At 38.3% G+C, this 112,880-nt stretch overlaps 2 protein-coding genes across 3 annotated transcripts; both read left to right on the top strand.

Moving 5' to 3' along the window:
• The first annotated feature begins 817 nt into the window (after positions 1–817).
• On the top strand, positions 818–58,126 carry LOC109094959 (reversion-inducing cysteine-rich protein with Kazal motifs-like). Its single transcript, XM_042751882.1, is given in 22 exon segments — positions 818–1,082; positions 26,954–27,015; positions 28,564–28,638; positions 30,199–30,235; positions 30,577–30,662; positions 30,752–30,799; positions 33,268–33,301; positions 33,646–33,843; positions 35,147–35,411; positions 35,716–35,889; positions 42,025–42,237; positions 45,242–45,378; positions 45,448–45,588; positions 46,327–46,515; positions 48,040–48,162; positions 49,548–49,705; positions 53,253–53,288; positions 53,437–53,520; positions 53,522–53,663; positions 55,110–55,183; positions 55,748–55,903; positions 57,300–58,126. Coding segments are annotated over 22 exon segments (2,712 nt in total). The 5' UTR covers positions 818–1,012; the 3' UTR covers positions 57,510–58,126.
• A 19,036-nt stretch (positions 58,127–77,162) lies between these two features.
• On the top strand, positions 77,163–81,657 carry LOC109089693. Of its 2 annotated transcripts, XM_042752438.1 has the most exons (11): positions 77,163–77,239; positions 79,419–79,718; positions 79,825–80,158; positions 80,246–80,346; positions 80,428–80,486; positions 80,569–80,643; positions 80,742–80,816; positions 80,913–80,987; positions 81,082–81,156; positions 81,253–81,327; positions 81,433–81,657. In XM_042752438.1, exons 1-11 carry the CDS (start codon positions 77,191–77,193, stop codon positions 81,490–81,492), a joined length of 1,278 nt encoding a protein of 425 aa, XP_042608372.1. In that variant the 5' UTR covers positions 77,163–77,190; the 3' UTR covers positions 81,493–81,657. The 2 variants fall into 2 exon arrangements, with proteins under 2 accessions (XP_042608372.1, XP_042608373.1); XM_042752439.1 differs by lacking the exon at positions 80,913–80,987.
• The last annotated feature ends 31,223 nt before the right edge of the window (positions 81,658–112,880 follow it).

Here is a 112,880-nt window from a genome sequence, read left to right as displayed (position 1 = left end):
TGTAATGCAGTGTTGGGGAGTAAATAGTTACTTGTAATAGAATTACCTAATTTAATTACAAAATACATGTAATTGTAATTAAAGTTACTGAGAAAAAATTCAATTAAATTAGTTACTTATAAAGATGTTAATGATTTCAAAGCAGGTTACATCTGAATATTTTCACACACATACAGTACAGATCTAATTGATTTCTTTTATAAATTGCATTGACTGCTCTAAAATATGAGACACCAGAGTTTCAGGAGTTGTTTTTTTTTTTTTCTTCAAGGCACTGTTAGATGTCAGTGTTTCCTGTCATAGCTATGCAAAGATTTGATTCCAAAAACAGTATCATAGCTATTAAACTACTTATTGTTATGATTTCAAACCAGAGAACGATCTCAAAGTAAAGCTGCCAAAGTCTGATTTTGTGGTGGCTGTGCTTTAAAATGAAATGAATGATAGGCTAATTCTGAAAGTCTGACAGTAATTCTACTGTAAGGTGAACCCTGCCTGCTTTACATCTATAAAAATGATTAACAGCTGAAAACATTAGAAAAGTAATCAAAAGTAATCAGTTACATTAATAAAGAAATTATAATAGTTACACTGTATTACATGTTAAATAGGGTTTGTAATCCGTAACCTAAGGCTATTGTATTTCCAAAGTAACCTTCCCAACACTGCTGTAATGACGCACAATAATCCAGATCTGATCTTTTGTGTAAGTTTTGTAAGGCTGTTTTTCTTTTTTTCCCTCCTGCTCGTGTGTCCGTCCCCCTCTCCCTCCCCTCGGGCACATAACGGTATAAGTGCGCTGATTTCTCATGGCTCCGTTAGTTCCCCAGCCCTCCTCTTCCTCCTGCTCCTCCTCCTCCAGGCTCCGCCGCACATGCTCAGAGCTCCACGCCGCGCTCCGCGTCTCCTGAGCGGCCTGTGCTCTCCTGCGCTCCCGCCAGCACAGATGATCTCATGGAGCTCGAGTCTCGTTTGCGTCTGACTCCACCATGCACTTTAGGATTTTAATAAGATGTATGCGTGTTTTGAGATAATCATTTTGCTTCTCTCCTGCAACTTCTGCGCCCTCGTCTACACTCAGGGTAAGTCCGCTTTCACTTCTCCGCTTCTGCTTCCAGTTGTTTTAGTGTCAGTAATCGGCTGGTTTTATCCGGTAAGACATGGTTTTTACTCATTATTCGCGGTAAAAGCTCAGCTGCTATTAATCATGGCCAATAGCGACATTTTAACAGAATATCGGAAGTTTGGACTTGTTGATTCTGCACCGTTATTCTCGATCCGGCTTTCAGCGCTGCATCAGAACTATTGAATTGTGATTTGTGTTATGATTGGTAATGCATAATAAATCATGGACTGAGTCTATGATGATCATCTATGTGTATGCTCGGCTGTGCTCGGGCTGAACCGTAACTTCATTGAGCAGCAGATTATGAATCCGTTATTCGCATGGCATATGGGCGACTGGAAATAATAGCTTTAGATATGAAGTATATTAAGAGTAAGATGTGAATAAATGTGTTTTTCTAGCAGTCTCTGAGAGTTCTGATACAGTCACATCCTGTCAGGAGGACTACTATTATAGTAGGCTAACCCTTCATAACCACTTCATTTATAATTCATAAACACGCATTAGGCTACAGAATGACTCACTGTAGAATGCCAGGGATTTACAAAATGCTACAGTAATTTCATAATAACAACAAATTACTATGAACAATGAACATATTGTGTTGCATCGTGGGATAATCGTTTAAATATCTGTGTTTAGTTTGAAGTCGCAATTCTAGTGATTACACTTACTTTAATTTAATTTAGCACAAGTTTTGCATAGTGATCAACTTCTAACTCTGATCAGATCTTAGGAATGCAATATTGTCCTTTATTGTAATTAATTTTCGAAAATAAACCAGCAAATAGCAAATGCATGCAATGCATAATTTTTTATAACACAGTGCATTCTGGGAACTGAAGTGCTTTTACAGTTAATGTGTAATTATAAGAGATTACTGAGCCAGGATCTGGTTTCTGGTTCACGTGAGGTGATCTAGTGTTAATGTTAATCATGAGAGTGTTAAAGCGTCATGAAGGTGTTGGAAACATTTGTTGTTTTGGTTCACGGCTGCCATTTGTTGTAGGTGTCAGAATCAGCAAATCTTGTTTCCATGATGTTTTACACTGACAAAAAGAGTTAAACATACAAAATAAAATTCTGCCCTGGCAAAGTTTTGATGTTGTTTATAAAAATTAATGTCAGTTCTTTCATGTTCTGTTAGTGTCAAAGTCAAGCTTACATCTGGATGCCGAAGTGCTTTGAAGTGTGTGTGTGTGTGTGTGTGTGCTCAGGATTCTTCAGTAAATAACTGCTGTGAGTCGTGTGTCACACACAGAAGGCATGCTTTAGCGTTAGATTAGGTGAGCATGCAGAAGTTGTCTGTTAACCTTCTGAGCTTTCTTCACTGTTGTCCAGCGCGGCCGGGTCGGTTCTCCTCTCACAGCACAGATTCCTCCAAATCTGTCCAGGTCAAGCAGCCGCTCACATTGTACTTATTTGAAGCTTTTATTCTACACAAACATCTGCAACCAATTTAGACTCCCTCAAGTACGGCGCAGGACAAGAAGAGGAAAAACTGAGGTGGCAGACATCGCTGAAAATCAAAGTCATGCTTAAAATCACTCTCATCCGTATAGTATGAAATAAGGAATGTCTTCAATCTTAAGGCTACAGTGTTTGTTAGTGCTGTTTCAGGGAAGTTTTTTTCTTTGGTTCACGTTCTTCATAGTTTTTCTCTAAATTCTACACAGCGTTGGGGAAAGTTACTTTAAAGAGTAGTGCATTACAATATTGCGTTGCTCCCTAATTACATTGCTTAGTTACTTTTTTATGGAAAGTAATGTGTTGTGTTACTTTTGAGTTACTTTTTAAATCTGGGCGGGGCTTGTTTGTTTGTTTTTAATATAAAAAGTTCTTCTTTTACAAATATAAAAGCCCTCTTACACCAAAAGTGAAATGAATTCACCTCAGACTGAAGGAAGTGTAAATTCTCGTCTGTACACTAGAGGGCGCCGCTCAAACTAATCACATGAAGAATACGACGCAGGGGAAGAAAGATCAACACTATTCAGCAATAACACAAATCAAACACAAATGTGTCATTTTTGCTTTGTATGGTTGAATTAGATCATTGAAGGTCAGTAGCAAAGACATCGATTCATAAAATGGGATTAAATACATAAATGATATTTGTCTTATTTTACATATTTAATTATTGAAGGTTTGCATCATATTCTGACTTCATTCATTCTGAGGAACACTGAATGTGTTTTTGAGTAAACACATGTTCATATTTAGTCTAGAATTACAGTAAGATCATGTTCACACACAACGCTGTGCTCTTACTCCTGATTTCTGTCACCATGGCAACACCAGAGCTGTCACTCAACACATGGAAACAAAGTAACTGGAGTTACTTATTTGAAAAAGTGACTCTGATATTGCCTTCTAAATTAAACAGTAATGTGTTACTTTACTAGTTACTTAAAAAAGTAATCTGATTTCGTAACTTGTGTTTCTTTGACTCTTTCCATTTGAAGGTTTGGTTTGGATGTTTTTTAGCTGTTTTTAAACAGTTTTACATGATCCACTGAGACTGAGCAAAGCCTACACCTCTCCACCTAAACATGTGCAAGCCATTACAGCTCACGGACTCATTTAGTTCTTTGTCAAGGCACTGGATCTGTGTGGACTGCACTCACTCCACTTTCTGTTGCGTTTGATGTCTTGTTATTGGGTTTGAAGAGCCCGTGGTGTGACATCTGTTGAGAGCGATCCAGCCTCACGTGCTTTGCTTCTGATTGCAGACATGCGCGTATCTGCTGGACTCATGCTATGCCCATATGCATTTCATGTCCTTTAAAGCCATCTGGCCCTTTCATGTCATTATAACATTCAGAACATATTCAGACTGTATGCCTCGGATCACGCTGAAAATACTCAGTCCAGGGAGAAAAGCTGATTGCAGTGGAGAACAACTGCATAGTAAATATCTTCATGCTATAGTAAATTCATCTGTTCGTGGCGTTCCAGAGAGCTGTTTAATTGATGACTCCCATGTGTCTTCATGAAGCGTGTTTATTCTTATCAGGTGTTTCTGAAATCTTAAACTAAACTATATTTATAAAAAGAACCCTTTAATTTGTAAATGCAATTTCAACAGATTCAAAGTTTGGCACATTTTTGGCTACAACTAAAATCTTGTTGTTGTTATTGTTTTTTTCTAATTGAATGCAAGCATTTTTTTTTTAGTGCAAACGATGTTATCAGCATAACAATTTGAGAGAGAGAGAAAAAAAAGGAACATGAATGTCTTGATATTTGGTTTGCGTGTACTCCACAAATTTTCCAGCATGGTGTGAGATGATCCAAATGGAAGTGCATTTGACCATTTGTTCAGAGGAGTTTTTTTTTCTTCAGTTTTTTGAATGCATCTTGAAAGAATTCCCATTAATTTCTGCCAAATCAGTAATTGACATTTGCTTGGTTTGTTTATCTTCCAGAGCTCTGCATTTTTATTTTTATTTTATTTATTTTTTTCTGGCTTTGTCTCCAGTTTTTGGAGACTGTTGCATGCTGTGAAAACCACTTACTCACCACAAACTGGACATTGCAAGCTTCTCAATCATCGTCAAGCGTTCTTCTTGACAAACCCGTGATCCTTTTGGCGTTGTTTTGTGCAGTATACAATGCGGTGGTTTCTGGAAGTGATTCTGAGCGTTCACTCAGCTGGCTGACCGCTCCGAGAGAAAGTCACACGCCTGACAAATACTTGCTCTTCAGCAACGGCTATGAAATTGTATTAGATCTTCATATCAGCTGAAATGATGAAGCTGTTGGATATTTTACATTTCATCCTCCTGTTTTCCCTCTGGGTCAGTCTGTTCTTGTTGATGTCAAACTGCTGGGTTATTAATGCACAGGAAGTGACCTTTGACCCGGGGGCATTACTCTCTCTGAGCCTGACATGCAGGAATGCAGAAAAACAGAGCAGAATCAGCCGCCATTCAACATTGTACAGCTACGAGCTCTTAAATTGTAAAGACGGGGCAAAGGGTGACACAGGGAAGCAAAAGTGCTATTGAGTCAGACAGACTTCGGCTGTGAAAGAAAACAAGCTTTGAGCTCGGAAGCTCCTCCAGGAAGTGTTTTAGGTCCGCCTCAGAAATCCCTCCGTGCTGCAGCAAACAGTGAGCGTTCAGAGCATTCATTTACGGTTTGGTTGCTGAGTAAACATCCTTGCGCTCGTCTCCGTCTGAAGCCGAACCCTGTGTTTCTCAATCTGGAAAATATCAGCAGATTGGGACGCCTGGTGTGTTTGAGATGAACTGTGTGGAGCGTCTGTCTCCTCCATCATCACACTTCACCGAGAGAAAGCTGGGAAGTCAAACTGCACAAACACACTGTGGTTTTTCAGGATTTCACTCATACGGTGAAGGGACATTTGTAACAGAAGTGCTTTATTCAGACTGCGATGTGTGCTTCCATTATGGTGCATTGTAGACTGAATATTAAAATACTAAAATACTCTGACTGCAATATTTATTCAGTGTTGACAGCATTAATCTGAATCTGCAGTGTGAAATAGAAATAGTATTTCAATTACAGAACTAATGACTCTAAAGATTTGGTTCTTTTAAGTGAATCAAACACAGAGCACAGCCGATATGAATCAAAGACATAAAGTGTGACCGGTGTAGTTCAGTGATGACTCTAAAGAGTTGGTTCTTTTGAGTGAATCAAATCTATAGTCTGACCAGTGTGTTTTTAATTACAGAACAAATGATTCTAATCATTTGAATCTTTATAGTGAATCAAATCATGAAGTACAACTAGTGTAGTTGCGGAACTAATGACTTTGACAAGATTTGGTTCTTTTATATGAATTGAGCACATAGAGCTCAACCAGTATACAGTAGGTTGATTACTAAACGAACAACACAGTGATGTGATTCCCAAACAAATGGATCTAATGTATCGCTTCTTTTTAGTGAATCAAACTCAAAGAATACAGCAAGTGTAATTCCATTTCAGGAGGAATGACTCTATTGAGGTGTTTGTGTTCAGTGAATCAAATACACAGAGTGATCTAAACCAGTGTAGTTCGATTAATGACTCTAAAGATTTGATTCTTTTAAATGAATTGAACACACAGAGCAGATTACAACCTTATAAACTTTAATGAGTTGGTTCTTTTTAGTGAATCAAACATTTGTCAGTAGTATTTCATAAATGATAACGAAGAAAATGTTACCACATTTTGTTTGTTTAGTACAGATGCTTAATATACAGTGTAAGCCAGTTATTTGATTGTATTTTTACCACCTAATAAAATCTGATGGAATTAAAAAGATGGAAATTGACCATATTTGTTTTTGGGAAGGGCAGCGGTGGATGTGCGCTGAAGGAAGGTCAGGTGGGTGTTCCTCAAGCCTCGGCTGTGAACCGCTGGAGCTGCAGGAAGGCTTCTGTCAGAAATCAGCTGTTGAACGCAATGGAAGCCCAAATGTTGTGGTTACATAATTTAATATAAGCTCACAGCATTTGTCCAGTGGGATTTCAATGATGCTACTTGAACGCGGCCCGAGGACAGCATCACGCATCGCATCACTAATGTGCCGTTTATACGAGTCTCCAGACGAGTGAAGGGAGGCTCTGTTCACAAGCGCTTTGGCAATGGAAGAGAAATGAATAATTCACACTCAACCACATACATTCCATATTTTCAACATGAATAATTTTGATTCTTTACTTTAAGGCCTTCAGTGAAGGACTTTATTCCAGCAGAAATGCTCACCGTATTTTTACAGAGAGATGCAGCATCTGAGTTTGGAAATATACACTTATTTATTCATTTGAAATAAAACATACATTAAAAAATAATAATGAATGGAAGGCATCTTATAACTTTTATACCGTTCAAAGTTTGGGGTCAGAATTAGAAAGAAAGAAAGATATGAATACTTTTCTTCATCAAGGATGCATTAAATTGATCAAAAGTGACAGTAAACACACATAATGTGACAAAAGATTTCTGTCTCAAATAAATGCTGTTCTTCTGAACTTTCTCTTCATCTGTGAATCCTGAAAAATAAAATGTATCACAGTTTCCACATAAATATATGAAAAACTCTTTTCAGCATTTATAATAATCAGAAATGATTCTTGAGCAGCAAATCAAATGATAGTGTAGAACTACCTTCAGTATGCAAATGATTTACTAATTGCTCATTTAGATCTTTTTTTTTTTTTTTTTTTTTTCAAAGCAGCTTACAACACTAACATTTTCTTGTAGGAAAACTAAAGGAACTTCATCTTGAAGTTAAAGCTAAATTTTTGAAGTAAGATTTAAGTTTTTTTTTAAAATATTTAATTATTTGATATATGTAGTCATTTTCAATCCCTCTGATCAGTCGTGTAATGTGTGAAGGGAATCCTAATGGATATTGTCCTGTTGTTGCTGGTTCTGTGTTAATCAGGTTATCTTCTGTAGCGAGTCGATCTGTGGAAGTGTCTCTGTGTCCGTGTGCAGCTCCGCGAGGAACACAGGCTCTGCTGCGGCAGATGTCCCATTCATGATGAAGACGGCACACGTCAGGAGGACCTGATTGATAACCGCCCGCCATGTGGGCATCACAGGAACCACATGTGTGGTGTAGGGATCGCAGAGTGTGCCTTTTTTAGTGTGTTTGTGTGTGTGTGAGAGAGAGAGAGAGAGAGTGTGTGTGTGTGTGTGTGTGTGTGTGTGTGTGTGTGTGTGTGAGTGAGAGAGAGAGAGAGAGAGAGAGTGTGTGTGTGTGTGTGTGTGTGTGTGTGTGTGTGAGAGAGAGAGCTTCAGTCCTGATGCTTCACTAACATCTACTGATGCTCTGAATCACATCAGAACCAATCAGATCACTGCACACATCAAACACAAACACAACAACAGAGTAAAGTGCTCTAGAGAGAGAGTAGAGTATGGCAGAGTATCTGTACACAGTGTCAGATAAGAAACTGAGAAGCACACTGACCAGATACAGACTCAGCGGACACAAGCTGATGATAGAGACGGACAGAGATTGTGTCCACACTGTGATCTGAATCAGATGGAAACAGAACTGCACTTCCTCACAGAATGCTCCAAACACACGGACACAAGGACAGTGTTCTGTGATCAAATACAGCAGATCCATCAGACATTTAAAAACTCTCTCAGACCAGGAGAAACTGTGCTATCTGTGAGGAGAACACAAGAACTGCTGTGTGTTTGCTGCTCAATATGTGTCTGTCTGATACCAGAGAAGAGAAACACTCACCTGCCCTGATCTGATGTGTCCACACATGACATATTACTCTATTAGATCTATATTTTGCCTCTGTAAATCTAATACTATATCTTATTTTATTTTATTTTATTTTATTTCTAACATACACTTATACACTAACTCATTTTGCACTACATGCTTAATACTTTTTATATATTTTTATTATTACTATGATTCTTTTTCTTTCTGTTAATACACATGTGCACTATTTGTAAGCAGCCCAGCTGCAACTGCTTTAGCAATACTAATGTACAGTTTTTGTCACGGCAATAAAGCACACCTAAACTGAAACTGAGTGTGTGTGTGTGTGTGTGTGTGAGAGAGAGAGAGAGAGAGAGAGAGAGAGAGAGAGACTGAGAGAGAGAGAGAGAGTGTGTGTGTGTGTGTGTGTGTGTGTGTGTGTGTGTGTGTGTAATGTGTGTGAGTGTGGTGTGTGTGTTGGGGGGTGAGAGAGAGAGAGAGAGAGTGTGTGTGTGTGTGTGTGTGTGTGTGTGTGTGTGGTGTGTGTGTGTGTGTGTGTGTGTGTGTGTGTGTGTGAGAGAGAGAGTATGTGTGTGTGTGAGAGAGAGAGAGTTCACCACCCATGCTGATTTTAGAAAGAGGAAGACTGTTTGTGGAGGAGCAGTTTTTGTTTGGTCACTAATATGGCACAGGATATCTGTAATTTTGGCTCTGTGACAAATAAGAGTGCTCACAACCATAAAAACATCTTCGAGATCTGGTTTAAAACACACGTGGCAAGAAATCTGCTGTGTGTCATTTAAGTCGGTTTCATATGGTTTTGCCAAACTTTTTATATTCAATGTAATGTGGTGTAGCCATTAAGTAATTTTTTTATTAATATCATGAAATAATTTATATATCATTGTTTTAGGGGAGTTGCACCACATGACACTTTCCAATCTAAACGAATTCTGCCTTGTCATAAAAATGTTCATGTTTCTGAAAGAAACGGTAATCTAAAACAGCTGTTTTCTGTGTGAATCTCTGTTAAAGTGTAATGTATTTCTGTGATGCACAGCTGTATTTTCAGCATCATTACTCCAGTCTTCAGTGTCACATGATCTTCAGAAATCATTCTAATATGATGATTTACTGCTCAAGAAACATTTCTGATTATTATCAATGTTGAACATAGTTGTGCTGCACAATATTTCTGTGGATTTTACAGGATTCACAGATGAATAGAAGGTTCAAGAGAGGAGCATTTATTTGAAATAGTGGTCGGCTGATACACGATTCTTGAAAGGAAGCACATTAACAGCTCCTTTGCTCAGACTGCACAGACGAGCGTGGAGCGCTGGATAAAGTGTTAAGCGCTCTGCTGGAGGCCGTGTATCTCAGCGAGTGTGCTGTACTGGAGTGTGTGTGAGCTGTGTGCCGCTCTATTGTGTGTCTCTGTGTCTCGGCGCATGCTTCTTTACAGCGTGACAGGATTAGCATTCGCCCGCACCGCCTCTGTCACTCAGCCTTTTGTTGCTCCGGCTCACTGTTGGTTTTTCCAGCTTGTCCAGGACTCTCCTTCTGCTCCTGCTTTCAGTGTGATGCAGATTTTGGCCTCTTTGCTGCTGGTCTGTGACTCCATCTGGATGTTCACACCAGTGATTTGTAACAATAGGCATTGTTGAAATAATTGCTTAACAGACTCTGAAGTGAGAATGAGCACAGAAACAGCGACTCGGAGAACATCTTCCACTGATGCTCACTATAGTCGAGCACAGTAATGCCCCCGCTGACCTTGACCTTGATTCTTTCACTTCAAAACTTTTCTTTAAAAGGATGTTTTTCATTAAGTCCATTTATAATGTTTATACATGTTTTAACACTGTTAAAAGTCATCATTTAGGTTTCCATGACAATTTAAAAGCACTTTGATGTCCTATTCTTAGTTACTGAAATTCAAGCCATTTTTACAGTACATTTCAATAAATACTGTAACAATAATATTTAAAAAGGACATTGAGTTCTGAATGTCAGTGAAAGGTTCTTTGAAGAGCCTGAAATTGTTCCTCTGTGGCATTGCTGTGTACAGCCCCTTTTGGAATCTTTATTGCTCAGAGATGATCACTGCTCAGCTCTTTTTATTTCTCAGGGATCCTCTGAGGTCCATATAGCCGTGTTTTACTGTCATCTGCATGCAGTAAGGCTCCCGTACAAAAAAATAAAAAATAAAGAAATATTTTGACTATTTCACATCTGACATTTTTTTCACAATTGTGAAAATATCTCTGAATTGCAAGACAAAGTTGAACTGTACAATTCTAAGAAGAAATGTCAGAATTGTGAGAGAACATGTTGTAATCACATTTTTTACTTTCCGTGACTGGAAAAACCAACCAAACAAAAAAAGAACCCACAGAGAAAACAGAATTGCTATATAAACAGAATTCAGAGAAAAAACTCAAGAGTTGTGTTTGTATCTCACCATTCTGTATTTTTTACACCAAAGAGAAAAGTCAGAAATGCACATTTATATCTCTTAATTCTGAGTTTATATTTTGCAGCTCTGACTTTTTGTGATGTAAACATAGAATTGCGGATGGGTAATCAGAATTCTGAGTATATTTGTTGAAATGTTTTTTTTTTTTTTTTCACCACTTTAAAAGAGACAGAATTGCATGTTTATATATCTCAATTCTCAGTTTATATTCTGCATTTCTGACTTTTTTTTCTAAATTGCAAGAATAAAAGTCAGAATTGTGACATAAAAGCACAATTACTTGTATTTTATTTCTCGCGTAGAGGAAACAGGCTTGTATACGTCTGTATAGAGTTGGTCCTCTCCGTCTCATTAGCAGCCTGTAGGCCTCATCTCAGCCGGCCTGTGTGTATCTGTCATTGCTCATTACAGCGTTCGGTTCGATGCACAACTGATCCTGCCTCGTATAATGTACAGCTCTGAAGTGACTCGCTCATCATTTGCGTTCTGCTGCTCTTCAGTGACTCACTCACTCCAGCAGTGTCCATGGCTTTTATCAGCTTCCACAGCAGCAGTAATTTGATTGGCTGTAACCCCCGACTGAATGCTCCACTGCACCTTCAATTGTGTCATTAAAATCCCAACTCGTTAAGGGACCCCGGCGACGGCCACAAAGAGGCTACACATTGCTCTGCTTCCCTTCTCTTTAACCACCGCATACGGACTGATAGCTGCCCTTTTATGCTGATCTGAGAACAGCTTCACCAGTCTGAAATTCTTAAGTGACATCGCACTATTTATCAACACTTACATTACACTCTTAAAGGGGTCATATGATCAAGAGGGTCTGGCTGCAGACTTGCACTTGCACTTCCGCTAGTGACATCACTTGCAGTCTTTATTTTTTATTTTGTTGAATTTTTTATTACTTTTTGTTTGAATTTCCCAACATTTTATAACAGTAGCTAGGTGGTGAAGACAAGAAAAAAGAAACAAAATGACAATGTCACTTGCAATTGCCACTTGCACTCTCCGCTACCTGCGACGTCACTTGCAATCAACGTAAATCGTGCATGTTGCCAATGGACACAAGACGCTGTGGCAGTGATAAAATGATTAAAACTAATTTAGTACTATAACGTACAGGGTCCTGCAAGAAAAAGACAAGACCCGCAAATCCATCTACATTATTAAAATACATGACTAATATGTACAGGCAAGCAGGTGAGCCCAGAATAAATGTAACACGCAAAGTTTCGCGTTAAGCATTTTTCCATATAGAATAAACAGTCTACAACTCGTTTAAATCACTGTCTTTGTCCATTAAGCTACATTATGTGTTTTATTTATAATGATTTTTTTATAAGAGGAAAACGTTTAATGTACAATTTAACGCACTGCGTTCTGTACTCGTCTACTTGCCTGTACGGAGTTGATCCTTTTAAAATCACTTAATGCATTTCATAATGCACGTTCATATTTGCTGGTCTGTATATACGTTGAGTGAACAACAAGACATATAGGCTAGGCCTACTGAAGTGTCTTTATCATCTTAGTCTGTTATTAGATCACATTAAGCGTTTTGCTGTATGGGAGGACAAAGTTTGTGCATTGTGTTCATAGCCATCTGCTTGCCTTGTAGTACATCAAATAATAACTATATATCCAATTTGGTCTTTTAATTGAACTTAGTGTATCTTAATACATTATGCCATATTAAGTGTTAGTTTTTTTCTACAGGAGGAAAACGCGTAACGAAAGACTTTGTTCATTGCATTCATATTCTGATGTTCTGTGGCCAAGGTCTGTGCTTGTCTTTTTCTTGCACGACCCTGTACGTTATAGTAGTAGGCCTACTAATTTAGTTTTAATCATTTAATCACTGCCACAGCGTCTTGTCTCCACTGGCAACATGCACGATCTGTGTTGATTGCAAGTGACGTCACAGGTAGCAGAGAGTGCAAGTGGCGATTGCAAGTGACATTTGTAATTTAGTTTCTTTTTTCTTGTCTTCACCACTTGGCTACGGTTGTAAAATGTTGAGAGATTCAAACAAAAAGTTATCAATAAATAGAACAAAATAAAAAAAATAAAGACTGCAAGTGACGTCGCTAGCAGAAGCACAAGTGTCTGAGAGTGCAAGTGGAAGTCTGCAGCCAGACCCTTCTCCATATGATGTGATTTCAATTTTTCTTTTCTTTTTGGAGTGTTACAAGCTCTTGGTGCATGAAGAAGATCTGTAAAGTTGCAAAGACTAAAGTCTCAAACCCAAAGAGATATTCTTTATCAAAGTTAAGACTCTGCCACGCCCCCCTGAAACGACTCGTTCTAACACGCCCCCACATCTCTAGGTCACTATGTGGGAAGATTTGTGTAATGCCACCCAAATGTTCACACAAAGAAAGAAGCCATGGTTTCAGTAACAGTTAGTGTTGAAGCAGTCGTGTCAGGGAGATGTGTGTGTATCTAGGAGAAAGCAAAAACACTTTATTTGACCTTCTGTAAATAGATGCATTTAGGAATCTTTAAGATTACTTACAACAGAACAGCAACGCAATTTTATGGACGACCGTTTCGTGAACCTAGGAGAGGAGGTCATTCTGACTTTGCTATGACAATCTGGTGCTTCTGAATCAGCTACTGTAAGTATGTTTTGTTATTAAAGTATTTGCTATTGACTGTTCAAATGCGAGTTTTGCGTGTTGTGTATGTGTGTGTGTGTGTGTGTGTGTGTGTGTGAGACAGGATCACACAGTGGAGTCAGCTGTCTTAACCGTCCGTGGCTTGTGTACTGCAAACACATACAAGCTTCATCACTGTGTCTGTCATGCGACTCTGTTCCTCTTTCAGCTTGAACTGATGGTAAAACTAAGGACATTATTAACTGTCTTTACATTTATTTTTAAAGATGAAACTCGCGATTATGGAAAGGGGTGTTACATTCTCGACGAGTGCTTGTGGTGTTCCGGCCAATCACAATGCACTGGGTCAGTTGGCCAATCAGAGCAGACTGCGCTTGTCAGAAGGAGGGGCTTTGTAGAAAATGAGGCGTTTGAGAGAGGCGGGGCATAGAGGACACCTTTAAATAACAGCATCTTCAGCCTGCCAGCATCTGTGCCTTAGTAAAGATGCAATGCAGCATGAAAGTCATACTAAACTATTCATCTCAGCCCATAGCTGTATGAAGTAGTTGCTGTGTGATATCAACTTTACAGTGCAAAGGTGGCATAGAAGCACTTCTGATGTGGCATGTAGGTGTCTTCACACAGACTGTTTAATGCTGCTCAATAATGGCATAAATGCATGTACACAGCCAATCTAAATTATAATTAGACCCATTATGCCCCTTTTCACAATATGTAATATAAATCTCAGGTGTTCCCAGGATATGTCTGTGAAGTTTCTGCTCAAAACACCCCACAGATCATTTATTATATCATTTTGAATATGCTTATTTTGAGTGGAAGCACATCTCTTTAAATGCAAATGAGCTGCTGCTCCCCACCCCCTTTTTCAGAACAGGGCTGTGCCTTTACAGCTCAAGAAACTCTGTCAAAAAAGATCTGTTTGGTTCTGATGATCATGTCTATCACGCTGAAATCATGTGTTTTAAAGCCATATCAGTTTAAACCTTTAATATAGGCTCTTCTGCGTGCACAGAAAGCGGCTGTCACACGGCATGTGAGTTCTCTTTCATGTCTTATTGCGCTTAAACTGTCAAATACACACAAGTTTATGTTAAAAACACACAAGTTACATAAACACAGTCAGTTATGTCTGTGAAGGTAAACAGCTGGGAAAGAAATCACGTTTATATTAGATCTGTGACAGCCGTGTAATATACAGTATCTGTATGGCTGTCTACGCTAAAACAATAAAATAAAAATCACTCTCTGCTCTGGACTGAATAACATCTATAGCTCTAATAAGATGACATTTCTAACTTGAATACTATTTTAACATGCTCTAGCGTGAAGATGGCAGGTTGTGGGCGAGGTCTCTGCTAATACGACAGTGTCCGTCAACAGTTTTGGGCGGGGCTTGTAAACGAGATGTCATGTTTTGTTTTTACAGATCCTGCTAATGGCTTGTTCTGAGATACTGCTTATGATTTATGGGGATTTAAAGGGGTCATATGATGCTTTTTAAAGATCATTATTTTGTGTATTTGGTGTAACAGAATTTGTTGACATGCTTTAATGTTTAAAAAACACATTATTTTTCAAATACTGTACATTATTGTAGGTTCTCTATTTCTACAAAGCCCCTCCTTCTGACAAGCGCAGTCTGCTCTGATTGGCCAACTGACCCAGTGCATTGTGATTGGCCGAACACAGCAAGCACTCGTCAGAAATGTAAAGTCCCTTTCCATAATCATGAGCTTCACCTTTCAAAATAAATGTAAAGACAGTTAATAATGTCCTTAGTTTTACCATCAGTTCAAGCTGAAAGAGGAACAGAGTCGCATGACAGACACCAGTGATGAAGCTCGTACTGTGTGTTTGTTTGCAGTACACAAGCCACGGACGGTTAAGACAGCTGACTCCACTGTGTGACCCTCTCTCTCTCTCACACACACACACACACACACACACAACACGCAAAACTCTCATTTGAACAGTCAATAGCAAATACTTTAATAACAAAACATACTTACAGTAGATGATTCAGAAGCACCAGATTGTCATAGCAAAGTCAGAATGACCTCTCCTAGGTTTATGAAACGGTCGTCCATAAAATGCATTGCTGTTCTGTTGTGAGTAATCTTAAAGATTCCTAAATGCATCTATTTTCGGAAGACCAAATAGGGGGGCATGGCAGAGTCTTAACTTTGATAAAGAATATCTCTTTGGGTTTGAGACTTTAATCTTTGCAACTTTACAGATCTTCTTCATGCACCAAGAGCTTGTAACACTCCAAAGAGAAAGGAAAAATTAAAATCCCATCATACAACCCCTTTAAAAAAAGGATTTTTTATCATTATAGGGTGGTTGTGTACACACTGCCAACACACATTTATGTTCAAACAACATGTAAAGGTACATTTTGCACAATAGGTGCCCTTTATTACTGGGTCAGAGCTGGCATAATTTAGTCAGGCTTTACACAAAATATTGAGCAGGCACAGAGCAGCCTTAAATCAGCTGTGTAAATATATCTTGAATTATGCCTGATCTGATTCTTCTCAGTGCTTCATTAAATGCTTTCTTAACAATAGGTCATATAAATTATAATGTCAATTCCTCAAATCCCTAATGTTATGTGAAATAATAACTTTCATCATATTTTGTAATATTTTTACTTTGAAAATTCTATGTACTTTTTAAAATTGATTAAGTCTACACACATAATTAAGACTTAAGGAAAATAACCTAAAAAGAGTCTTACATGCTATAAAAGTTTTTTAAACTTTAAAGCCAACATAACCCAATGAGTCAACTAAACTGTAATCTAAATTTCAGAAAGAACATAACAGAAGATCTTTTTTCACACAAGACTATATTATGGTAATGGATATTGCTGTCATAATGTGGTCAAGCGGTATAATATTTATTGACTGTTTGCTAGAATCTCAGCATATAATTTACGCCAAGCTCAGCTAAACCATTCTTATTCTGGTTAACCAGAGTTTGAGAAAGTAATGAGATGGCTTCCAGAACGCTAGTTCATCGCATCCTTTAATAAGAGCTCTGCTGGTGACAACGGTGCCATTTTCTAACCTTTCAACCCATTTTTTCCCCCGTTATTGTTGAAGGGCATGGCACTTTGACCAGACGCTCTGTGAAGGAATTCTAGTTTTTTTTTTTCCCTTGCTGGAGTTAGGAGTGGATAGGAATGATAATCATCTTTGGGAAAGTTACTTTTAAAAGAGGTCATCAACTGATCCAATATAGTCAGACTCAGCACTGCATCATATGTTACTTTCAGTCTGCCTGAAAAGCCTGCATTGTACTGTCTTGTATAAAAATAAATCCATAGTAAAGCAAAGAAACAAACAAACAGTGTTTCACTGATGTGATCTGGAGCTCTTTGTGAATGTTTACACACAGTGTCTTGTTATATTGTATCATCATCTGTATGGTTCTGTTGATGGAGTAATCATGTGTTTGTGGGCTAAATGGGCAGCAATGTAGAAACAGTGGGCGGGGCTAAACAGGCAGCATGATAGAATCTGTGGGCGGGGCTAAACAGGCAGCTATGTAGAATCAGTGGGCGGGGATAAACCATCAGCGATGTAGATTCATGTTTCAAGATGGTGCTGCTGAGTTTGGATACCGTCCAGGTCGCTCCACCTAGATTTCTTTTGTACTTTCTTTTACTCTCTCTTTTTACACACATATCATCTGCACAGAACACTTTTGCACATTGGACACTGCTTCAGTAACCTGTTTCAGGACACTTTATCCTCCAACCCATCGTGGCCATCTGAGATTCTCTGGAATACCGAGATGAACAATGGCCACTTGAATAACCCACCGCTGCGACGGATCAAGAAACACCACGGGAAACGTGTGCAGTCTCTGGAGAATAAGATGGACAATCTTAGAGCTAGGATAAGTTTCCAATGGGACATTAGAGACTGTAACATCCTTTTATTGTCTGAAACATGGCTCATGACCTCGGTCCCGGACACTGCTGTAACGCTGTCTGATAACTTCTCTGTTTTACAAATGGATAGGACAGTAGAGGCCGGTAAATCCAAAGGTGGTGGAGTGTGTTTCATGATCAACAGGAAATGATGTGACCCCAGGAATATCTCCACTCTGTTGCGCTCCTGCTTGTCTCATCTGGAACATTTATCCATTATTTGCCATCCATTCTATCTGCCCCGGAAGTTTCATCGATCATCGTTACTGCTGTCTACATTCCACCACAGGCAGACACAAGCTTGGCTTTGTCTAAGCTTCACAATGTGCTCAGTGGTTACATTAACAAACATCCTGACACTGCTTCTATCATTGCAGGGGACTTTAACAAAGCCAACCTCAGGCAGGTCATGCCGAACTTTTATCAACATGTATCCTGTCCAACCAGAGGTCCGAATACATTGGTTCATTGCTACTCTCAGTTTAAGAATGCTTACAAAGCCTGTTCACTACCGGCTTTTGGCAAATCAGACCATGCTGCCATTTTCCTCATACCAGAATATAAACAAAGGTTCAAGAACCCCCATTGCAGAAAGTAGTGACGCGCTGGTCCACCCACTCTGAAGTAATGCTACAGGCGGCTCTTGATGACATCGACTAGGACATGTTACGAGCAAGTTCCTCTGATGTCAGCGAGTTCACGGATGTAGCATTAAGCTTTGTAAACACACTAACTGAACAAGCAATGGATACAATAACTATAAGGACCCTCTCAAATCAGAAACCATGGGTGGACAGAACAATCCGTGCTGCAGTAAATAAATGCACTGCCACATACAACGCTGGTCTCTCGTCGGGGAACATGAGTGAGTACAAAACATTGTGCTATGATCTCCGACGGGTGGTAAGAGCCGCCAAACACCGATACAGGGAACGAATAGAGTCCCATTTCCAGCTAAATGACTCCCGACGCATGTGGCAAGGACTAAGAACCATCTGTGCCTTTGGAAACAAATAATCTGCAGCTGTGAGAGCAGACCCATTACTGGCTGACGAGTTAAACTCTTTCTACAGCCGCTTTGAATGCAACCGAGGCAGCACGACTCTGCCGATCAGCGAATCAGGAAGCTGCAGACAGAGCAGCTATAATCATGTAATCACCGTGTCGGAGGACGAGATTCGGAGGGCCCTAAAGCGAGTGAACGTCAGGAAAGCAGCGGGTACTGATGGGATTTCTGTCTGTGTTCTGAGGTCCTGTGCTGATCAGCTCGCTGGTTTGTTTAAATCTATTTTTAATGAGTCCCTTGCTACCTTGGTGGTTCCCACCTCCTTTAAAAAATCTGTCATCCCTGTGCCTAAAAACAATAAACCCTTTTGCCTGAATGACTATCGTCAATTTGCCCTCACATCAACAGTCATGAAGGTCTTTGAGAAACTTATAAAGAACAACATTTGCTCCTCCATCCCTGATACTTTGGACCCTCTTCAGTTTGCCTATTGCCCCAACAGATCTACTGAAGATGCCCTCTCTCATGTCTTGCACTCTTCCCTCAAGCACATTGACAGCAGCAATGGGAACTATGTAAGGCTGCTATTCATCGACTATAGCTCAACTTTCAATACTATAGTCCCCATGAAGCTAGCTTCTAAACTCATGGACCTCATCCTGAATTCTTAAACCTGCAACTGGATTCTTGATTTCCACACCAGCAGACCTCAAGTGGTAAAAGTAGGCCAGTTCATCTCCAGCTCCATCACCCTGAACATAGGAGCCCCACAGGGCTGTGTCCTGAGTCCCCTGCTCTACTCTCACTACACACATGACTGCGTGGGACCCCTGTGGAGAGGGTGGGCAGCTTCAAGTACCTTGGTGTAAACATCTCTGAGGACCTGACTTGGACTTCACACATCCAAACTCATGTTAATAAAGCCAGGCAAAGACTGTACCATCTGTGACAGCTGAGAAAATTCAGGGTTTCCCCAGCGATCCTGAAAACTTTCTATTCATGGGCCATAGAAAGTGTATTGACTCAGTGTATCTCAGTGTTGTATGGGAACAGCTCCAGTTAAAGACTGCAAAGCCCTGCAGAGAGTTGTGCGCTTAGCTGAGCGCATCTCAGGGTCTGCTCTCCCCTCTCTGCAGGATATCTACCTCAAACGCTGCAAAAGCTGAGCTGTTAAAATCATTAAGGACTCTAACCACCCTAGTAAATGTCTTTTCATTTTGCCGCCATCTGGTAAGCGCTTCCGTAGCCTGATGGCAAAAACCGAGAGACTTGGGAGGAGCTTCTTCCCCCAGGCCATCAAGCTACTAAACTCAAACTCAGTCTCTTAACTTCTACGTGACTTCACTTAATTATCAGTAAGATACGTAATGTACTGACATTGTCACTTGCACACATCAGTTTCTGTAATTTTTATTTTTATTTATTTACTTTTTTACCTCTATTTTACCTCTGCTATGTAAACACCCTGTACAACCTGTTTGCATATTCTTCTCTTGTACATTCCTGCTCATCTTAATATTTATTAAGTATACAGTATACCGTCCTGCGCATTTTATTTTATAAGCATTTTATTTTATTCTTATTTTTTTATCTTACTTTTTCCATACTTATATATATATTTATATATAATTTTCTTGTGTTTGTATTATTTAATAATTGCACTGTCCATGGAGCAGACCTAACTTACATTTCACTGCTGGTTATATGCTCTCCAAAAATCTTGAATTTTGAATCTTGAATCAGTGGGCGGGGCTAAACAGGCAGCAATGTAGAAGCAGGCATTGATCATGCAGAGCCAGGTTTTCGCCTCACTATTATGTCATAAAGTGGCATTTTCCAAAGCGAGTGGTTTTCTGAGCTTGGTTTCAATAAAAGCTGTTTGTAAACTAATGAGAAAGTTTTGAGTTTTGAAACCTACAAGATATTTTTATAGTACATTGACCTGTTATATGTCAAAAGATGGAAATTTGATTTCTCAGTTCATGACCGCTTTAAAAGTAATGCATTACAATATTGTGTTACTCTATAAAAAGTAACTAATTGTTTTACTTGGTTACTTTTCATGAAAAGTAATGCATTACGTTACTTTTGTGTTACATTTTTGTCACCTGGGCTGGGCTAGGCTAGCTGTGTGCTTAGGGTCATTGTCTTGTTGGAAGGTGAACCTTCGGCCCAGTCTGAGGTCCTGAGCACTCTGGAGAAGGTTTTCGTCCAGGATATCCCTGTACTTGGCCGCATTCATCTTTCCCTTGATTGCAACCAGCCATCCTGTCCCTGCAGCTGAAAAACACCCCCACAGCATGATGCTGCTGCCACCACCATGCTTCACTGTTGGGACTGTATTGGACAGGTGATGAGCAGTGCCTGGTTTTCTCCACACAAACCACTTAGAATTAAGGCCAAAAAGTTCTATCTTGGTCTCATCAGACCAGACAATCTTATTTCTCACCATCTTGGAGTCCTTCAGGTGTTTTTTCATGTGTCTTGCACTGAGGAGAGGCTTCCGTCGAGCCACTCTGCCATAAAGCCCCGACTGATGGAGGGCTGCAGTGATGGTTGACTTTCTACAACTTTCTCCCATCTCCCAACTGCATCTCTGGAGCTCAGCCACAGTGATCTTTGGGTTCTTCTTTACCTCTCTCACCAAGGCTCTTCTCCCCCGATAGCTCAGTTTGGCCGGACGGCCAGCTCTAGGAAGGGTTCTGGTCATCCCAAACGTCTTCCATTTAAGGATTATGGAGGCCACTGTACTCTTAGGAACCTTAAGTGCAGCAGAAATTTTTTTTGTAACCTTGGCCAGATCTGTGCCTTGCCACAATTCTGTCTCTGAGCTCTTCAGGCAGTTCCTTTGACCTCATGATTCTCATTTGCTCTGACATGCACTGTGAGCTGTAAGGTCTTATATAGACAGGTGTGTGGCTTTCCTAATCAAGTCCAATCAGTATAATCGAAACACAGCTGGACTCAAATGAAGGTGTAGAACCATCTCAAGGATGATCAGAAGAAATGGACAGCACCTGAGTTAAATATATGAGTATCACAGCAAAGGGTCTGAATACTTAGGACCATGTGATATTTCAGTTTTCTTTTTTAATAAATCTGCAAAAATGTCAGCAATTCTGTGTTTTTCTGTCAATATGGGGTGCTGTGTGTACATGAATGAGAAAAAAATTAACTTAAATGATTTTAGCAAATGGCTGCAATATAACAAAGAGTAAAAATTTAAGGGGGTCTGAATATTTTCCCTACCCACTGTATGTGTGTATATATATATATATATATATATATATATATATACATTTTTTAATGACACTAACCATGCCACTTCCCGTTTGAGTTGAGAACACAGGAGGATACCGGCTCTACATGAAGGCTATAGAATCTAGTGAACGTGTTAGGGGTCACCCAGCCCGCAGCTATACAAATATCTGTCAGCGAGGCGCCATGAGCCAGCGCCCAGGAGGATGCAACACTCCTAGTTGAGTGAGCTCGCAACCTGAACGGGCAGGGCCACCCTGTGCCTGATAAGCCAGGGTGATGGCATCCAAAATCCAGTAGGCCATTCTCTGCTTAGAGATGGCATTCCCCTTCTGCCGGCCTCCATAACAGACAAAAAGCTGGTCTGAGGTCCTGAAGCTTTGTGTCCGGTCAACATAGCATCTCAATGCTTGGACGGGACAGAGCAAAGCCAGGATTGGGTCTGCCTCCTCCAGGGGCAGCGCTTGCAGGTTCACCACTTGGTCTTTGTGGCTCAGTGGTAGAGCATTGTGTTAGCAGCGCAAAAGGTTGTGGGTTTGATTCCCAGGGAACACATGTTAGGTAAAAAATGTTAGCCTGAATGGACTGTAAGTCACTTTGGATAAAAGCGTCTGCTAAATGCATAAATGTAAATGTCTTTGAAGGGTGTAGTGGGAACCTTGGGCATGTAGCCAGGCCGGGGCCTCAGGATTACCTGGGAGTCAGCCGGCCCAAACTCTAGGCATGAATCTTCGACTGAAAATGCGTGCAGGTCCCCTACCCTCTTGATGGAGGCCAGTGCCAGCAGGAGCAGAGTTTTCAATGAAAGAAACTTTAGCTCAACTGAATGCAAAGGCTTGAATGGGCCCTGCTGTAGTGATTTCAGCACTAGGGTCAGGTCCCAAGAGGATATAGAAGGGGGCTGAGAAGGATTTAACCTCCTGGCCCCTCTAAGGGACCTGATGACGAGGTCATGCTTTCCTAAAGACTTTCCATTCGCAGGGTCATGGTACGCAGCAATAGCAGCAACCTGGACTTTGAGGGTGGAGGGAGACAGCCTTCGCTCAAGCCCTTGCTGCAGAAAGGAAAGCACGCCTGCAATCGGGAATCTTTAAGGGTCTTCTCGGTGAGAAAAAACACCACTCGACAAACAGGTTCCACTTCAAGGCATAAGCTTGTCTCGTAGATGGTGCTCTCAACAAAGTGATGGTGTTCGCTACCTCCTGGGGTAGGTCACCTAGAACCTCCACGCCCCATCCAGGGACCAGACATGGAGTTTCCAAAGGTCTGGACATGGGTGCCAAACGGTGCCCCATCTCTGAGTCAGTAGATCCTTCTTCAGATGAATCGGCCAAAGAGGGGCTGTCTTGAGGAGCACTAGTTGACCGCTGAAGCGCCATCTCGCCAACACACGAAGCTTCCGAGAACGTTCTGAACTCGACTAGACACAGTTGAGCAGAACGATACTGTCGCTCGGCTTTGAAGTGAAAAGCTGGTATACATTGCACATGCTGCCTTATTATACTCACACTGTTATCAGCAGCAGCTGGATGCAATAATTGCATGCAATGTGCATTGGCTCGTTTAGTTTACACTCAAAGCAGATTGGTCTATCGAAACGATATCCCAATTCGTCGTTCACCGACGTGACGTCGAGTGTGACTGACTGAAAGGTAACTCATATGCATTACTTATTTGAAAAAGTATCTCAGATATTTAAATTTAAAAGTAATGTGTTACTTTACTAGTTACTTGAATAAGTCATCTGACCAATCAGGCTCAGTCAAGGTCTACATTTATCAGTTCCTGCATTTTCTCAGAATCGAACCCTCAGCCTTGTGTTTCCAGCACCATGCGCTGCAGGACTGGTTAGCGTAGGTTTTATCCGTTCCAGTTGTGTATGTAGGCGCTCTAACCAAGGCTTTGAACTTTGATGGGATCCTCATGGGTGTCTTAGGAAGCGGTCTGGGGTCCGGGGTCTCGGGGCCATATATTGTAACCCCCACCTCATGCTCTCGTCTGCTTCTCATTGCTGTTTGATCACCTTCGTCAAAGTGCCTCCCTTTCAAGTGGTCTTCAGTTCCCGCCAGAGATCCCGGCCTCTCTGGACATCAAATGTGTTCTTTCACAACACCCTTAACCCGTTCTCCCTCACTCCCCGGGAAACCTTTCCCTGCTGCTGAGAACGCTGGGGTGAAGTAGTGGGTTTGGAGGGTGAAGTGCATGCTCAGGAGCATTGAGGAAGGGAGAGAGACAGCGAGGGAAAGATGGGGTGGAAGAGAGGGGAATTTCTTTGATGTGGTTTGTGGGTGGCATTATTACTGTTCTTCAGAAAAACAGGGACACAGTAGCGGCGGAGCTCAAAATACTAGCACATGTTACTCCCTGTTGCTGTTCCCAGGGATCCGAGCTTGGCTAAACGGTCATATGATGCTCATTTTTGTTCAATCTGAATGCAATTAATGCACACCTTGACCCCACTTCAATCATAAGCATGTTTTCAGTTTGGAAATTTAAATGAATAGAAATAAAAGAAAATTAATGTCAGGGTTATACCACAATAACAATTAAAATAAATAATATAACAATTATTATTATTATTATTATTAATTATAATAATTCATAACCAGTTAGTTAAATAACATTTTTTTAAATATATTTATTATTATTATTGTTCTTAAATCATAAGCAGTAAAGCAATTTTTTTATAAAAACATTTTAATAATAATAACATTTTAAACTATTTTATACGATTATTATTATAAGCAGTAATGCAATTTTGTTTATTAATAATGAAAAACAAAATAATAACAACAACAACAACAATAATAATAATAATAATAATATTTGTAATATGTTAAAATATTATTATTCTTATTTTATGTATAATAATTCATAAATTTATAAATCTTAATAGGGGTCGATAAGTCTCAGATAATTATTAGACTACATTATTTGACCTTTTATGATAAGGCAGTGTTAGTTCAGATAGTAAAGATTCATGTGATTCCAAAAATAAAAATTAAAAAATAATGGAAATTGTCAAAATAATAATTCCTGATTTTTTCCCCCTTGAAAAATAGCTGGAAAATGTTATTAAATTAGCATGTGTAGGCAATTTTAATTTTTACTTGCAGTGAACTCTAAACAGTAATCACAAACGCTGTGGTCTAGGCCTGTGGATCACAAAACACTCCGATCGGTCCTCTCCTTTTCTTCTTAGAAATATATCCCTCCCAACACAATCCATTAGCATCTTCAGCCTCACCGGCTTCAAACAGCTCCATTATGATTCATGCTAGAATAACAGAAGATGTGCAGCAAATCTTCAAAACTTCAAGCACGTAAAACAGCTTTTAAATGAACCTTTGCACAGCTTTGGCTTTCCAGCAGCAAACGTTCGGCTGTGCTTTTACTCAGACTGTGAGCGTATGTTTATCGCCACTTTAAAACTTCGTCACGAATGCCATGGAAGCCATCAGAGGAGCGACTGCTTTCATTTAGAGACAATGGAGGTCAATTCCTCATCCTCAGAAGAACAACAGCGGCACAAGCGCCAGATTTACTGCACATCCATGGCATTAAAAACCAGCGGTGTCGTCTCAATAAACCATCGCGTCCTCTTCACCGGCGGCATGAAAGGAAAGGCTGGTGTGTCTCACTTCATTTAAAGCCAGACGCTCTGAGACAGAAAGCAGAGCTCATCCAGAACCTCCTCAAACTGAAGAAGAGCACTTAGCAGTGAGAGCCGGAGAAGAGGCAGAGATGCAGAAGAAACAGATCAAATCACGCTGATGAAAGGAACGGGCCTGGATGAGACGAAATGGAGGACGGCTGAGATGAAAGCACTTCATTTTGATAATGACGACTTTTTCTGGAGGAGCATAAACAGATGAGAATATGTTTTTCTACAGTTTTCAAAGGCACAGCTCTCCCTGTGATGATTATCAGCAAACCGTGGCTGAAGCACAGGAGCTCACAGTCACAGATCTGCTCTCCGTCTCACGTGTGTGTGATTCTGTGGGATCTTCTGCTGGATGTCTCTGACGCTCAGAGGATCATGTGTGTGAAAGCAAGATGGCAGCGTTAATGCAGCTTTGAAGTGATTTCTCAACAAAGATGTTTTCTAGGAACCACATTTTTGAAAATATAAAAATATTTCTTGTTATGTTGATATTATTTACAGTTTTTTTTTCAACTGCTTCCACACAGAATCTTTCCTTGTCACACAGTTTCTGAAAGCTGACACTCAAACAGCAGAAGCACACACCAAATCTACAAAACCATACACTAATCATCAGCCTTTGACTCAGTTTTCAGTTTCATAAAACACTTTGTAAAACACAACACACAGTTCTCTATGTAACACACACAAATCTAACAGGAATTAATATTATGGCAAAGCTGTTTGCAAATGTTTGCTTTTGAGATGTGTTTGTGATATTTTGAATGCAGTGCTTCAATTTACGAGAGATGAGAGGCATTTTGTATTTTGTGTGCAGTTCTTGGATTTTTGTGTGGAAAGTAAAAAAAAAAGGCAAAGTCTTGAAAATGAAAGTGTGTTAGCAGTTGAAGAAACATGTAAACAAAAATGTACTGAATAAGAAAAATACAAAATATACTGATCAGAAAGGTTTTTTTTAATATTTCTGTAAAAAGTCTCTTCTGCTCAATGCTGCATTTATTTGTTTGAAAATAAATTAAGTGTTGTTTGTTATTTTTTATTTTTAAGTAAGATGTTTTTTTTGTGTGTGTATGTTTGTTTGTGTTTTATGTATTTCTGTGGTGGCTGTATTTTCAGCATCATTACTCCAGTCTTCAGTGTCACATGATCTTCAGAAATCATTCTAATATGATGATTTGCTGCTCAAGAAACGTTTTTGTTTATTATCATTTTTTATTATTGTTGTTGTTGAAAATATTTTTGCTGCTTAATGTTTCGATTTGCTTTTTTATTTTTCAGGATTCACAGATGAACAGAAAGTTCAAAAGAACAGCATTTATTTGAAATATAAATATTTTGTTACATTATAAATGTCTTTACTGTCACTGAATCAATTTAATGGTGATTTTCTTTCATTGACCCATTTCCTATAACCTTAAAACAACACAATGCAACTCATAACTCAAAACACATTAGATTTGCATGAGCAGTAATTAGTGTTGCGCTGACCAGAGCTCGTCTCCACGTATAGAAACCCATCCTGATTTACTGCAGCTGCCCTTTTCAAGATACTTAGTCTGACTATTTCAAAGAGCTGGCGAGCGTTATTCTCCGTCAGCGGGGCTTAGAGTGAAATATGACGATCAGATGGACTGAATCTCTCTCTGCTTCTCTGTGTTTGCAGATCCGTCCTGCTGCCATCATGCTGCAGAGCTCTTTCCTCAGTGCAAATTAGCCTGTGAACAGGTGAAGCTTTCACACGCAAACACACACACACAGTTGTGGTTTTATCACGCAAACACACAAACAACACACACACACAACACACACACACACACACACACACACACCACACACACACACACACACACACACACACAAACACACACACACGTTTTTATTTTTTATTTTAGAAATATCACAATTCTTTGTCATGTTGGTTTTGCTATTTTGCAAGTTGTCTGAGCAGAACAGCCAAACTAACTTCCATATTATTAAGACAAAACCTTTCAAGGTAGCAAAAATAAATAAAAAAAATTAATAAATAAAAATAAAAACAGACAAAGTGGGCAAAGATAAAAATCTTTGACATTATTTTGTCTTTGTTATTAAAAAATAAGAACTGAGATACACGTTACAAATACACATAATATACAAATAAAACAATCTGTGCTTTATTTTCAGGTACAATAGGTGTATTTAGCAGGAGCATTCAAGAAACTGAATGAACAAATATAAAAATAAAACACTATTAATTAATTAAAATTCCTATTAATGCAACTGTATTCAAGTTTTCAGTCAAGAATAGTGAGTGATTTTTCTCTGTGTTTTGTTGTTTTATTAACATTAAAGGAATAGTTCACCCAAAACACACACACACACACACACACACACAAACTGTTTTTTTTTTTGTTTTGCATATATATATATATGTATAGATAAAAACATAGATAAAAAAAAATGTGCATAGATAAAAAAAGAAAAAATTTCGGATGACAAAAATCATGGTATAACCGTAGAATCTTCTTTAAAATAGAAAGAAAATCTGTATACTGTGTTAGGGTCACAGACTACAGGACCGCATTAATGGAGAGGAGAACTCAGAGCGGCTGTGGATTTGAAGCCGAGTGCTCTCATGCTTGGAGAATGTGACTTTCACAGACTGACGTGTGTCTTTAGAGCTCTGGAACCCCAGGAGCATGAAGATCAGCTGTCTGTGAAGTTCAGACGGGTCAGTTAGTGGCGCTGACCGCTCAGAAACAGCAGCTGCCAGTCAGCGAGAGAGAGACAGACGGAGAGCTAAAAGCCCATCAGATGCAGACGGATCTATAAAACAGCAGATTAGCTGGAGAGAATAATGGCGGCTTGTTAGCAGCGCTGTGCAGGAACAGACCCGGCCCATTTCATCCTAATGGACGGCCCAGGCTTTGAAGAGACGAGGCCCTCGGCCCTTTGAGGAGGGGCCACGCAGCTTCAGAAGATCTCCCCGCCATTGATTGAGCCTCCGAACAAAAACCTGAAGAAAGAAACCAGCAGAACTTTTCCAAATGGACTGCCGGCGGGTTTCTCCGGTCCTGCTGTCCTCTGATCGCTCAGTTCTTTAGAATGCACCCAGCGCACACCTCATTATTTACTCATGCTTATTTTTCATATAAATGTTCTATTTGTCATTTGGTTAAATTAAATTTTTATTTATAATATCATGCTTACTGTATGTAAATGATATCAATATTAGTTTAGTATTCTGTGCTATTAAAGCAGACGTGTGCCTGTCTTCCTCTCTTCTGTCTGCAGCTCGTGACCATCAGGAGTGAATCGCATCTGAAGCACCTCCTCCTGCGTTTGCCCAGTTACTGCCCCGAGTCTCTGGTAAGATCTGTGTTTACATTCCAGCTGCAGCACAGGAAGTCTCAAACAGAGAGCGCCGCCGCTTCCTGTTCCTCCCTCGTGGTCTGGGGCTGTGGTTATACCTGCTTGGCAGTAATGAAGCCGAGATGAAGGCTGGACACACATCTCCACCCTCTTTTAAAGCAGCAACATGCAATTACATCCAGCCTCTAATTAAGCCCCGGGCCTGTTTGGTTTGGACGGGCGTCCTGCGCTGATTCACAGAAAATGGATGCAAATGGATTTTGGAAGCATTTGAAACGTGTTCGAAAGCATTTTAAAGTCTGGATCAAATGTGTTTTTTGAGTCTAAGGCATCAAAACCACGTTGGTGTGTTTTCTGTGGATCAGGTTTGATGATCTTGTCCAAGCGTGTGGATGAGGAGGAGAGTGCGGCTCAGTAAAGCATTCTGAGGCTCATATGCATCTACTTTTAATTAAAGTCGAGTTATATCAGGAGGCTCTCCGCTGCACTGATACCAGAGACGCTTCTCATGAAGGCATCTCTGTACACGGGCTGCTTTCACACGGGTCCTTTATAACCAGGCCAGACAGCTTATAAAGGACTGTTTTTATCATTCGGTTTCAGTGAAATACATTTGAGATGCTTCACATATTCTATTGTGTATTTCGTCTTGCTCAAACCATGATGTCCAGACGTCTGAAAATGTTTACACTACTGTTCAAAGTATAAAAAAAAAAATATTAATACTCTTATTCATCAAAGTTGCATTAAATTGATCAAAAGTGTCAGTAAAGACATTTATAATGTTACCAAAAATTCTATTTCAGATAAGTTTTGTTCTTTTGAACTTTCTATTCATCTGTGAATCCTGTCAAATAAAACATGTCATGGGTTCCACAAAAATATTAATGTGTTCAACATTGATAATAATCAGAAATGTTTCTTGAGCAGCAAATCTGGATATTATAATGATTTCTGAAGGATTGTGTGACACTGAAGACTGGAGTAATGATGCTGAAAATACAGCTGCACATCACAGAAATACATTACACTTTAACAGAGATTCACACAGAAAACAGCTGTTTTACACTGTAATAATATTTTACAGTTTTTACTGGATTTTTGATCAAATAAATGCAGCCTTTGTGAGCAGAAGATACTTAGCTAAGTCTTACTGATCCCAAAATTTTGAACATCAGTGTATTTCTTTTTTCTTATATAATACATTTTTGCTTCATTTTTTAAACCGTATACATAATACCAGCATAACAATTTGAGTAAAAAGTGCTGAATGCTCAATTTGCTAATGTAAATAGTGACCTAAAGCAGTGCAGAATTTTTTACTTGCTTTAAATAACAACTTGAGTCTCACATTTGAAATCTATTGTTTTAAACCTGAACATTGTCGTCAGCAGCTCCCTCACGTTGCTTGAAATGAGATTTTCAGTAAATAATGACCTGCTAAATAACTTCTTCTGTTCTTCAAAGAAGAATCCTCAGGTTTGGAAGCACATGAGAGCGAGCAGATGATGTATTTTGAGTTGTTGTCATGCTAAACATCTCCTTTTGGTTTTGCAGAGTGAACTTTGGGTCTGCATCAACAACACGTTGCCGGGTAGGTGAACGCAGATGGAGACGTTTAGAGCCGTCTGCAGAACACACCTGTACCAGCCTTAAAAGAACAAGAGAGGATTTAGAGTCTCTGAAGACCTAATGCCTCCCAGATGCACAAATATCACACTTCACATCAGTCAAACTACACCTTACATGGCCATTAAATCCCCGTCCAGAGCTTTGAGCTTCAGCTCGTAAAGAACCCAAGCCAAACACTGCACATTCAAACACGTCTGCAGGAAATATGAAGGGCGTGTTGTTTTGAGACTCTTCTTCAGTGTGTCATGTCTGGTTCTGCATTAGATCTACTGGAAAGCTGACTGTGATTCTGAACTTTTCCAGGGGCATCAAAGAAGTCTGACGGATGGGTGGGTTTGGGCTGCTGTGAGCTGGCCATCTCCGCTGAATGCCGCAGGGACTGCAAGCAGGTCAGATATAATCTGTATAAACCTTTCAGCCGTAACATGTAGAGAAGTCTGTAACATTCTCAGATGTGTGTTTTCTGGTTTCTCTTCAGGCATCATCTAAAAATGACATCACTAAAGTATGCAAGAAAGACACCGAGGTGGGAGTTTACCTCTATTTTACTTCACAAATGTCTATGTTTTGGAAGCAGTTTCAACCTCAGAGTAAAAATAATTCAATTGTGGTAATTATCAGAACGAATTTGACTCTTATTTGTGAAATAGTGAGTCACAACTGTGAGAAATTCAGAATGCGGATTGTGAGAGATATTTGCCATTATGAAGAAGAGTCACAGATGTGAGATGATCACAAATACTTTTACTTTCGTTCTTCGAGGTAGAAACAGGCTTTCATTAAGTAGAGATTGAGAATATGTTTGTTCCAATAATAAGTATTAAGCTTGTCTGGTGTGAATAACCTCAGAGCTGTGTGTTTTTTGGTCAGAAAAGACCACAATGCTCTCATTATGCTGCATTCTTACCACTAATCAATTATTGATCTGAGCTTATGCACCTCAAAAAGTGAAACAAACAAACGTTATTTTGGATTATTTTGCCAATGTTCACTCAAAAAGCTGAGGTTTAAGAGCAGATCAGTGAGGCCTGCAATCAATCAGTTCCTAAAGGAACACAAAACCCGTGCCAGTTGAAAGAAAACAAGTTGATAAAAAGATTGAATCCAAGATTTGGTGAAATTATAGCATAACAAGAAATTAGCACATTTTAAACAGCGGTCATTTTTGACCAGGAACACCAAATTAGGGTTAAGTGATCATACTAGTGTTGTTAGTATTTTAAATTAGCTTTAATATATATATATATATATATAATATATATATATATATTTCTTTAATTAGTTTTTATCTTATTTATTTATTTGCTTGTTTTTCATCTGATATTTATATGTTACTTTATTGCAGCTGTATGTCCATGTTTAATAGTTTTAGTAAAGAATAATAGCACTGGATTAGACTGAGTCCTCTCTGAAGCAGAAGATCATAGAGCTGGTGCTGAGCTCTTTACACTAGAGCCAGTATGGAAAATATACTTCAGACACCTTAGCAACACACAGCAGTTCCCTGACAACCGTCCACAACACGGCAGCGTTGGGCCAGTGACTTCAGAAACACTGTGAATCCAGTTTAACACACAGTCAGCTTCCCAGAGCCTCTCGCTCCGGGGGAGATGTTGAGATGAAAGCAGGCAGACTCTGGGAGGTCTTTATCGTTCATCAAAGAGCTCAATATGACTCGACATTTCTCTGTTTGTTTGTCTGGCGGCTCTGCAGTCTGAAACGAGCCTCCAGCTTGATTTGTGTTTATTCATTTAAAGCCTGGTTTCTAGCACAGGCCCAAGCCTCTTCATGAGGTCGTTTCGTTAGTGTTGAGCAACGGAAAAATATCATCTCCCTCTAGCTGGACATTACAGTCCAATAAATCTGTAATTCTGCTGGCTAAGTGTTATAAAAGAGGAATGGTTCCTGATAGAAATGCTGTTGTCCATCGCTCAGACTGTAGTCCGTACGGTTCTTGAGATCCAAACACACAGACCATCGGCACAACGCTTGCTCTGGATCGCTCTCACAACAACTTCAGCTCTTTCATCTTGTGCCCTTGGTTTTCTGAGAAGAATCCAAGCCTTTATATAGCATTAGAACAGATGTTTCTGATGCGTGCATTGATCAGAGCTGCTGTCAGGGAAATGCAGAAATAAAACTAACATCAGCCTTTAGTTTTAAAGAGAAAATGTGCCTTAGATTTATATTTCATGTACAGGGTCAGTGTGCTTTATCCATGTTTCTGAAAGAAGTCTCTTGCGCTCATTAATGCTGCATTTATTTGATCAAACACAGTAAAAATTATTAAATATTATTACAATTAAAATCAGCTGTTTTCTGTGTGAATCTCTGTTAAACTGTAATGTATTTCTGTGATGCGCAGCTGTATTTTCAGCATCATTACTCCAGTGTCACATGATCTTAAGAAATCATTCTAATATGATGATTTGCTTCACAAGAAACATTTCTGATTATTATCAATGTAGAAACAATGTTTTGATGATCATTATTTTTGTGTAAAATGTTATTAAATTTTATTTTTCAGGATTCACAGATGAATAGAAAGTTCAAAAGAACAACATTTATTTGAAATAATCTTCTGTAGCATTGGGAATGTCTTTATGTATTTACAGTGAATGTCTTTAGGTATTAATTTGTTTTAACTGACCCCTCACTTTCTAACAGAAGCGTACTTAGCGCTTGGATTCAGAAAAGTGTGAAAAGCTAACGTCAAAAGGATTTGTTTTAAAGGGACAGTGCTTACTCCACTGAACAAAATATATGACAGCTTTGTCTGAGAAATCAAATCAAATAATAATAATAACAACATAACAATGATTTAAAAAACAGTAAATAATAATTAAAAACGCCATTAAAATAATGGTAAATATAATAGAAGGTTTTTGTGTCTTTGTGATAAGAACAAGCACTTTTTGGTGAATTTTAGAGACAAAAACACTGTTTCATAAACTCTATTGCAATATTATGATTAATTGTATTTCTCTCTTGCAGAAACCACTCTACAGCTGTATCACCAAAAATGAAAGTAAGCAATGCTGCATGAAAAGGTCTTTGGTTATCAGTCCGTCTGTACCTCATTTATGTGATTCGGTCCTCAGAGACTGACTTCCTGTTTGATGACATCACGTCTCCAGTCTCTGGCCTGCATGGAAAGGAAATGAGATGGAGTTGTTTCTGTGCCTGGGAGGCAAGGTCACGACCTTTAACCTGCTCTCGCAGAGCTCAGGACTGAATGAAGCGCTTATTTGTGTGCATTAGTAGAGCAGACAAACTCCCAGACAGCCTTTATTAAACAGCGGCAGATGTAGAAATGATGAGTTCAGTGTGTGGTGATGGCTCACGCGTGTGTGTGTGTGTGTGTGTGTCCAGTGGGCTCAGTATGCTGCAGTTATGCAGGGAGACACACAAACTGCCGTGAATACTGTCAGGCCATCTTCCGCACAGACTCGTCGCCGAACGTATCCCAGATCAACGCGGTCAAAGAGTACTGCCAGAGCATCAGTCCTCAGCTCATCGGCTGCGTGGCCAACTACACCAAATCCTACCCCATCCGCAGCCCCCTCGACAGTAAGAGCACCCAAAAACTACTCCTTTCACAAATAGCATTACACAGAAATAGCAAGTAACACATTGACTTAAGCATGACATTTTTAAATAAAATAAAAAATCTCTATTAATCTGCATCTATTAGCAACTTCAGAAAAAAAAAAAAAAAAAAAAAATTGAATTGCACCAAAACTGTAAGTCAGCTGTGGCTGCATCCCATTTGCATACTTTTCATTCTAAATGTAAACAACAACAAAAACTATTTTATTCAAGGACTCATTCAGATGATCAAAGCTGACAGTAAAGGCATTTATAATGTTACAAAAGATTTCTATTTCAAATAAATGCTGTTCTTTTGAACTTTCTATTCATCTGAGAATCCTGAAAAATAAAATGTATCAGTTTCAGCACTGATAATAATCAGAAATGTTTCTTGAGCAGCAAATCATCATATTATTATGATTTCTGAAGATCATGTGACACTGAAGACTGGAGTAATGATGCTGAAAATACAGCTGCGCATCACAGAAATAAATTACAGTTTAAAGCTTTTTCACATTTTCTGATTTTTTGTATTTAGTTTGGGAATTGGGATGTGAAAAATTGGGGTCATGTCTTTGAGAAAGTCTATTGTTCTGTGTATTCCATCAAAGATTTTTTGTTTTTATTATCTTGTAATCCAACTAATGATCATGTTTTTAGCTTGGTTTGTAATTGTGCAACAATAACAACATTTATTTATAAAGCACATTTAAACACAAAATAAACTGATTCAAAGTGCTGTACAGTCTACAAACAAATTACTACATATTTGAAAAAACAAGTACAGATCATATGAACTTCTGAAGGGCCCCATTAGATGTGTGCCAGCCGCTGTTAATTATCCGTTTAAATTTACATATGCAGATATATGCAAAATAAAACGATAAATCTGTTATATACTAAAGTGAGGAATCATTTACGGAACCATGAGAGTTAGGACTGCTTTCAATCTATCTTAAAAAATGTTTACACAATATAAAATTACCAGATAATTCAATATATATTTCGAGTTAGTTGCCAAGGCAATATTTCTATTCTGTTATTTTAACTTTATATCAATGAATGAAAGCATTTTTAATCGTTTTAGTCTTAGTTAACAGGACCGACACTAGAGTGAGTCGTTGAATCATTTACTCAACTATCATGTAGATTAACTACAAACTAGAACATAGTAAAATGTAGTTGAGTACAATCAGTGTACGCTTTCAGGTTTTGAATCCATTCACTGAAACTGATTGGGGAATTGGCTTGATTATATTGTTTGATATATCGCCCAGCTCAGGTCTGTACTGCTGTGACCGGGCGGAGGAGGCTCACTGTCAGACGGCCTGTAAGCGTATTCTCCGCACCATGAGCACCGAGCAGGAGATCATGGACGGTCTGATCAGTGAGTGTGGCAGTCAGCCGCTCCCTCAGGACCCGCTGTGGCAGTGCTTCTTGGGTAGTGCACACCCGCCCACCATAAGTGACCCCGAAACACCCCCGATCGCCAAGATGGACTACGCCAAACTGCACTGCTGCTTTAAGGCCAACACATCCAGCTGCAGGTCAGCACTGAGCCTGCTCTTTGTTTGTTTGTTTATTTTCTTCTTAATGCCATTCAAGCATGTATGGCTACAATTCACCTAACCTGCAAGTCTTTTGGGCTGTGGGAGGACACGGGAGCACCCAGGGAGAACTTGCAAACTCCACACAGAAAGGCCTCCTGTTCCTGCCAGGGCTTGAACCGGGGACCTTCCTACTGTGAAACAACAGTGCTAACCACCGAGCCACTGTGGCACCCCCGAGCCGTCTGAAGGCTAACGGCGTCGCTCTGAGACTGAATGTATCCGTATCTTCACTGTTTGTTAGGAACATGTGCTTGGAGATCAGCACCAACTGGGGCACTCAGACGTGGCAGGAGTTCGACCAGCATTGTGAATATAACCCGGCTGAGATGGACCTCATCACCTGCTTGGCCGACGTCAGGGAGCCATGCCAGTTAGGCTGCAAAGACCTCAGCTACTGCACCAACTTCAACAACAGGTTAGAGACACTTCTTACTATCAATCAAATCAAGTCACGTTGAGCTTTATTGTCATTCCTGTGTGGGAGATATGGTAGATTTAGTTTTTGTGTGTAGCAGGGTGATAGTTGTATATATATAATTTAAATATAAATATATATGCGTAAGAACAATTTTTAGACCTACATAGCTAACTATCTGAAGCGGTAATCTAACTATACATATACTATAAATAATTGACTATACATAATAGCATAATCTGCTTATACAAGCGTTAGTTCCCATTAGTCCTCGAATCTGATTGGTACCAAGAGTGCTGATATACAGTCTAAGAGCACCAGGACTTTCCACTTCTTCTGTCTGTCTGTCTGTGGATTAGAGGTGGGCAATTTTTATTGACTCTTTCTGCAAGTTACATTGATCAGCCAGTAGATGGCGACAAGTCACTATAAACAACGAGTGAATCATTTGAATCGATCATATAGCTGATTTATTCAGGAACAAAACAAGTGAACTGTCTTTAAGAGTGAGTCAGAGTTATTTTAGTATTGTTTATGTGATATTTTAGTGTTTATTAATATTTTGAATGTTTTTATTTATATAATTTCAGTTTTCATTTAGTTTAAATTGTAATAATTTTGTTAAGTTTAAGTTCATTTACATTTTGTTGTTGTTGTTTTGTTTTGTTGAGCGGAATCCAAATCTTCAATACTTATCTTGCTTGATCTATCTGCTGCTTTTGACACGGTTAACCACCAGATCCTCTTGTCAACCCTACTGACAAAGGGCATCTCAGGAACCGCACTCCAGTGGTTTGAGTCTTCCCTATCAGATAGGTCCTTCAAAGTATCTTGTAGAGGTGAGGTGTCTAAGTCTCAACATCTAACTACTGGGGTGCCTCAGGGCTCAGTTCTTGGACCACTTCTCTTCTCTGTCTACATGGCATCATTAGGTTCTGTCATTCAGAAACATGGCTTTTCATATCATTGCTATGCTGATGACACTCAACTGTGTCTTTTTTCTTATCCTTGTGTTTTGTTTTTATTGGTTCGGTTATTAGGTTGTCTAACAGACATTTCTTGCTGGATGAAGGACCATCACCTTCAGCTCAACCTTGCCAAGACAGAACTGTTTGTTGTTCCATCAAACCCATCGTTTCATCACAATTTCACCATCCAGTTAGGCACATCAAACCATAACTCCTTCAAAAACAGCCAGAAACCTTGGAGTTATGATTGATGATCAACTAACTTTCTCAGACCACATTGCTAAAACTGTCCGGTCCTACAGATTTGCTTTATTCAACATTAAGAAGATCAGGCCCTTTCTTTCCGAACATGCTGCACAACTCCTTGTTCAAGCTCTTGTTCTGTCAAGGCTGGACTATTGCAACGCTCTCTTGGCAGTTCTTCCAGCCAGTTCTATCAAACCTTTACAATTAATCCAGAACGCGGCAGCAAGATTCATTTTTTTTTAATGAGCGAAAAGAATACACGTCACACCTCTATTTATCAATTTGCACTGGCTACCAATAGCTGTTTGCATAAAATTCAAGGCATTGATGTTTGCATACAAATCCACCACTGGCTCTGCACCCCTTTACCTTCATTTACTTCAGAGTTATGTGCCTCTAGAAGCTTGCGTTCTGCAAGTGAACATCGCTTGATTGTGTCATCCCAAAGAAGCACAAAGTCACTTTTACAGACTTTTACATTCCCTGCCTAACTCAATCCTTAGAATCGGCTTAAAACACATCTCTTCCATCTTTATTTGACCCTCTGAATTTAGCACTCACTATTCTAATTCTATTCTTAAAAAAAAAAAAAAAAAAAAAAAACCCTTGCCTCTTTTAGACTTGCACTCTATTCTATTAATTTGCTGCTTGTTTTCTTAAAAAAAAAATTTGGAAATATGAATCTTTCTAATCTTTTTGTATTCTATCTGTTTTCTTTTCATTTATTATACAATTAACAAAAGCAGAAAAGACCTCTAACACTAGCTTGCTCTATTCTTTTTCTATTCTATCTGTTTTTTTTTTATGTATTATATTATTTAAAAGCCCTTGCTATGTACAGTAGGTAGACAACCAAAATGAGTAATACCGCCGCGAGTAATAATACCGCAGGGCCGCGGCGTTAACTGCAAGTCGCGTGTTAAAATCATTTGCGAAACTACCGCCAGGTGGCGCAAAGGGACGGATTGTGAACTGAATGTAATTGTAAAATTACAGGAAGACGTTAAACAACAATAACATTATAATATATACATTATAACATCCTTAAAAGCCATTAAAAAATAGGATAGTCTTAGGCTACAGTCTACTCATCAAAAAATTAAAGAAAGACCTTTACACAAAGGCTCTTATGCATGCTATTTTTTTTAAACAGACATTATATATATATATATTTATATATATATACACACGGATTAAATGTTTTTAATTTCGGTTCATTCTTGGTTAAAAATAATAATAATAATAATAATCTTCCGGTTCCCTTGTATTATAAAAATGTGAACGGTCCAGCATTTAGAAATAATTCTTATTAACTCTGTTATTATTCTTGATTTTTCAAACTGCTAACACTTTGCATTTTTTGAATTATGCCTTTACTGTGTGACCAAAAATTGTGAATTGTGACTTTGATCGTCCTGGTGCCTCACGCGCACATATTCATTGGAAACAGCAGTCGTTCACCGAGCCATGCGGCGCGAGCAGCGGTCCACTTTGGCATATTTTTGCTAATTATGATTTTTTTTCCGTCGATACTGAAACATGTGTGAAATCCAAAGCCTATTTTACCTAATGAATGTATACTGTATACTGTGTTTAAGCTAACTGAGAGTTGTTATAGCACTTGTATATCGTTGCTCTTTTGTTGTTTTTGATCGCTTCCGTTATCCTCATATGTAAGTCGCTTTGGATAAAAGTGTCTGCTAAATGACTAAATGTAAATGTTTTATTTCTATTTAGATTTTTTTTAATTTCAGTTTTAGTTTTAGTAAATTTAGTACTTCAACTTATGTTATTTTAGTTAGTTGCCAAGGCAACATTTCTAGCTTTTATTGAAGTTATGTTTTTCTAGCATTTTTTAACACTAGCTTTTTTTTTTTTTTGTTTCAATTAATGAAAATGAATCATCAATTAATCATTTTAGTTAATGACAACACTGCAGTGAGTCACCAAATCATTTACTTGATGAATTTGTTCAAAATAGTGTTGTCAAAATTAGCGTGTTATTGCTAAAAATGTTTTTAGTTTAATGCCTTATTGAAGCAATTAATGCAGGGGTGGGGCTAGGGTTGGCCACCCCACTCACAACTGTTATTGCTAAAAATGTTTTTAGTTTAATGCCTTATTGAAGCAATTAATGCAGGGGTGGGGCATGGGAGACGCTCCAGCTCCACTTCATCGCCAGGCGTGAGTCAAGCAAGCGTGGAAACAGTACTGTGCTCGTAGTGCATGCTGCTGCCGTGCGCTGTAGCCTGTATCTTTTCATATCAAAGCATGAAATGCAATGCATGCAATGTCGCGGTCAGTTAAGTCATAAAGGTACTAAAAAAGGCGATTAAACTGACTTAAAACTGTGCATGGATGTAATATGTTATATATGAGTCACATTTAAGAACATGTCTCTGAAATGGTTTAAAAACTTTAATGTTAGGTGGGATTAATCGTGATTAATTACGATTAATTTCAGACAAATGTGTGATTAATTACTTATTTTTTTTATTCAACTGACAGCACTAATTCAAAAGCATTAGTTCATTCAGGAAGAAAACACTGCTATGCTGTGTAAGGGTTGGCCACCCCACTCACAACTGCTTGAGAAGAAGTGCATTTATTAGATACTAATATTGTGTCTGAAATGTATGTTACTCAATTTTAACTTCTTGTATATTGAACTGTTTTATAAGATAAGCATATAATTAATTCACATATCCTCAGTGTCCAGCTGTACCAACTGTGATACTGTAATGCTCTTTGAAAGCAGACAGGGGTTCACAGGGTTCATAAGTTTGCATGCTATTGTTATGTAACTGAACACGAGGTCTGTGTTACATGGAGAGAGGAATATCCAGCAGGCATACTGTTGGGTTTCTCTCTGGCCTGTGCGTTTTCTCTGTGGGTTACAGATGTAGACAGCATGATTTATGATGGCAGAAGTAGTCCAGCATTGTTTTCAGGTCAAACAGGCATTGAGCTCCATGATAGGACCACTGGTTTCCCACCACGGCTACATGGTTTGCCCTGCACTCAATCCCACGAGTCCTCTCAAACGTTTGAGGGAAGAGAGATTCAAGCCTGTGAAACAGTGAGTGTGAGCATTTATGGAAGTGTCACAACAAGCCTGTTTAGATGAAGAAATGGCATGTCACATTTTTCAGAGCTCTGTGAGAGCATCCACATGAGGCTCATGGTCAATGTGCAGACTCCTGAGGGGCTTTGCAGGGGTTTTCATGACTTTTGAATCCAATTACAGCTGGTGGCTGAGACTCTGACAGATGTATGAAAGAACAGAACCATTCACTACTGAGTAAACAGAGTCTGACTGACCCGAGACACTTAAACTCACACTGACCCTCTGTCATAGCTCAGGGTTTGGTAATGCATTCAAGACATGATCAAAGCAGACGAGGGCTGCACACACACACACACACACACACACACACACACACACACACACACACACACACACACACACACACACACACACACACACACACACACACACCACACACACACACACACACACACACACACACACACACACACACACACACACACACACACACACACACACACACACACACACACACACACACACACACACACACACATCAACACACACACACACACACACACACACACACACAAACACACACACACACACACACACACACACACACACACACACACACACACACACACACACACACACACACACACTGACACACACACACACACACACACACAAACAAACACACACACACACACACACACACACAAACAAACACACACACACACACACACACACACACACACACACACACACACACACACACTAATTCTGAAAAACCATACACTAATTCTCAGACTTTGAAAACATTTTTTGCAAAACACATCTAACATGATTTAATATTATGTCAAGCTGTTTGCAAATGTTTGCTTTTGAGATGTGTTTGTGATATTTTGAATGCAGTGCTTCAATTTCCAAGAGATGTGAGGCATTTTATAATTTTGTGTGCAATTGTTGGATTTCTGTGTAAAGTTTGGGGGGCGGGGGCAAAATGTAGTTTAAGAAAAAAAAATGTGTGTTTAAGAAGTTGAAAAAAAAAACTGTACATGAACAAAATTAATATTACTTAGAGAGCATTTGCTCATATCCTTTTAGGTATATTGACTATATTATATTATATTATATTATTTTATATTTTATTGTTTGCTGGGACATATATTATATTATATTATATTAACACACACACACACACATATTATGTTATATTATATTTATATTATATTATATTAATTATATTATATTATCAATATGAGTTTACTGTTTTTGAAAGAAGTCTCTTCTGCTCATCAAGGCTGCATTTATTTGATCAAAAATCAAATGGTGAAATACAGTGAAATGATGCTGCTCAAGAAACATTTCTGATTATTATTATCAATGTTGAAAACAGTTGTGCTGCACAATATTTTAGAGGCAAATACTTTGAAGAATGGAAGGTTCATATAAACCCAGTGGTTCTGTCACAGATCAGTCCATCAGCACCACACACAAAGGAAAAAGCTGTAAACAAACCTTGAAATGAGCAGGAATCCTCTTCTAACCCCGCGCAGAAACCTCAGCTCCACCGTCCCTCTCTGAGCTCTGGAAAAAGAGCCGATCATTAGAAAGAATAAAAGCTGCTCTCGGCTTCAGGTTTCCTGAGGAAGTCCCTCTTCCCAAAGCGGCTGTTAGTGAACAGTGGCCTTCTGGGATCCAATAAGAAGGCAATTCCACAAAACAACTCAAGTCTGCTCTAATCAGAAACAGAGCTGATCTGAATGCCTGCAGTGTCCCTAGCTTCATCTGCTGCTTCGCAGGTTTAGTCTGTGCTGTTGCTCTGTTGTAAATCATCGTCTCACCTCACTGTTTTTGTGTTCTCAGGCCAACGGAGCTGTTTCGCAGCTGTAACGTTCAGTCAGACCAGGGTGCCATGAACGACTTCAGACTCTGGTCCAACGGAAGCATCAAGATGCCCTTCATGAACATCCCAGTGCTGGACATCAGGAGGTGTCAGCCGGACATGTGGAAGGCCGTGGCCTGTGCGCTGCAGATCAAACCCTGCTACAGCAAGTCCAGAGGAAGCGTCATCTGCAGGTCAGCCTTCATCCTCACCCTCATCCTCATCATCTGCTGTAGCAAAACACATCAAGGTCACATCACACCACACAAGCTAAATAAAATCATCTAAACAAGCCTGTAATTAGTTTTTTTTATGCATTTTATGACAATAAAATATCCCACAATAATTTACATTTATTTTCAGAACTCATTACATTCTTACTACTTTAATGGTATTTTTAAAATGTTTTTTTTTTTCAACTACAGTTTCTGAAAGCTGACACTCAAACAGCAGAAGCACACACCAAATCTACAAAACCATACACTAATCATCAGACTTTGACTCAGTTTTCAATTTAATAAAACACTGTTTGCAAAACACAACACACAATTCTCTCTGTAACACACATATCTAACAGGAATTAATATTATGGCAAAGCTGTTTGCAAATGTTTGCTTTTGAGATGTGTTTGTGATATTTTGAATGCAGTGCTTCAATTAACAAGAGATGTGAAGCATTTTATAATTTTGTGTGCAATTCTTTAATTTGTGTAAAATTTTGAAAAAAAGAGGCAAAGTTTTAAAAAATTAAATAGAAAAAAAGTATATAAAACAACAATCAGCACAATATAAATATAATATATGTAAATACTTTGTAGTTGCTTTAATAAGTAAACATTTATTTAATTTATTTGTTTATTTTGCATTAAATAGAATGACTTTTTGTGTTATAGTAATGACAATTTGTGGGAAATGTGCTTTTTACAGTAGATTTGACAATAAATCTTATTTTTTATTTATTTATTTTTTCATTTTAATATCATTATTACCTACAAATCCATGTTGCTTTTGAATCAGAATAAATCCAGGCCTGTTCTTGACATCCAAATGTTATTTTCATGCACTAGACCAAAAAGCGTTTTGTTAGCATATAAAAGTCTCATAATCCACATATTTTTTGTGGACAAAGCAAGCTGTTGAGTTGATGCCGGTGTTCTGCGGTGTGCTTTGTGTGTGTTCAGACACAGTAATGCAGCGGGAATGAAACATATCCAGATAAATGCAGGTTGTTGTATGATGGCTTTGTGTTTTAAACCTGCATGTTGCTTTAGTGCAGATCTTTTGAAACAGAAGTATATGTTGGGCATTGTATCTTCTGTCCACAGTATGAGCATTCAGAGAGCAAATCATAGCAAAACACTGTCAGCGCTGAGAAACAGATTCTAGTCAACAGTCTGGTGTTTTCTCAGAAATAGTGCAGTGCGGTGTGGTTTTGTGTTGAGGATTAGACGTCCTCACGCAGGAGAACGCTGAGGAATGAGCAGAATAAAGAGCTGTGACCCAGCATGCATCAGTCAGGCTCCAGCAGGACTCACAGTTTGTGTTCTAGAGGAAAGCACAGGATGAGAAACGCTAACAGAGTCGTCTGAATCCCGAACAAACGATTCTGGTGAGCCGGTTCATTTTAGTGAATCAAAAACTAATCACACACCTGCTGTAGTCTGATTCCTCAATGAATGACTCTGAGTTGAATCTTTTTTTTTTGAATCAGAAGTTTACAGTGCACCAGTGTAGTTCAATTCCTGAACAAATGACTCTTATGAGCCGGTTCTTTATAGCGAATCAAAAACATAACGAGTAACCAAATGCATTCTTCCTCTAATACTGAGGGAATATTGTACTGAAATACAGCATATTTATCAAAGCAGCTACACCAAATCTGAATCTACAGCTGGTGAACAAAACAGCACAACCCAACGGAATGAATCTTATGAGTCAATTCTGTTTACTCAGTCAGAAACACAGAGCACAAACGCTGTTGTCCGATTCCTGAATGAATGACTCTGAGTTGGTTCTTTTGAGAGAATCAAATGCACATTACTTGGTTTGTTAGTAATACGTATCTTTAACATATAGTTATCACTCTTGGTGTGAATGAGGCTTTATTGTAGTGCATTTATGCTGCCTCTCAAGAAACTGACAAAGTCATTAAATATATATGTAGCACTTTTTAACATGTTCTTACTTAAAATAAACATTAACTGAAATAAAATATAAAAAATCTTTTTTTTTTTTTTTTTGTTTCCAAGGCAACATTTCTCATTTTCATTTAGTTTAACTTGTACTAAAATAACTAAAATTAGAAATTAAAAAAAATTCATAAAAAAATAGACATACAGTATGTAAACAAAACAAAACCCACACGCAAAAAAAAACAAAACAAAAAAAACAACAACACTAAAATTACTAAAAGTTTAATAAAAATTTAAATGAAAAATATAAAAATAAAAAACATGGTTTATAGCTTCATGATATACAGTAGTCAACATCTGAATTCGATCAAAACCTTTCATCAAAGTTGTCCTAAAACCTGAACAATACCCGTTCTTGTCTTAGGTTCCACTTCAAATGTTGACTACTGTGTATGTTTGTTTTATTTTGTATCTTTTATGTGATTTTGTTTATTTTTGTTTTTGCTGGACTGATGGCATTAGTGTAGTGTGTAGTGTGTAGTTTGTAGTGTTTAGTGTTGCATGTTTGTTTACATTTGTGTTTTTTTTTGTTTTTTGTGTGTAGTGTGTAGTGTGCCAGTGAAGTGTCTTACAATGTGCTGCAAACAAAACACTAGAAATGTTTCTATCAGTGTGAGTGATTGAGAAATAAGCAGCACACGATGCCTCAGGACCTCAGACGTCTCCGGAGACGCTCATGTGGACAGCGGTGAGGAGCAGCGGTCTGTGTGCTAAACAGGAAACAGGAAACAGGCTTTCATCCTGTCCGTCTGAGCCACAGGTCACATTAGTTTCACAGCTGCCGGCTCTGTTCCTCCGACACATCGCTTCACAACAGCATAACTCGGCCGCCGGATCCTTTCATGACAGTCCAGAATGTTCCTGTAGATTCACACAGCTGCCGGGAGATGGACCTCTCGTCACATTTGTGGTTGATGGAATTATCGTCACATTAATGTTATTTTAAGAATGAAATTGAAATGAACACTACCTTCAGACTATTGCACGCGATGAACGTGTCTCCTCAGGTCAGACTGTGTGGATATCCTGACCCAGTGTGGCGATGGCAAGCGCTTCCTGGAGGGCCAGACGCCCGAGCGCATCTGTGACCTGCTGTCTCCCACAGACGACCCGGAGCGCTGCATCCCTCTCCACAGATACCTCAGTGAGTGTGCGCTCAGACCTGTGTCTGATCTGTGTGAGCTGTGTGCTGATGTCCTCACGCTTCCCACAGCTCCCAGTCCCTTCGAGAACACCGTTGAAGAAGTCATCCACCCCTGCAACCCCAGCCCCTGTCCCAGCAGTCACCTGTGTCAAGTCAACAGGAAGGGCTGCCACCCCGGACACGACTGCCTGCCCTACTTCTGCGTTCCTGGTAAACACTTCACGTATGAGCGGATCAAACCTGTGTTTACTAGGAGTGTGCTGCTTACTGCATACTGCATACTTAAAGTAAACTTTCAGACCGTTTCCAATCAAATAAGAAGTAGATTTTAAAGATTTGTTTTTTTGTTTTGTTTTGGTTTCAGTTTGTTTTTTATTTATTTATTTATTTAGTTTTTATGTTTTGTTTAGTTTTTTATTTATTTATTTATTTTGTATTAAATGGTTTTTAAAACTTTTTATCCAGTTTCCAGTCAAAGTTTTGTTTTTGGTTTCGGGTTTTGTTTTTGTTTTGTTTTAAAACGTCTTTAACTTTTGGTAGTTTCTGGTCAAATTGTATGTTAGGAAAGGGGTTGAAAACTTTTGCTTTGTGTTTCATTTCGAAATATTTTAACTTTTGATAGCTTAATGAAATTATGAGTCCAAATGTAGATTTTAAAAGAGTTTTTTTTTTTTTAAGTTCTTTTAAGACAGGGTCAAAAAGTAGATTTTAAACTTTTGTTTTGGTTTGGTTTGGTTTCAGTTTTTTTGTTTGAAACTCGATACTCCGATCAAATAATGAGTCAAGATGTAGCTTCATGTCACCAGAATATGAAGGTGTAGTTGAGTGAACTGCATTGTGGGATATCCGTGTGTTGTATGCACACTGTGCACAGTAAGAGCAGGACACTAGTATGCCGGGGAATGGCAGGGAAGCTCGTTATGGTTGTGTTTTCATCATGTCTGTAAGGCTGTAAGCTGGGGGAAGCGTCGGAGTTCCTGGTGCCGGTGGACGGCCGGATCCAGGTGCCCATCAGGAGCGGTCAGGTGGGCTGTTTCGAGGTGTGCACCTGCGGTCAGAGCGGCCGTCTGGAGAACTGCGCTGAAATGCCCTGCTTCGACACCAGCAAGACCTGCCTCACGGGAGGACAGCGCCAGAGTAAGAGCTTTATTCCACATTAATGAAGAGTGACTCATTTTCAGCACTTGCTGCTTGTATGATGTGTATTTCACGTAGTATCGGTGTGTAACAGACACCTGCATTTCTTTGTTTTTATTTAATTAACTAGTATCACTAGCTTAACATAAAGACACAGAAGGCCAAATACTGAGCCTGTATCTAGGTGACATCTTGAGAAGTTTCTTGAGCCTATGGATGTGTGTGTTGTTTTTGTAACAGGAGTGGTTTGTGTTTAAGTGGACGCTGCCATCTACTGGCGGAATGATGCATTAATAACTACAGAAATCTGTATTGCAGCGGACAGATATTTAGAATGGTTTCCAGTATGTTTTAAACAACACAAACAATCAAACAGGAAATATATCAATAATTTAAAAAAAAAATTATTTACTAACTGCTCGTTGTCTTAAAAAAAAAACTAGCTTCTCTTATTTTTTTGTATTCTATTTTCTTTTTATTTATTATACAATTAACAAAAGCAAAAAAGGCCTCTAACACTAGCTTGCTCTATCCTTTTTCTGTTCTATCTATTTTCTTTTTATTTATAACATAATTAAAGAAAAAAGAAATAAAACCTTGCTGCATGTACTGCATTATTCTAACTGAGGCTTGTTATACTGTAGCTCTTCTGTTGATTCTGATTGCTTCCGTTGTCCTCATTTTGGATGAAACGTCTGCTAAATGACTAAATGTAAATGTAAATATAGGAAAAAATATGAAATATAACTTTTAGTTTTGGATAGAATGTATGTTATTTGTGTAAATATTTAAGTTTTTTTTTTTTTTTTTTTATTTGTTTACATTTACAATTACAGCTCGTTTGTTTGCCTGTCGGTCTGAACCTGAATGAGTTTATTGCTTTTTCTTTCATGTTTATTTTTACTCAGTTTCTAAAGCGCTCGCCAGCTTGGGTTCATTGGAGACAGATGTGCTGTGCTTTATAATCGCGTCTGATCTCAGAGATCTGTTCTTACGGAAACTAAACGTATAGTATGCACTGATCTATAAATAATGTCTCCAAGACGCTTCAAGAAACCTTCCTGCAAAGCTCCTGAGAAACTCTGCTCAAGTGCACCGAGGATGCTTTACACACAGAGGATGATCACACCAAATGATGATTTCATTTTTACACAAGTGCCTAAAACTTTTAACAGGACTGTAGCTTTGCAGGAGGTTTCTTGAAGCGTCTCGGAGACACAGTTCTTCTGGATTGAGTGTGTCTCAGTTTGTTCTGTTTCTTCATGTGACTCCAGACAGACTGATGATGATCAGATCACATCTCTGTGTGCCAGCACAAACATCTCACTGCATTATTAACATTAATGACTGACATCATGTATTATTACAATCAATGGAAATATCTACTGACACACTACAGCAGAAGATAGAAATAACTGACTCAAAACCCTTTTAGCTGCTGGAAACACCAGTGTCCTGATGATTTGTCCAGCGCTGTATATCAGGCAGGAGAGCAGCAGGAGTGAATGTTTTGTTGGTATGCAGGTCACGGCGTGTCGTTCCGGGTCGACTGTCAGCGCTGCTCCTGCTTCGCCGGTGAGAGCATCTGCTCGTCTCGTCAGTGTGTGCGCTCCGACGGCTCCGACGAGGACAGACGGCTCTTCACAGGTCTGTGCTTCTCCATCAGCTCTACTGGGGTCTGTGAGCCCTTTCATCCACAGGGTTAAACAATCAACAAGTAATCCTCACTTATATCTCACAGTTCTGACTTTTTAGGTAATCGCAACTTTTCATAACAGAATTGCAAGATATAAACACAGAACTGCAAGAAAGAAGTTTTCATAGCAAGATATAAACACAGAACTGCAAGAAAGAAGTCAAAATTGTGAGATATAAATCCAGAATTTCAAGATAGATCCTTGAAAAATAATTTAACGACTTCTGATTTTTTAAAGTCGACTTTTATGTGATGAAAATCGAGTCGAAGTCGACTAGTCGCTGATGACATCATTAATGAACAAATAAGTCTGGAGCTGTAAAAAACACCTCGTGCACAGCTATGGGATATGACACAGCGCTGCCCACATGGCTCTTGCTCCTATAACAGCTCATTTTTATCAGTTCTTTTGCCTTTGGGTCGTTATGGGGGAAGTCATGGCCAAGTGGTTAAAGAGTTTGACTCCTAACCCTAAGGTTGTGGGTTCGAGTCTCGGGCCGGCAATACCACGACTGAGGTGCCCTTGAGCAAAGCACTGAACCCCCAACTGCTCCCCGGGCGCCGCAGCATAAATGATACCCACTGCTCCGGGTGTGTGTTCACGGTGTGTGTGTGTGTTCACTGCTGTGTGTGTGTGTTCACAGTGTGTGTGTCCACAGTGTGTGTGTGTGTGTTAACTGCTGTGTGTGTGCACTTTGGATGGGTTAAATGCAGAGCACGAATTCTGAGTATGGGTCACCATACTTGGCTGTATGTCATGTCACTTTCATTATATTTCTCACAGATTTCTGCTCGTTCTAAATCAGATAATGTCACAGATAAAGTAGCACAGTAAAGATTACATTTATATGAATGCATCAGTGAGAGCGATTGCATGTGTGAATCCTGTTGCGCCCTCTAGAGGACCAGTGACTAGTCGACGTCAAGCTGAGCACTGAAGTCGATTAGTCAGTGCAACCCCTAGTTGGCTCCTCAGTTCGCTCAGAGAAGATGTCTCAGCTGTCAATCATGACGTCACACTCCCGTTTTTATAGCATCACATAACAAAAAAAAAACGAAAACCAAACTTATTTTAAAAACGAACACCCTAACTTACATCAGCGTGATAAAATCTACATCAAATGACATTAACCATGTTTGAAAACAAAATATTTAAAGTGAAATTTAATTATTTAGTTTGTCCCATGTCCCATTAGACTACATGGAGAGGGCGGGGTTTATGACCTTTACTGGGACAGCCTCCTGCGGGCGATCGAGACACGATGGCTTCACTTTTGAGGACTAGTGCAGCACACTTGGTTGTGACTAGTTGTGTTTGGTGTGGTTTCTCTCTCAGGGCTTCCCTGTGGCTGTGCTGATCATTTCGTGCCAGTTTGTGCTCGCAACGGACGCACATATCCCAGCGCCTGTGTGGCGCGCTGCGTCGGCTTCAAGGACAACCAGTTTGTGTTCGGCTCCTGCAAGCATCGACAACCCCTGCCAGAGGAGCCAGAGGTACCACACACACTCACACAACACACGCGCGCAGAGAGCACCACACTCACACACACACACACACACACACACGCCACACACACACACAACACACACACCACACACACACAACACACACACACACACACACACACACACACACACTCACAAACTGCACACACACTCACAACGCACACACACACTCACACGCACACACACTCCCACGCACACACACAGACACACACACACACACACACACACACACACACGACACACACACCACACACACACTCACACACACACACCACACACACACCACCCTCACACACACGCACACACAAACACACCACCACACGCACAGACACGCACACACCACACACACACACACACAACACACCACACACACACACACACACACACACTCAACACACACACACCAGACACGCACACACACTCACAGACACACACACACACTCACTCACACACACTCACACACACGCACCACACACACACACACTCAAACACACACACCGCACACACACACACACACACACACACTCAAAGACTCACACACACACACACACACACACACTCACAAACACACACCACACACACACACACACACACACACATACACACAGCCACACACTCACACCCACACACACACACACACACACACACACACACACACACACACACACACACAACACACACACACACACACACACACACACACACACAGTTTCACACACACGTCACACACACGCACACACAGGGACACACCACACACACACACAAACACTCACACACACTCACACACACACACACACTCACTCACTCACTCACACACACACACACACACACTCACACTATCATTAGCTGTCAGTCTTGTGGTTGAGCAGTTCTAGTGTTCATGTGTTTAAGTGTGCACCAGGGAGCTCGGTCTGTCCGGAGGAGTGTGTCCAGGGCTGCTCGGCACACACACGCAGACGCAGACCCACACACACACACAGGGTCCGGGCTGCTCGATCTCTAGTTTTGTTTCCTTCCGTGTGACGGATGTTACATCACACATTTCTGAACCGCAGATTCAACGGTGAGGAAGCGATGGAAACTCCATCAACATCAGTGCATGGTTTGATTTTAGAATTGATTTATGTGATTCTTCAAACCAATATGAAATTATCAGAGCAACAAGAGGCTGAGCATTACAGCGAGTATAAGAAGAGAAAGGGACAATATGACAAAACACACAGATTTTGATAAATAATCATTGATAATTAAATTGCTGGAGAACGGCACACTATTTCCCTTTTTAATGCTGTAAAGCTGCTTTGACACAATCTGCATTGTTAAAAGCACTGCATAAATAATGATGACTTGACTTGACTATTGTAAAATTATTATCAATTATTAATTATATAATTATAATTGTTGTAATAAACTATTTATCAAACTGGCCACATGAATATAAATGAATTAATATTCGTAAAATATGACAACATTTTTAAATAAATGATAATAATAGATATGAGAAATTCTAAAAAATAATTTTAATTATTTATTAATTAATAATATCTGCAGAATTTTTTTTACATAAAATGTTTCTCCAACATGCTGCATTATTATAAATAAGCAATAAGATAAAATACACCAATGTTTAATAAACAATTATAATTAACAATAGCACATTAATTGAGAATGAATACAAAAACATAAGTAATAATTTATTAATATATTAATTATGAATAATAATGTCAAAACCATATCAACCATTAAAAATAAATAATAATAATAATGTTTAATATTCTTAAATTGCTGCATTAATGTAAATTAATTTATAAGATTAATTAATATGAGCTGAATCAAGTGAAGCCTGTCACTGCTGTGTGTTTGTTCAGCAGCTAACAAACTCTTCGCTGCGTGTCTTCGGCGTGTGTGTTTGTGAAGGTTTGTTTGTTCAGATTCAGATTAAACCAGCAGCACAGTGACGTCTGCGGAGGATCTCTGAGTCAACAAGAGCCTCTCAGCATCTGTCTTATGTAAGGCGTGTTGCGTAACATGTACTTGGCCCGGGTTTCAAAGGAAATGTTTGTTCCTTTGTAAACAAGATGATAAAATGGCGAAGCCTTGATGTTAACATCTGACCGAGGTGCTTTCATGCTGCCGCCGGTGCGCTGAAGCAGAGGAGAGACGCTCAGAGATTTCAGGCGAAACACAGCTGGCCTTAACACAGCGTAAAGCGCTGACCTCTGCAGGCTGGACTCAAGAACATCACTCCTGGACAGTTCATGACTAACTTAACACACCGGACATGAGAGAGATTTCAAATGTGCTTGAAATCGTGGTAAATGAAATTTAAAAATGATTTTAAAAATGCAGTTCTGAATGAACAGTTCAGCACTGACCTGAAACGATCCAAGCTTTCTATTGCATTTCAAAACACATGAACACAATGAGCAGAATCCACTCACTTTACACTGGACCTGCTTCTGCTACAGAGGAATATAATTCTTTAGGGACTGATCTTTTTCTTTTATTTGCGTTGTAATTGAATTGAACATTTTATGGAAAAGTCATCGAGGTCCTGGAAATAGAGTAGAAACTTCTCTGGCATCAGTTATTGATCTTAATTGTCATTCCAGCCTAATTTACCACTTTCAATTTTAAGTTTTGAAAATAAAAAAGAATATGTTATGGATATAATGTTCAACTATGATAAGGCACATTTAATTACAGATGTTTAATTACATTTAATTACAGAACTATGTATATAAATACACATCTAAATACAAACATAGCAAGTGTAAATAATATGCTTGTCTATTGTACATTTCTTTCTATATCTTTATTATTTTACTGTATTATATTTATTTATTTTGTTATATTAATATTATTATATTTTATTAAATGTATATTAATATATTTAATTATTGTGATATATTGTATTTTGACTATCATATTATATTTGTCATTTTTATATTTACACTACCGTTCCAAAGTTTGGGATCAGTACGATTTTATGTATTTTTTACAGAAGTTTCTTGTGCTCATCAAGACTGTATATATTTGATCAAAAAATACAGAAAAAAAATATATATATATATATTTTGTGAAATATTATGTGTGTGTGTGATGTGTGTGTGTGTGTGTGTGTGTGTGTGTGTGTCAGTAAAGCTCTTGTATGTGATGTGTACGTGTGTTGTGTGTGTGTGTGTGTGTGTGTGTGTGTGTGTGTGTGTGTGTGTGTGTGTGTCAGTAAAGCTCTTGTATGTGATGTCTGATGGTCAGTGGTGTGTGTGTGTGTGTGTGTGTGTGTGTGTGTGTGTGTGTGTGTGAATGTCAGTAAAGCTCTTGTATGTGATGTCTGACGGTCAGTGGTGTGTGTGTGTGTGGGTGACAGGTGGTCCCCAGGTGTCAGGTGTGTGTGTCAGTAAAGAGCTGTCAGAATGTCCCTGCCCTCAGTATGAGTGTGTGTGTGGCCGTGTGGTGTGACCAGTAAAGCTGGATGTGATGTGTGTGACACAGACAACATGGTGTGTGTGTTGTGTGTGTGTGTGTGTTCCAGCGGAGCAAGAGCCTGGCCTACATGGGACACTGTCAGGTACATAAAACACATCACAACACAGATCCAGCGGAGCAAGAGCCTGGCCTACGTGTGTGAAAACGGATTTTTGGTGTGATTTGTATGTTTGTATTGTTTATTGTGTGTGTGTGTATCTATGTGTGTGTGTGTGTGTGTGTGTGCTCAGGATGCCTGCAGGTGGCCCAGAGAGGTGTAGAATGTCATAAAGCTCTTGGGAGACCTGACAGTCACGGTGTGTGAAGTGTTCTGTGTGTGACCGTGTGGCTGTGTGACTATCAGGTGAGAATGTCATAAAGGTCGGCGTCATGTCAGAGTTCACGTCAGACTCGGGCTGCAATGCTGTTCCCTGCCCTCCGCTCTCCAGCCGCGCCTGCAACCCCGTCACACCCCCCGGTGAGAGCCGCTCCACCGCCCAGAGAAACATGCATGAGGAAACTCTGAGTCTATATCTCACAATTCTGAGATTATATCTTAGACTTCTGAGTTTATATCCCGATTCTGAGTTTAAATCTTTTATGTTTTTATTTATTTTATTTCTGAGTTTTTATTTTTTTTTTAGTTTTGTTCATATCTCTCAGTTTTGAGTTCATATCTCAGGAAATAATATGAATAGTTAGATTTAAAAAACAGTTGCAATTACAGTTTCCTAACACTTCACTCTTAACAATTGTTGTCAAACTGTTTGAGTCATTTTTGAGTTTATGTTTTAGGAAATAATATGTGAAGGCCTTCTCGTATATTTGTTTTTTTACAGAATTTCTGTTGTACTTAACTCATTTTTTACAATTTTTTTTCCCAGACATGGAAATATCCAAACGATGTGTCATTAGTAAACCTTTGAAATAATCAATAATTATTTTTTGAATTTATTTGGGAAAGTGTGTGAGAATTTGTGTTTTATGTTCGGTCACAACTGTGCCAGACATGGAAATATCCAAACGATATAACATATCGCTGCATCATCAAAATGGTTAGATATCTTAGCCCAGCTATTTAAAAACTGTTTGATCACATTCTGGGTTACTATTATGCATACAAAAAACCGTCACACCCAACATTGATAGGCCGCTCCACCGCCCAGAGAAATAAATGCCAAAAAACCTTATGCAACATTGATAGGAAAACTGAGATAAAAAATAAATAAATAAAAATTTCAACCATCAGCGCATTTCAAAATTGTTGCTTTTTGTGTAAAATATAACATAAATAACATTTGAATTTTTAATTTAGTGCAGTTATTTTGTCAATGCAACATGTTATTGTCATTTCACTGAACTGCAATCTCAATTATATTGTATACCTGTTCACTGGTATCCCATCGTCACTATTGAGTTCATCAACATGAAATAATATCAATCTATGACCACACTCAAAACAGTTGCAATTTGAGTTGCATAACACTTGAATACTTAAAACACCCTGTCAATCTGTTTGTACCAAAAGGCTTTGTCATATGTTTAACACAAGACACTTAAAGGCCTTTTGTTTCGGAGCTTTGATGCAGCCATCCATCATTCTCAAGGTGCAGACTTGGAACATAAGCTGCTCTGGTAAAACATGTGAACAGTTTGCACAAATCATGTGAAACTGCACTATTAGGGAGTAATTGATTTTCCGTTTATTTTTTCCATATTTGCAGGAAGTGCAGTTTTTTTATCATTTTAGTTAAGGTTTTTAGAGCTTTATAATGTTGAAACCTTTTTTACGCTCACTATTGTGACCGGTGGGATTAAACGGGGTTTAAAACTATTAAGAGGATATATTTGATTTTCAGGGGTGTCTATGAAGGATATCATTAGTGTAAAACTATTTGAGATAAACTGCTGTGAATGTGTACAGGTGCCTGCTGTCCGGTGTGTGCGGGAATGCTGCAGATCCTCTGGAATAAAGCACAGATGAACAGCTTCGCTAAGGTAAATGTTTCATCTTCTCATTCTGCATCGCACAGAACTGAGAGCTGGTCATGTTCAAAGTGTCCTGTGATTTTAGCCAAGCGCATTGAGACCAGGCAGCCAGCAGGAGGCAGTGTGGATCCTTTAATAGCATAAATGCAGCAGCTGACTATTCCTATATGATCATGTTTCTCCTGAACAGCATGCTTTACATCAGCCACTCCAGCTCTCTGAGCAGATTAGTGTGTTTGGAAACAGTGCTTTTATGAACGATTAACAGTGAATGTTTCCATACCAGGTCTGGCCTCCCTCCAAAAACATTTAATAAAATCTAATGTCACAGGTGTTGCATTTCATAAATGCAGCAGTTACGCTCAATAACGTTTGCCGATGCTGCAGTAATAAATACAATATTGCGATCTCCACTGTTACTATTGCTCATAAAAGAGTTAGTGATTTGAACAAATGAAAGACGCTTTAAATTACGCAGCTTGTTGAGGAAAGGTGTATATGTGCTGTGTGATGAATGCATATTATGTGAGGCAGCATTCATACTGTGTGTGTGTGTGTGTGTGTGTGTTCCAGCTGAACCGGAATCAGCCGGTGACGGTTCATGACGTCCTGAAGATCTTGCGTCTGCACATCTCTGTTCCTCAGTGTGATATCTTCGGCTATCTGAGCATCGACTCTGAGCTCATCTTCCTCATCGTTCCTGTTGATCAGCAGCCCACGCCGCTGCAGGTGTGTCTCCAGAAAACATACAGCACAGTAATTATCAATCACATGTGATGCAGCGTGAGAGCTTCTGCTAACAGAGGTTCATAGTTAGATTCTATGTAAACCAATCAATATCCACTAATATTAATAAAACATAAAATAACTCATCTCCATCTGAACCTGCTGTGTTTACTACGAATGTGCAAATTAGGGATGTTATTTTCATGGTTTGGCCCATAACCCTTAAAGGGCTGATTTTTTTGTGTTTTGTCAGAATAAATTTAGAATTTATTAATAATTAAATCATTTAATAGTATAAATTAAATAAAAAATCTAATTTTAAAATACAATGAAGATTATGGCTGATAAACAGTAAATGACTGATTCTGTAGTATTTTTTTTTCCAAAATAAATTTACATTTTTAATTTTTTTTTTTTATTTTATTTTAATTTTTTATTTTATTTAGTATTTATTTTTTATATTAAGTTATTAAGTTAGCTTGAATTTTTTTTATGAATTGCAGGAAATGGCTGATTCTATAGCATTTTGTCAAAATAAATAAAAAATAATGCTTTAATTATTTAAGTAATTTAATTATAAATTAAGTTAATAAATAAGTTACAATTATTTTTTTGAATGATTAATATATTAAGTTAATAAATAACTCACAATTATTTAAAAAATTCTAAACAATACAATGAGAATTATGACCAACAACCAGTAAATTGCTGCTTTTATTTATCTTGTCTAAGTAAATTAAGAATTAATTATCAATTTTAATTGTTTTAATAATTTCATTATATATTAAGTTGATAAAGAAGTTCAAACTAAAAATTCAAATCTAAAATCAGCCAGTTTAAAAGTGACTTTAGGCGTCACAACAATATGAAAAACAGAGATTCAATTTTGATTAAACGAGATTTATGTTTAACAGCATTATTAAATTATTAGTGTTTTAGAGATTAACTAAGTGAATGTTGACAAAGGTCATCTAAATATAAAAATAGCTGAAAAAAAAAAACATTTATATTTAATATTTTATTCATAACATTTAAATATTTAATAACAACCTATAACAATAAATGGCATAAATATATACATTTTATAAATAATTGGACCGATATTCTATACAGTAAAAATGCATCCCTAGTGAAAGGATGAATCTTTTATCTAGATGATTCACTCATGTTAAATAATATTATAGCCTCTCTATTGTCCTATAAAGCTGTTTTTAATGATAGTCAGTGTAGTGTGCATGAAAGCACTCAGTAGTGGTCTGTATTCTCAGGCTAACAGTGAATGTGTGGAGGAGTCTTTCCTGCGATTGCATCAGACGCTCCAGATGTTCCTCACACTCGCCTAAAAATACTAAAGCTGTGTGCCAGGACTGAATGCAGTGTGTTGTGCTCTCCTGTGCAGATCGAAGCCTGCAGTAAAGAGGCAGAGAAGATCGACTCTCTCATTAACTCGGCCAGCCCAACGCTGGGGGCCCACGTGCCTCTGGCGGCCTTCCTTCACTCCGAGGTCAAGCTGTCCACCATCAGCTCGGCCGCGCTGACCCCGCTCTCCCTCTCCCTCTGTGTCTTCTCCTCCTCGCTCCTCCTGTCTCTGACCTCAGGAGACCTCTGACCTCTGACCTCCACCCACGAGGACAATCATACTCCAGGCTGTTCTCTCAGTATTAAAGACTTCCTGAAGGAAACGGAGCTGTGGTCTCGCGAGACACTTTTGTACCTTTGTAAAAACAGCCTGTTGTTTTGTTTTTTTAAGTATGATATATTGTTTGAAATATTTTATTGTTCCTCTAATTTCAAAAATTACAAAAACGAGGAACCCAGCCATGTAAACAAATATGACAATCGTACTGCTCATCCGTGAAGTGGTAAACACAATATGCCTTGCTTATAAATGTATAAATATATATATATATATCTATATAAATGTATGTGTATAGATTTTTTTTTTTTTTTAATATGATGAAGTATTGCAAAAACAAACCTTTATGTTGAAAAGAGAATCAAAGTGTTCTATTCTGAGATGATAACGTCACAATGTGTCTGCATGATTGACAGGCCTGCCGTGTTTTGAGCGAGTGTGTGGAAGTGTTGATCCTGACAGTATTATTTGGCTTTGGCAGCTGTGTAGCATGATGGGACTCCTGTCTCTGTGTCTCTGTGTGTAACACATTACACATGTATATTTTTATATGATAATAATAAATGTGATCATATTGCGGAAGGATTTAATCAGAATGCTGTAGTCGATGTTATTGTTGAGACTCTGTTGTACTGTTTCTAGATAATCAAAAATAAATAAACCATGTATACAATCATACAAACATTTGGAGCCAGTAAGACATTTAAAAAAATAAAAATAATAGTAATCTTATTCACTGTGCATTAAATGGACCAAAAGTGATAGTAAAGATATTTCTACATTTACATTTACATTTAGTCATTTAGCAGACACTTTTATCCAAAGCGACTTACATATGAGGACAATGGAAGCAATCAAAAAGACCTGCCAAGAGAGCGTTGCAATAGTCCAGCCTGGACAGAACAAGAGCTTGAACAAGGAGCTGTGCAGCATGTTCTGAAAGAAAGGGCCTGATCTTCTTAATGTTGAATAAAGCAAATCTGCAGGACTGGACAGTTTTAGCAATGTGGTCTGAGAAAGTTAGCTGATCATCAATCATAACTCCAAGGTTTCTGGCTGTTTTTGAAGGAGTTATGGTTGATGTGCCTAACTTGATGGTGAAATTGTGATGAAACGATGGGTTTGCTGGAACCACAAGCAGTTCTGTCTTGGCAAGGTTGAGCTGAAGGTGATGGTCCTTCATCAAGCAAGAAATGTCTGTTAGACAAGCTGAGATGCGAGCAGCTACCGTTGGATCATCAGGATGGAATGAGAGGTAGAGTTGAGTGTCATCAGCATAGCAGTGATAAGAAAAGCCATGTTTCTGAATGACAGAACCTAATGATGCCATGTAGACAGAGAAGAGAAGTGGTCCAAGAACTGAGCCCTGAGGCACTCCAGTAGTTAGATGTTGAGACTTGGACACCTCACCTCTCCAAGATACTTTGATGGACCTATCTGATAGGTAAGACTCAAACCACTGGAGTGTGGTTCCTGAGATGGCCTTTGCCAGTAGAGCTGACAGGAGGATCTGGTGATTAACTGTGTCAAAAGCACAGTCTTAGGGCTTCAACAACTGAGAGCAAGGCAGTCTCAGTTGAATGTCCACTTCTGAAGCCAGATTGGTTGCTGTCAGGGAGGTTGTTCTGTGTGAGAAAGGTAGAGACTTGGTTGAATACAGCTCGTTCAAGTGTTTTTTGCAATGAAAGGAAGAAGGGAAACTGGTCTGTAGTTCTCTAAAAGAGATGGGTTGAGGGTGGGTTTCTTTTAGTAAAGGAGTTATACGAGCCTGTCTAAATGATGAGGGAAAAACACCAGTGTGGAGGGATGTGTTAACGATGTGAGTCAGTGCAGGTACAACTGCAGGAGAAATGGCTTGAAGGAGATGAGATGGAATAGGATCAAGCGGACAAGTAGTAAGATGATTAGAAAGGATGAGTTTGGAGACTTCTGCCTCAGAGAGTGAAGAGAAGGATGTGAATGAGTGTATGTTTTGTTTGTGAGATGTGCTTGATGGATTGTGGTGTGGGAAATTGTGCACTGATGTTTTTTAATTTTATTAATGAAAAATGTGGCAAAGTCGTCAGCTATTAGAGATGAAGCAGGAGGGGGAGGAGGAGGACAAAGAAGCGAGGAAAATGTTTTAAAAAGCATGCGAGAGTTAGATGAATTGTTAATTTTGTTATGGTAGTATGTCCTTTTAGCAGTGGAGACATTAGCAGAGAAGGAAGAGAGGAGTGACTTACACATAAAGGTCAGTAGTATTTTTGGATCTGCACCACACCCTTTCAGCAGCTCTAAGCTTAGAATGATGTTCGCATAGAACATCAGATAACCAAGGGGCAGAAGGGGTGGTACGGGCTGGGCTGGAAGACAAGGGGCAAACAGTGTCTAAACAAGATGTAAGAGTGGAGCAGAAAGTATCATAATACATTAGTATTTCTAATGTTACAAAAGATTTCTATTTCAAATAAATGCTATTCATTTGAACTCTCTATTCATCTGTGAATCCTGAACAAATGTATCAAGGTTTCCACAGAAATATTTTGCAGCAAAACAGTTTTCAACATTGATTATAATCAGAAATGTTTCTTGAGTAGCAAATCAGCATATTAGAAGGTAAGTAATGCATAGAAATTTGTGTGTGTGATTTATTAAATTGTCAGATATGATTATATATAATTGTCTAATTAAAATGAGGCAAAATCATTTTTCAAATCATTAATCTCTTTTAACAATATTTCTATTAATAAAGGCACACATAGAGGCACACATTATATGTTATAGTTATATCACAAGAGCTTGTGGTCCACTTTGAAAGTTTAATTGTACCAAACAATAAAGCTGATATAACCACAGTCAAACAGCGCTGGACTTTCCACTTCTCTCTCCTGTCTTGTGTTTGTTAATTGTTACAGTGTGTTTTTGTGGGGATTTCAGTGAGTAATTCCGCACGTCACCAGTAGGTGGCGACAAGTGACGTCTTCATGAGTGAGTCATTTGAATCGTTTACTCAATCGATTCGTTCAAAACCCTGATTCATTCAGGAACAAAACACCAGTGACAATGTTGGCGCTGTTTGGACTTTGTTTGGAACAATTTCAACTGACAAACTAGACAAAGTATAACTTGGAATATTGCGTCTAGCACGTACGTTACTTGATATTAACTTTGTTTATTAAACTGTTTTAAAGCAATGTGTTCAGTGGTTTAAAATGAAAATGTTCTTCCTCCTCTGTTCCTAACTGTGGCTTGGCTAATAGATGTTGTCAGAGTAGAGAGTACAGGAATGAGGCTGTGAGGGACTGAAGTACAGCGCATTCACTGGATTGTACTGTAGTTTAATATAGCGACTCTTTCTTTCTGAAAAAACACTTTCAATGGACAAAAATGTAATAACACTGCTGAAAGTTGTGAAAATGTTGTGGTTTTTGACCCTCACAGCCTTGTTTTCATCCGTGTTGAATTCAATATGGTGGCTTATTCCAATAACCCCTTACGAAAATTAACCATGGTTTTAAAACAAATCAAACCAAAAAAACATGGTTTAGTGCATTTTGCTGCACTAACCATAGTTTAACCATGGTATTTGTAGTAAAACCGTGGTTATACAAATGGTAATTAATACACCAAAAAAAAACAAACATGGTTAATATACTTTTACTGTAGTAAAAACATGGTTAATTTTCGTAAGGGACACTAGCGGTCTTGGCCACACTACGGTACAGAGATAAGGATGTGTAATTTGTGAAATGTTTATTAATTTAAAGCACCACAATTAAACTGTCATTCATAGAGACAACCGAGCAAAAGTTTGGAGGTTTAAAGAGCAAAGAATTAAACGTACAAAGTGAATAAATAAAGCTTGGTAAAAACTTTATTTAGATTTTAACAACACTATGTTGTATGTGTCCAATTGCACAATCAAAAGTCATACACTTGGGCCAAATACAGGAAATGCATCATGCAAGTAGACAAGTGGTCAAGCGCAGAGAGCTCGAGTGAGTGTTGGGCCAGGCCCGATGTCACCGCATGCTGACAGATGTACCAGTAAAGGCTCTTTGGGTCTGCAAAGGAAGTTTTGAGTTGTGTACATATAAAATTAATCTGTTTCAAAAGATCAAGGTAGTTCTGTGTAATACTGTTTAAACTGCATTGCACAGATCAAATAAGAAGCACCAGTGAAATTCTGAGTAGCAGCTTTATGTTGATGAAATTCTGTTTTCCTGATGTCATTGAAAAAGTTCATCGGGGCCTGAACCCGGCGATTGCACACTTTAGATTGTTCTGACGCACAGAACGAGGAGACCACCACGTTTAGTAACTGACCTAGAACACGCCGATCGCTCTACAAAGCCTGTGTTTTCTAGAGAACCCATAATTCCATGCTGCACACAGACTTTAATGAGATCAGATCAATCTGTCAGATCACGCGCTTTCTCTTTCTGTGCAGCTTCAGCTTTCTGTGACAGCATCAGAAATACAACTTTTCTTTTAGCTTTATTAATAAAGAATGTATAAAAATGTAACCCCCCAAAACAAAACAATGACATCCTTATTAAAATGTACAAATATTTTCTTTCATGTTCCACAGAAGAATGAAAGTCATATGGGTTTGGAACGACATGAGGGTGAGTAAAAGATGAGAGAATTAATATTTACTTTAAATAAATAAATAAATCATATCGACTTCAAAGAATTTTTATATAGTCCTACCATTTTCTTTGATTGCATTATGTGATATGAAGTGGGTTTGCTTTGAACAAAACACTAAGACAAACCTCTCCACAAATGAAGGCCTTGAAAAGGTCTTAAATCAGAGCAAAAAAAAAGTCTTAAAAATCATAGTTGTGGCATTCAATGTTGCATGCACTGAAAAGAAAAGTTTTTGTCAGTCTTTTTGTTTTGTTTTCTGTACTGTACTGTATATTTATGCTTAAAACAAGAACACGTATCTGTCTCATCTTCCCTTTGAATAAAGTTGATTTTTCTGTGCCCATTGGCAGATATTTGTGCTTGTTTTAATGATTATGATCACTTTCTCAGAAACACGTCTTATTATCTTAAGTAATTTTTCTTCTCTGGTAAATGTATCTCAATATAATAATCTTTAGGTATTTGTGCTGGAAAACAAGAACAAATACTGGAGAAGAACAGCACATTTAGCAGGTACAGTGAAAGTTATGATTATTTCCATATTCCAGTGCTTGGGAACACAGTATTCAATCCTTGAGCAATGGAGATATCTGATGGAAGTTGTATTTTTAATCTTTGGAGCGTTGCTAATTCAACTCCTGAGACGTTTACATTCAAAGAAATCATACTGACATATTTTGTTCCCTGTTTTATATTGTCCAGTTTATTCTTAAATTCCCTTTACTTGGTCTTAAAAGCTCTTTAAAAAGCCTTAAGTTTACCTTCTTAAAACCTGCAGAAACCCTGAGTATTGCCATTTTATGTTTGCCACAGACCTTGTTTTAGTCATGAATTGAAAATCCCCATTATTAAAACCCGTAGGAAATTCTCGAGGGAACCAGTGCTGAATTAGTTTTCAGGTTTTGACGTCAGGGCTGCTGAACTCTATACATCAGGAAGAAAAACAGCTAAGCGCTAAGTGTGTGAGATCTTATTAAGTCTGCAGCTCTGTGTGGCCTTTACTCAGGACTGAATTACCATCCTTTGCACAAACATCTGAGATCTTTCATCATCCTCCTTCAGACGTCACTGGGGAACATGCACAGGTGCTGGAGGACAGGCTGTATGTCTTTAATAAGTTGGTCTAAAAAACTAGAGAAACGTACCAATCGAGCAGGTCTGGTGTGCAAAATAAATGCTCAAGGACATACAGAGACACAGTTTCTCTGTGGGAATCACTCTGGTTGATTTCTGAACCTACTGCTAGTTGTTCACACAAGCCTGGATGCAAATATGCAATTAAAAATTAGCAAAAATTGTGATGCAGTCCTGTCTTACTGAATCTCAGCAGGCTTTGGTGATCCACATATGAAGGGAATCTTACACACCACCCACAGCGCCTGAAATTACCCATCTACAGCCCTCAGCAGCCTGCTATGATTTCCTCCATTAACCTTGACAGGATGAGACAGACTTAATGAAATGCATTGAAATATGAGGTCTGCAGAGGAGCGTGCATCATTATCACAATGCATAAGTGTGAAAAATGAGGGCAGGAGCAATGTATTTATGTAAAACACATTGTGGAGGAAGTTCAGTGGCCACAAGCATTAAGAATTGAGCTGTGGTAATGCAAACAGTCCAGCTGAACGTTCCAACGATCATGCCATGACTACTGCTGATTTTACACCTAACACACCGCTTGCTTCACACCAAAACTCATATTCATCCTTTATGTCAAGTGTTTTTGCTCCCTTTTTAGACTAATTTCCGTGTAGATGAATGTTTAAGAAATCATGGGAAACACATACGCTGTGTGTCATACCATCAGGCATCTATGACACATTCATTGTTCATCATTAAAGGGTATAGCATAAGTTTAGTTTCAAATATGGTGTATTTATTAAAATAAGGTGCTATTACTTATACAGTGGCTTAAAGGAAAACTTTTTGTTCCAAACCTGTTTATTTTTCAGCTTTCCACGAATTTAGAATTTACAACACAGTTCATACAGGAAGTTCATAAGGAGCTCATAAAGTATTCCATACATTCCCTGGAAATATTCCAGTCTTCTGAAGTCATTATAGCTTAGTGTCAAATTTGGTAGTCTGACTGTGAACTCAAATAGTTGGTTTAAAAGAACAATTTGTGCACAACATCTTAGTAGAAAAAGAATCTAAATAGAAAAATTGTGGTTTCCTGTTTTATCATTGTAGAAACACAACACACACACACACACACACACACACACTCACATATACAGTATATACAGTGTTTTTTTTTAAGTGTTTTTGTATTTATTTTTTTGTGTTTTATATTAAATGTAATGTGTTATATGGTGTTTCTTTGTGATCGTTGGTGAAATTATTTAAAATAAATTTCTGAGTGAAAATTACATCTACACCAAGTTTTTTTTTCAGTGCAGTTGTGAATTTAATTTAATTCAAGTTTATTATTAACGATTAACACTATTAACAGCAATTAAGATTATGATGCAATCAAACTTATAGCAAAATGTGGTAGTTCTGTATGTTGTCTCTGGGTTAGCATCATCTGAGGTCCTCTGAGGGGTTGGCATCATCTCTTCTCAGGTGTTCTTGGCATCATCTGAGGTCCTCTGAGATCATAGTTACCACGGGATGTAAATCCAGCAGAAACAGAGAAACAAATAGAGACATAATTAGCGTAGCTGTTGTTCCAGCCAAGTACAATTAATTAGTTTAACCCAAGCTAAAGAATAATAATGCGCATTTGATCAGATATAACTGCAGTCCAAAATTATGAGATGCATTATTTGAATGCTTGGCCAAAGAGGTGTGTTTTTAATCTTGATTTAAACAGAGGAAGTGTGTCTGAACCCTGAACATTATCAGGAAGAATATTCCAGAGTTTGGGAGCCAAATGTGAAAAAGCTCTACCTCCTTTAGTGGACTTTGCTATCCTAGGTACTATCAAAAGTCCAGTGTTTTGTGACCTTAGGGAGCGTGGTGGATTGTAGCGTGGTAGAAGACTAGTTAGGTACGCAGGAGATAAACCATTAAGGGCCTTATAAGTAAGTAATAATATTTTGTAACTGATACGGAACTTAATAGGTACCCAGTGTAAAGATTGTAGTATTGGGGTAATATGATCATATTTTCTTGACCTGGTAAGGACTCTAGCCGCTGCATTTTGGACTACCTGTAGCTTGTATATTGAAGATGCAGGACAACCAGCTAGCAGTGCATTACAATAGTCCAGTCTAGAGGTCATGAACGCATGAACTAGCTTTTCTGCATCAGGAACAGTTAACATGTTTCGTAGCTTGGCAATGTTTCTAAGATGGAAGAATGCTGTTTTTGTAACATGGGAAATATGATTTTCAAAAGACAAGTTACTGTCTAATATAACACCCAGATTTTTGACTGTACAGGAAGTAACAGTACATCCGTCTAATTGCAAACTGTAATCTACGAGATTCTGTGTAATGTTTTTTGTCCAATAAGTAATATTTCTGTCTTATCCAAATCTAATAGGAGAAAATTATTGGTCATCCAATCTTTTACATTTTTAACACACTCTGTTAGCTTAGATAATTTAGAAGTTTCACCTGGTCTTGTTGAGATATATAGTTGAGTATCATCAGCATAACAGTGGAAACTAATCCCGTATTTTCTAATGATATTTACCAAGGGGCAACATGTATATTGAAAATAGCAGAGGACCTAGGACAGATCCTTGTGGCACTCCATTTTTACTAGTGATAAATGAGATGACTCCCCATTTAAATAAACAAAGTGGTAGCGATCGGACAGGTAGGATCTAAACCATCTTAAAGCCTGCCTTCGAATACCTGTATAGTTTTGTAATCGATCTATGAGTATGTCGTGATCTATGGTGTCGAACGCAGCACTAAGATCAAGTAAAACTAGCAATGAGATGCAGCCTTGATCTGAAGCAAGAAGCAAGTCATTTGTAATTTTAGCAGTTTCTGTGCTATGATGGGGCCTGAAACCTGACCTGAAACCTGAAATTCTTCATAGAGATCATTTTTTTGCAGGTAGGAGCACAATTGAGGAGACACAACTTTTTCTAAAATTTTAGACATAAATGGAAGATTTGAAATGGGTCTGTAATTTGCCAGTTCACTAGGATCTAGTTGTGGTTTCTTAACAAGAGGCTTAATAACTGCCAGCTTGAATGGTTTTGGGACGTGACCTAAAGATAACGACGAGTTAATAATATTGAGAAGCGGTTTCTTCTGCTACAGGTAACAACTCTTTCAGTAATTTAGTGGGTACAGGATCTAATAAACATGTTGTTGGTTTAGATGCAGTGATAAGTTTATTTAGCTCTTCCTGTCCTGTAGTTGTAAAGCACTGCAGTTTATCTTTGGGTGCGATGGATAAAACTAAAGTATTAAACGCTGTAGAATCCAAGATGACCAAGATGGCGGCGCGTACACATCGCGAGGCTCAGCGTCTCTCCAGTTTTTGCAATTTTGCAGTATTTTTCCTGCTCATCTCGGGTATGTTCGTACTGAACAGCTTTGCTTTAACATCATACACCCGACGGGAGCTTTTGGATATCGGCTTTTCCAACAGTTTTATCACCAATCTTCGACTCATCCCTGAGATCGCCAGAACACCCGAGGCTACGCACTCTACCCGACCGGGCGGAAGTGCTCGCAGGCGGCGTCGAGATCGTAAATAAAGGCGGGGGAAGTGCGGAGGTCTAAGAGCTAAGCTAAAGCTAAAACCGCTCCGGCTCTCTTTACCGAGCATTTTCCTCGCTAATGTGCGGTCACTGGTTAACAAAATGGATGAGTTACGACTTCGCATCACCCACAGTAAGAGACTTTTGGACTGCAATGTCATGGGTTTTCACAGAAAACATGGCTACACAGCGATGTACCCGATAATGCTATTGAGCTAGCCGGACGCTACACGCTCCGGGCGGATAGAACGGCAGATGACTCCGGCAAGACAAGAGGTGGTGGATTTATGCATTTATGTCAACAAAGCTTGGTGTATGAACACTGTCACTGTTGGGAGTCACTGCTCAGCTAACCTAGAGTTTCTCATGGTTAAGTGTAGACCTTTTTATCTGCCGCGTGAGTTCACTTCCACCATAATAACCGCAGTCTATATTCCACCACCGGATGCTAAGGCCAAGCTTGCTTTGAACGAACTTCATGCAGCCATTAGTAAACAACAGACTGCTCACCCGGAGGCTGCTTTTATTGTCGCGGGTGATTTTAATCACTGCAAATTAAAGACAGTTCTCCCCAAATTTCATCAGCATGTTTCCTGCCACACCAGAGGAGGCAAAACTTTGGATCATGTTTACACAAACATTGATGGACCTTACATCGCGACCCCCCTCCCCCACCTCAGACAGTCTGATCACCTTTCTTTGTTTCTCACCCCTAAGTATTCACCCCTCATCAACCGTGTGAAGCCATCAGTGAGGACCATCAAAGTGTGGCCAGCTGGAGCAGACTCTTTATTTCAGGACAGGTTTCAATACACAGACTAGAGTATGTTTGCTTCTCAGGCTGCCTGTGGCTCTCACACGGACATCGACATCTATACCTCCTCTGTACTGAATCACATCAACACCACCATTGACAGTGTTACAACTGAAAAACAGATAACAACGTACCCTAATCAGAAGCCATGGATGAACAAGGAGGTGCGACTTCTGCTGAAAGCCCGCAACCACTGCCTTCAGGTCAGATGACGCTCAGGCCTACGGTAAATCCAGGGCTAACCTGAAAAGGGGCATCAAAAAGGCCAAGTACTGCTACAAGCTGAAGGTAGAGGAACACTTTTCCAACTCTGACCCCCGACGCATGTGGCAGGGCATCCAGGTCATCAGTGACTAAAAGTCAAGTAACTCCACTCCAACGGTCACGGGACGTCTCCTTCCTTAACGAGCTAAATGACTTTTATGCTCGCTTCAACAGCGACAGCAAGGAGACGCCCACCAAAACCACACACTCAGCAGATCACCAACCTCTCAATCTCACCTCCACAGATGTCTACACTGCATTGAGCTGGTTCAACGCACACAAGGCTGCCGGCCCGGACGGCATTCCTGGACGTGTGCTTAGGGCATGTGCAGAGCAGCTTGCAGGGGTCTTCACAGACATTTTCAACCTGTCCCTCACCCAAGCAACTGTGCCAACATGTTTTAAGTCCACATCCATTGTGCCAGTGCCTAAACACTCCTCCCCAATGTGCCTGAATGACTATCGCCCTGTAGCACTCACACCCATCATTATGAAGTGCTTTGAGCAATTGGTCCTAGCACACCTCAAAGACTGCCTCCCACCCACACTGGACCCACATCAACTTGCCTACCGCAGAAATAGGAGCACAGAGGATGCAGTATGCACAATGCTGCACTCAGCACTCACACACCTGGACAATAACAACACATATGTACAGATGTTGTTTGTTGACTTCAGTTCAGCATTTAACACCGTCATTCCCTCCAAGCTGACCACAAAACTTGGAGACCTGGACATTAATACCTCCCTCTGTAACTGGATCATGGACTTTCTGACCAACAGACCTCAGCATGTTAGGTCAGGCCACACTCACTCCACCACCATCACACTTAACACCGGCGTACCACAGGGCTGTGTGCTGAGCCCATTCCTTTACTCCCTCTACACCCATGACTGCAAGCCCGTGCATGGATCCAACTCCATTATTACGTTTGCAGATGACACCACGGTGATTGGCCTTATCAGTGACAACGATGAGACTGCCTATAGGGAAGAGGTACAGCACCTGGCCACATGGTGCGCTGACAATAACTTGCTCCTTAACACCATTAAGACAAAGGAGCTCATTGTGGACTTCAGGAAGAAGAAAGGAAGCACACATGACCCTATCCACATTAACGGGATGGTTGTTGAATGTGTCTCCAGCTTCAAGTTCCTGGGAACCACCATAACGGAGGACCTGTCCTGGACCACAAACACCTCCAGCCTGGTCAAGAAGGCTAACCAGCGCCTCTTCTTCCTCAGAACACTGAAGAAGAACCAACTGTCTTCAGCAATAGTGATGAACTTTTACCGGTGTGCGATCGAGAGCATCCTGACCAGTTGTATCACAGTCTGGTATGGGAACTGCTCAGTGGCTGACCGCAAAGCACTGCAGAGGGTGGTGAAAACCGCCCAACGCATCACAGGAACACCACTTCCTGCTATTGAGGACATCCAGAGGAAACGCTGTCTACGTCGAGCTCGCAGCATTCTTAAGGACTCCTCTCACCCTGACCATGGACTGTTTAACCTCCTGCCCTCCGGGAGGCGCTTCAGGAGCCTCCGGACAAGGACCAGCAGATCCAGGAACAGCTTTTTCCCTACAGCTGTCTCCTTGCTGAACTCTGCCCTCTGACACCCCCCACACCATACACACAGACTCCTCTCCCACTTCATCACTACACCTGACCGATTTATTTATTTATTTATTTACAACAAGCAAAAACAGTAAACTTGTTATTACTTGCACTACTGTCTGTTCATCCAGATACACTGAATAACCCATTTGCACACTGAAATATTTCTATGCACTTTACTTTCCATTGCAATAGTGTAAATTATGTTCATATGTTCATAGTTCTGCCTATAGTGTACATACACTTTCACATATTTCATCTGTATAGTATGTTCATAGTACACCTATCTGTATATCATGCTGATAGTATTTAAAATTTAAAATCTGTAAATTGTGTCCATAATACTTATCTGTATAGTTATTGCACATATTGTAGACCTTGTATATTCTGTACTTACTGCTTATTGCACTTCTGGTTAGATGCTAACTGCATTTCGTTGCCTTGTACCTTACATGTGCAGTGACAATAAAGTTGAATCTAATCTAATCTAATCTAATCTACATTTGTTATTGTATTTCTGATGTTATCTATTTTATCAGTGAAGAAATTCATAAAGTCATTACTATTTAACTGTGAGGGAATATTTAGATCGGGTGGCGTCTGGTTATTTGATAATCTAGCCACTGTGCTAAATAAAAACCTTGGATTGTTTTGGTTATTTGTGGAGTATTGTGGATATGCTCGGCCCTGGCAGTTTTTAGAGCCTGTCTATAGCTGGACATACTGTTTTTCCACCCAATTCTAAAAACTTCCAAGTTAGTTTTTCTCCATTTGCGCTCAAGACTACGAGTTTCTTTCTTGAGAGCGTGGGTATTACTGTTGTACCATGGCACAGTACGGTTTTTCTCTAACCTTTTTCAATTTGATGGGGGCAACAGCTTCTAATGTATTAGAGAAGATAGTGCCCATGTTGCCAGTCATTTTGTCTAGTTCATGTGTATTTATAGGTACACAGAGCAGTTGAGATAAATCAGGCAGGTTATTTGTGAATCTGTCTTTGGTGGCTGGAACAATAGTTCTGCCCGGACGATAACGCAGAGCCATATAGTTATTATCATTAATACGCAGAATGCACGATACAAGGAAATGGTCAGTAACATCATCACTTTGAGGTACGATATCTATGTCAGTAAGATCGATTCCATGCGATATAATTAAATCTAGCGTATGATTAAAATGTTGAGTGGGCCCGGTGACATTTGCTTGACTCCAAAAGAGTTTAATAAGTCAGTAAACGCAAGTTCTAATGCATCATTTGTATTATCAACGTGAATTATAAAATCTCTGACAATAAGTGCTTTATCAACGGTAACCAACAGGTCTGAAAAGGAAATCTGCTAATTATTTTAGGGATTCTGTATATGGCCCTGGTGGTCTATACACAGTAGCCAGAGAAAGAGATACGATAGATTTCTTTTGCATATCTGACAGTGTAACATTAAGCAGAAGTATTTTCGATTGAGTTAAATCTGTATCCTGTTTTCTGGGTAACACTGAGAATATCACTATATATTGTTGCAACACCTCCCCCACGACCAGTCTGACGGGGCTCATGTTTATAACAGTAGTTTGGTGGAGTAGACTCATTTAGACCAATATAATCATTTGGTTTTAGCCAGGTTTCAGTCAAGTAGAGTACATCAAAACTATTATCTGTGATCATTTCATTTACAATAACTGCTTTGGGTGTGAGTGATCTAATGTTTATGAGCCCAAACTTTAAAAATAGTTTTTGTTCATATATTTTACATTTTTCTAGTTTAATCATGATCAAAATTTTTCTAGATCCTACATTAAATTTATATTTTGACCTCACTATTCGGGGAACAGACACAGTCTTAATAGATTGGACAGCGCAAGTACTTCTAACATTTAAGCGGGTAGAACAGAAGCCAACTGTAAGGTCTGTTTTGGGTTTTGTTTCTTTTTCATTGTTTTCATGGATTTTATTTTGTAGTTTGATTTATGCTATTTGTGTCATGCTTCCCTTGCCCTCATGTATCTCTGCCTTGTGTATGTGTCATGTTCTCATTGGTTATTGTCTTGTCATGTGATTATCAGTTCTGTTTGCTCATTGGCTGTTTTAGTCATGTATCTTGATTCCCATTGGTTTGTTCTTGTCATGTGACCCTCATTGTCTGTATACGTAAGTAGCCATGTTTTTGCCATTGTGCCTTGTTGTTTATTAATGTTGTAACCTGCTGTCGGTGAGTCTAGTCTGGTTTCGTCAAGTCTGTTCAAGACAAGTCTCTGTTTGGATGTTTGGATTGCACCTTGTAAATAAACTGCACTTGGGTTCATCTATGCTCGCCTTCAGTGGACTCGTTACAGAATACACGACCCACAAATATGAACCCAGCAGTTGTTCGTCTCCTCCACCTTCGTCAAGGTAATCAGGCCATTGAGGATTATGTTCAGGACTTTTGTGGATTGTGCCATTTGGTGGCTTTAAATGATGTGGCCCTTAAGGACATTTTTTGAGTGGGTTTAAATTAACCCATTCATTCTCAGTTGCCTGGGTGGAAGATCCATTGGTCACTGGAACAGTATATATACTTTGTTTTGTGCATGAATGGATCTACTTTTACTGTGGGTGTCGTGGAGGAACACAACACTTCCTCAAAGTCGGCTCACATCATGCCTGCCAAGCCACAGCCTGCTCACGTCATGTCTGCTACGCCAAAGCCTGCTAACGTCGAGCTGCTACTCCAGGACCTGCTCACCAAATGCCTGTTAAGTCACAGTTTACTCATATCATGTCTACCAAGCCAAAGCCTGATCACATCATGTCTGCCAAGCCAGAGTCTACTAACATGTCTGCTACCTCAGGGTTTGCTCACATCATCCCTGCCAAGCCAGCACCTGTTCACGTCATGCCTGCTATGCCAGAGCCTACTCGCATCATGCCAGTCTCTCAAGAGATTCTCCACAACATGGCCACCATTGAAGAGCTTCTGTCCATGAGTCTGCTCCTGAGGCCTCTCCTGACCGCAAATCCACTCCAGTACCTCCAGAGGAGGCGGCGTCTGCTGCAGAACCTCAAGAGGAGGCCAAGGAGGCCGTCCACGAACTCACTGCCTGTCCTGTGAAGGGCGGAGAGGCTGCTCATGAACTCACTGTCTGTCCTGTCACGGCCCAGTGGTCTGTCCATGTCTCTGCACCGCCATGGCCACCCCGCTAGGCCTGCACCGCCATGGCTCCATACTGCTCTGGATCTGCTCCACGGCCCAGGTCCCCCTCTGCTCCATTGTCTGTCATTGCCTCATGATCCTGATCCACCACTGCTCCTAGCTGCAGGCCCACCATTGCTCCACACTCCAGGCCCTGTTCCTCTTCATGGGCCTGGCACTCCATCCCGCCCCCTGGACTACTTCTGCTTCACCACCCTCCTGAGGGCAATTATTAACAAAGAGCGGTTTCTGTTCTTTACACCATGACAATAACCATTTGTTTAAAGCCAAAAGTCTACTGAACCTATTATTTTTTTTTTACTAATTTTAACGATCTAATCTGTGTAATTCAAACAGCTCTTGGTCTGAACTCGGACTCTTGCTATTGGACTTGGTCTGAACATCCTTTGTGTTGCTTTAACGCTAACAAGGACTTCCTTTGAGAGACTGTATCCAAAGCATATGCTAGGTCATATCTTTGAACCCTGTTAAATGAATAAATAAAAATGTAAATGTAGTGTGAAATTGCTTTAAAATAATCAGTGAAGGCAGGTGACATTTTCTATTGTGTGATGAAGGAAATGCTAGTAGTGAAGCTTGTTTCAGCCGCTGGCCTCGTTATACTCGCACATAAACAACTATGATTCTCTCTGTCCTTATTTGCATGCTTTTCAACATCTTAGATGAATAGAATTTGAATTTCCTGCATCTTATTGAGTGGTGTTTGAACTTTAATCACTATAAAATGCAACTTTATTTTTAAAACAAAAATGGATGTGAGGCTATATCTCTGCAATGGTTTTGCCAAAAGTTATAAAGAAATTTCCAAAAAAGATAATGTTTGAATCAATTGGGCTATTGTAATAATTGATACCAATTTTACCATAGTCAGCCGAACTTCTTGTCCGCCATTGTGATTTTTTGTATTTTTTTTTTTTTGATTTTTTTTTTTTTTTTTAATTACTTTTTTTTTTAGGGTGCCCAAACTCAGTCCTGGAGGGCCGGTGTCCTGCAGAGTTTAGATCTTTCCCCAACTAGACACACCTGAACCAGCTAATCAAGCTCTTACTAGGCATACTAGAAACCTCCAGGCAGGTGTGTTGAGGCAGGTTGGAGCTAAACTCTGCAGGACACCGGCCCTCCAGGACTGAGTTTGGGCATCCCTGTCCTAGATCATTGGTACAGTTTTCACCAAATTTGGCTCAGCTCATCTTCAGACTATGCTGGCAAAAAGTTATGGATTTCGTGTTAACATATGAAACGGTTTTCAAATTTGCTGGAATGATGCCCAACTGTATCTTAGACTGTATCTCTGCAAAGCTTTGACATATTGACACCAAACTTTGTATGTGCTATTGGCACATCACACAGAATACACTCCATTGATTTGGTAACAGCAGCACATATTGGTCAAAGTGATAAGTCATTAAATAATATTACTAGTGGTTGTATTTAACACCAAGCATTTCTGCAGACTCTGTTGATCTTCTCCTTGATTACTTTAACTCAAAAGTTAAAATATTGTTTTATGTATCATAGAACCAGCATCATATCAACATATTGTCTCTGCTTTTCTAGACTGACTCATCACTGGACTGAAATAATAATGAAATAAATACAGATAGATTAGTTTATTTTTGAAAATATATGTTAAGTAGCTACATAAGAATGTCTGGGATATGAGTGTCTGCATTTAATAATGTAGAATAAAAGTTTGTTTTACTAGTTTATTTTATTTTTGATTATATATGTTTTTACTTTTAGTTGAAACTTTATATTTTTTTTTTTTAAATTTTTTCATTTTTTTTTCTTATTAAATGATTTCATTTTTTCATTTATTAATATATATATATGTGTTTGTAATATAATTATAATATCATTAAAAAGTTGATTTATTTCACTAATTCCATTCAAAAAGTGAAACTTGTCTATTATAGTCATTCATTACACACAGACTGATATATTTCAAATGTTTATTTCTTTTAATTTTGATTATTATAACTGACAACTAAGGAAAATCCCAAATTCAGTATCTCAGAAAATTAGAATAGTACTTAAGACCAATACAAAGAAAGGATTTTTAGAAATCTTGGCCAACTGAAAAGTATGAGCATGTACAGCACTCAGTACTTAGTTGGGGCTGCTTTTGCCTGAATTACTGCAGCAATGCGGCGTGGCATGGAGTCGATCAGTCTGTGGCACTGCTCAGGTGTTATGAGAGCCCAGGTTGCTCTGATAGTGGCCTTCAGCTCTTCTGCATTCTTGGGTCTGGCATATCTCATCTTCCTCTTCACAATATCCCGTAGATTTTCTATGGGGTTAAGGTCAGGTGAGTTTGCTGGCCAATTAAGAACAGGGATACCATGTTCCTTAAACCAGGTACTGGAAGCTTTGGCACTGTGTGCAGGTGCCAAGTCCTGTTGGAAAATGAAATCTGCATCTCCATAAAGTTGGTCAGCAGCAGGAAGCAGGAAGCGCTCTAAAACCTCCTGGTAAACGGCTGCGTTGACCTTGGACATCAGAAAACACAGTGGACCAACACCAGCAGATGACATGGCACCCCAAACCATCACTGACTGTGGAAACTTTACACTGGACCTCAAGCAACGTGGATTGTGTACCTCTCTCTCTTCCTCCAGACTCTGGGACCCTGATTTCCAAAGGAAATGCAAAATTTACTTTCATCAGAGCACATAACTTTGGACAACTCAGCAGCAGTCCAGTCCTTTTTGAAGCGAGACGCTTCTGACGCTGTCTGTTGTTCAAGAGTGGCTTGACACAAGGAATGCTCAGCTGAAACCCATGTCTTGCATACGACCTCAATTTGAAATGATTGAAGCACTGACTCCAGCTGCAGTCCACTCTTTGTGAATCTCCCCCACATTTTTGAATGGGTTTTGTTTCACAATCCTCTCCAGGGTGCGGTTATCCCTATTGCTTGTACACTTTTATCTACCACATCTTTTCCTTCCCTTCGCCTCTCTATTAATGTGCTTGGACACAGAGCTCTGTGAACAGCCAGCCTCTTTTTGCAATGACCCTTTTGAGTCTTGCCCTCTCCGCAAGGTGTCAATGGTCATCTTTTGGACAACTGTCAAGCCAGCAGTCTTCCCCATGATTGTGTAGCCTACAGAACTAGACTGAGAGACCATTTAAAAGGACTTTGCATGTGTTTTTGAGTTAATTAACTGATTAGAGTGTGGCACCAGGTGTCTTCAATATTGAATCTTTTCACAATATTCAAATTTTCTGAGATACTGAATTTTGGGATTTTCCTTAGTTGTCAGTTATAATCATCAAAATTAAAAGAAATAAACATTTGAAATATATCAGTCTGTGTGTAATGAATAAATATAATATACAATTTTTACTTTTTGAATGGAATTAGTGAAATAAGTCAATTTTTTGATGATATTCTAATTATATGACCAGCACCGGTATACAGTATATATATATATATTTTTATATTTTTATTTTTGTGTTTGTGTTTGTGTGTGTGTGTGTGTGTGTGTGTGTGTTGGGGGGTTTTTAATAGCACGTGTTTTTAATAGTCATTTTCCTATTTGGTCGACTCCATTTCATTTCAGATCAGTCTGCCCAATCGCTTCACGAACACACCGTTAGTGGGTTAACTGTAGTGAGATGCCATGGCCAAAAACAGGAAGTGAACATTTAGTTCTTATGAAGGTGCCACCACAGACAGCAATACAGCGACCAGTAGAGAGGCTAGTCGAGTGCTGGGCCTTTGAGATGAAACCACGTTAATAGAGTCTAAAAAATACTACCAGACCTAATTACAGGCTCCCTCGAGAGTGAACTGAGGTGAAGCACCACTTGTGTACATTTTAAAGATTTTGAGTTAGTTATGAAAGAGGAAAACTTGATAATACGAGTTCAGATGAATGGTGTGTGAAGTGTCTGTTAAAGAGCAGCTGTAGATCATTTTCTGGCTGAACAGACCTGATGCTGGAGTGAAAGTTGCATGAGGAATAAAGACAGGACTTGAAATTGCTTTTGTGCTGAGTTTATTGCTATACATCACCATACATTTTTATCACAGGAACATATTCATAAAAAGAGATTTCCTCTTAAGTGTTGTGGCTAAATATTTCAACCTCACAGAAAGCAAGTATCATCTACAGATCTCTTTGATCTATAAACAGCATGGTGTGAGGTCTCAACATGTTTCCATTCTGCATCTTCACTAGTGCAGGTTTACTGTGATACAGCAGGAAGGAGATAGCAACGCATGCAAATCACATCAAATACAAGAATATTGTCTTGAACTTTTATATTTTTAAATTAACCTAACATTCAGCATTAAAACATTAACTATAATAACGTGCATTGTGGAGATGATGTAAAGTGCATGATGTGATTGCATATTAAATGCAGCGGCACAAATGCTGTGCATGTGAATGTGGTGAAATATATCCAGTCATACAAAGATCAGCTCATTCTCACATTCTCTACCACAATGACGATGGAGACTCTGCTGCTGATGTTCCTCCTTACACACGCTGCAGGTACGAAACACACTCAATTCTGCTGTTTTCTCTGACTGTATATTGTGTATATACTGTATTATTATAATGTTTTTTTTTTTTTACATTTTTTCATCAACTTTGCATAGACCTAGCAGTGTTAATGTTTAATGGTCTAATGTCTCTTTTATCTGCTGTAACGGATGACTGAGTTATCATCTGGAACCGAACAGGCAATAATATGTCAAGAATTAGATATTTTATCTAATGAGGCATGAGGCTCTGTTTTGGTTATTTCATCACTGGATGATTCATTAGTGTATATATTCTGTGCAGCCCAATAGACCACAGACAAAGGATTTCAACAGTTTGGTCTGTTTCTGTCAGTTGTTTTAAATGGCATAATGCCAGTGATTCATTCATGATTTATCCATTCTTTTTAGTCGGTTCTGTTGGGTTCACGAAATGAACGGTGAATCAGTTGGAGCGGATCCTTGGTTAGTAAAACAGTATCTGGAAGTTTTAACAAAGGACAAGCAGCACAGGATCTACAAATAATTTAATGAATGATTGAAGGATTTTTAATGACTTTTAGTCATGGAATGCTTCGGCACAGATACCATTCTTCGTATTATCGTGAACTGATGCAGTAGTATACCATGGATGGCAGTATGCTTATGTAAATGATCTCATATGAGCTTATGCATATAGTGAAATTAGGTGTTGTAAGTCTATCCATATGTGGTTATTTTGTTGAGATGCATATATGTTCAGCAGACTGAAGTATTTTGCACAGGTTCTGGTGCATGTAAGGTTTATAGATTTTATGATATTTGCATTTTGTCCATATGCACACTTTTAGAATGAAGTGTTATACATGAAGCTGTGGTCAGGAATTAATTACAAAATGAAATGTTTATTGATGCTTATGTTGTGTGTTAATTCTTTCTTGATGATTAATTTCTCTCTAATGTGTAAACAAGGTCTCTGTAGTCAAAAGATTGCTCCATTTGGTTTTTTTCTCCATTCATTTCAGTTCAATTCAATTCAGTTTGTTTATTATGAATAACCCCTTGAAATGTACCATCCCGTTTTCAAGGGGTCCCAACATACAGTGTAAGACAATCACAACGAAATATCAACAAACAACAACATAAATGCAAATATCAATACATAATCAAACAAACACATTAAAACACAACACACATTAGCAAAAGTACAGAACCAATTTGACAAAATGGCCAATAAATACCCAACAAAACACAAAAATCAGTGGATAGAACTGTATATAAACATCACATAGAAACAAATAAAATCTAATGATGTGATGGATCTAATATCTACAAGTAAATTAGTATGGCGTATGGAGTTATAAACTTTTTGCTTGTATTTATTTTTTATTTTTTTTTGGTGGGTGGGGGGTTGGTACCTAACTGGGTAAATTACAGAAAAAGATACTAAATATTGTTAGTAACTAAAATGAATGCATTTAAATATAAATCAAAGCCAATGAATATGTCTTCTTATTTGCAAAGATGGCAATTATAATGCGTTATACATTATAAAGTGATGAGTTAAAAAGAAAATCCCAAAAAAATCTATAAAGTCTATTACAAACCATATTAAGTGGAGCAAGATCATATTTTGAAGCAGTTTGATAAAAAAACATCAAAATAATTTAAGCTAGAAATTTTGTTGTGAAGCTAGTTTCTTATGTTATTATATTATTATTATTCCAAAGTTAACTTTGCGCAAAACATGATTAATATGTGGTTTAAAGGAAAGTTCAGAATCAAGTCATACACCAATATATTTAATAGTGTCAACTTTATGCAAAGGAACATTTTTTACATGATACAGCACACAAACCAGCTTTGGATTTAAGTTTCTGTCATAAACCAAAACTCATAATATAGGACTGGTTTATTATCCAAAAAAACTATCTTACAAAATATTAAAATCACTTAATAATTTTGTAATGAATGTAATGAATTTGTAAAAAACAAAAACAAAAAAAAAAAATGGATTTGTATAAATATATGTCAGTGTAATAAGTTGAGATTTAGATACATATATGTCAGTGTCATCAGTTGGACATGACTATTTTTATTGATCCTTGGGGCACACCTCTTTGTTGGATCAATATTTGTTGTTTGTTAAAATTGTGGACAACACATTGTTTTCTATTATGCACATATGAATTTACATTTTTCTTTCACAGGAACTCAAGACATCCATACAGTCAGTAAAATATCTGTACAAAAACAACAAAAGATCACAATACCATGTTTATATGATCAAAAATATGTCAGTTTCCCAAAATACATGAGTCGTGGAGGTGTCTGGATCTTCAGTCAGCACGTATCACACAACAGAATGTCTGTTGAAGATAATCAAGCAGAAAATGTGTTTACGGCGACACTGAGCGAAGCTGAAGTGAGTGACTCTGGCACGTACTGGTGTGCTGTGACCGTGTCTGGATCTGATCCTCACGTGTATCTTGACCTGCAGGTTACAGAAGGTATCACTGATTCTGAGCAGATTTATAAACCCATCCAGCTGCTACCTTCTTATATTCCAGAATTTGTAAATGACTTTGTCTCTGACCTTTTCTCTCAAATGTCTAGCTGAAGCCAGGCTCCGCGTCTCCAGTCAGACTGTGTCAGGTTATGAGGGAGGTAACGTCACGATCCTCTGTCACGGCGCTTCACACTGGTGTACGATCAGGGGAGCTTGTGTTGGGAGAGATGGAGGATCTCTAGAGAGAACTGCAGTGTCTGATGATGGTGGTGATGTTCTGAGAGTGACGCTGTGGCAGCTGCAGAAAGAGGACAGTGGATGGTACTACTGCTCTAATGAGAATTCACAGATGCCTGTTAATGTTACTGTGATGGAGGCCCTAGATATTACACAGTTTACAACTAACCCCTCTTATAGCACCACACCACTCGGTGAAGACAGGTAAGTGATCGAGCTCATTTAATCAGAGCACTCGTGAGCGGCGGACTGACCTCATCTGATCAAGCTTTCATTGGCTCTTATTGCAAGACTTGACTTCAGGCGGTTCCTGTGGCTGCTGCTTCTGGGAGCGATGCTGCCCATTACAGTCTGTGGAGCTGTGATGCTGATCAAAGCAAGGAACAAGAGAAGTGAGTGATTCCATGATGTGATTAGTAAGACAGCGCAATGACAGTGTATGTGCAATATTACATGCGTGTGTGTGTCCGCAGAAAAAAGAGCTGAAATCTCAAATCTTCATGATGACATGAACATACAACAACTGCCAAAAGTAGGTGAAACACAGAGTTCACATCCACCATACTGTCAGCTTTTGATCACAATCCATCATAGTATTAATATTATTTTCATAGAAAAATGGGAAAAACAATGAGGTTGCATGTGAAAATCTCTATGGATTCACGACTGGAAATAAACCAATCACTCAGGTACTTTTTATCATATCTGTATCATTTATAAACTTGCACTATAAACTGTTATTGTTGTTATTCATTTATTTATATGCTCTTTATATATATATATATAGGGAAATGGAAAAAACAATGAGGTTGCATGTGAAGATCTCTATGAAACCATGACTGGAAATAAACAAATCACTCAGGTACTTTTTATCACATCTGTAGCATTCATAAACTTGCACTATAAACTGTTGTCATCATTATTAAATGTATTCATATACTCATTTTATTTTTTTTAGGGAAATTGGAAAAACAATGAGGTTGCGTGTGAAAATCTCTATGGATTCACGACTGGAAATAAACCAATCACTCAGGTACTTTTTATCACATCTGTAGCATTCATAAACTTGCACTATAAACTGTTATTGTTGTTATTCATTTATTTATATGCTCTTTATATATATATAGGGAAATGGAAAAAACAATGAGGTTGCATGTGAAGATCTCTATGAAACCATGACTGGAAATAAACAAAACACTCAGGTACTTTTTATCACATTTGGAGCTTTCACACACTTGCTCTATAAACTGTTGTCATCATTATTAAATGTATTCATATACTCATTTTTTTTTTTTTAGGGAAATTGGAAAAACAATGAGGTTTCATGTGAAGATCTCTATGAAACCATGACTGGAAATAAACAAAACACTCAGGTACTTTTAGTTAATCATTAATTAATCTCTCTTACAATGCATTACCATGGGTTCATGTCAGTCTAACTGTATTTTTGTCTTGTTTTGTCTGTGTTCTTGTGTTAGTTGACTGCAACAGATGATAAAAACATATATGGTCACAAAAGTGAAAAAATGAACAGATAGACAGGCTTAGGGTTTCTGTGTAATTGTTTTTCCTTGATGTCAATGAGAGTGATCCATTTTTTTTTTACATTTTTTTTTTAAATCAGTTGTGTGTAACTCAAGTAAATAAATAGTGTTACTTTTATTTAGTCTGTCCACTCTTTGTTTATATATATATACATATACACACACAGTATATATTATATTATATTATATTATATTATATTATATTATATTATATTATATTATATTATATTATATTAATGCATTTTTTTTTTTTTTGAGTGAAATACTGATTAACCTCAGATGCTTTTCTTGAAGTTGTTTCTCATGTGGGGTCATGATCATGTCTACAAGTTTGAACCCTGAGGTGTGTGGAACATGTGTACAAAATTTATATTACCATTGTGATGGTAATTTCATTCCAATTTTAGTTCCCCAAAGCGTTTTTTCACTCTAAAGAACCTTTTGTGTAATGGAAAGATTACATACAGTAGATGTGAAAGTGTATTCATGGAACCATCGATGCCAGTAAAAAGCTTTTTTTTTTTTAAGAGTATAGTGTTGTTAGAGCCATGCTGTATAGTTTGAGCTTTGGGAAAGCACATTTAAACAACTGTAAGAAATCTAGAGAACAAAAAAGAAATCTTAAAATAATAAAAAATACAGTTCATGATAGTTACATTTTGTGAAAACAAAAGTTGTTTTGTAATATATAAGTATATGAGTATATATGAATATATCAGAATGTTTACTGTCATACCTGATTTTCTTTTTTTCTTTTTTTTCTCCAAATTTTATCAAATCCAATTAGAGACCTTGAACATAATGATTGTACCCAGAATTTGTAAAAAAATTAATAAAAATGTATTGTGTTTTACATTCAAAAATACAAAATAGATAGCATGCATACAGACATGAGCAAATAGTGACAGAAGTTTTATTTTTATCTGAAGTGTTTCTTTGACATGTAACCCACTCTTTCTGTCTGGCCTGTTCATTTCTCCGTCTCAGTCTGTGCTCGAGCTCTAGAGTCATCCAGTAACAGAGATCTGAGGGTCTGTGGGTGTACACATAGTGCTTATTTCTTGTTTTTTTATGATTTACTGGAAAGACTTTGTAGAGGAGAAGCCATCGGTCGGTTTGTCTCTGTCAGTGTTAATGCTGTTTTCATTGTTGTTTCGGAGCGAGTCTGTCACATTGGTTTCACCTGACTTAAACAAAAATTAAATAAATGAGCAGTTTTGTCACACCATCCACAAATACTATTGCAAAACCATGGCACTGTGTGTGGGAGGGTGAGTCATGCCAGAGCGCCAGAAAAACAGGAACTGGAGATGAGAAAAGAGCAGATTTCACATGTGTTCCCACCAAACTAGGGATATGCCGGTATCAAATTTTCCTGTTGCGATTAATTGATAATGCTTTTGTCACGGTATACGGTATTATCACGGTATTGAAATTTAGTTTAAAAGTGGTCATAATACAGTAAAACAGGTTAAATAGCTTTTTTCTTATAGCAAAAATAACTGAACATTTAAATACAATAAAGCAATACAGAAAAAATATATAAAGTTAAAAGTTTTACAAATTAAAGTGCAAAAGAACTATCAAGACCAATAAGTATCACTTTACAATAAGACATCATTAGTTAACCTTAGTTAATGCAATAACATTCAAGGCAAGGCAAGTTTATTTATATATTCACATTTTGCTTTCAATGTTTATGTATTTTTCTAACGATGTTTAGGTGGTTTTATAAACATTTTTAGTTCATTTTGTTTTAAATTAAATGATTATCTCTCACGAACCCCCAGGGGTAAAATGATTTAAAAAATTGACTTAAAAAGAATTTAAGACAGTTTAAAAATAGAAAATGATTTTACATAAAATATAGTGCAGTACATAAAATATAGTGTTATCAGTTCGGACATCGCATAGTGCTCATTCAATAAATGCACAGCTAAACAATGAGCAATAGCTACATTTTGCTATAGAAGTTATTAATCTTTTGTAAAAAATACAAGTCCAATGTTAGCGCATTAAATAACCACAGTTGCAACTTTCAATTTTAACAATGTGTTATTAATTATTGGAATACCTAAGATTAATGAATGTTCAGAAGAATTTTTCATTGGCAGTTTGTTAACTAAAGAAGCCCTAATGTAAAGTGTTAATGAACAATAAAGAATCAAAACACTTTCAAACAATATCTAGGGCATGTTGTAGTCTAGATTGAAAAAAAAAAGTTTGAAAATAAATAGCCTATTAAGTCTAAATATTAAAGTATTTGGCTCTGTGATTAACACCATAGCAAATCCACAAATGTGAATGGCTATTTAAAATTATTTTAAAATGGTTTAGAAAGTAGCAGCTGCTTTATTTATGGGGTTTACAGGGTAAGGGCTGTAGTTTAGCGCCATCTGCTGTCAGAGAGTGAATGTGCTTTCATTCAACGCGTCTCTCACGTGTTCCTCCATGTGCTTCTCTTACGTGCTTGTTTACATCAGAGAGCATGCTTCTTTCAAGCAGCATACAGCGGTGTTGTGCATTTTGAGCAGTTGATGAGAAAAATATTCTTAAAATACATTCCAAATTCTGAATAATTTGTAATATATAATTATTTTTTCGGTATTTAGAAGTGCCCACGATAACAATACCGTGCCTATTCATTACCGCGATATATCACATTACCGAATATCGGCACAAGTCTACACCAAACATCTTCACAATGGCACAGCCATGGATCTGAACTGTCTTCTCTTCATCTTCAAGTTCATCAGATTCTCAGGTGATACAAACTACACAAGCATCCATACACATGCTTTATTGTCCTGTGAAATATGAATCGTATTCTTACATGAATAATCTTAAGATTTTCCTGTTTATGCAAAGATGCAAGACTACTAAATTTATAAAGTTGACAATATTATGATATTAGCATAAAGAGTAAACAGAAGGGTCCAAAAATCTGAGGCTATATTGAAAATCTGGGATTAAAAAAAAAAAGAAAAAGATAGAAGCATTTTATTAAAGATAAAATATTTGACACTCTTTTTGGATCAAATTGTTATTTTAATATATTGTGCATTTATGTCAACAAAGCTCGGTGTACGAACACTGTCATTGTTGGGAGTCACTGCTCAGATAACCTAGAGTTTCTCATGGTTAAATGTAGACCTTTTTATCTGCCGCGTGAGTTCACTTCCACCATAATAACCGCAGTCTATATTCCACCGGATGCTAATGCCAAGCGTGCTTTGAAAGAACTTCATGCAGTCATTAGTAAACAACAGACTGCTCACCCGGAGGATGCTTTTATTGTCGCGGGTGATTTTAATCACTGCAAATTAAAGACAGTGCTCGGACAGTCTGATCACCTTTCTTTGTTTCTCACCCCCAAGTATTCACCCCTCATCAACCGTGTGAAGCCATCAGTGAGGACCATCAAAGTGTGGCCAACTGGAGCAGACTCTTTACTTCAGGACAGATTTCAATACACTTTAGACCTTGTATATTCTGTATTTACTGCTTATTGCACTTCTGGTTAGATGCTAACTGCATTTGAAGCCCTTGTACCTTACATGTGCAGTGACAATAAAGTTGAATCTTATCTAATCTAATCTAGTATGTCTATATTAATATTTTGAAAATTTGTTAATATATATATATATATATATATATATATATATATATATATATATATATATATATACGTGTATATATATATATATATATTTAATAAATATGAAATTAAATGCAAATAAGGAAAAATGGCATAAAAAGCCACATACTTTTGGATTAATTCAGGTATTCGTTGTTTTTAATATACAATATTTCTTTTGTGAAGGTGCTCAGGACATCACTACGGTCAGGCAGATATCTGTTCAGAGAGGACAGTCTGTCATAATTCCTTGTTTATATAATCTGGAGAAGACAAAAGCTGAAACAAATCCAGCATTAAGACGTTTTTAACTAAAATACAAGTATATAACTAAAATAGGTAAATTAACTAAATCAGAGTCTATAATCCATAATAACACTTCCTCCAGTGAAAAAGTGTTCTGGTGTGAATCAGGAGAGAAATCTGCACAGATCAAGCAGCGTTTAAACAGCTCTAAACAAATATGTGTTTGGATTTTGATGTGAGAGACAACAGCAGATGTACTTTTTCACTGGAGGAAGTGTTATTATGGATTATAGACTCTATGTATTTGAGTTAAAAAACATCTTAATGCTGGATTCGGTGCTTATCAGGCCCAACTCCAGATGTTCACTGATGGACTGGAGTGCTGTGGATTACTTGTGGATTATTGTGATGTTTTTATCAGCTGTTTGGACTCTCATTCTGACTGCACCCATTCACTGCAGAGCATCCATTCCTGAGACACTGATGCAGTGCTACATTTCTACAAACCTGATGAAGAAACAAACTCATCCTGATCTCAGAATGATTTTAGGATGAGCACATTTACAGCACATTCTCATTTGAACTATCCCTTTAAACACACTACAATAGAAGTGTCAAACTGATGTTTTCTGTACAATTTCCAGAGTCTCCAAGACTTCTCGTGAGCTCTCAGATTGGGATGGGATCTATGTAATAGTATTTAATAATTTTGTCTTGTTTTCTCCTGTAGTCTCCAAGAGAACCGGATTATGTGAACATTATGAAGACGTGACTGTGAGTCTGGATCAACTGTTTAATATCAGTTTCTTTAATATCTTCCACACAAATACAACACAGAAAACTATTCCATAATTAAGAGATTATTCAAAGCTGTATTCATTAAACAAGATATGCTGGTGCATTAATAAGGAACTCACTGAACTTATATAGAATACATTACTGGGTAACACTTTAGTTTAGGGACCAATCCCTATTTACTAGTTGCTTATTAGCATGCATATTGGCTGTATATATATAGTTTAGTAGTAGTAGAATTATTATTAATAGTACTTGTAAAGCACATATTCTACGTTCCTAATCCCACCCAATACCTAAACTTAACAACTACCTTACTAACTATTAATAAGCAGCAAATTAGGAGTTTACTGAGGCAAAAATGGTTTGTTAAAAGCAAGAATTGGACCTTAAAATAAAGTGTGACCTATTACTGTTCTAAAGTTTGGGGTTGGTAAGATGTTTTTAATTCTTCTGAAAAAAGTAATTTCTGCTCACCAAGGCTGCATTAATTGATCCAAAATACAGTAAAAACGAAATATTTTTATAATTTAAAATGTCTGTTCTGTGTGAATCTCTGTTAAAGTGTAATTTATTTCTGTGATGTGCAGCTGTATTTTCAGCATCATTACTCCAGTCTTCAGTGTCACATGATCTTCAGAAATCATTCTAATATGATGATTTGCTGCTCAAGAAACATTTCTGATTATTATCAATGTTGAAAACATTATATTGTTTGTGGAAAACATCATACATTTCTTTTTTTCAGGATTCACCGATGAACAGAAAGTTCAAAAGAACAGCATTTATTTGAAATAGAAATCTTTTGTAGCATTATTAATGTCTTCACTGCCACTTTTGATCAGTTTAATGAATCCTTGACAAATAAAAGTATTAATTTCTTGAATCTCCTAACACCTGAGCAGTAGTGAATATCCTAAAGGAAAACAGATCTGTCATAAGCGAAGCAGTGCACACAATATGAACTGATGTACAGTTTGATGAGGATGATGCTTGATGGCTGATAGTGATGGTGTCTGTAGTTATGATGTAAATGATAACTATATTCAGATTCTGTTTGATTTGTGTTTTGATTCTCATCAGTGGCAGCATCGGGAGAGTTTTATTCTGAGAGTGACTGCTGTGTTAAAGAGCCTGTATGAAGCAGGCAGAGATGTTTTATTTATTTTTATTACTATCTTTTTCTTTGTAGTGTGACCTATTCAGGGCTTTCAAAGCTCAAAGCTACAACATGTCTGCAGTTTATTACAACACCTTCATTTATAACCATCATGGGGTTGATTCCCAGGGAATGCATGAACTAAAAACATTCATATGTTCATCTAAACAGGATGATTTTAGACGGCAGTTCGGTTTGGTCTGAGAGACACTGAGGCTCAAAACAAATTATGTAAACAAAATGTAAATCTAATAACGTGCATTAAACACCCTTTAAATTAATGTTACAATAATTTAGTTTGGGCTTTAAGAGTCACTGATGTGTCTTGTGTGTCAAAGATAATTATATATTATACAATCACATTTCTGTGTGTGTGTGTGTGTAATGACAGACTGATTCCTCACGAGGGCCCCAGAGACATTATTCACCAGCGTCACAATATCTCTGTTATTCATAAGTGTGCTTCACCATCACTTTGTCTATAGATATTTAATAAAATCATGTACTGTTCTGAGTGTAATTTAATTAAGAGTTGGAGAGTCGTGCGATTGTTTATATGATGTACAGGTGAGACAGGTACATCTGCACTTCACATCTCATGAAGAAAATGTGGTGATAACAGCAGTTTTACTGTGTAAGTCAGAGCTTTAGTATTTGCACCCGTGTGAAACAGAAGTGCACTTAACTGTACTGAATGAGCACCTGTAGTGGACTTCAGATCTTAATAAAACAAAATAATATTAAAGAAATAAAGACACTTAAATGACTTGAAAAGAGACATTCATTACTGTTTCTTAATATGCTCAAGTAGACCTTTGTAATAATGTCAAATGAAAAGTTTGACTTTAAAGTACATTTGAAATTATTTATTTTAATATTTTCATAGTGTGCTTTAAGTAACACTTATTTTTAGTTTCTAATATAGTAAAGCATGGTGCTACTTTAACTTAGTGTGGTATTGTATACATTACATTCATATATATATAAGTGGTTGATGTGACGTTATCACTAAGTTTGGTATAGTGAACAACAAAGGCCCCATGGATGTTTTTTATTACAAATAAAATACTGTCCGTAAAACGTGCTTTGGGCTGTCGGGGTCACTGTGGAGAGTGTGTTATCTTCATCGGATATTATTGACTGCTCAGCAGGTGCTGTTTCAAGTTCGAGATGCACGGGTATCAGCCGGCCGGGGGAGGATAGGTGTGCCTCGTGGTTGATTCCTCCTAGGGTCACAGGGTGTTTATATATAAGTGGTTGCTAGGGTGTTACTAAGTGTTTGCCCATGTGTTTGTGTGGTAGGTTTTTTTTGTGTTTTTATTTTATTTGTTTGTCAGCGATTGTTAGCCAAGATAAAAGTACATTTGAAATCTTCAGTCATCACATCAAAGCACAGCAGCTCTGCATGGCCCTGCATCCGCTGAGAGTGAGCTGAGGCTCTCTCGACTCATGAGTCTGATCCTGGGTCAGTCTGACAGAGTCTGAATGAAGTGTGATGATGTTTTTAGTGGGTTTTGGTGAGTGTGGGAACCGGCTCCAGGTGACCCGCTGGGGGTTAGTGAGGGGACAGCTGGCTGTATTCCTCCGGGAGATCCAGCGCTTCTCATTATCTGCTCTCTGTTTAATCCCTCCTTCCGTTTGAGTCTCTGAGCTCTGGCTGTTCTCTGTTCACTGTTCGGAGGCAGTAATGATGGAGGATGCACAGATGGTTCTGAGCGGGGCTCTGAGTCTACCTGTGCGGACAGCTGGTGACGTTCCCATTAACACTTAAAGAGAGGCCTGCCACTGTCACCTGAGCACCGGGAGGGCCTTGGCAGCCCGCATCAAAACAGCAATCAGGAAAATGAGAGTGAGAGGAAATATGTGCTATATGCTCTTTTTGCACGCAGTGATTGGACTGCTGGAGATTCATTGACTCAATCATGACTCAAAGTCACCATGAAATCAAGCAACTTTTCTTCTTTATTGTACATGTAGGGCGGGGTTTAACGGCACTAAATGATTGGAGAAGTCCTGCACATGTAACCAGATTGAAGTCTATTTAGTTTTTGGTTTAACTGTACTATATGTTTGGTGAATAATTGCAAGTCAAAACATAAAAAAAAAAAAAAAAAAACGCACATGGGTGAACTGTTCACAATAAGATCTATAAGATACATTTAGAAATTAGATACTGTGAACTTTCATTTCATGCCAACCTAAAGGAATAGCTCACCCAGATATGAAAATCTGCTCACCCTTAGGCCATCTGAGATCAGGATGAGTTTGTTTCTTCATCAGGTTTGTAGAAATGTAGCACTGCATCAGTGTCTCATCAATGGTCTCTGCGATGGGTGCTCAGAATGAGAGTCCAGTGAATGGGTGCATCACATAATCCCACAAGTAATCACACACACATCATCAGCATTGGAGAAGACAAAGATGAAACACATCCAGCTTAGACGTTTGTTTTAACTAAAATACATAGAGTCTATAATCCATAATAACTCTTCCTCCAGTGAAAAAGTGCATCTCCTGTTGTCTCTCTCATCAAAATCCAGACACAGATTTGTTTAGAGCTGTTTTAAAAACGCTGCTTGATCTGTGCAGATTTTCTCTCCTGATTCACACCAGAACACTTTTTCACTGGAGGAAGTGCTATTATGGATTATAGACTCTATGTATTTGAGTTAAAAACATCTTAATGCTGGATGTGTTTCATCTTTTGTCTTCTCCAGATGTTCACTGATGGACTGGAGTGCTGTGTATTTCTTGTGGATTATTGTGAGGTATTTATCAGCTGTTTGGACTCTCATTCTGACGGCACCCATTCACTGCAGATCGTCCATTGATGAGACACTGATGCAGTGCTACATTTCTACAAACCTGATGAAGAAACAAACTGATCATGATTTTATGAGACACTGATGCAGTGCTACATTTCTACAAATTTTATGATGAAATATTCATTAGAAGTGTAGCTTTGAAGCTGTCTTTCCTCACAATGTTTCTGGTATCATTCACCATCTGTATCACGAACGGTCCTGAACGAGTTACACGTAACAGTTCAATACTTTTATCCTGAGCAAACTGTGGTGAAAATAATGACCCAGGGCCAGCGTGAATGTGTTCATCTCTCTCGTTCAACACAACTCTCCTCCCTCAGACATGAATGCCCCGATGAGAGTGTGTTTTAGAAAGACTTAAATAACGCTAATTAAGGATAAATGGTGTGTGACCCTCAGTAACCCGTGAGACGCGAGGGAGTGTGAGTGTGTAGCAGACGAGCGAGACTAGACTCGAGGAGACAGTCCTGATTCATTTAGAGTCAAAGTGTGAGTGAAGTCATCCAGACGATTCCTCAGGACTCCTCGTCAACCACCAGCCAAACATCCCATAATAAGCCACTGGAGACACTTATGACACAGGAAATATGATTCAGCATCTGCTAAATGCTTTTCCTGCACTGCTAAATCAGGAGCGCGCCGGTGCTTTCTGCTGTGAAGAAACAATCGTCAATTATGAAGATTTAACCAGCCACTGCTTAAAGTTTAATGCAGCACACGTCTGTTTTATGAACAGAATAACCTGTCAGTTCACATTACAGGTGAATAAAACTCAGACTTTAATCTCATAATAAAAGAAGTTTTTGAGAGAGTGGTTAGACATTACTTTTTATGGAAGCCAATTTCCACAACAAAATAAAAATCAAATAAATAAAACTTTTATCTCACAGTTTTGACTTATTTTCCTCATGATTCTGAGGGAGAAAAAATAGTCACAATTACTTGTTTTTAACTTTTTGGTAAAATAAAAAAATGTTTTATCATGATTATGAAGGAGGAATTGTAAGTTTTTGGTTTGTAATAGTAACAATTATTTGTTTGCAAGAAAAAAGTTTGTATTGTGAGACACACACACGACACACACACACACACACACACACCACACACACACACACACACACACAGAATTGTGAGAAAAAAAAGTCACGTATTCTATTTCTTTATTTGGTAACGGAAGCAGACTTCCACATTCCCTCTGGCAGATGATAAATTTGGTCTAAATACACTCTTAAAAATAAAGGTGCTTCACGATGCCATAGAAGAACCTCTTGTGTCTAAATGGTTTCGTAAAGAACCTTTAACATCTGAAGAACCCTTACATTTCACAAAAGCTTCTTTGTGGCAAAAGAAGGTTCTTCAGATTATTAAAAGGTAAGAAAGAGATGATTATATAATCTTCTATGGCATCGCTGTGAAGAACCTTTTAAGCACCTTTATTTTTAAGAGTGTATGCCATAGACTGAAAGAGAGCAGAATATCAGAGATTCAGGATAAGCTCTGCTGATTTTTGCTTGTATGCAATCACTTAGCAACCACATAGAAGCACCCTAGCAACCACAGATACATTGAGGCAGAGTTTTACAGGCACCACTCAGATTTTGAGGTTGTATGTCTATGAAAATCCAATCTTTTTGATCTCTGCATCTCTGTAGATTAAAAAGGCTGTGTTTTGACACAGGCAAGAGGCCATATATGAATTATGCATTAGATTTCACAGCTCTGAAGTCTCTCATACTACTTTAATCTAACACTGCTCAGTCTCAGCGCTGCTGTTCATAATCTAACACACTGTACCACCTTTTTTATTTGCCCAATTAGCACAAAAATGGCCTTATCTTCTTTTGAGCATGTACTTTGTTGAAGGATTACTCTGAGGACCAAAATATTCCCTTAAGTGAAGAGATTTTTTGTTTGCCCTACTTACGGTTAACCCCATTACTGCTTAATAGTGTAGACAGGTTTTTTTTAGACGAACACTGTTGCAGCGTAAATTAATGAGTGTTTCTGTGTTTTGGGCTCTAAATGAGGTGTGCGCCAGACGGGCCATTTCTAACACATCTCAAGGTTAACAGCCACACCCATCCTTTACCAAAACCAGGTCAGGTTAACACATATTCCATGCAAATCACTTCATATCCTCAACAACTATGTGCACAATAATTGTACCTGTGTAATTATCCATTGCTATCCATTGCTATGTTTTCACGCTGCAGGAAGTTTTAAACTGCATTACAACTTTAAATTCTTGACTTTATAAATCCCAAACTATTACTGATTTTTTAAATGAATTTTCCTAATATTATATTTGCATTATGTGGCACTCAGATGTTCAGTCTTGAACTTTATTATGTCTAATAAAATGTCTTGCTGCAATGAACACATACAATCAACAATATGAATAATCATATAAGGAATATTAATTTCACCAAACAATAAAATAATACATAATAAAACACTTAACACAATCCATCAAAATGTAAAAAAATAATAAAAGGACTATACCATGCAAAACATCCTACAACATAAGGAATATAATAATATACAAAGGATAGCACCTTATTATGTATATTTATTATATTATACTTATTATGTATAATTATTATTTTGACATGAAGGCCAATGTGGGGGAAAATTTACAGTTTTGCAATTGTAAAAAAAAATAAAAACTATAGTAAATATAACTATAAGAAATATAGTAATTGAATAGTCATTGAAATATAAAATATAGATATTAGATGAAAAACTTTAATTAAGATATTACCATAGCAAGTAAATGAAATATGTTTACGTTTGAAAATTACTAAAAACTAAAACTGAAATTAGCTATAACCAAACAACAAAATATAATAACATTATAATAATAAAATTAATAAATATAATGATGAAAAAAGATAACCCAAATACCAAACCTAAAAATAAATGAATGACTAACTACTGATTAAACATGAATAAATAGTTTTGTCAGATGACCTCATGATCAGACAGATGGGGGATGATGGTCCAGCACAGGGTTAAATCACATCAGTCTCTGAGGAACCGGGGCCCTCGTGTGCTGGAGGGGAGGGCCCCTGAATCCGGCCCTACAGACTGATCCATCGATCTCTGGGGGTTGGGGGTTTGATGGGGTCAGAGGTGTTGTCCCCTCAGATGAATACATGCATAAGAGACACAGACGATGTGGACTGAGAGACACACTGTGTGTGTTCAGTATCAGGTGCTGTTTCTGCTCTGGGTGAAAGAAGTGAAGACTGTGAAGTTACAGTTACAGTCACATACTGCTCAAAACAATGATGATTCAGGATCTGAGATCAAGCATGTTCATCTGATCAGATCAAACTGGGTTTTTTTTTTTTGCTCACTGCTGAAACACTTCATACAAACATTCTTGTAAATGTCATTTTATTTGGATAAAATATTGCATTTGAGCCACCTCAAATAACACCTATAATCCATATATATATATATATACACACACACACTGTTTATATAACTTTTCACAGCTTTGCGGGAGTTTCTTGAAGCGTCTCGGAGACACAGTTCTTCTGGATTGAGTATGTCTCAGTTTGTTTCTGTTTTTTCATGTGACTCCAGACAGACTGATGATGATCAGATCACATCTCTGTGTGCAGCACAAACACCTCACTGCATTATTAACATTAACTGATATTTCCTACTGACACACTACAGCAAAATATAGAAATGACTGACTCAAAACCATTTATAACTGCTGGAAAAACTAGTGCTCTGATCATTTTTGGCCACCAATGTGTACGCACACACACACACACACACACACACACACACACACTCCAGTCAGGAGTTTTGGTTGAATGTCCAGTTGCCATGGCCAGACATATTTCTATAATATCGTAAGGAAGGAGACGCGAGCGTGACCAAAGCACTCAGACAGAGCAGGACAGGAATGTGTTCTTACGCAATGACCGCGCGTGAGCTCCAGACACGTCGCGTCGCGTTTACCTCCGCTGGGCGGGGCTCGGGGCGCTGCGTCCAGCCAATCACCGCGCCGCTGCTCTCGCGTCTCTCTCACTCCACTACTGGAGCCTCGCAGAAGAAGCGCGAGCGCGGAGGATGAGGATGAGGAGGATGGATGCTATACCGTGTCGACTCGTGTTTTTAGCCCTGTTCTTTGGAGCCAGGATCCATCACACAGAAGGTACGAGCAGCTCCGTCAGTGTGTGTGTGCTCGTCTGGCACAGAGGAGGGCTGCTCTTTGTTTGCAAACAACTGCAGCTCCAGAGAGAGTCTTTCTGTAAAGATGGCGCAGACAGAGAGAGAGATGCTGTGTGTGTGTGTGTGTGAGTGAGTGAAGGATTCACGCGTGATTAATGCTGGAGATGTTTATGGTCTGATAGTGTTTGTGCTTTGATTAAAAGCTCGTCGGGACAGTGACACACACACACACACACACACACACACACTCATCCTGCCTCGGGGCGTCATATTTTCAGTCGAAACTGGCTTATCTTCCTGATAAACTCCTTCAGTTATCAATCAGCTGATAGATCAGATGTTCGTAGATCCGTGTGTTGTGACTTTATATTATTATATTATTTTGGTCTCGCTCAATAATCGTCAGTTTGACAGACTGCTCTGATAAACGAGTAAAATAAATATATTTGTATTCACTGTTTAGTGTTTACCCGTTATAACAAAGTTATTTTTCGTATTTGGTCTGACTTATTAAGCTAATAATCTCCAGAGAAGGTGTTTTTACATCTACAGCTAGCTTAGCTGGCTAACAGTCCACAGAACCGCACTCTTAAACTCTGATTTAAATGCTGCTAGCGGTTGTAAAGTCATACATAGTGAGATTTGTTTCTCAGAATTGAACTTTAGTGTGTTTTCACGCTCGTTTGTTGTATTTAAAGAGTGTTTCGTCACCTGGTTTGACTTTTGTGTCCGGTGTTAGCTGTTAGCTGTTCGGCTAACTTGTTTTCACTTAGTTCTTAGTTTGAAAACGGAATTAATCTACACATAACTAAATACAGCTAGTTAACTGGTAATGGCTGTCGGATTTGTCTCCACTTGTGTTGTATTATAGCGTGTAATCATTTTAAGAAAAGCGATTTTAAGCATGTTTATAACGATGTGCTGTGACGCGTTCAGAGCGCGAGACACCGTTCAGACTCAGCACTGATGAAGATGAGAGTGAACACACTGCGTGTCCACCCCGATCAAGACTGCAGCTCTGACCCTCTTGTCTTGACAAGAAATGTATTTATGAAGAACTGAAGCTGCTGTATCTCAGATGCACACACACTCAGCTCAGCATCAGGTGTGTGTGATAAAGCTATAGTGAGACCCTTTATTAAAATACCTGCAGGTGAGGAAGTATACAAATATTGTCATATTCACTCAGTACTACTATCGCAGTTACAGTTAAGTAGAAATGTATTATACTCAGTTGTGTTTTAGGCACTAAAACAGTCCAGTATAATCAAACACATTTTTATATTGAGATAATGAAGATTTCTGTGAGGTCAGGTGTGTTCATGCCACTTTGCTCGGAGTAAGATGGCAATGCACCTTTTCTACAAAAAATTAAACATGATTTTAAAATGTCATTTCTACAAAATGCTGAGTAAAGAATGTGCCCCTTTTGCTTTGTTTATTTACGAAGGTGCTGTAAATTGAATCATTATTTGTGTCCCTGCAGCACAGGTATATTTGTAGCAATAGACAACAATACATTGTATGGGTCACAATTATACATTTCTCTTTTATGCCAAAAATCATTAGGATATTAAGTAAAGATCATGTTCCATGAAGATATTTTGTACATTTCCTACTGTAAATATATCAAAACTTAATTTTTGATTAGTAATATGCATTGCTAAGAACTTCATTTGAACAACTTTAAAGATGATTTTCTCAATATTTAGATTTTTTTGCTCCCTCAGATTCCAGATTTTCAAATAGTTGTATCTCAGACAAATATTGTCCTCCTAACAGACCACACATCAGTGGAGAGATTATTTATTCAGCTTTCAGATGATGCATAAATCTCAATTTCAAAAAATCAACACTTTTGTGGTCCATGGTCACACATGTCGTAATTGTACAATATTATCATATTTTTTTAAAGATGCATCTTAGTTTTATTGTAAATTACATATATAATATTCATTAATTTCTACAAAATTACCATCAATACAGAGTTTTCCTTTCTTAATTTGTAAAAAAAATAATGTTGTGGTGGTGTTCGTGTGTGATCGACTTGTATACAATTTTCCTGACATGACTTTAAAGCACTAAATATTAATTATATTAGCATTAACGGCAGCAGATTTTGTTCTGTTTCTTCTTCTTCCTATGATTTTTGTCCCTAGTGTTGTTGTCTGCAGGTTTAAATGCTCAAGCTCTGGACTGATTCTGATTGGCTGTCAGTGTTTTATCATTCATCAGCTGTTCTGAAAATGATTCTCTGTATCACTATCGTTATAATTGAAGTGTGAACGTCATACTCATTATCCTCATAGAATTTGAATCTATAATATAGTTACCATGACCTATCTCTGATTCTTTTCATTTTGAGCTGTAAAATTGTTGTACAGTAAGTGGCACAGATTGGCAGTGACATGCATATTGATATCTTTTGTTGTTATGTTTATGAATTGGCTTTCAGTGTAAGTGCTTCTCTGTATCTCAGATTTTAGATTTATTTAAAAAACAAAACTAAGGTCAATATTAATTTTTGTGGTTATTAACATTCACAAGTGTCACCAAATCATGCACTTCCAGGATGAATTGTGTGAAATGGATGGGGTTGTAGCCTCTTAATGTAGTTGCACTGTCTTTAAAAGCACATCACAGACTAATACGTAATGAGGCCTGATTTAAAGCCCAGTGCAGAGGCTCATCTCTAGAGCATCGTCTGATGCATGCTCATACAATAATGTTGCCTTTGGGAGGGGAATCTGAAGTATTTTTGTGACCCCAAACAGCCTGTTGTCCAAGCTTAAAGACCCAAAACTAATTTGAGAAGTTGCATTAGTGCCAGCGGTGAGTGAATGCGGGGCTAGCGATGCGTTCAGGCGGCCTTGCTTTTGGCAGGAGCAGTATTTTGCAGCGATGGTGGCTTTTAGAAATATAGCTGGCTCAGGGAAACAAATAAAACGCTCCGAGGCTTGGGTATATCTGGAGCACTTTATGTTAGACTTGACTTTAGGCTCTTAAAGTGACAAAGTAATAGAGTTTTCAGGCTTCTATTTTATAGTAATAGACTACGGGTATGGGTGAGGATTTAGTTTTAAGCAGCGTTCTTTCTGTCTGTCTCTGGGAGTTGAATTTGGCATTATTCACAGTTAATAACAGGCACGTTTGCATCTTCTGAAGAGCTCGTCTCGAAATGATACCAGTGCGAGAGGCTGTTTTATTAAAGCGTTGCACTGCTGACACTGTTATGATTAAATGCATGAATGTATCTGCTAAATGCATAAATGTAAAAATAAATGTAAATGATTAAACAGAAGAGCTGCTGTCATGCGGTCCATGTGTTGTCTGTGTTTACTGAAGTGATTTGGGTCCAGTCCTTGTGTTCCCGTGTTTGAGACGTCTCAAATCATTACCTCAGCGTCGGCTGTGACTTCTCAAAACACGCTTCCTTTGGGATGAAACGGAGGCCTTGTCGAGCTCTTCCCCGCAGACCGCAGCGCTCTCAGCTTCCCGTGTTCGATTGGAGGAATCCCATATCACTTTACAGTGTGTTATTATATAGACGTTCAGACTGAGGGATTTGTGGTTTGGATGCAGTAGGAGATAGTGGCATGATTAATGTCTCTGTCAATGCACATAAATCAAGTGTTTCTGCAGCTCGAACTGTCAACATATCAACATAGTGTGTAGAGATGCATGCATACACAACAGTTTAACCATTAGTTCATCCAGAAAGTCATTCTCATGTCATTTCAAACCTATTTAACTTCTGGAAATGCTGAAATTAGGCAAATACACTACCTTTCACAAGTTTGATTTTTTGAAAATCTGTTAATCCTGAAAAATAAAATGTATCACAGTTTCCACAAAAATATTGTGCAGCACAACTGTGTTCAACATTGATAATAATCAGAAATGATTCTTGAGCAGCAAATCATCATATTAGAATGATTTCTGAAGATCATGTGACACTGAAGACTGGAGTAATGATGCTGAAAATACAGCTGCGCATCACAGAAATACATTACACTTTAACAGAGATTCACATAGAAAACAGATGTTTGACATTCTAATAATATTGTACTGTTTTTACTGTATTTGAAAAAAAATAAATAAAATGCAGCGTTGGTGAGCAGAGATGTGTTTTAGAAACATTAAATGCGGAAACATTTCGGAAAAGACCGAAATTAAAGTCATTATTCTGCTGAAAAGCTTCCCGTTTCACCGATTGGTCAACCAGCTGAGTTTGGAGTCACTGACATCACAACTGCTAAATAACAACTTTAACTATTGCTTTGTTCCCAACTGAAAGCAATCACACAGCATCAGAAGATTTGAAATATGGTGCTTTATTTGTCTTTTATTTTTAGCTCAACAGCATCCATCCTCATTTACTTCAACACCGTCACATATTCATTTTAAAAATTTGCTGAACAGTGTTTTTAAATACTGACTTTCAGAATTTGTCTTACATTTGTAATGAGATAAGAAACCGATGACAGGATTTTCAGAGTCATGCTAAAGTAATTGTCATCTTTCTTGTGTACAGGCATCAGACTCCTGATGCTTTTTGCACAGATTAGGAGAGTAACTTCCATTAAACTGTAAACACTCTGTGAATGCAATAATAAGTATTTTCAAAGACTGAAACACAATGAGGTTTCATCATTAAAAGGAAATTTAACAGTGTAAAAGCATTCACTGATTACTGCAACAAAACACTAATAACCCCAAAACGTTTTGAGGAGAAAAGCAGAGATTCTTACTGCATTGAGTGAAATATTCATGTAATGAATCATAAATCAAACCACATATGAGCAGTATACAGTATCTTGTCTCTATTCATGTTGTTACAGTGAAATACAAATAAAAATGAAAATAATATCATAGTTAAATACCAACGTTATGTTATTCTCCTGACATCTGAAACAGAAAATAAAGGAAAAGGAAAAGCTCCTTCAGTCAAACTGACAGATAAGGACTATTTGTAGCACAGCCTCATGATCTGAAATGACTGGTTTTGGTCTTTTTGAGTGGAACACTCCCAAACACAGTCTAAAACAGTACACTCATTAGGAAACTGATGGGTACTTTGCTAATGACCCGTCAGTTCGTTATATATTTATAATCGCATCTGTGTCAGAGTCGTCTGCTCTGTTTCTTCACAGAATGCATCTTTTAAATAAGTCATAATGTATTGATAAAGAGGTTCCTCCGTCTCTCTGCTGCTCAGTGGGGAGGTTTACTGTGTCTGGCTGTTTCGCACCGGAGTGTGCTCTAACCTTCTGCAGCCTGCGTCAAACATGCTCAGAAAGACTCGCACTATCTGGAAACGCACACTTACATCTGCCGGTGATCATTTATAGAGTGCATTTGTGCCGCCAACTTCCTGAAGCATTTCTCCCCAAGAATTTGTCCCACATGGATTTAAAAAAAAAAAATGTCTTTAAAAACACAGATTACCTAAAAAATGAACATTCTGTCAGCATTTACTCACTCTCATGTCATTTCTTCATCTGTTGAACATAAAAGAAGATATTTTGAAGAATGCTGGGAACCAAACAGTTGACGGTAGCCATTGAGTTTCATAGTAACAAACAAACAGAGCTCATGAAAGCCTGATCGGAGTTGTGTTTTCCTCTCTGACGTCTACGTTAGCTCATAATGAACAATTAGAGTCACTCAAACAGATAGATCTAGTTCTGTTCTAATGGTTCAGAAATGTGTATCGCACAGCTTTGCTCATGTTTGTTAATTAACTAACGCTTTCTGCTAATGATATTCTAGCATTTTCAGCTCGTTTAACCATACTCTCATCCATTCTCCGTGTGAACCTACTATAAAATGCAAGCGTGTTTTTGTGATGTGGGTGTGGATGAGCACATATGGGAGAGCCTTCAGATCCTTCCTTATCAAGAGTGTGATTCTTTATCATATTCAGACAAAGAGGATAATAGCAGAAGGCATTGTGGGGGAGATGGAGGCTGACTGGGTCTGTCTGAGATCCTCACACCCAGACCCACATCTGTGGAGGACAAAAGCCTGGCAGTGATGAGCAGATAGGGGTCAGGGGCGAGCGCTGACCTATGGAAATGATTCTGGGCTCCTGTGCACTGCTGGACAGGACTGAAGGGGGAAGGGTGCGTCTCAAACACTAGCTCTATGTGTGTGACGCTCGTACAGGGATCGTGGTTGCCAAGAAATGCGGTGTAATTAATTCAGACGCACGCGGAAGGTGAGCGTGACGAGCTGTGCGGAGAGGCTCTCTTTATTGAAGTACACACATGATGCGAAGCTGGCTTTCCTCTGTTTAATCACTCCATCCGGCTCTGGAGCGCTTCGTTTGTGCCGTTTGGAGTCTGGGCACACTGTTAGCTAAGGCTAGACTCACTTCACTTTAAAGGCTGTCCTAGATGGAGAGCTGCACGGTTCTGGACAAATTGAGAATCATGTTTTTTTGGTCTCAAATAGAGATCATGATTCTCCCACGATTCTGAACTAAAAAATAATGGGACAAAATATTAATTGCTGCAGTCTATTGAAAAGTGTTTAATCAATTTGAATAAATGATTAAACATTTTAATATATGTGCATTTAAAATATATTTTTTAATATTAAAATTATGAAAAAGTGGTTTGAGTGAATGATTCAATGACTCACTCATAAATACTTCACTTGTTTCGTTACTGGATGAATCTGTGTTTTTGAACGAATCTCTTGAATGATTCAATGACAAATACATCTTTTAACAGTCACTTGTTGCCACCTAGTGGCGAAACAATGTAATCAACACAAATGTTATTTGAAGCGCCAATTACTTTCTAAAGATGACTTGCTGTATTGTGATCGCTACCATAGACATATAAATGTTTATACCCGATCCAAACACTTTAATCTCAGTATTTCTGTGATAATATGAATGACTGTAAGACAGAACTAATACTGTCTGGTTTGGTTGAAAAGACTTGTTTGTGAAGCTGTTTCTTACCCAAACCTGGTAAACGATTTTAATGTTCCGGTATGAGTTTTTTTCAAAGGTTTAATAGACACGCGAGAATTGTTGTCATTTAGAAGTTAGATCGCGTGGTTGTTTGAATCGAGATCGCGATCTTTTAACAATTAACCGTGCAGCTCTACCTAGATGTTTAAAAAAACTCCACCGTTAGCTATTAAGTGTATTTCAAATATTGACGACTCCTCCTACACTACATCAGATGCCTTCTATCGAAATGCCCCGCCCTCTTATACTCCCTGTTACTGATTGGCTAGTTGCAGATCATGGGCTGTATCTGAAATCAGCCCTTATATCCTCATTTAGAGGTCGACCGATAGTGCATTTTACCGATAACTAGGTTTGATCGCACTGGCCGATACCGATTAATCAACCGATAGTTTTGAAAATGGATAATAAAACAAACATAAAGCTTATGTAAAATAGTGTTTATTACTTTTAACGTTATTACAAAGATACAAATGAAGCCAGTGGCGTGTTCCGTGCGGTGCATGTTGTGATTCCGCCTCTAGAGGCCGCCCTCGTACTGTATAATGACAGCGGACCTCCTCAGCCGCTCCAGCAACAGACGCAACTCAGAAAAGCTATTGGTATGTTTGGTAACTATTGGTATGCTCCGCACACAGAGATATGTCTACTTCGTGGGAAGACGGGATATCAATAAGATATCACCCACCCCTAGTGAGCTCTGTTGAAATCCTGGCATCAGGACGGACCCTGAACTTTTGTGTTTTGTGTTACTGGTGTGTCTTGTTGATTTCAGTCTGGTCTGCAGCTTCATTGAGTGTTTATTTGCACACAGTCTGCTCTGGTGTTTAGCCTACAACAGTCTGTCTCCATGATAGGCTTTGAAATATTGAGATGGATTATGAGCCCTGGAGAAACAGCTGTGCTCAGTACTTGTGTGAGTGTTTCGCCATTAATTATAACCAAATAACAGCAGTCTTAACTCGCACTGCAGAATTAATATGACCGGTATTGCCATGCCATGCTGGTGTTTGGACTTGTGCCATGTAAATATGGTGGTTTGTAGACATAGACCACAGTTATACCATAGTATTATTTCAGTTCTTTGGACTGCACACACAGCATGGTAATCAGTCACTCATTACTGTGGTGATTATCAAAGTAGTTCAGACGAGAGTTTCATGTTTGTTTATTGGTGATTTTAACAAGTGTTTGGTCCATTTAAAATAGCATAACATTTTATGTAACATCAAAATAAAAAACATTGGGTTAATTTCATCTTCATCATGTGCTTGATTCATCAGAGTACTGAGTCATGACTCATGGATATGACCAAGATATCAGTGAAGAATTTGTTCCCATGATTACCAGTTTGTTCTTTTGTTTTAGTTAAATTGAAACAGATCCCTAATTTGTGACCATAAAACCCTTTTTTGTGCATGTATTATGTGTGAGTATTTTATCCAGTTTAATGAAACATGGCCCAATTACGGATGTAAACTGGATGCTGTTTGAGACATTCACATCGGGTCTTTTTTTCCAGTTTGGTAGAGTCTTGGCTCAGATTCTGTTTTTGAGCCTAATGGAGTGAGATTTGTTGTTGGGAATGCTAACCAACCCACCCAACCACTTTACCAATTTACATCCAGATGAAGATAAATTAGCTTGGCTCTGAAAACTCGACACGCTCTTCAGTCGATCCCCTGCCTGCCGTTCAGAGAGCTGAAGGGACGGTGAACAAACAGCACTCCGATTCAGACTCTCGGCTGCGTGCTTGGATTACACCGATGAACTGCCTCGGCAGCTGAGAGCATGCAGGAGCTTTCTGCCGAAAAGACATTGAACAGCACTTGGCTTTCAGTGCCAGATCATTCAATTACTGCATTAGAGGTTGAAGCCAAGGGCTCCAAAGATGTGAATCCAATTGCCATTGATTCTCGAAATCAGTAGTCATTGTATTGAGTTTTTTTTCTTTCTTGCTCTGTGTTTGGCATTAGATGAAACTGCTTCCATCCTCCTGCTTTCTGAGACTGTAATCCTGCAGTCATTTGAGTCGCCCATCCCGTGCATTTATAATTGGCTTATGTGGTCTTAATCAGATTGAACTGGGTTTATTGAAAGCATTATTGAGTTCAAAACTGCATGCTTTTCATGAACGGCAAAGTAATGAAATGATCTGCTTTATTCCGTAACGTAATTAAAGTATTCCTCTCAGACTGTTTCAGCGGGCGTCTTTAAAGGAGTCATGAAATGGAGAATCAAAATGTTCTTGTTGTTTAGACATACGAGAGGTTACTCCACGTCCGTCACTCAAGCCATACTGCTGTTAGCTAAAGAAAGACTTTATATAAAAAAAATATTTAGTAACTTTATGAGCTAACCTTGGCAGCTGTTATGGTAATATTGATGTTTTGATGTGTGTGAGGTTTGTATGTGTCATGCTGATTTCATATGCAAAGATGTTAGCCAATCACAATTACAGAGAGAATGAAAGCCTCCCAGCGTTGATGTGTTCACGTCGAGTCCAGCGATGGGCAGCTGTTGCTCGTGTGTTGTGCATTTCTGGAGTGTGGCTCTCAGTAGGGCTGGATATGGCCAAAACAATTATTTTGATTTTTTTTTTTTTACACATCAGTCGATATGGATAATTATCACAATAAATGTCAAATTTTTCTTTCTTTCAAGTCTAAAGGTTTATGATTTTTGCTCCTGTGTGAAAACCAGACGTTTAATTGTGGTGTTAAATTGTTTTTTTATGGCCAGCACTTTTCCAGTCATTTTTCCTTAACAAAATAAATATCAATTACAATTACAAGAAGCACAGAAGCAGTCATAAGCAGCACAGGTATATTTGTAGCAATAGACAACAATACATTGTATGGGTCACAATTATACATTTCTCTTTTATGCCAAAAATCATGAGGATATTAAGTAAAGATCATGTTCCATGAAGATATTTAGTAAATGTCCTACTGTAAATCTATCAAAACTTAATTTTTGATTAGTAATATGCATTGCTAAGAACTTCATTTGAACAACTTTAAAGATGATTTTTCTCAATATTTAGATTTTTTTGCTCCCTCAGATTCCAGATTTTCCAATAGTTGTATCTCAGACAAATATTGTCCTCCTAACAAACCACACATCAATGGAGAGATTATTTATTCAGCTTCAGATGATGTATACATCTCAATATCAAAAAACTGACCCTCAGGACTGGTTTTGTGCTCCAGGGTCATATATAGCACCTCGATACTATGGTAAAAATGCAATATGCATTCTAGGTATTTGTATGAAAAACAGTAGCCTAAATTAATTTAGTATAAATGCATAAACGCTGTAGCTTGATCACAAAAAAAAAAGAAAGAAAAAAGATGTATTGAAGGAGGAGTAATGGAATATAATTATATTCCATAACTCCTCCTTCAATACATTTAATACGTCTACATTAATAATATAATAATATATGCCGCGCTTCAAATGACTAGCGCTCTTTCGTTCCGCCTTTGCCCTCATGACTCTCATAAGCTTTGCACATAATATACCTGTACATACAATTATACAATTACTTATTCTATATTTTATTCTTTTATTATCTGTTTTTGTTCTGTCGCTGTCATTCTGTTGCACTGCGGAGCTTCTGTCACGAAAACAGATTCCTCGTATGTGTAAACATACCTGGCAGTAAAGCTCATTCTGATTCTGATTCTGAAGCTCAAAGCAGCACACTGCTGAAGTGAGAAGAGAACTCTGACGTCTTTGGACAAATATTAATCAAACGAGCTGTTTTTTACTGGAGTATTAAAATACTGGTTTGAATCCTTGATTTGAAAACTGTGAACAGCATTGGTCCATACACTACCGTTCAAACATTAGAGGTCATTAAGATTTTTTCAATGTTTCTGAAAGAAGTCTTTCTGCTCTCCAATGTTGCTTTAATTTGATAAAAAAAAAATACAGCAAAAACAGTAAAACAGTACAATTTAAAGTTGCTGTAGAATTGAGAAGTCTTTTTAAGTTGCAATTGAATTCCTGAATTTAAAGTAGCAAACTATATGCAGCATTACATGAAAGAAGCATTGTAAGAAAGTAATGCGCTGGAGTAATGCTCGCTGCACATTCAGTCAATCCCTGGTTGAGTTTGGCCGCAGGTTTGTTTCGGTGGTGTGAGTCATTGTCCGGTTCCTCCTCAGGGCAGCGCCCACATCTCAGTTTTGCTGGCCCTTCCCAAAATAGCCCTGTCTTTGGAGCACTGGCGTCCTCTGGCAGATTGAGAGCAAAACACTGAGTCAGTGTTTACACACGGCTGTGAACCGTGCAAGGATCCGTTCAGGCTGACAGTCAGGCGCTGGACGACAGATCGGAGATCTTCTTCTGTATCGTTTCATTCTGGAGCTGTGGAGCTGTGAAGATGATTGCAGGCCGCCGCTGTGCCGACGTTACACTCCAGTCACCCTTCTGCTCAGAGACAGTCATACTGAAAACATTGTTCATTGGTTATTAAGTCTAAATGAGAACATGATGTTTTGACCTTCCTCATATATGTCAGGAAAAAGGATTTTGATTTGGAAATTGTAAACTAAACTACATATACACTATCATTCAAACGTTTGGGTTCGGTAAGATTTTTATAATATTTCTGAATGGAGTTTCTTCTGCTCACCAAGGCTGCATTTATTTGATCAAAAATACAGTAAAAACTATAGTCTGACTGATATGGGTTTTGGGGGCCGATATTAGGGAGTAAAAAAAGACTGATATCGATATATCGGCCGATATTCTTTGTGTAGGCTATATTATATAATACAGTAAATTACGTTTTTATGGATTCCTGGATTCCGTCCATGTTTCCTGCATCACGGAAATCACATGGTCCTACAAACAAGTATGATAAGCTTATTGTGAGAGTAAAAGATGGGGACATTGTTGTTTATTTACACGTCATAAATAGAACGCAGCATCAGTTAATTGTCGTGTCGCGCCGCATCCAGTGTAGACAACCACTGATTATAACGGGTTCTGTCGTGTCGTGTCACGCCGCTTGTGTCCGGTGTAGACGCCGAGTTAGGAAATGTGATGTGACCGATGTGATAATCATGAGTTCTGGGTATAAAGACGCGTGCCGTGATGCACAGATCATCAGCTGTAATATCACTGAATCTGCTGTTAAAAATGAACCAGCCTTTCATCATGTAATCATGCAGAAGAAGTAGAATCATTGTAATGTGACGATCAAATATAGGTGCGGTGGGTGGATAATTTATTTGAAGTAGCAAACAATGGAGTGCGTAATTACAACAAACTAAGTCCTTACAACATTCAGAAACATTCATCTGCGTTATATGTTCTGTAAAATATATTTGTGGCATATTCACAGACACCGATATATCTGCAACAGGCTCATATCGGCCGATAATATATCAGTTGGGCTCTAGTGAAAACAGTGAAATATTATTATAATTTAAAACATCTGTTTTCTATGTGAATATGTGTTAAAGTGTAATTTATTTCTGTGATGTGCAGCTGTATTTTCAGCATCATTACTCCAGTCTTCAGTGTCACATGATCTTCAGAAATCATTCTAATATGATGATCTGCTGCTCAAGAAACATTTCTGATTATTATCAATGTTGAAAACATATTATTTTTGTATTTTTGTGATACATTTCAATCGCCAGGATTCACAGATGAATAATAAGTTCAGAAGAACAGCATTTATTTGAATCTTTTGTAACATTATAAATATGTCTTTACTGTCACTTTTGATCAGTTTAATGCACCCTTGATGAATGAAAAAAATTATTTTATTAAAAAGAAAAAGGAGCTGAACTTTTGAACATAATTTGGATGAATGTTTACTGTGCAAGCTGTCTAACAGCTGAAGCACAGCACGTTAATTAAACCAGCACCACCACTAAATAAAGAAACTAAATGTGCAAACACCAGTGCGCCTCAGCACTGCTAATGTTGAGCTGGGTTTAGATGGGTTCTAGCCGCACTAGACTGTTTTTCCTCCCATTTGCAATCAAGACATTCATTTAGACTGGATTGTCTAGTTTCAGAGTATTTCCAGCAGACAAAATATCCTGCCTGTGGCATCAGCAGCAGATTGTGTTTGATACTGCAGTGTGAGCACACGCTGTCCTCCGTCTGTACAGCACACGTGAAGAGCAGTAGCAGGATCCGCCCAGCGCCGCTGGCAAAGCCTTGAGACCTTCAACAAGGCGTCTTTCTCCTCCTCTGAGAATCACGCACCTGTGTCGTGGTAAATAAACTCGTCTTCTGAATAAGGCCATGTCTGTGCTACAGTGACGGCTCTGCTGTTGCCGGCTGTATTAATGCATATGAATATGTGAGGGCTGTTGTTAGCGCTGCACTCATTGCCTCGGCTGCCGACAGACTCGTGGAACAAAGGAGAGCCAGTGCAGACAAAGAGACACGCTCCTCACCCTCCAGTTTGAAGCTGGACTCCATTTCGAGAGGTTTTACCGTATAGTTCAGCACCATGAGACTACCATTGCTCTCTAGAGAGGACTTTACATGTATTATATTCCCTTCATCACAAGCTTTATAGCACAAAACAGACCATAAAGCATAGTTTGGGGGTGAGAATTGTATAAAGGAAATGTGATATAGAGACACACAAATAATCAAAACAAATATCATCTTACAGATGTGTGTTCTGTTACTTTTTGTTTCCTGCTGGTACACACGCACACACACACACACACACACACATATGTGTGTGTTCCTGAAGGATCGGAAATCTCAGAACACTATCACACATCATTACATTAGCGGCGATATCGCAGGGATTGTTTAGCGCTTACAGCTCCGTTCGCTTCTGTGTTCAAGCAAACACACGTCTCTTATTTTTCTTCCAAGAGATGCGAGGCTGTGGTGACTCGATCACTGCTCTCAGTGTTCAAGGCTGCTTGAGAGAGTAGAGAAAAACCTTGAGGAAGCACATGGAAGCTTGTGAACAAGATGCTCAAAAAGCCTTGCAAAAAAAACACATATCCACATACCATGTCAAGATCGCGAGGCCGTTTTTTATTAACACGTCGTGCTGATATCGTTCATGTTATTAATGTCCTCTAGTTATGAGATGTGGACCAAGCAGTAAATTAGTAAGGTTGACTAGGTTGTTTATAATTAGCTATTGATTTTTGATGTATTTAATAGGTACTTTAATTAATTGTGTGACAGCAATGCAGTGCTTTTAAAAAATAATAATGAGTTGACACTTAAAATTAAAATGAAGATTAATACTTCAGTGTATTATTTTTAAAAATAGATATGAAATAATCACTGTTCCTAAATAAATAGACTTTCTAAGCACTTTACTTTCATGCAATAAAATACATTAGTTTTTTGTGATAATGTTTTTACTACATGATCAACAAATCTCTGATTTTTTTTTTTTTTTTTTTTTTTTTTTTTTTATAGTTATGTTTTTTTGCCTGCACTTGTGAGTTTAATATCTTTAATTTTGTAATCGGTCCTCAATTCTAACTTTTAGATGTGCTCTTTCAGAATTTTAGAGTAGTAAGACTTGCCTTCCAGAATCTGTCGTTTCCGTCTCGAGAGTTTTTTTTTCCCCAGAAGAAACAGTGTGCGGGTGAGGGATCTTGTGGTCTGGACACTAGACGGGACCCGCAGACCGGCCCTCCTGCTGCTCGTTAAGGCGTTGTGTTTTCCGTGCTTCCTGACCTGCTCGGGGGGAAGTTAATACTGCAAGGTGTTCGTCTAGGACGCTCAATGTGCTGTTGCATGGGTTTTAACTTGCGGCTTGTGGGTTTGTTGTTCGTGCAGTGGTGCTTGCTCCACCCAGCACTCACGTCAACGATGCTGTAATTCCTAATCCTCTCTTTCTGTCTGTCTCTTCTATAGCAGCCCAGATCAACAACCCACGTCACTCCACAGCACACTCAGATCTCTTCTTTCCTCCTCAGAAATGACTGTGATGAATGTGTTCTGAATCACGGGGCTTTGAGACAAAATTTATATCATCTATCAGCACTGTAGCAGGCACAAAATGAAACCTACTTTTGCTAGAAATTTAACCTGGAATAATAATTTTTTTTATTTTTTAATTATTATTATGTTTCCATTTATTTTAGAATTCTTGATGATAAGAAAAATACCTTTACAAATACAGAAAATTAAATTATGTCAAAAATGCGTCCACCTGATCCACGTCCTGTAGCAGTCAGCACATCCTCCCCTTAAAGTGACATTCTTTAATTAATCAACAGCAACACAAATGCTATGCACCTCATTCGCTTGCATTTATTTTATTCTTTTATATTATGAGTTTTGAAGATTGTGTTTTTTAGTAGTGAATGCATTATTTGTTGATTTTTCCCGTCGTGATTTGTCATTTTGTGAATATTTTTTTGAGTTATGTGTTATTTTGATAGTTATACTTGTTGCACTTCTTTTGGTTAGATTGGGTTAATGGATTCGCATATTAAATTAGAGATATAGCGGTATACATCTATTAAGTAAAATGTAGGTACACAGATTTTGTAATTATTTGTTGCTTTTGCTGTAGGTTTGATGCATGCTTATTTTTGGAAAAAGTGTATTTAAATGTGTTATTGCTGCCTTTAGATGGTAAGTTTGTTCCTTTTTGTTCCTATTTGATTTCCATCCACAATCGACTTTGCCAAGCATCCTAAATTCTACTATTATGATAGCTCATATTTTTGTTAGAGATCAGTATTGATATGAAAAAAATGTAAGCTATTTAATTTATCTATTTTTTGGTTTTATAGCTGATTTAAAATATTATTAAGATGTCTGAGAGTTAACTAATTTTGGTCTAAATGTTTATAAATTTGTGTAAATATGTTGGCAATTTATGTCTAATTTTTAAATTAGTTTAATTTATTTATCAAATGTTAATGTGTTATTTTTGTGACATTGCATATGTTATAAAGTGAAATATAACTTGTAAATTTGATTGTGTAGATTTTGTAGTTTGATGGGTTATCACAATAGCACTTTTTTTATAAATTTGTTTTTTGTGTTTGTGTTTATTAATGTAGCTCTAATTTTTGCATGATTTTTTCGCTTGGCTATTTTTGCATGTGTGAGTTATTCTTGAGAGTTTGCATAAAATCTGCTGTTTGAGCTGCGTTGCACGTGTAATAGCCACAACAAAATCTTTTTGTAATGGTTTTATGATCATTTACCACCATATTTACTGTTAATGTCAGCACTTGAATGTTTTTGCCCGATTATAGTTTGGCCTTGCTTACAAATAGATGTGGTTACATTTTCTTTCGTTTTGTTATAGTATTCTCATGTTATCTTCCCCCAATAATTTCGTGTCTGGAGTTTTTCCTTATCTTGTCTTTATCCCGTTAACTGTATGTGGTTTGTGTGTGTATGTGTTACAAACACAGTTTTTTAATTTTTACACGTATTACACAAGCCTGTGAGTTCTCAAGTTTTATCGGTGTTGTTTATTCGTCACACTTTGAGTAGATGTTTTTGTATTTTTTTTATGCTTGTTCGGATAAGTATTGTGGTAGAGCTGCACTCCTTTAGACTATTTATTTTTTTTTTTTTTGTGGTGTTGAAATTGACAGTACAAATCATCCCAGAGACGCTTTCTGATGCTCACGCATTTAGTCAGGATTATCTATTTTGTAAATTCCCCGGGCGCTATTTGAATTATAATTTGAATTGTGATACAGTAAAATCATTGCTCTGTTTTACAGTGTAGGATAGCTGATTTGCACTTATTGTTGTATTAAATTCTGTAGTTGTTTATTTATTTAATTTCTGTGATGTGCAAGGCTGTATTTGCATCACATCATTACTACCAGTGACCTCTCCAGTCTTCAGTGTCACATGATCTCAGGAATCTTCTAATACTAATATGATGATTTTTTCTCAAGAACTTTCGATTATTTTATCAATGTTGAAAACAGTTTGCTGTCACAATATTTTTTGTGAAACTTGATTCTTTTTCTTTTTTCAGGATTCCAGATGATGAAAGTTCAACAGAACTCATTTATTTGAAATATAAAACCTTTTGTTACCATAATACATGTCTTTACTGACACCTTTTTGATCCTTTAAATAAAAATTCTAAATGCATCCTTGATGGAATAAAAGTTATTAAATTCTTTAAAAGACAACACGACTTTATATATATATTGATATTCACACAAATGACAATCACTTAACTTATGGCGTTGCAATTTTTTTTTTTTTTTTTTTTTTTCAATAAAAAGTAGTTCTTTTCCCACCATTAACCTAAAGTTTGCTCATCATTCACTAACTTTACAATTTTTTTTTTTTGTTATGTCTATTTTAAGAAATCAGAAAGAGTCGGATCTTAGAGTCAGATGGTTGTTTCTTGACCGCCGCTCATTCCTGTGTTTTTTGATGAGGAGTAGGATGATGATCTTTCCTTCTCTTCTTTCCTCTCTTCTCCTCCTCCCGTGAGAACACAGATTTTTGCGAACAAGCAAGAAAGCTGCGTGGTGCTGTTTTCAGGGACGAATACGTCTGAGAGCTGTTTCCGCTGTTTTTTTTGAGGAGAGTTTCAACTCAGAATTCCATACTGTACTGTTTCAGGACTGGAGCTCATGCATCACACAAGGGCTGTCCATGAATATTAATACATTGTGTCTAATTATTACATCGCATTGCCACCAATGGAATTGAATCTAATTTGGGGTGAGAAATTAATCTTAAAATCATTTGAACAAGTCAAAGTCAGTGTTAAATGAGAAAAAACATTGAACAGATCTGTCCAAATTTTTAGGTTGAACTGTAACCCATTATACTACTTTCTTGCTTTCTTTTTGTTGTATAACAACATTTCTCACTTACTGGTGCAGATATCGGTTAAAGGCAGCACTCTTGCTCAATCTATAAATCATATAGAAATATAAGAAAGTGGTTCTTTTTGCACCTATATCTTGATAATAGCTGTATTCTCAATGCAGACGTGTTTTCATCACACATCAGTCATCTAAGGGCAAGGTCGTCCTCTGCAGTCAAGTGAGGTGTAAGATGATGGACAGGTCTGGACGGGGCGCTGCGTTGAATGCTTTGGTCATTTTAACATATCCATAATTAATTGCACCAAATGAAGAGATGATGAGATGAGCAGCCCTGGTTTTATTCTGATGTGATTTGTGTGTGTGTGCAGGCTTACAGTGCTACTGTCACCGGGTGTCTGAACCATCGCAGTGTCACGGATCGCCTGTGCTATGTCCATCACTAAACTGAGAGTGACCACACAGCACTTCCTGCATCAGCCGCAGAACAAGCTGATCCTCGAGACCGCCTCCTCCTCGTCTGCGCCCTCCACCAAACACGCAACTTCGGCGTCTACCCCATGTGCTGCATTAACCGACTGGTGCAACAAGAACTGACCCCAACAACACACATTCCCAGGTCAGACTCTGTGAGTGTGTGTGTGTGAGTGTGAGTGTGAGTGTGAGTGCGTGTGGTGTTGTGTGTGAGAGTGTGTGAGGGTGTGTGAGAGAGTGTGTGAGTGTGTGGTGTGTGTTGTGAGTGAGTGAGTGTTGTGTGTGT

The sequence above is a fragment of the Cyprinus carpio genome, chromosome B24 (assembly GCF_018340385.1).
Source record: "Cyprinus carpio isolate SPL01 chromosome B24, ASM1834038v1, whole genome shotgun sequence".
NCBI classification, from domain to species: Eukaryota; Metazoa; Chordata; class Actinopteri; order Cypriniformes; family Cyprinidae; genus Cyprinus; species Cyprinus carpio.
This window is presented reverse-complemented; position numbering and strand designations above follow the sequence as displayed.

Excerpts from the sequence above, each read along its gene's own strand:
- LOC109089693 (XM_042752438.1), top strand. The coding sequence starts at position 77,191 with ATGACGATGGAGACTCTGCTGCTGATGTTCCTCCTTACACACGCTGCA. Across the intron at positions 77,240-79,418 it reads CCTCCTTACACACGCTGCAG|GAACTCAAGACATCCATACA; the intron begins GTACGAAACACA and ends TTTCTTTCACAG. Across the intron at positions 80,487-80,568 it reads ACATACAACAACTGCCAAAA|AAAAATGGGAAAAACAATGA; the intron begins GTAGGTGAAACA and ends TTATTTTCATAG.